General features: G+C 42.4%; 2 protein-coding genes and 1 long non-coding RNA gene across 6 annotated transcripts; 1 reads left to right on the top strand and 2 right to left on the bottom strand.

Moving 5' to 3' along the window:
• Positions 1-26,876: 26,876 nt before the first annotated feature.
• Positions 26,877-140,838, top strand: LOC309715202 (glutamate receptor 1-like). Of its 4 annotated transcripts, none has more exons than XM_082548110.1 (18): positions 26,877-27,186; positions 37,144-37,278; positions 73,198-73,437; positions 87,611-87,795; positions 94,031-94,084; positions 94,499-94,657; positions 99,391-99,558; positions 100,092-100,196; positions 101,329-101,439; positions 101,820-102,026; positions 105,434-105,649; positions 105,919-106,039; positions 106,137-106,278; positions 114,610-114,808; positions 114,919-115,166; positions 123,454-123,568; positions 128,485-128,619; positions 137,321-140,838. In XM_082548110.1, the coding sequence occupies exons 1-18, from the start codon at positions 27,093-27,095 to the stop codon at positions 137,531-137,533; spliced, it is 2,847 nt and encodes a 948-aa protein (XP_082404236.1). In that variant the 5' UTR covers positions 26,877-27,092; the 3' UTR covers positions 137,534-140,838. The 4 variants fall into 4 exon arrangements, with proteins under 4 accessions (XP_082404236.1, XP_082404235.1, XP_082404237.1 ...); XM_082548109.1 differs by lacking the exon at positions 123,454-123,568 and adding an exon at positions 121,564-121,678; XM_082548111.1 differs by lacking the exon at positions 137,321-140,838 and having other exon boundaries at positions 127,440-128,550.
• Positions 50,745-52,950, bottom strand: LOC309715238 (putative nuclease HARBI1). Its single transcript, XM_082548207.1, has 4 exons — positions 52,141-52,950; positions 51,952-52,064; positions 51,755-51,866; positions 50,745-51,674 (listed from the first exon to the last, which is right to left on the bottom strand). The coding sequence occupies exons 1-4, from the start codon at positions 52,571-52,573 to the stop codon at positions 51,292-51,294; spliced, it is 1,041 nt and encodes a 346-aa protein (XP_082404333.1). The 5' UTR covers positions 52,574-52,950; the 3' UTR covers positions 50,745-51,291.
• On the bottom strand, positions 129,134-131,886 carry LOC309714994. Its single transcript, XR_014279118.1, has 4 exons — positions 131,575-131,886; positions 131,031-131,110; positions 130,557-130,652; positions 129,134-129,791 (listed from the first exon to the last, which is right to left on the bottom strand). It is a non-coding gene; the product is annotated as an uncharacterized lncRNA (long non-coding RNA).
• Positions 140,839-144,179: the final 3,341 nt, after the last annotated feature.

The following is a 144,179-nucleotide window of genomic DNA, read 5'->3' as shown; positions in this document are numbered from 1 at the left end:
TGACCCATGCAGCATGTCTGCTCACCTGTTCTCGCTCAGCCCATTACTTCCTTCCTGCTGAGTCAGCTTCCAGTGTGGCCAATATTTTTAGCTCACACCATAGAGGTCCTTCTAATCGGATGATGAATCTCCTTCAGTGTGTTAGAACATCGATCCTTAAACCTGATTTGGTTTAAGGTCATGGAAACTCTGAGCCAGCTTAGTTACAGTTCAGGCCGTTCGTGTTTGTTAGTCTCAGGATGTTACAGGAGAGCTCCACGCTCATGAACTCACAGCTGACCTTTCAGAGAAGATGACTGTGACCATTTTCACTTTACGTGCTGATTTCAAGAACTGTATGATCGCACATCGCTCCAGTCGTGGACTGTGATTTGACATGGTCTGCTGTTTAAACTGGAACCATCTTCTGTCTAGTCTGTGTGATATTTTCTTATTTTGAAACCATCCCCTGTCCTGCCTTTCAGTTGCCTGTATTATCTGGACTTCAAGCTGTTCTCCATCATCCCATCTTCAGCGTTTGCTACAGCCTGCACTGAGCAGGGAACAAGTGCAATTAGCTGGTACATTTCAGACACTCCATGGATGTACTGTTGCCACATAATTATGCACTGTCTGCTTTTAATTATATCTGTCACATGATCACACTTGAAGCCACCAGTCAAATCTGTGCCACTCTCCAGTAAGGCTGAACACGCTGCAGGTTAAACTTCTACTTCACATCCACAAAAAAACACAAAGCTTGTCAAACAACAATTTTAAAACAAAGATGTCACTCTTCCACATTCAACCAATTACAACCTCCTTTTTTTCTCCTGTGTTATAAATGGAGGGAAGCCCGTTCTTTTACACTCCCTCCTAAAAGGCTGAGCTAGCTCGCTGTTTAGCTCAGCTCAGCCAAGGAGACTAAAATCTTTGGTAAAATATCTCCTAAGAGGAAGTGAAATCTTCTAAAGAAGAGTTGGACCCGTGGAAAGATTGATATCAGCAGCCTGCAGATGCCTCTCAGTTCACTTTAATGGAGGGTAGCGGTTGGCTGTCCACTTCAGCTCCGTGTTTCTCACCCTGAGGCTCCTGTCCTTACTTGGGCCCATCTTTGCTGCCGTGTAAACATCCCGAGGTGGCAGCGTGCCTGCAGAGGCATTTCCCCATGTGAAGCATGCTTTATGATAAAAACACCTGGAAATAACTAACTACCAATTCTAACTCTCTACAGGAACATCCTCCAACTTCTAAATCTATTTTTCACTTACTTAAAAATTCAAAATATATTCATGGTTCAAGGGAATTCCCTTTAATAAGACATGTTTTTAGATAACTTACTGAAGTTATTATTACCAATAAAAATGGAGATTTAATACTGACCTAAATATTTGGGATTATGATTTTTTGTCCAACATTAATATCTCGACAGTGGAAACAGATGTTGTTTAGTGATTTGGGATTCATTCCTTTGCTCGAGGAGCTGATTGTGGTGCCACAGAAAGTGAAGGAGTCAAAATATACTATAGGAGTGATGTGTAAACATGACTTGTTGATGCAGACATCAAGGGGGGAGGTGGACTATCAGGGCAAAATGAGGCTACTTTATTACTTGGGATGAAACAGGCTCTTTAGATGCGAGTACTGCTGAGGCCCCTGAGCGTGTCCTATAAACCATCATGTCCTGTCTGCACCTGAATGCATTCTGCATTTGTAAGCTCTACATTTGATCTCCTGTTAGATTTTCCTCTTTGTGAGCGGTGAGTCTTTGGTCTGACAGCTTCGCCTTCATTACAGCATCGCTGCTCCATTTGCATGGCTTTAATCCTCTCCCATTATGGGCTGTAATTCAATCTGTCAAGCAGCAGCTTTTTGTAGTCAAAGAAGCCACAGCTGAAATTCCTTCCAGCTTTTCTACTTCTGCAATCCAATTTGATGTCCTAATGATCATTCCCCATTTCCATACTGAGTACTGGAGGGGAGTGCAGCACCCCTGCCATGAGACCAATTTCCAGGTGCTGCCATGCTGTGATGAATTTCCATGTTGTGAGTCAGATGGATCTCAGAAGCAGGCTCTCGCTGGCTTTCTAAACTCATTTTGCACTTCACGGCTGTGAGGCGCTGAACCAGAAGAGCAGAATTACTGCCTTTTGTTGTTCTGTTTGATTGCATTTGGTAGAAATCACACTGTTATGCTCTGAACACCGCAGGAAGGGTGGAGACGAAGCTTCTGGCTCTGACTTAAATTAGGTTTGCTTCCAAGTGTTTTTTTTTCTGATGTTGATTTCACACGTCAGGCAAAGGAAATAAGTTTAATGCTTTTCTCCCCGAGGCTTAGATGAGAAGATTGATACCACTGTCATGGTTCTGAGCCAAATATGAAGCTGCATCCAGAGGGTAATTAGCTTAGCTTAGCATCAAGACTGGAAATAGCAGATCCGCCGACACAGCCGTCCCAAATGTTTTCCTAGTATCATAAGTCTTTAACTGTTTGAGCTTTAAATGACTCAAACTGTTCCTGAAAGTAGATCAACAATCCTTTGGTAGCAATACAGATTCTTTTATACATCACCAAAGCTCATGTAGCAGATGATAAATACACTTTGCAGCAGTTGTTATGTGTAGAGGAGATCACGCCACTGTGGCCTGTGTCCCATTTTTCATCTGCAGCTTTTAAATAAGAGTTTCAGCTCCTGCCTTTGCTTTGCTATCTTCCATTGGAGCCATTTCAGTTTAATTTTTTTTCTTTTTCTGATTAGAAATAAAGTGCACTTGAATTTTAGTGATTACACAGATATGACAGAGTCATGGTAGCAATTATTATAAAAACTGAAGCTCAGTGTTTTCTGAAAACAGGATACATTCAATTTAAACACGATAAAAGACTTTACAGTCCAAAATGCATTTTAATAACCGCTTTTAAACATCTGATTCTAAAGGTTAATGAAATCAAAAGTCAGGAAAGCAGAGAGAGAATATTTTTAAAAAAGAAGTTGTTGTTTTACTTTGTCTTTCGCTGAACAAATTTCAACCACTGGCATTCCAGCAGGGCAAGCAGTGCCTGTCTATTGAAAACTAAAACTAAACCTCAATTAAAACACAGCAAAGTGAAGGTGAACGCTCTCCTTCATCTCAAATAGTGTTCTGTTGTACAGCTCCTCTCACCTTCAGCTCACAGAGGTTGGTGCTTTTGTCTCAGTCTGTGCTTTGTTTGCCAGATTACTACACAGCCAGGCTCAAAAGACAGATGTGCAACTAAGATGAAGCAGCAGCGACCAGGTTGGTCTGCCGATATGGAAACACAAGAAAGGAAGCTGTCTGGCAAGCACGGATTTTCAAAATAAGATTGAAGGGATTATGGATTAGTTTTTGTTTGTTTGTTTGTTTTGTTTTCCTCAGATAGATATAAAAAATAGATTAGTTAATGTTTGGTAGATGGTATCTTACCATCCATATATAGTCTGGTGTGCGTGACAGGAACAAGACGGGACTTCTGTCTTCATATGTTTGGCATGAGATGATTTCATAAGTGAGGTTTCCGTCAGAGTGGATCAATGTTCAGTCTAACTAAGCACCGGCTTCTGTCTCAACCTCTCACTTTACTTTATGAGCTGAGGCTGTCACATCCAGTGTGAGACACAGACACACACACACTGAATAACTGAGGACCTGTGAGTCGCTGTGCTGACGGAGCGATAATGCCTGTGCATGTTAGTCCTGAGATCTCTGATAAACACCGGGCTTTCACGTCACACATATACGCACGCATACTTCATGGCGCTCTTTTCTCCTGAGCAGAAGTATATACAGTGGGGCAAAAAAGTATTTAGTCAGCCACCGATTGTGCAAGTTCCCCCACCTAAAATGATGACAGAGGTCAGTAATTTGCACCAGAGGTACACTTCAACTGTGAGAGACAGAATGTGAAAAAAAAATCCATGAATCCACATGGTAGGATTTGTAAAGAATTTATTGGTAAATCAGGGTGGAAAATAAGTATTTGGTCAATAACAAAAATACAACTCAATACTTTGTAACATAACCTTTGTTGGCAATAACAGAGGTCAAACGTTTACTATAGGTCTTTACCAGGTTTGCACACACAGTAGCTGGTATTTTGGCCCATTCCTCCATGCAGATCTTCTCGAGAGCAGTGATGTTTTGGGGCTGTCGCCGAGCAACACGGACTTTCAACTCCCGCCACAGATTTTCTATGGGGTTGAGGTCTGGAGACTGGCTAGGCCACTCCAGGACTTTCAAATGCTTCTTACGGAGCCACTCCTTTGTTGCCCGGGCGGTGTGTTTTGGATCATTGTCATGTTGGAAGACCCAGCCTCGTTTCATCTTCAAAGTTCTCACTGATGGAAGGAGGTTTTGGCTCAAAATCTCACGATACATGGCCCCATTCATTCTGTCCTTAACACGGATCAGTCGTCCTGTCCCCTTGGCAGAAAAACAGCCCCATAGCATGATGTTTCCACCCCCATGCTTCACAGTAGGTATGGTGTTCTTGGGATGCAACTCAGTATTCTTCTTCCTCCAAACACGACGAGTTGAGTTTATACCAAAAAGTTCTACTTTGGTTTCATCTGACCACATGACATTCTCCCAATCCTCTGCTGTATCATCCATGTGCTCTCTGGCAAACTTCAGACGGGCCTGGACATGCACTGGCTTCAGCAGCGGAACACGTCTGGCACTGCGGGATTTGATTCCCTGCCGTTGTAGTGTGTTACTGATGGTGACCTTTGTTACTTTGGTCCCAGCTCTCTGCAGGTCATTCACCAGGTCCCCCCGTGTGGTTCTGGGATCTTTGCTCACCGTTCTCATGATCATTTTGACCCCACGGGATGAGATCTTGCGTGGAGCCCCAGATCGAGGGAGATTATCAGTGGTCTTGTATGTCTTCCATTTTCTGATGATTGCTCCCACAGTTGATTTTTTCACACCAAGCTGCTTGCCTATTGTAGATTCACTCTTCCCAGTCTGGTGCAGGTCTACAATACTTTTCCTGGTGTCCTTCGAAAGCTCTTTGGTCTTGGCCATGGCAGAGTTTGGAGTCTGACTGTTTGAGGCTGTGGACAGGTGTCTTTTATACAGATGATGAGTTCAAACAGGTGCCATTCATACAGGTAACGAGTGGGGGACAGAAAAGCTTCTTACAGAAGACGTTACAGGTCTGTGAGAGCCAGAGATTTTCCATGTTTGAGGTGACCAAATACTTATTTTCCACCCTGATTTACGAATAAATTCTTTACAAATCCTACCATGTGAATTCATGGATTTTTTTTTTTCACATTCTGTCTCTCACAGTTGAAGTGTACCTCTGGTGCAAATTACTGACCTCTGTCATCATTTTAAGTGGGGGAACTTGCACAATCGGTGGCTGACTAAATACTTTTTTGCCCCACTGTATGTATACATATACAGTAAAGTTATGTGTCATCAAAGTGCTTCATTTTTTTCTCCAGAGCATAACAGGTACCCACAACTCTTGATTCACTTTGGAGTTATTTTTTTAATAATGAACTCTGGCTGATGAAGGGGGCATAAAATATTACAAAATGTTGGCAAACTGAAAGTATTTTATTATACGACTCTCAATCTGGGCTCCTCTGGACTTCACTGAGAAAAGCACAAACAATCGAGGCCAAATGTGGCCCAGAGACAACGGCAGATGTGAGCTCATTTGGGATAAAGACTCATTGTTATCTGAGACAAAAATGATGGAAGAGCAGAAAGATAAGAAAGATCTTCTCTTAGTTTCTCAGATTGGTTTCAGTAGAGTGTTTCACAGCTTTTTGAAAATAAGTAATAGTAATAGTTTAAATGTAAAGTTTTAATATGAAAAAGATTAGGAGCTGTCATCCACTGGGGTAGATTTATAAAAAGGAGCACAGACTAAAGTCTGCTGAGGGAGCACACGTGCTTCTTTTGTCCTCTGTCAGGGATAAAGGGGATTGAACCAGCGACCTTTGTGCTGCTGGTTTCCGCTCTGCTCCCTGCAGACCTGCAGCTCAGTGAGAACACACGACTGTTCCTGCAGATCTGACGATTAAAACACTCCTGCCCGCAGCTGTCTGCCTCCCTGCCAGGCTGTGTGTGTGTGTGTGTGTGTGTGTGCGTGTGTGTGTGTGTGAGCCTCTGCTGCTCTCTCTGTATTTATCTAAGGCCCAGTAAATCTGCAAATCATCAGCACAGTACAGTTGGCCCCCAAAAAAACTCCTGAAGGCGCCTAAAAACCATCAAATGGCTTCAGAAAGTGCTGTGGTTGCCATGACAACTGGCATAAAAAGCAATTGTCAGATAATTTAAAGCTGATTGGCTGCTAATGGTTTGACAAGACGGAATAGATAACTGCTGGTTCAGAGACAGTGTTTGTTTTCCTCAGCAGACACTTTCACAGCGTCAGACACAGAAACATTCCTCCGCACGCCACAGTACCGTACGCACCACAGACAAGCATACAGCAGCTGTTCCTTCATCCCGTCTGAGGCAGTTGGAAGCTGTGCAGATTAAGATGAAGGAGGGAGGTGTCCTCGCTGTGCACAAACTTTAACCCCGCTGTTCCAAGACTGCTGAAGGTGGACCTGAGCGGTCTCAGATCTGTCAGCTGTTAAATATGAACGTGCACATGCAGGTGAGCAGCACAACCACCACACTCTCCTCCTGAAACATGTTCCTGCACGCGTGATGATACACAGTCGAGTAAAGCAGACACAGGAATGCAACAGGAAACGCTACACAGAAATAAATGTGCGTGTGACGTGTGGATGTGTGTTGACCTAGATGTCTAACTAATAAAGCTGAATTACTATCACAGGAAGCACTTTCCCCCCAGAATGCCTCGAAGAGGTCGTTTTACACGTCTTCTCCTCCAACTCCTCTTGGAACCAAAACGCGCTCGCTCACCAACGGGCCTTTGAGCCAGGCAGCGCTGCCTGGTGGAAATCATCGGTCTATTCATCGACCCTTTCTCATCTTGGGCCAATTAAGCGGCCACTGCGCGCACTCGGGAGGAAAAACGAGGCGGTGCTTGATGCTGACTGACGGCGCTGTCAACTTTCATGTTGCTGCTCTACCTGCCATCAGCAGCTACACCCTCACCTGAACCTTTGTGCAGGTGGATTTCAGAGTGAAGCTGCAGTCATGTTGCTGATGCTGATCTGTGTCTGACTTTGGGAGCTCACAGTCTGGAAATGTTCAAAGGTCATCTCCTTCCTTATATCTGTCTTTCTTCCTTTGTTGTGCTTCTTTGTCAGTATTTGCAGGATGGATGTCTCTGCTAAACAGCCTTGTCCTTCAGGTTGAGCAGATCTTTAAACTTTAACACTCCCGATCACAGTTAGCTTTAACTTTAGTCACTGCAACAACCCAGCCAGTATGCCTGAAACAGCAACGCTACGTCTCCGGACATAACTAGTCACAGTATGACGACAAAAACTGCAGAAGTGTTTCCAGAAACAGCAAAAGTAGAAAGTGAGAACAGGGCTGGGAGTGGAGGGAGAACCTTCAGCTTCTGTGGAACCAGCTTCCAGTTTGGATTCAGGAGACAGACACTATCTCTACTTTCAAGATTAGGCTTCAAACTTTCCTTTTTGCTAAAGCATATAGTTAGGGCTGGACCAGGTGACCCTGAATCCTCCCTTAGTTATGCTGCAGTAGGTATAGGCTGCTGGGGAATACCCATGATGCACTGGGGGTTTCTTCTGTGGTGGAGTTTCTCGCTCACTGTGTGCTTATACACTGTTCTGCATTTAATCATTAGTTATTATTAATCTCTGCCTGTCTTCCACAGCCCCCCCCCCCCACACACACACACAGCTGTGCTCTCTCTCTGTGTAACGAGTGCGTTTGTAGTGAAGCACAGGCTCTCACAGCCCTCTGTATTCCCTCAGTTTCTTTCACTGTCACACACTCTTTGTAGTTTGTGCTCTCCGTGCTAATTGGTGTGTTTGAGGCTTACCCAGGATGTCCTTTCAGCCTCCTCCTCCATCCCGACTGTAGCTGATTGGACTGGTGCCCAAAGCCCCGCTCCAGTCAAGCTGCATCACCGGTTACACGAGCTGCTGAATAGCCGAGCAGGTATTTGGCTCGGTTTGGATTCAGAGAGTGCGTGCTGCTGCTCGTTGGCTCTGACTGTTGTCAGTGTTCATCAATGAGAGCGCGCGGCTTCGTCTCAGTCTCCCAGTGGTGCTTCGGCTCTGTGTGCAGCCACCGTGCACACCTGTAATGAGGTTTGAGACACTGCTAGTTTCTGCTGTAGCTACAGACCGGGTCAGGGATTAGTCTTCACTGCTACACCTTTCGCACAGGTGATCGCTGCGTTTTTGGTTTGGTGAGGCCGCCAAGCTGGAGTAAGCCATCTTTATTATTCTGGTAGGTCAACAGTTTGATCCCCAAGTACTGTCTGCATGTTGAAGTATCCATCAGAGGGAGGCATGCAGCAATGACTGCTCTCAGTGCTCGGTTTGAGCAGAAATCACTGTTTTTGATTCCAGGATATTCAGCGGTTGGTCAGTAAACTGAGCTTTCTTCGTTTTTCTTTTTGAGCAGAAGTGAAGCCTTGGTCTTCCTCTTTTGTGTTGTTTTGTTCCGTTAAAGTTCATTATTTTTCCTTCACCCACTTCCACACAGACCTTAATGTTGCTCCTGGTAGTCTGAGGTTTTAAGAAAGCACCTGCAGGTTAGGTTAGTGAAAAGGTTTCACTTTTCATCCAAGAGGCTTCTTCTTCCAGGCTGTCACCTTTAAGGTTGAGCTGAGAGTCACCGACCCCCTGTGTGAGTCACATGGGTTGTGGTAACAGATATCAGGACTGTGTTATGGGTGTTCCTGGGTCTGAAGTGCATCAGGATGTCACGCTTGGAGAATATTCTTGTGAGTTTCTGCAACATGCCTGCCACAGAAGAGACGATGATGCTGATCTGAGTCTGACTTGGGGAGCTCACAGTCTGGAAATGTTCAAAGGTTAAACACCTGAGACTTTCAGGTATTTAGAAAAAGTCTCTCTGTTTTGGTGTAAGCCTGTTTTTTGCTTCTAAAGCTGGAAGAAGTTCGAAACCCACTGAGTGGAGCTAAGAAGGTGATGAATTGCTCCAAAGTAAATGAGCGTCGTGTTCGTTAAATGTTATTTCTATGTTGATGTTTCAAACTGTCGCTGGGAGGAGAGAGAAGCTTTCCTTATTTTTAAAATTTTCATCTCCTTCCTTCTCTCTGCCTTCGTTTTCTCGACAGGTCTCACAATAGTCATTTCCTACTCCTTAAAAAATACCCAGAAATATATATACTCCTCCTCTCACCTCTTCTCTCTCCTCCACTTATCCACTAACTCCTGCTGACAGCAGAGCCGGTGAAGGGAAGTCTTTTTTTTCTGCTTCCTGCAGGCGGAGGAGACAGAGAAAGAAAGGAAGGAAGGACTGGAAAGAAGACCAGTTTTCTGTTTAAAAAAAACAAGCCTATTTTGATATGGAGGACAAGTGGCACCCCTGAGAACAGCGACTCATGCAGTCTGCGCTGCTCCTGCTCGCAGGCGTGAAAATGGAAGGAGAGGATGGAAATTTAAAGAAATAAGTGCTGCGCCTGACTGACCACATCTGAAATTTAACCTCGAGCTCAGAGGGCCAGACTTGAGTCTGTCGTGTGTTTTATGAAGCTCAGGCTTGCTCACCTTCCCCGACGCCTCGGACCGATCCTCACGTAACCTCAAGCAGGAGGTGAAGATTCACAAAAACACAGTGGAGGAAATGAATCAAACCAAAGATCAGATGTTTTTCTGCACTAACAGTTCGTCGCTCACGTGTGCTGTTATAGAAGATGGTCATAGCTGTATTTTAAAGCCAGGAGGGGGCGACTACTCTGGTTGCAAAAAAAAAAAAAAAAGTACAGTTATGTCAACTCAGTAAACATTTCTCTGATTATTAAAAACGTACATTTTGTGGCATATCTGAGAATTTTTTTAAATTATATTTCTATAAATCAGAGCAAAAACAACTGCTTCAATGTTCAAGTTTTTTTTTATCAGGTTTCATTCTAGTGAAACATCTTTGTGTGAGCTTTGCAGGTGTCACACCAACACAAGCTGCAAGCAACACGTTTTTGTTGCTGCAAGAACTTTTTATGCAGTTTTTGCAAAGCTACATGTGGAAGGAAACTGTGACTTAGGACAAGCTGATGGCATAAGATGTAAGTACAACTCCTCCGGTTTCATATGCAAATGAAATTATTGCGCTAGCTTACGAGGTTGCAGTGCTACCAGGACTTAAAAGTGGCGATCGTGGCTCAAGAGTTGGGAGTTCGCCTTGTAATCGGAAGGTTGCCGGTTCGAGCCCCGGCTCGGACAGTCTCGGTCGTTGTGTCCTTGGGCAAGACACTTCACCCGTTGCCTACTGGTGGTGGTCAGAGGGCCCGGTGGGGCCAGTGTCCGGCAGCCTCGCCTCTGTCAGTGCGCCCCAGGGTGGCTGTGGCTACAATGTAGCTGCCATCACCAGTGTGTGAATGTGTGGATGACTGGATATGTAAAGTGTTTTGGGGTCCTTAGTGACTAGTAAAGCGCTATATAAATACAGGCCATTTACCGTGCCATATAAAAATAGTTAGCGTGGCCGCTCTGTTTTGCACAACTTTAAAGGGTTAAAGGATCATTATGGACAAAATGTAAACAAATACATGTTTTTGCTGCACTTGAATCCTTTAAGTTTGAATGAATGTTTTTGTGAAAACTGTTTTGGTGAGGTTCAGTTCATTCTAGCTATTGAGCTCATTTTCATTAGACAGCCCCCTGCTGGCCTCCTGGGTGAACTGCAGCCATTTCCCCACACAATTGGACTAACAGGAAGTAGAATGGTTCTCCAGTATGTGGGAAACATAATGTGTTCCGTTGCTGCTTTGCCCATTTTACTCTAACAGAGACCTTGATTTCCAAAATGAACATCATGTTGGACTCAACCAGACCTGAAACTCGGGACTAAGACCCTAAACTCATCGAGAGAAGTGTTACTGACCCAAACGTCACCTCCATCCAGTAGCATGTTTTAAATCAACCCTTAAAGCTTACATTTGGTGGAAGAGCGACACATGATGTGGGGTTAAGACTGGACCCAGGAACAGATGAGACAAGTTCACTCGTTTTATTGAATGATAAGTCTTCTGGAGGCAGCGCTCACCAACAGAAGCATGAAACAGCCTGTTGTCCAGGACCTCGATTATGCCAGAGAGGAACCAACATGTGAGACGAGAGGGGAGGGTGTAGTCTAGCTTCTTACCTGCATTCCTTCCCTTGTGTAGGCTCAGAGAGAAATCAGCAGACTCAGGAGAATAAACAGGAGGAAAGTGGGCAGGCGGGTGAGTCACAGGCAGGTAATGATTTCCTTCCTTTTCCACCCACAAAGTTTCAGAGTAACAGGTGAGTGAGTTCCACAGGTGCAGGTGTCTTTCTCTTACAGTCTTGCAGATTTTTCTTCAGCTTTGGAAGCAGCGGTTTCTCCAGGAAGAAGTCGACATCAGAGCGCTGACGGAAACCGGAGCAAAGAGCACTCATAAGAATGCAATGACTGAAGAACCCGAGCAGGGCTCCGCCCACACGCCCTCTCTCCAGCTGAGAGATGAGAAACGAGCGGCAGATGGAAGGAAAGGAGAAAAGGAAGGCTGACAGCGCTGCTGCCTCACAGAGAGGTTTGCTGCTCATCCGAGGAGTTTCAGATGTATGGAGGAGTAAGACTTCCTTTAAATTTCAATTAAATGTAGACAAAAGGATATAACAATATTTTTTTCAGCATTTTGTTCAATCCTCAATCACAGAGCAGACACGTTTGCTATGGTCACAGCTCTGCTGAACACACAGTCGAGCAGATGCACCTGAAGGCTGCTCAGTTTGAGCCGTCAGCTGTTTGTAACCTGAATGTTTCCTCTTCAGCTGAAATCTCAGGACCTCTGCTGTGTAGATGAATACATCTCGTTTCTCTCACCTTCATGTAAAAACATTTTAATAGAGTATTAATGTTTTCTCACACTCTTGTTTTGAATTATATTTTTGGAGGCAGTGATGGATGTTTGGCTCCTCTGACTTTCCATTGAAGAGTTTTTATCCAGTGCGGTAGTTTTATGTTCCTGAGGTTTATTCTTGTTTTTAGCAGAGTTAACGTGATCCTAAAGGTTTGAAGAACAAAAAGCTGGCGAACAGATGGAGAGCGAGGACAGACAGAAAGACCGAGGGACACGGCGATGTCCTCAGCTCACCTCATTTCGGCTCAGCTCGCCTTCTCTTCTGCGGTGAAATCTTCTGAGCTCGTTTTTCCGTAACGTGTTGTTATTTCTGGCCTTTGCAGCTCAGCAGAGTGCTTTTTTTGTCTTAAGTGCTTTTGTTAAAAGTGCTTTGATAAACAGTTCAGGCTGATACGAACAGAAGCTGGATCTGAATGTGTGACCCAGGATTGAGCAGCACAGCGGCCCACTGATGCCTTGTGACGGCTTTAATGCAAAGAAAGGCCATGAATAAATCACCGGGCTGCTGCAAGCTTCCTGCTTTCCTCAGGTGTTTGGGCGCAGCATTAGAGGAACAGTCGCTCACAATCTTGTGACACTTGGCAGCTTTCCTTGTTTTTCCTTTTTTAACTTTTCTCACAGTTTCTGGATGTTTGTCTTATTTTGATAAGATATGACTCCTCTCAGTCACACTAGTTATACCGTGTCTATGTAAATCTCACAGGATGGCAACAAGAGGTGGAGTTCAACACCAACCAAAAATGTGCCCAACACAAATCCAGAAACAGAACAGATTTAGAGTTGCACAACTAACTCAAAATACATCATTTAAGACATTAACATTTCAGCTCCTCACCCTTTCTGCCAGGTTTCCTCTGATTGGGTGCCCCTCATGAGATGAGGACAGCTGGTGGGTGGAACTTCCGAGAATACAGCAGCTACGGCAGCTCATAGTCTGCTCTTGCCTCACAGTGATGACTTGTAGCTACACCGAGCTCAGTAATTGAAACTGGGCCAGTTTATCATGAACAGTCAGTGCTGAACAGGCAATACATCACAAGAAGTTTCAACATTTTAACAGGAGCAAAGGGTGAAAGTTTAGCTTTTGCTTGTATGACAGATTCAGCAGATTTACTCTGAGGGCTGAAATAAGCATCTCTTTACCTCCACCTTGATGGATGGAGAGGTTGATGCAGGTTGGAGGAAGAAGAATCCCTGAGGAGGAAGTTCCTGTAAAGTTTGTGGTAATTAGCCTTCGCTGACATGCTGACATGCTGACATGATTTAGGACAATTAGGCTTTGATTTCCAAAACTGGTGTGAGACTGAGACATCTGATTATGTCTCAAGTAACAGCAAACAAAATCAGCCTTCTACCGATGGAGCAAAAGTGTTTCGTAATCAGTGTGTCCCACTTCCCGTTTTACCTGCTTGACCCGTTTTTCAGCCCCTCTGCCTGAACCTCAGTCTCAAAGTTTATAAGTGGCTTTTAAGGAACTCAGGGTTAAATGTTCGATCATGATACAAACACTATCATTACAGCTCGATAAATGGCGTACACAGTCAAAGGCGGGCTCAGAGCTGCAGTTTGCATTTTATTGGAAATTTGATGGGTAAAAAAAATGACTCTCATATGTTTGCAGTCACTTTCTGAGCATCTTCAGTGTTTTTTAATGTGACACTAAATTCTCTTTATTGGTTTTCTTTTACATATCCCATCAACTCCCTGCAGAATGACTTTTTTTCTGCCAAGCCAGTGTTATTTGATTTCATGTATAAAATAATACTTTATCTTCTTATTAAAGCTGGCATCACACTGATAACATTTTAATATATTGTGGTGGACCACTAGAGGGCTCCACTCACACCCAGTGTAGAGGAAGTGTGTTCCTGTGTTTTGTGGCGCGATATGCGCAGTTGATGTTGGAGACGAATAAAGAAGGAGTGAGAACTGAGAGCTGTGTCGTTGATGCTTACCTCCACATTGGTGACCCCTGACTTGAGCATGCAACGGGCCGTAGATAACGCACACTCCGCTATGGATGCATCAGCGGCCGCCGGACCGCCGCCTCCTGTTGCAGCTACGTTCGCTGTGGCGCTGAAACTGCCGGACTTTTGGCTCCATGACCCCCCGTCATGGTTCGTACACGTGGAGGCTCAGTTCGCCCTTCGCGGCATCTCGGCTGACGACACGAAGTATCACCATGTGGTGGCCTCGCTCGACCCGCTGGCCACCCGTCGCGCGATGGCGCTCCTCCGGGACCCACCCGCCCAAGGGAAATACGCCGCCCTCAAAGAGCTGCTTCTTCGGCGCTATGCCCTCTCCGACGCCGAACGAGCCGAAAAGCTCCTCAACCTGTCAGGCTTGGGTGGCGGTACCGCGCTCGAGCTCATGGAGAACATGCTATCGTTGCTCGGGCCGGATGACGGTGGTTTCCTCTTCGTGCACCTCTTCCTTCGCCAACTACCGGCCGCCGTGAGAGCTGTCCTCGCGAACTCTCCGCTTCTGCCTGCGAAGGATTATTGCTCCCTGGCTGAAGAAGCGGATCGCATTCTCCTGGCTAGCCGCACTTTCGACGTTCACGCCCTGGCTGCGGACACGCCGGCGGCACCTTCCACGCCTCCACCTGCCTCCCCCGGAGCATCCGCCCCCTTGCTGATGGCAGGGATTGCTACACGCCGGCACTGCGGAAAGAGCATCTGTTTCTACCATCAGCGTTTTGGCGACAGAGCGCGTCGCTGCCTGCCGCCTTGCGCTTTCACGGCCCAGGGAAACGGACCCGCCAGCGCGCCGTAGCAGCCGGGACCGCTGGCAATACAGAAAGGCTGCTCTTCATAGAGGACTCGCGCTCCGGGAGACGTTTTCTCGTGGACTCCGGCTCCCAGAAGAGCCTCCTTCCCCCTACCGCTGCCGACGGACTAGCAGCGAACTGTGGGCCGCAGCTCATTGCAGCTAACGGCTCTCCCATCAAAACGTTTGGGGAAAGGTTGGTGACTGTTTGTTTTCATGGCCGGGATTTCCAGTGGAACTTTGTTGTTGCTGCTAGCTCTGTACCTATTTTGGGTGCTGATTTCCTGTGTGCTCATGGACTACTTGTCGATGTCGCTAACAGACGTTTAATCTATGCTCTCTCGTTTTCTTCGCTACCCTGTTTTACTCGGGCCGCCGAGCCCCTGATTCGGGCTAATGTAGTGACCTCCGGGGATGCTTTTCAGCGTTTGCTTTTAGAGTTTCCATCGCTGTCTGTCCCTAATTTCTCTAGCACGGTAACGAAGCATGGGGTTGAGCATTATATTCCCACGGTCGGGCCCCCAGTGTTCGCGCGCGCGCGCCGCCTCGACCCCGCGAAACTGTCCGTCGCTCGGGAAGAGTTTGCAGCCATGGAGCGCCTTGGCATTGTACAGCGTTCGAACAGTGCATGGGCCTCTCCGCTTCACATGGTGCCCAAATCGGACGGTCGGTGGCGGCCATGCGGAGATTTCCGCCGTTTAAATAATGCCACGGAGAATGACCGTTACCCCATCCCCCACATTCAGGATTTTTCTGCCAATCTCGCCGGAACGTCGATTTTTTCTAAAATTGACTTGGTGCGGGGGTATCACCAGGTTCCCGTGCGCCCCGAAGACGTTCCTAAAACCGCTGTCATTACCCCCTTCGGCTTGTTCGAGTTTTTGCGCATGCCGTTTGGCCTGAAAGGTGCCGCCCAGACCTTTCAGCGGCTGATGGACTCCGTTTTGCGTGGGCTGCCGTTCGTTTTTGTTTATCTGGACGATATATTGGTGGCCAGCTGCTCAGCGAGCCAGCACGAGTCCCATCTGCGCCAGGTTTTCCAGCGTTTGGCAGCGCATGGCCTGATCATCAACCCTTCCAAGTGCCAGTTTGGGTTGCCTGTTCTGGATTTCCTCGGGCACCGCATTTCCGCTGAAGGTGTGGTTCCGTTGCCCGACAGAGTCCAGGCCGTTTCGGCTTTCCCGCGTCCCACGTCGGTTAAAGCGTTGCAGGAGTTCTTGGGGATGATAAATTTTTACAACCGCTTTCTCCCCAGAGCTGCCCACCTGCTACAGCCACTCTATGCTGCCTTAAAAGGTAAAACAGCCAAAGATCCGGTTGACTGGCTGCCTGAACGCGTCCGTGCGTTTTCCGCAGCCAAGTCTGCGCTGGCTGACGCCGCCCTGCTGGCCCACCCGCTTCCGTCGGTGGAGATTGCGTTGACCACCGACGCCTCGGATGTGGCAGTGGGCGGAGTGTTGGAACAGCGGGTTTCAGGTCTCTGGCAACCGCTCGCCTTTTTCAGTCGTACGCTCCGGGATGCTGAACGCAAGTACAGTGTTTTTGACAGGGAGTTGCTGGCCCTGCACCTCGCAACACGGCATTTTCATTTTTTCCTCGAGGGTCGCAACTTTGCTGCGTACGTTGACCACAAACCTTTGACGTTTGCGATGTCCAAGGTCTCTGACCCATGGAGCGCACGCCAGCAGCGCCAGTTGGCGGCCATTTCTGAGTTTACCACAGACATTCAGCATGTGGCTGGTAAGTCCAATCACGTCGCTGACTGTCTCTCACGTGTGTTGGTTTCTCCGGTGTATGTCGGCATCGACTACGCTGCCATGGCCGCCGAGCAACGTGCTGACCCGGACGTCCTTGCCCTTCAGTCAACAAAAACGGGCCTCGTGCTGGAGGACACCCCGGTGTGGGACGGCGGTCCGCGCCTTCTTTGCGACGTTTCCACCGGCCGCCCCCGCCCGGTGGTTCCCCTTTCGTGGCGTCGTCGTGTTTTTGACTCGGTGCATGCCCTCTCTCATCCCGGCGTCCGGGCCTCAGTCAAGCTGGTCAGCGCCAGGTTTGTTTGGCCGGGCCTTCGCAAGATGGTGAAAGAATGGGCGGCGGTTTGTATCCCATGCCAACGCTCGAAAATCCACCGGCACACACAGGCACCCCTCGAGCCTTTCCGTGTCCCGGGTAGGCGTTTCGATCACGTTCATGTGGACCTGGTTGGTCCCTTGCCGCAGTCACAGGGTTTCACGCACCTTTTGACTGTGGTGGACCGCACAACCAGGTGGCCGGAGGCGGTACCCCTGGCGTCCACGACAGCGGCGACGGTGGCCAGGGCATTTTTGTCAACGTGGGTTTCACGTTTCGGCCCCCCTGCTGACATTACCTCGGACAGGGGCCCCCAGTTTGTTTCCGAGCTTTGGTCTGCTATGGCTGACGGCCTGGGAGTCAAGGTCCACCGCACCACAGCATACCACCCACAAGCTAATGGGATGTGCGAACGGTTTCACCGGTCACTTAAGGCCGCGCTCCGTGCTTCCTTGACAAGTGGCGACTGGGTCGAACGTCTTCCGTGGGTTTTGCTGGGTTTGCGTAGCGCGGTTAAAGAAGACCTCGGGGTTTCCCCGGCTGAACTGGTCCTCGGCCAGCCTCTCCGGGTCCCCGGGGAATTCTTACCTGAGAGCCCTCCCCCATGTTTCGATACCTCTTTGTTGCCTTTTCGCCCCCCAAGAAACTCATTTCCTGTTCCTGGTCCTGTGCACCACTGCCTGCCTGACACCTTTGTTCCGAGTTCATTGGACTCTGCTCGTTTCGTTTTCGTCAGGCACGATGCCCATAGGACTCCGCTGCGTCCACCATATGACGGGCCATACAGGGTTCTTAAACCAGGCAACAAACATTTCGTTTTGGACTTTGGCGGTCGGCAGGAAGTTGTCTCTGTTGACAGACTTAAGCCTGCACATGTTATGCAAGAGGATCAGGTGGTCCCGGCCCAGGCCCCTCGCCGCGGCCGCCCACCTGCCACCGGGCTGATGGATTCTGTTTTTTCCCCCAGGAGCGACCCAAAATCAACGGAGTCCGAGTCGTCTTCAGCTTTTTCTGACCGCCAGTGCCAGCCTCGCTCCCGGGCTGGGTTGCCCTCTGTCAGTTCCCCACCCCCCCAGTTCAGCCGCTCCGGCCGTTTGCTTAAGCCCCGGGTCCTGGACTAGTTCTGCTGGGTGTTCGGGGGGGGGCGGGGGGGGGGCATGTGTGGTGGACCACTAGAGGGCTCCACTCACACCCAGTGTAGAGGAAGTGTGTTCCTGTGTTTTGTGGCGCGATATGCGCAGTTGATGTTGGAGACGAATAAAGAAGGAGTGAGAACTGAGAGCTGTGTCGTTGATGCTTACCTCCACAATATTACCAAAACTTTTATGTCCTTAGAGGCCAGAAGTGGCAAAACCCAGGGATCCAGCTTGAAACTGAAACCTAGTCTCCTCCTTCAGGTTCTTGAAACATCTCACTCTCAGCTGAGAGACGGCCTCAGCTCTAAAAGCTGATTAGTCTGAAAGCTCAGGTCTTTAACCTGTAGTGCCTCTCATACTGTGTCATCACGTGAGTCATTGTGTGAAGGTGTGAATGGTTACCTGAGGCTAGGTTATTACCCACATTTCTGAACGCTGGCTTGTACTGTAAGAACTCAGACCTTTGTTTTCCACTTCCTCTATGAAGAAGTCAGCTACAGTGAATCACCCCAGGGACCCAACACATCTCAGATCGTCTGTTTTATGAACACATGATGGATTAAACGTGAACATTTTCTCACGTTGTTGGATTTCTTGCAGTAAATAAAGTAAAACATATTTTTAATAGGTGTTAAATGATCGCTTTGGTTTGACACTTCACATCACATGTGGGCCTTGTGATAAAATAACACTCGTGGCATAACCGCCCAGGGTTGGGCGACGTCAAAATGTTCCAACCTACAATCGGCAGTCCAATAATCAACAATGGGTGATATATATACATATATGCATGCGCAGACTTTTTGATCGGCGGAGCAATGTGATGATGCATGAACTGATTTGTGCGTTTGCGACACAGATCAGTTCATGCATGATCATATTGCTCATGACACGTTAACGCGGTCATCACGATTAAGGCGATTGAAATTTTCAACACGCTCAACCCATGTGGAGCGCAGAATGAACAAACGTTGGACAAACTGCCCGAAATGCATTGACAGAGACATTTCAGGGATTTTGACTCAGTCTGTGCACAGATGGGTTAATTGTTAATCGTGTTAGTCATGATGACGGCGTGTTAATGCTGACAGCACTAAAAAATATAAAGTCGCCGATTTAGGATAAAAGAGGTAAGCCTAAGGATGCAACCAAAGCCGTATGCCGCTTGTGCAGACATATAGTGCGAGCAACATATGCAAACATGACTAACTTGCATGAGCATGTATGTGACCACCATCTGGTTGAGTATGCTAGGCTATCACCAGCTTCCGCGGTGCTGTTAAAACAGTGCTATGTTTTTTCCTGTTGACTGCTTCTGTTAGCTCCATCGTTATTAGTAAATTTACTCATGGGCAAATAAATAAATTGCCCTTTTAAAAACAATCGGCGATGGGCTCACCCACCACAGTCACATCTCTCCAGACAGAAGCAGTTGAGTAGGACACATCTCCCTCTAGTGTGTCACTGACTTGCTAACATCTTTCACGACCAGAATTTTTTAAGGTTACCAGAAAGTTATTTTACATCCTTCCAAGTTTCCTGAGACAGCTCACTGTACAGCGACTCTCTTAAGCAAAGAAAAAGAGTCCTGAAATCATGAGGTACTGCAGCTCAGTTCACTTTAGCTTCCACGAGGGAGGCCAGATGCAGAAAGCCAAAATCAATAGCAGCAATGGCCTTGCAAGAGTTTTATATGATGATACAGGGAAGAGGCTGGTGGGTCAAATAGATTTGAACTTTTCTGCTAAACTGCAAAATACAGCAAGTAATATTTTATGTAGAGGATAAATTAATGTTTAGTGGTCCTTTGGCAGAAGTTTGTAGAAACATAACTAAAGAAGAAATGAATGAGGATGCTGTTGGAGTCAAATTGTTAAATGTTGTCATTATGTTATTTAAATTTGTAAGTCTTAGTTCAAACTATAGGATCAAAGACATTCTTTGATGTTGACCTGTTGACCTCCCCAGCCTGTTGGTGGGGGAGGCTGTAGTGTTTTATTATAGGGACACGTCCTGTGTGAGGGTTCTGTTTGCTTGTTTAGTAAGCGTCCTGCTTTTATGACCCTTTTGTGGGCAGGAGGTCACACAAACACACCCCCAAACACAAACACACAAACACACATTCTCGCACATGCATACACACACTCACACAGTACCTTATCTTTTAGAACCATGGGGGGGGTTTACAATGGGTTGTGCTTGTGTGTACTGTAACTGTTTTCAAGGCGGCAAGTGGAGGCCGGGGTTGAAGGGGTCTGACCGAGGGCAGAGGGGCTGCTCTGAGATCATTCCCTTGCGCAAGTAAAATCGCTGTTGGTCTTGCTTCCTTGTCGTTAACAGGAATAAGTTTCTAAACCAGCGGGGCCTGTGGAAGCGCAGACCCAACAGATGCCATTTATTTTCCTACGTGGCTCCATTTCGACCCCTCTGATAAAACGAATGACTGTTAAAAGTTCGATGTGGCAAGGCTACGATAAAGTCGTGCTTCTACACATGAAACTAAACTGATCAAGTGTCACTCAATCAAAAATAAATTAATATGCTTTTAAAAATTATATAAAAAACCATTTAGAATTTGGATGACAGTAAATATGTTTTAATGTTTTCTTCAGTATTACAATAAGGTTTAAATAAACAGCAATTTCCTGTTTTACAAGCCAATGTTTTTTTGATCCATCCATCCACCCCAACCTCCTCCCAACGTTCCCAAAACAGAAAAGCATAAATGTGTGTGTTCTGATACTGTAGGAGACGACTGTTGGTGTGAATTCCTCTTTTATAAATAAAACTAAACTGAACTGAAATGATTCTTAATAATTTTTTTCGTTGTCAATTAATTAACTGCAAAGTTCCAAAAGTTAAAGAAAGAACGGCAAAATGTGAATTTTACAAAACATTTGGCGATCATCAGTAGCTCTGCAGGATTTTCCCATCATGCTTTGTCCCATTGGGTGTGGCTCTGTAGTGGTTTCAGTTCAGTTCTGGGATGAAACAGAGATCTGTTGTGTGTTATGTCTGGAGGGGTCTCTGCAGGTCACATGATGAATGTTATGTAGTGGGGACAGATGAGACTGAGGGTGGAGGTTATGGGTCAGGGGTTGGGCACTGAAGGACAAGATGTAGGTACGCTCTCCTTCCACATCGAGCACATCTATGATTTACACTCACAGGAGGTGAATCTGAGCATCACATTCACTCTGCACAGGAACAATAAAGCTGTGTGGGCACAATGCAGTCATCATTTATTCATTTTCACATCACGCTCGATGGAAAACTGCACATGAAAAGCATGATTCTTTTACGAGCCTTCCAGCTGCTTTAGATCTCTTAATGTACGATATAGAAACCTAGTAGTTCTGACCTGAGGGTGAAAACAGGATTCTAAACTGCAGCAGGTTTGAGCTTCATGTCTGACAAACAGCTCGAAGCACAAAATGTAATAAAGGCCAGAATGAAACAGAGAACAAGTGAAGAGTTTACCTCAGAACACTGACAAAAACCTGAAATAATTACAATAAGCAGATAAAGATTTAGTCGTGTGCATGAACAGAAAATATTTCACTGTTTTTGTGACACTCACCACAAAGTTAACAGTTATGCTTGTTTGTAATATGTGTAAATGGTGGTTTGGGGTCCGTAGGATGTTAGAGGCAAGATCAGGCTTAAGTTTCTTCTTGCTTAATTTTTACACCCAAATCAGGGAGTCCTACTCCAGAGGCTCCCAAAGTGTGGGGCCCGCCCCCTGGGGGGGCAGAGCCATTGCGGGGGGGCATGAAAAGGAAAAAAAAAAAGAAAGACGAAAAAAAGAGCGCTTGGACACTGCTAGCATCATGGACAGGTTTTTGACGGGGCTCCCACACAAACGCAGAGCAGGAGATGAAGCATCGCTGAATATGTTTCCAAACCAACTTCATTCTAAGCCAAAGACTAGAAAATATGGTGAAGCAAATCTGCCCTTTGGCTTCACCTGCACAGGTGCTGAGGGAGGTCTCCCTGCAGGATTAGTTTCCCCTTCTTCAGGAGCAGCGCTGGGCTCTTCAAATCACGGACAAACAGGATCCCACAGCTGTTTATGTTTTTGAACCCATTTTGCACAGAGAGACATTTTTTGAGAAATATATTGATGCAATGTTGAATATTATTACACAGGAAAAAAACAACTACCGTAATTCCCGGACTACAGAGCGCACCTGATTAAAAGCTGCATGCTCTAATTTTAGAAAGAAAATCATCTTGTACTTGTACAGGCCGCACCGGATTTTAAGCCGTATGCGTTTCGCTCGTAATATGAGATATTTACACAGAAATATTACACGTGAGGATTTTTAACGTTTAATTTAATCCGTAAGGTAACATAAACATGGTAACATACAAAAATACATACTGCAAATGCTCTTTTTCCTCAAACAGCGCCTGTAACACGGCTACCTGTAAGTACACGTACGTATCAGTAACACACAAATTACGTTGCTTATGTTTTTTTTTTACAAACAACAAACAACTACTTATCAATTTTATTGGTCTACTGTTACCAGGCAAAATGTTTTTGGCCGCACGTCAGTATAAGCCGCAGTGTTCACAGTGTGGGAAAAAAGTAGCGGTTTATGACCCGAAAACTACGGTACACGTTAAATAATCACACAAAGAGTTTTCTTGTAAAACAAAGGGGGGCCTAACAAAAAACGTTTGGGAGCCACTGTCCTACTCAGTGCGTCCTTGGTTCTGCTGGAAGTCTCTTCCTGTTAAAAGAGAGTTCTGTCTCCCCACTTTTGCCAAGTGCTGCTCATCTGGGATTGTCTAATTGCTTTGGGGTGAATAAAAAGTGATATATATGATATTGATGGTGCCACCATGGCATTGTATATTGGTTAATCCTCTTGTTAAGTTTTAAGCTGAGTCTCAGACACGGTGAGCAGAGGGTGGTTTTGACCCTGAAACAGAGGAACAAACATTCCCTGCTTTATCGTCCTCCTGGACACTAACAATAACCTCAGTTTACTCAACAAAGGAGCCGTGGGCTGTTATCTTACAGACTTCTATAAAAACACACTTTCAGCGCTTAGTTTTAAATATCTGTCTACAACTGGAAGTCGTTGTGCACCCAGAGGAGTCGCCCCCTGCTGACCATCAAAAAGAATGCAGGTTTAAAACACTGATGAGAGTTTTGTAGGGTGACTTTAAAGAAGGTGATTTATGTTAGAAGACAAAGCTGTTTTGTCCTTCCCCTCAACCTCCAATCAGTCAGGACATCTTAGTTCTGCAGAGATCTCTTCCTGTTCAAAGGAAGCGCTGCTCATCTGGGACTGTTTGACTGTTGCTTTACTTTGCAATATAAATTACCTTGAGATGACTGACGCTGCATAAATAAAACTGAATTGACATGATTTCTTAAAATAATTTTATTTTGCTTTGTGTTGCTTTCTCAAGACTATAAATGTAACACAATCCAACAGTAATGTGTCTGACCACAAGTAGCTCTGCCTAAAGAAGCAGTCAAACAGAACAAAAACAAAACAAGCACAGTTTTAATTGAGTTTATATCCACGATCACAGACAGGCTTTAGAGCCGCAGGATGCCTCAGTTCTTCTGACCTCCAGCTGTTGTCAGTGTGTAATGAAATTGGTTTGCAGCTGGAAATCAGCACAATGAGGAAAAGAGTCACGTCTGACAGATGTCTCCATTTTTCTGAGCTAAAAGACTCCTATCACAGCCAGATCTCCTTCAGATATTATCGCTAAACATCCTGTCAACCAATCACGTCCTCCTGTCAGCGCGCAGGCAGCGCATGGACTCAGATTAGACCATTTGATGTAGCTCATATAGATAAAGCAGATGCCTGTCTGCATGTGCTGCTTCAGCTAATTACACATGGTGCTAATTAGAGTTGAATCAAGGAGGAGGCAAAAAAAGAGAAAAATGACAATCGCTGCTTTTACTGCTGTGATCTTAATGATATTACACAACATTTACTGATGAAACTGCTTTGAACTGTCGGTTGGTGCCACCTTGTAATAATGCGTCAGGACAGCCACCACACTGCTAATGGGTGGCTAACGTTGCAGCTCTGGTGTGTCTAACAGGTCAGCTTCCCTCCTCTCTGGCGACCACCATCAAACAGAAACAAGAATCTTTATTCTTAGACAAATTTTGAGTCGCGCCATCAATCTGAGAAGTGTTTCCACTGTTATGATGCTGCATCACATCAGTACTAACCCTTAAAAATAACCACAGCACAGACTTCAAAATGAAAAATGGCCACAGGAAACTGGACTGAAAGCAAAATCTAACTGAACAAAAAAAGACTCTTTTAACTTAAATAAAACTTCCTGTCGGGTGTCGGGTGCAGGTCCAAGAGGCCTTTTTGTACACTTCTGCATGTTACATACGTGTACTGAAGCTCATACGTGTAGGTGCTTTGTCGGAGTTGTGTCGGGGATGTCATGCAGCTACACATTGCATCTCATGAGTTCTTGAGGACGTTGATGCCCTCAGAAAGCAAACCTGTGAAAATAACAACGGAGCAGATCCAACAAGGCCTTCACACTCAGTCCCGATAACACAGTAAAGAGCTTAATAAGTAAAAAGGACATGCTGTACTATGTGGAAGTGTACTAACAGAAGTATCTAAACTGGGACCCGGTGGCAGTCTGAGAGTGATTCGAGTGTACGAAGGCTTTAAAGTGCAGAGCGCAGAGTTGCTGTGATCAGCCTCAGAGGCTCCTGGTGTGCCTCACTCTGCCAGCAGAACATGTTTTATGTTTTATCCAACAGCTGCTGAGACTTTTCAGTCTGAACGATCGGATCGACGCATTTTACAATCACGACACAAACATTTTAGATTTGATTCTTCTACTCTGCTGTTACATTAATTAGTGAACATTTCATGGTTTATTTAAAGTCACTTTTCCCACCCGAAAGCTTCAAAGTCCATCAGAATCTCTTTCTCAGGACCAGAGGACAACAGGCGCACCGTTAACGTCCTACAACATGTGCCCACACGTGGAGTAACGGGGACGCTGATAATCCTCTTCTATTCACTCTCAGTCGACCAATTTATGGAGACAAAACAAAGAGAGGGGGGAACGTGACCACCCCCTTTCATGCAAGTCCCTGCCTAATTAATTTATCTGTGCTCAGCAAGCAGGCCAACGGCAGCGTGGGCGGATCCAGAGGAAACACGACAAACGATCGACTTCTGACAGTGAAGCGGCCTCGCTCCCACAGCTCTCCTCTATCTGCTGCTGTCCAGCAGCTACGTGTGTGATGTTGTAAACATCAGCATCTAAAGCGGGCATTTCCACGCTTTCAGTGAGACGCACACACAGCCTCACCCTCAGTGTGTCACTGCAGAGAAACTCAGCTTTCAGGTGTCCGCTCCCACTTTCCTTTTTCTTTGGTCTAAAATATTTACAATTAAATCCTGTCTGAAGGGAAGCAAATAAATAATCCTGTGTAGGAGACACAGAGAGTTTGTGGTTTCTTCTTTTGTCTCTGTATGTTGGTGAAAGGCGATGTGCTGGTGGCTGCAGTTGGAGGCCACAGCAGCTCCAGTGAATGGACTGATATCCCCATCTTACTGTTGTTCCTGTAGCATCATTATTCATTTTGCTCAGTGATTTATGAGGATTGTAATCACGCATATTCTCTGTTCTCATGGTCATACATGTACACTGTGCTGGTGCTTTGTTACAATGAACAGGAACAGTTTTTAATGTTTTCGTTTTGCCTTCTCTGCCCCAGGATAAGCCCAGTTCTTGTGATTGAAGCTAAAAGCCTGGGGACTGAGCAAAGCTCTGATTGGCTGAAAGAAGATATTGGTTTGTCTTCTGTCTGCATTCTGTTTTAGCAACAGGTTGACATCTGCAAACCCATTTGAGTTTGGGTTTGTGGTCACATTAGATAAGATGAGATAAAATTATGATTTCATGTAACGATACAGCTAATAATACAGCTTTGTGTCAGAACTAGTCGTTCTGGTTGGACTCTGAACAAAAGTTCATGACATTAGAGAACGTGGTGGAAGAAGATTTCTGGTGAGTTGGGTCCACGGTTCTGTTTCAGTTCCTCTCCAATGCTGATGTGAGTTCAGGCATCAGCTGAGCCCTCAGGTGAGCTCGTTACTTCCAGCTGTGTGAGGCTGAAGAGTGAGGTTAACTCTCTCTCACACACACGCACACAAACACACACATGAGAGAACAGCAGGGCTGCAAGATTGTGAACAATGTCAGCAGGTGTGTTAGGAGAACATACGGGTGTGTTGTGAACTAGCAGCAGCCATGTTAAATTAGCAGCAAAAACCAAAACTGGTTTTGGAGAAAGATATAAATGTGTTATTTCCACTGTTGGAGCCTCAAGTGGACGTTCGAGGAACTGCAGGTTTTTGCTCTTTGCTCTAAACTTTTCGTGGTTCTAAGTCACCACCAGGCTTTTCTGTGAAGGTCAGTCCAAGAAAAAAAAAGTTCTCAGGGCTGCAGTTGCCTTTCTTTGTTCCACCAAACAGCCACTGCTCCGGTCACGCTGATATACTCCTAGGATGGGTCTCGAACCCATAACCACTGATTTAGGAGGACAGTTAGAGGCGCTGCCTCAGTGATGGCCGAGTGGTTAAGGCGTGGGACTTGAAATCCAACCGGGTTTCCCCGCGCAGCTCAGAAGCCTGCTCGCACCGGATGGGAAGGTTTAGAAGGAAAAGACTGAAGTCTGTAAACTGACCAGATCCCGTGACGGTGAAAGGTGTAAACAGTTAGCACATGTGTGAATCTCAGTGACCAGCGGGAGAAGCGGGCGATCCTTCACTAACAGAAATCTGACCTGCTGAACTCTTTTTGTCGTGTGGCCAAATGTGTTTCACAGTAATGTCACGCACTGATTTTGGTGTAACTACACTTGACTGATGTGCGCAGCAGAAAGAGAGAGAGGGTGAGAGAGTGGAGGGGGTGAGAGAGGTACAGTCTCAGCGGCAGCACGGCTCTGCGCTCCGAGTGTGGATGTTAGAAAAGAGGGAAGGACTCCGAGACACACACACACACAGAGGAGCGCTACCGGTGGACGTGAGTGTGCTCGCGGGCTGCGGAGCGTCTCTCCGGTCAGCTGTGAATGGGATTACGGCGGCTCCTCCGGGACTGCAGGAGGAACCATGCGGCCGCAGAGCTGCCCGCTGCCCTCAGCGCTGCTCCCGCTGCTGCTCGGGCTCTGCAGCGGCACAAGTTTCCCAACTAACATCAACATAGGTGAGTGAGCCCCGAGAACCCGGGTCTGACCAGCCCGACCCCCACATATTCAGATCATTCATATCATGATTCACGCGTGGACGCCTGGACCCGAGTGCTTGCGCTCCTCCAGACTGTCTCGAACGTTCCTGCTGTGACTTTGTGTCGATGTGCTTCTGTGATCGGGACTCCCTTACTTACACTAAGTTAGGGTTTATATTTCCACGCGAGGACAGGCGCTTTTTGTGTCTGCAGCACTTTAATATCGCTGCAAAACGCAGGGCATCTTTACCACTGTGACGCGAGGCGGAGGTTGTTCACGGTGATTCTCAGCGGCGGGAAGATTATGGAGATCAGCACCGCGGACAGAGTCACAGACTCAACAACCAACAACTGAGTTGATTCAAACATGGCTCAAAAATCGTTAAATATGAGAATCATTGAGGGAAAACGGGGATACCGGCTTCAGCACCACGGACAGAACTACTACATACGAACAATAGTGGACCAGCATGAGCACCAGAGTCACGGCGGGTGTGACTGATTGTTTTTATGGCCTTAAATTAAATATAGTTAAAACGTTGCCATGACTGGGGGGGTCACAGAGACACAGACAGAGCTTATTACAGGCTTATTTTAGGACAAAGGACAGAGTCACAGTAGCTTAATGTGCTTTATGATTCATATGGTTTCTGCCATACACATTTCAGAATCAGCATTTATGGGGTCAGAAAGTCAGACGGTAATATTCAGCACCATGGACAGAATCATGAAAGAACATTGTCTGTTTTTATGGACAAATTCCTAAATTTAAATTTACAATTGAAATAAGAGAATCAGAACTTTAGAGGGAGAGAGCGATAAAGACATGGGCTGGAATTCAGGAGCCGGAGAGAGAGACAGGCCACAGCATGGCTAACATCACTTAAGAACGCAAAGTGTTTTTTAAAGAGAAGTATGGTTATTATATTAATCCATAGGGATTAGAAGAATTAACTCCATGAACAGAGCCATATAGGGCTACCATTTCTCATGTCAATAAACATGATCAGGACATCCCAGTAGTAAGTCCCAGACTCTAATCCCCTCAGCTAGCCCCGAGGCTACATGTACACAACAGGATTTTCCATATTGAGCTATTAATTTATGAGCCAGTCACCTCTGAACCTGATCAGCTGTTTAGTCTGCTTGTTGCTGAGATGCGTGAAGATGTCCGTTTGCGGAGCGGGTGGATTCATTTTCTCTCAGAGGACTGATCATTTAATGATTGCAGCTCTAATGCCACACATTAGCGTATTAACTGTGTTTTTATTGTACGATGGTGTGTTATGATAATCCTGACTTTGCCTGTTTGATGGTTCTTATAATTTCCTCTGAGACATCCCGGCCGATGGGACTGTCAGAGAGGAGCCTGCAATCTTTCTTTGGAATGACTTTATCATATTTTTATCATATTTCTAAATTTAACTGTATCTTTTCATTAATCTGAAGTATTTCCTGAGGCTTTAGTGATTTCCTTCAGCTCTGTGTTAAACCGCAGTCTGCTCGGGTCACTTTACAGTTTTACTGTCAAGTCTAAATACTTGTGCTTTGCTGTTATATCACTAGATGGAGTTATTGATGATTTATTCTCCTTTTAAATGTACCTTTTTTCCATCATTATATAATATTAAAAACTGAGAAAAGAGCTTATGATTTGTGTCCTAATGGTTCAACTGTTATTATTTAGCTGGTTGTAAAACACTCTGTGCCTCTCATGTAGGCTCACATAGATGGTGTGGTTCTCTTGCTCAAAGTCACTTTCATTTAGGGACAGATGGAGTCAACCCTGCCATTACTCAACATCTTGCACTATGAGACTCTACATATAGAGCTCTAACGCTAATTCAGTCGGGACCACTACAGAGCAGACCCCAGGTCAGTGACAGCAAAGTTGAGACTAATTAAATGGGATGCAAAGCAGCTTACAGACGTTCAGATGTTTAAATAATGCATACCAAATAAGATTAAACAGGGGTCACTGATTCATTTCTTATAAGGGGCTAAACTGCAAGCCCAGTGATGGAAGCAATGCAATGCAAGTAAAAGTGGTCATACTTTAGTATATACCTATTCATCCCCTGGGGGAGTAAAAATCCAGCTTTACTAAGTAAAAGTAGAGGTTAGGGTTAGTGCCTTTTAATCAGAATCCCCACTTTTATTAGATGTGTTGGGTTCAGATTTGGATTGAGGAGGTTTTGCAGGATTTCTTGCTGTGGGAGCACAGAGTTGGACACTGGCTCTTGCTGCTTCTCAGATACATATTTAGCTTGAACAAGAAAATCTGGGAGAGATCATCCTGATGTTCTCAAATAATATCACAACTGGATCCAAGGACTCAGGTGATGCAGAGTGTGGAGGAAGCTTCAGGCTTGGTGGTTAAATGCGCTATCCTGTTAGCAAGGCTGCAGCTGCTTCAAATGGAATTACTAGAGTTATTTTAATCAGTGATTCATTCAAGTTATTGATCAAATTAACCCTCACGTCATACTGGGCTCTTTTTGTGCCACTTTTTTCATTCGTATGAACGCCATTTCCGCTGTGTTGGGTGTAGCATAGCCAAACTTGCCAGCCGGTTTCGTTTTTGTAAAATCTTCAAATTTTCAGTCTGATTTTCTTACATCAGCCTAACACGGCTTAGCAGCAAAAATACTCACACTCAACACCCTAGGGACCGTTTTGTGCCCCATTGAAACCCATTATAAACGCTATTTTTCACGGCAAAAAAATTACGGTCAAATCGATCGTGATCGGTTATGTTTCCGCTTCCGCTTGCAGTACTGGCCTTAGAGTTGTAATTTTTTTATTTGTCCACCGGGTGGCGCCCTTGCTCCACATGTGACGCCTGCTGGAACATACACTTGTTCTCCAGCGGCCTGCTCGAGACAGATACCCGGAAAAGGCAGACTAATTTCCCGCGTACAGCAGCAGCTTGGCCCGCTGCTCGTTCCGGACCATTTTCTACCCTTAGGTTCGTTTGATTTATTTATTTATTTTTAATCAACAGGAAATGACGTATTTGTTTTCACGTGGTAGCGGAAGTGTGTGCTGCAGACACGGGAACCGAACCATATGCTCCGGCGCTGCGCGAAACACACCCGCGGCAGAGGCACTCCTCCCCGGGGGAGCAGGAGCAGCAGCGCCGCCTGGGGACATTTTTGGCTTCTGGAAAAAAAATTGAAACCGGATCGAAATTAATGTTCGTGCCAATCTTTTGTCCATCTAAAGGCCTAATTATAATAACAATAAAATATTACTTCAAATGTTTTTTTTGGAAAATATTTTATGTTTTATGTTTTATGTTTTTGGGGCAAAAAAAGCAGTGCGCTCATGTGACGAAACCGGGATATAAAGGGTTAAAATCCGCGAAATGTAATTAAAACTTGACATGAATATTTCAAGGAGAAGTAGGTCTAAAAGATTGGCTAATTTAAAGTGGAATAAAATATTAATATATAAATTTTTTATAGCACTTTTTCGGGCGTGGCAGAAAACGGTCCCTAGGGTGATGAACGTAAGTCTTTTAAAGGATGACGTGAGAATATATAACCTGCAAAAGTGCCCAGTGATTAAAACTGTTAACATCTGATATTAGTGATGCATAAAGCTCCAGAAAAAGGAAAAAATACCAACATGCGGTTATAACAAAGTCGTACAAGAGTGAATATTCTGCGTCCTCAGGACTTTAGTTATGTAACTTACATTTCTATGCTACCATTTTCATGCAGCGAGCTCAAGTAAAGCAGGGGCTCAGTATTGTTTTCTGCCCTCAGTCCTGATGTCAGTAAACAGACGTTCAGCGGGAGTTTATGAAGCGGGGACTCCTCTGCCTCCTCGTCTATTCCCATGTCGAGCCTCGACTGGTCGGCTCACACTCAGCGATGTGTGGATGAGGCAGCTGTGGGCTGTAGCGCGTGTTACGCTGCCAAAATGAAGTTTAAATGTGATTCATCAGGCCGCTGGTCCAGATTCCCGCTGTGGCTTCCACTCAGGTGGGATGCTCATTTGGCATCAAGTTGAACTAACCTTCATTTTACTGGAATAAAATCCCTCCTGCAGCGTGACCCTGCACGCCCAACCAGAGCGCCTCGGCACTCCTGCACGTCTTTATAGCTTCAGTCACAGCAGATGGATTGCTTCCAGCCCTCATTTCTCTGATGAATAAATCATAAATGATTCTAATAAAATTTCACAAACTGTCTAGGGATTGCAGATTTTATTCTAGGTCAAATATACACAACAAACTCTATCATTAACAAAACCTTTATCCGAGCATAGTGCCTCATTCAGGTTTTGCAAAGGAGACTTCAAGTTATATAAAGTTTAAAGATGGAGACATGGAGTACACAGATGCAGAAATGAAGAAATTAATTTATTCTATTATTATTGTATTCATGGGCAAACATATTGTGACCCCAGTTGACTGAAAAAAGTCCAGTTAAGTCATGTGACTGAACATGCTTCAGTGATAAGTGACGAATGGAGGGAATTTGACTTCTGTCTGTCATGTTGACCCAGCATTTTCAGTTTCTTATGTTTCTGGTATTCTTCTGTATTATGATTTATGTCTGATTCTTTAGTTATCCTGCTTTGATTATTATTATAAGTCTACGTTTCAGTTTATTCTGGTTTAGGGTTTAGTTCTTAAGTTTTGTTCTTATGCCCTCGTGTTTAGTTTAGGTTTAGTTCTGTGCTTTGTCTTCTCTGCCCGTGTGTTCCCTCTGTGTAAAGTCCATGTTTAGTCTGTCTTTGTGAATTGTTTCCTGTTTTATTTTGAAGGGTTATGTCTGATGTCAGTGTTTCTAGCTTCGCTCCCCCTGTCTCGTTAGGTCTCATTCCTCCCGGCTGTGTTCCCCTGCTGTCTCTAATTCCTTGATGACCTCCTTAGTGTGTTTAAGCCCCATGTTTCTTTGTGCCAGTGTCGTGTTGTACCATCAGATTTTGCCTGTGTGTCCAGTTTGTGGGTTTTCCCGGTTTCTGTTTTGTTTTCTGCCAGCAATAAAGCTGTGGTTTTTGAGTTGCACTCAGTCTCTGAGTCCTGCATTTGGATCCTCACCTCCGCCTGCCCGCACACAGAGCCCTGACACTGTCATAGAAATCCAAACAAAGACGAGAGCTGGAGTTCCACTGGATCAGGAAGGAAAATGAGAAACTGCAAAGGTTGTATGTTCCTTTAAGACAGGGGTGTCGGACTCCAGGCCTCGAGGGCCGGTGTCCTGCAGGTTTTAGATCTCACCTTGGGTCAACACACCTGAATCACATGATTAGTTCGTTACCAGGCCTCTGGAGAACTGCAGGAGCTAATTTAGCCATTTAAATCAGCTGTGATGGTTCAAGGACACATCTAAAACCTGCAGGGACACTGGCCCTCGAGGCCTGGAGGTGCCCACCCCGCTTTAAGAAGTACTCCAACCTTCACAATGAAGTAAAATTTTGCAACAAACTGCTCAAAACTCATTGAGCTCATTTTGTAGTCCATCTGGATATCATAGTTTTGACAGAGGAGCCTGGGGTAAGTGCCGTCACATTCTCTGAGCTTCTCTTTACTTGCGACCTATTAAATACTTTTTCACAGCTTTTCTTCCCTTCACGAAATCTTCCATTGAGTTCAAGCACTGTTTGTGTATTAACTGATGCCTTAGTAGTGTGGCTAGAAATGATATTTGTGTGTGTGTGTGTGTGTGTGTGTGTGTGTGTGTGTGTGTGTGTGTGTGTGTGTGTGTGTGTACTGAGATTTTTATTTTGAAACTGTAAACACAAAAATGTCCCATTTTGTGTTTGCGTTCCTCCTGGCTGATGTGCTTGATGTGGGATTTAAATATTTCCTGTGGTGTCATGACTCCTGTTATGTGATATTGTTACTTTTATCCCTATTTATGATTATCTTTTCACTGTTTTTATGCATTTAAATGTGCAGTGTGTTCATTGGGCAGAAACTTTGCTTTGGCTGAGCTGGGTTAGCTGCACTGGAGCATTCATACAAGTGAAAATGTCTCCTCATGTTTCCTGTTGCGTACATGAGAAACCATCTTTTTTGAAGGTCATGTAAAATATATGACAAGCAGCTGTAACCGGTGTGTTCCTGCGTTGTCTGACACTGAAAGGTAAAAGAAAGAAAGACCTCCAACTTGCCCGCTCCAGCTCCTACAACCAAATGTAAACAGTAAGGAAGAGGGTTAGCTCAACCCACCACAACTTCCAAGCTAACAAAAATGATCTATTCATGATAGCATTAACTGTGCCTATAACACATGTGGCACACGCATACTACACATTTACAGTATCTACCAAAGACGGGCACAGTGATGACAATAACTGAACTAAAACACAATCAGAAACATCAGGGTGGCTAAATATACATTATGTGTGTTGTACAGTGTTGGGAAAGAAATGACCCCAACCTCTCCCACAGGGGAACTGTGGAAAAGGGGAGGGGCCAAAGGGGTACCCCGTATTTATAGGGTTGCACCAAAGAAGGAGAAGGGGCTCTAACTGATAATGAACATAACTACAGGCTTGAAGGTCCTAAAAGTCAGGTATGATAGGAGGGGTTTGGGGTCTAGAACACATTTTGTGTAATTATAACATTATGTAATTTATGACCTGGTTACACAGACATGGAGGCGGTTGGAAGGTGATGAATCATAACAGCTGTCTTGTATTAAAAAGTTATTGTAAAGTTTGAATATCTTCGTGTTCTCCTAAGGTAATAATGACTAAATATGATACTGACTTGTATAACTACCAGTTTAAAAAAAACAGTAACTGGGTAGGACACAAAGAAAAAGTCTCCAAAATGCTCGACTGGGTTAAATGAATAACACAGTCAAACTTCAGAGACAGTGTGTCCAGTTGGGAAGCATAAACTGTGAATCCGTTTCACCTGCTTTACAGATGAAAGTGGCAGCAGGTGCGCTGGACAAACCCCAAATAAAGGGAATGGTCTTGCAGGTGCTGACCACAGACTGCTGCGCTCTGCTCATCCCTCCTGGCTGCTTTTTTTTTTTTTTTTTTTTTTCTTTTTTTTTCTTTCCGTTCATGTCTTTGTCACTGCTGGTGGAATGAGACGGTACCTGCAGCTCATTCAGGCTGGATCTGGGCACGGGTTCATCTCCTCCAGGATGGCACATCCATATCGACCAGCACATTCTCAGGAGTGTGATGGGTCATTAAAAACAGAACTGGACGGAGCCTTATTTGCTCCTGTGTGAGGAAGAACAAAGTGAGCTTCTGTGCTCGTCTCTGACCGAACTGTCAGATCCAGAATCCACAAGGGGCCGGCGTCCTGCAGTGAGACAGACACCGTGCAGCTGGATTAATGTCCTGTTGGTGTCTCTGCAGTGTAATGGGTGCTTCCTGTCTGGACACATTGATATCTGCGAAGTTCAGCTGACTTTGTGTTATACTGCAATGATCGGGAAAAAAACACCTTCTCTCTGAGTGTGAACCTCAGATGTGAGTTATCAGGACGTTTGGAATAAAAATCATAATGATGGCCACAGTGAAGCTGCTCATGTCTATTTTAGGGGGCCTTGGCTGAAACAAACTGATCAACAATTTCAAATGTGAATACAAAGTGATGACCCGCACCGTGCTTTGTTGGAAAAACTAATATACAGTAGGAGTGTGAAAAGTGTGAATTTTTTTTGTGCTCCATATCGCCCCCCTCTGGTGACTGAAATCCCACTTACTCAATAATAAAAATGGCATCAAATTGTGGAGATGCTGAACTGAATTTGTGCGTATCATAAACTTTTATTTCCCCACATTTATTTTTATGTGATGATCTAAGAAGCTCTGTAAAAATCTCAATATGTTTCTGTTGAGGAAACCATGGCGATGCTAATTTCTGCACTGACTGGCTAAATAAAGATGAAGGAGAAGCTCGATGCAGAAGAAAGATGGTTTCCTTCCTTTTTCTTTAACTGCAGAAAATTTGTGCCTAAATGTCACCAAACAGCAGCAGAAAATCAACCATAACTGCGAAAAAAGCTGGAAACTGAAACTTTTTATTAAACTGCTTTATTCAAAGATCTGTTTGTGTGGAGACAGAGAGGACAGAGCAATTTTTACTTTCCTGCTGAGAAGAAGAGTCGTGAAAGCTTCACCACAAAAAGAAAGAAAAACATAAATTAACATTTGAATCGAGGAAGTTGGAGCGCCCTGCTGTGCAGTCATATGAAAGCATCTCTTCCTCCTTCAGCACAGAAAACAGAAGAGGGTCAGTCAGTCGGAGTTTAAGTGTTTGGATAATTTCCACGTGACCCTAGAAACCATTATGCTGAGAGGGTATGAGTGCCGTAAAATGGCTCCAGTAAGAGCAGAGAAAAGAGGCTTTTAACAGCAATTACAGCAAAGCGGGCACTCGTCATTATTAGTGACAATGGTAAACTCTGTGTGAGCAGCCAGCTCACGGGCAGCACAATCAAGCATCTCAAAGTTTCTTAACTTTACTCCCATTTCTTATTTTAGGGTAAAGTTGGAGTTTGAGGTGCTCAGGAGCAGTGAGTGTGAATACACTTACATGCAAGTACGAAAACACACAGTTCAGCTCCACTTTTCTTTTATTGGGGACATGAAAGCGAAATAAATTGGAAGAAATCTTCTTTGCTATTGTTAGCATGGCTGCTCTATCACGACTATATGGACATCAAATTAAGAACAGCAAGCTGGAGGAGAGAGAAGCTGGGAGTTTATTCATTTCCACCCAGCATGAAGACAAGGAGCCACATTTAACCTCATTTACAGACAACAGAGAATGAAACCTGACCCTGATTAGCGGCCTTAAGTAGACTAATATGAGCTGAACACGTGAAAATGTTTCACTTCATAGGAACTGAGGAATTTTGGCCTTAAACAGGACAAAGGTTCCAAGTTCAGACAGGAGTGAGACACGGCTGCTGACTGCTGTTTCTGGCTATCAGCAGCAGGAAGTGGCATCCACATTGACCACTTTATAGACAAAATCTTTAGATGGTTGAGTAACTAAAGCTCCACACTGAAAAAAAGTGGTTAGACATATTTTAAATAACAGTCCTTTAAGGCGAAACAGGAGAAGCCCCACAATTACATCATTTAGTTCCAATTGGTTTTTTTTTTTTTAAGGCATTTCTATATGAGTAAGAGAAGCTAGCTTAACAGTAGACTCATGAGCTTCATTAGCTCCCTGCTAAAGGTGCAGATGACTTGCAGGCAATGTACCCTCTAAGCTACGCGCGTGCGCAATCGCGCACTGCTGGCACGTCTCTGCGCACAGAAAATCTAACCTGAATTGAAACTAAAACAAATACGTTAACAATTCTGTTTGCAGTTTAAGTTAGTAAGTGACCGGAAACTGGCTCCTCCACCCAATGATGCGATTCACATTCGTATATACGCAGCTAATCAACGTCGTTTACGGGAAAGACTAACATGCTTTAATTGTGCTAAACAGCTCCACATGAATAACTAGCACGAGCTAATTAGCACAATGTTACGTCATGGACATTATTATAAAATTTTTGCTTTGCGGAGAGACGTTTTTCCTGCAATAATCCAGAACACACCATTAGCTTTTCTGCAGAGGGAAGCAGGGCGATGCGTTGACCCTTGATTTCCTTTTCTTTTGACTTTTTGAGGTTTAATTTAAAGTTTTACTGAGTGTGACACAGAGCTGCTTTTATAAACTCTGTTTGCATTTATACTCTAAGAACAGCATAAAGTGGGGGCGCTCTTCAGGGCGGTCCTATAAAGCACAATCACTATGAACAGCTCAATAAAGATTTCACTCTTGTATCTGATTTCATGTTAAATCAAACGGCGTCAGCTCTTACTGTAAAGCACACCGGTGTTTTTGGGCTTGTGGGTGAGCGGTCGTTTCTCTCTCTGGGGCTTTCCTGTCCTTTGTGCTTTGGGACACTGAAGAACACCCTCTGTGTGTCTCTGTGTGTTTGTCAACAGGAGGCCTTTTCCCCGGTGACTCCCATGAGTACGAGGTGTTTCGTTTCGCCCTGGCACAAAACCAGGACATCCCCAAGCTGGTGCCACAGGTGGACATGGTGGACACGAGCAGCAGTTTCGCCATGACCTACGCCTGTAAGTTCATAGACCGATGGCGCTCTGGGGTGGGCCAGAGGGTGACTCTTTGTTGGTGTTTGGGGTATTTTACCACATTTTTAACTGAGCTTTTTAATTCTGGTATAAACAGCATTTTGTGCACCTGTGCTTCAGCAGTTAGTTTCCATGGAGCGTTTCTACTTGATTTAATTTCATTTTACAAAGCGGTTCAGGTGCCATGCTCATCTTTTAGATATCTGAATTGATATGAATGAATGCAAGCAGGAGGACCTGGTGCATAAATCTTTGAAACAAAGCATCTCCGGCTGTGCTTTTTTTTCCTTTTCTTTGTGCACTCATATCCCAGATTCCAAAACGCAGCGGGGCATAGAGGATGTTTACCTCACACTGGTGCAGTTGGATCAGATCAAAGTTGAGTTTTGCTCAACAGTTTTGGGATGGAACTGGCTGCCACTGGTCCGGTGGATTTGGAGGTCACTCTGCTTTGCTGAAATGTAGCAACAACACGGTTTATTAACTCTACAAACAGTCTGATGTTTCCTTTCTCTGTAATGAAATTATCAGCGCTCACTGTGGAGTACTTTTATTATTTCATAACAGCAGACAGAAAGGAGTGGCTTCGCTCAGAGTTTGCTCAACATTTATGAGTGAAGCCGTCATTAAAGCATCATCCAGCTCAGCCTGTGGTGATCAGCGTGAACTCATCAAGGAAACAATTACAAGAAAAATAAGAACCATCTGCAGAACTCGGAGACATTTGCAACAATCAGAAAGCTTGTTTATATGAAAATGTAAAATGTACCTTCATAACTTATGACCTGTGTGCTCCAGTCCCCTGACTTTGATGTACTTATTTTCGGCTGTATGTGGATGTAAAAATGTAGTTTATCTGTCAGGTTACACATGCCCAAACAACTGGCAGAGCTCATATTTGAATAACACTGCAGCTGTTTCATCATCGGCTTACTCCGCACGGTCTCTTACCACAAAGTGCTCCAAACATCTGAATCACATTCCTCCCACGACGTCAGACATGCCGCTGGTGTCCTGCAGCACCGATGCTTCTGCTGCGGCATTATTAGATCCCGAGAGAAGAATGTCTCAACTTCTCCGAGGTTTCAGCGCTTCTTAATGTTGGTGTGTGGAGTTGCAGGCTGACAGGAGACGTTCTACATGTATGAAGTAATAGAGCGATTGTTGTGACAGTGGAGTGCGCTGCATTCGAGGGCTCGCTTTCAGGAACCAAACAAACAGTCTCTGCAGCTGATGCTGCTCCGGCTTCATTCACTGGAACTGAGAAAGTGTCAAAAAAGACATGAAGAACATTACTGGAGATCTTGATCAGAGAGCCAATGATGAGTTAGAAAATAATGGAAAAAGTCCAGGAGTATAAAAGAGTTTTTACAGTAACTTTAGCATTTTTAAGATAAGATCAAATAACCTTTTTTAGTCCCACACGTTCAAAATTTTTTGGTCACATGCTAAATCTATTTAACACTTTAAAGTCAAGAGTTTATATGAGTTTCTGAGACTTCTACATCATCACTGTATATTTTAGCGATGTTAAAATTTGGTGTTTGGTGATTTGCCCTCTTAACTTCACCAAAGGACAAATAGAATTTGAATTTTAAGGGCTGAAAACAGATTTCGGGTCAGTTTAACTGCCCCGCTGCTTTGCTTTGACCGCAGTTACAAGGCAGCAAATTGTGCCATAGTTCTATTTCCAGACTTTTTATTTTGGAAGGTTTGAAATGATTTTTAAAGACAGGATTTTGCAGCAAATACATGTTTAAGACTTCAGTGTCAAATTCAGCAAAGCAAATTTCCTGCCGGTTATTTTTGGGTCTTGATGATATAACACATGGTTTTTGTAGCTACTGAATGTGCGCTTTTGCTCGGATGCTTTTGTGCATTGTTAGTGTATCATTTGGCTCTCTGTGGTGCTTGTCTGACTGGGTTTTTTGAAGGGTTAGCCTGCCGTCCGCTGCACTCACCGTCATGGGTCAGTGCATCATTCTCCCGTCATCCAGACTTCATTCAGCAGACCTGGGATTTACAGGGTAAACACAAGTACATGGAGCCTGGCTTCAAAAGGGCACGTTGCGGCAGTAAATGGACGCAGACCATGGGGAGCTCGCCACTAAATGGACTCTGGCTCCGGGGAGCGTTCTGTACAGTGCAGCAGGTTTAGACAATAATGTGCTGACCTGTTTCATTCTGCCCCAAAACACTGAATTTACCACCTGAATGTTCAGCTGCTGCTGCAATGAATCAGTTCAACCTCAGACACGAGGCTTCATGTGTGACATGAGCTGTTTAAAGAGCTACAGTACGAGTGCTTAATTACACTGAGTACAGACCACAGCACATGTCATCACTTAACATCATTAGACAACAGAGGTCATTACAACTTATTTAAACTGAGTATTTCACATACATCACTCTGGAACTCAACTCTTTAAATTAAGAAATCAACCTAGCAACACTTTATCCTTCAGTATTTAGCATTAAAAACAGAGTTTAGTTGTCCTGAAAAAAGTGATAATGTTGGTACTCGTCAGAAAGGTGATGCTACTCAAAACACTTGGTCCAGTAAGTTTTTGGGCCAACGCAGTAAATAATAGAAAAACACAAATACAACAATTTGTGGTCATTTATTTAGAAAAATGTGACTAGTAGCTATGATTCTTATTTAACATGGACATAAACGTATTTATTGTATGCTTTAAACCGATGAGTTGCTCAGGTATATTTGGGGAGTCATTTAAACATTTTAAAAATCTTGTTTTTATGACAACAGTATGATTAATTTACAATTGGATAAACAAACTTTTAAGCCTCAGTCTCAACCAAAGGGATGAATTCTTATTCTTGTTATACTTCTTTGAAGTCCGCTGTCTGAGGTTTATTTGTAGCTGATGTTTTCTAATTAAAGTATCTGCAGATGAGTCTGCGCAGTCAAGAAAATAGGCAGTCTACACGGATCCTTGTTCGCCATGTGGTGGTATAAGTTAGACCCCAGCAAACCTCAGCAGGGTCACAGACATGAAAAGTATCCTCAAGACTTTATGTCTGAAATTTGAGTTGTTGCTAAATTAGCTAAATTACACATGCTAATCAGCAATAGGTAAAAGACTACCGACCACAATTTCTTCAACGATGAGTTAGTACAACCAGCTGCACAGAAAGCTCCACCATTTGTCAGATAACTGCATTAGAAAAACTGCAAAAGGCATCAACAACACAAACATGATCCAGAGATCCAATTCAGTGACTCCAATTAGTAGACAGCTAGCAACTGCAGTCGTCTGTGTTGCAATCCATCCATCAGTCTAAGAGGCCACGCCCCTAGTAATGCAAACTTTAAAATTCATCATTATCCAAGTATTTGAGTTATTAAAGAATTCACCCACCAGGAGGCTAAGGTTCAGAAGGTAGCGTTGGAAGGTTCCCCGGCGCCTTTAGCCTGCGTGGAAGTTTATCCTGAAAAGTTGTCCACAGAGCCTGATGTCGCAGTGTGAATGTGTGAACTTAGGCAAAAACATGGTTGTATGATCGTCTGTGAATAAGTGAAGGAGGCTTGTCGTAAGAAAGTGCTTTAAGTGCTCAAATGGAGTGTAAAAGTACCCATCCCTTTATACACAGATGTAATGAAGCAGCTGAGAGTTGGAACATTTTTCGAAGTAAGACATAAACATGTTTATTTCTGCTGTAAAGAGATTTTATCAGGCAGTCTACATGGACTGATCACATTCACTTTGATGATTGGTGCTTTACCTGGACCTGACATTTCCCACGGCCGGCGGAGCGGACCAATGTGTCACAGTGAGATTCTCCTCCATAATGCAGAAAGTCTCTAACGTTGCTATCTTGAGATGCTTTGTGGATCCAACCTGTCCTCACTCCCAACTTATCACATGACCCGTTGGTGTCACCGCGGCTTAAACATCTTTAATACGAGGCTCTGATCTTCTGAAATAGATGGAATGAGTGTTGCTGGTGTTGTTGAGGAGTAAAATGTAATAAATGTTATTTATTACTGTGGCAACAAAGAAAATGTTGGAGGAGCTTGTTGCATTTTGACAAGCAGTGTTGGTGCCAATATTTCAAATCAGTGACAGAAAACTTTAAAATAAGAAATAAAAGTGACACAAACTGCAAAAAAGGCTCAGATGAACCTTAACATAAGGAAGTAAACATGACGTTGGTACCAACACTCGAATAAGAAATGCTTCATCGTCATCTCTGAGAAGCTCAAGTATTAACATCAGTTTATTTATTCATATTCTATCTTGAAGCCGGCAGTTTTAGCAGCTCCAGTCTCAGAATACTAAACAAAAAAATGCTAATGCTAATAAAAGTGGAATATAAAATCAGCTCTCAGTGGTGCAGCTGTGCTCTGCAGCATTAAAACTAAATCTGGAGTGAAAGACAATTGGACTGCACATTACACAGGTTAGTGTTGTTATGAGGGCAGATATTTCTTAATAACGTCCTCACTGATCATGTTTTACAGCCTAGCAGAGCAGATAATCCCAAAAACATGCTTCCAGTTCGATTGTGAAGTCTTTAGAACCAGCGCCATGTAGTTAATAAGCAACAAGTGCCTGTGTTTCTGCTGAGTCATACTTTATACATGCGTAGAGCCGCACAGAGCCGGTCGTCCTCTCTCATCTGACAGAATCGTTAGCTTTGATTTGGACGGGGCTCAGTCAGGATCTCAAAGTTTGATATTCACAATCTCTTTTCACCCAGTTTTTCATCTTTATTAACCCTTAAACGCACAGCCTGCTGGCTTGGATGCATTTGTTGATCTGAGTGTTTCAGGAAGACAAAGCGTCCGTCCATAGGAACGTTTCTAGACACTTGAGAGGGGTGAGGATTTTGAACCAACGTGTTCTCTATTACTATCATTTACGTACAAAATAAATATCTTTATCTCCAGTTTGGTACCAAAGACTTGGAGAAACAATGCTGAGGAGCACTAACGCTGCTCTGGTGACTCAGCACCTCACTAAGATGCTTAGTTTTCCTATCAATTACCTAATTAAAACAACCAGTGTATCATAGGCCTCTAAGCAGTGTTAGCCTATTGGTTGTTTGTAGCTGAGTGAGAAATGTTTTCAGTCAGTTATAGTGAGTTTGTCTGTGCTGGTGTTTTAGGTTTGGCTTATTCCACCTGAAGGTGAGTCCATCGAGTCTCTGGATCTCTTTAAAATGAAAATGAATGAGAGAAAATCAGTGAAACCAAAAGTGGCCAAAAGGATAGCTGTCCATGCATCCATCAGTCCATCCATTTTGTAGGTGCATACTACTGTTTGTAAGTCCCCCCCTCGTAGAGTCTGCCAAGGAGAATGGTTAGAAGCTATGATTGCAAGGAAAGATGGAACCAGAGATCACATCGCCTCGTCTGAGACAGCCCTGAGGGAGGCCTTTGTTGGCAAAAGCTGGGCGGAAGCCATCCTCTGGACCTGGAGGAAGGACAGTGAGGGTCCTGTGCTTTTAGCCCTCTGATTACCTCTAGTGTTTTGTTTATCATCATATTTCCAATTTTAATTCTTATAGAAAAAAAGGCGTCACAAAGGATTCACATGTCCTCCATCTCAGGACGTCTCTGTCTGAAACTGAGGGTCAAAGTGGCTTCCAGAAAAAGTCCAACAGTTAGAGGAAGGTTTCACAGTTGTGTGAAGGCAGCTCAGTGCAGAGCAGACCTCTGTGGGTCTTATCCTCGCAGCGCTACCACCTGTTCCGACAGGCCAGTTTCTTTGGGTGAAACAAAGCAGCCTCAGTGTCTGATGCTCTCCTAAAAACGCGTCCTCTGCTCGCTCCTCTGAGCAAACAGGAAACCACAAAGTGCAACTCCTGGTTTCCTCTTTTCTGCTGGTCAGCAGGTGCCTCTGAGTGTTTCTATGGAAATGCTGGTTAGTGGGTGTCACCGATTGTTACCATGGAAACTCCGCTCAGTCGGTGTCGCCCATTGCTGCCATGGAAACACCGGTCAATGGGTGTTTTCTTGTTGAGAGACTGGCTCCGGAGCTGCTGTTTCTGTGTCCTGTGGGAAAATCAGGCTGCAGTCACTGACTCCTGTCTGTTGCTCTTAAAATGGCCGGTTTCTGCTTTTCCTTACTTCCTGTTGGCTCTCGTGCTCCAGTGGCGGAGGTTCTTATTAATGATGGCCTCAGTTACTTTCAGATAATGAGGTCAGAATAAATACAAGTAATCTCAGACTCCTTTAAACACTTTGATTTGTTTAGCTCTTCCCTACTCTTGGATGTGTATGACACCAGTAACATTGTCACCGCAGGCACTGAAACCTCAACCACCTGCTGTTCAAACTTTCTGAGGGGCAGCCAATTAGAAGAGAGTTGGCTTAAAGTGGGAGGGGCTTGTTTCAGATGTGGCATAGCCTGAGGGATTGCACCAAAGCTAACTGTTGTATAAATGAGGATTATTTTGGATTCTGAATCATGCAAAACTTCTCTAATAGAGTCCCAGAATAAAGATATGCAGCTGGATCTGAGCAGAATACGACCACTTCAGGCTCTGACTCTGTTTCTGTAATATTAACTCATTGCCTTAAAATATCTTTTCACATATAATTTTTTTTGTATAACTGCACCCAGAATAGCTGATAACTGCACTTTATTAAGTGTCTGAGGACTGAGGAAGTTACCTGTTGTAGCCAGATTTATTCCATTGCCAGCTGATGCTCAGGTTCAGCCGCTTTGTTGTTTTCAGCCCAGACTCTGACTGCAGAGCTGCACTCTTGGAATATGAGCAGACTGAAATGCTAAAAAAACAACATTTGAAAAATAGGCTTTCTACACTTCTCACGTCAATAGCAGATTGTGGATTATAGGTTATCATTTGTGTAGAACGTTGTATTAAGACTGTAAGCAGTTGCAGGTTGGTTGTGTTTTTTGGATGTTCTGGCAGCCTGGGTGACATCAGACAGGCAAAACTAATAGATTCATATCATTTATTCATAATAAAGTCTGAAGGCCATGAAAATCATGAGAGAACAAAAGAGCAGGAGTGAACCTGGAGAAGGTCATGAAGCAGGTGAGAGAATGTGTACCGGCAGATGTGTTTGTTAATGCTAACTAATGAGCTAATCAGCTTCATTAGGAGGACGCTGATTTAACAAAAGTCAGACCCAGAGGTATCACACACAGATAATCTGATGATGCTGCAGGTATTTGCATATTCAGAGAAAAACCTGAGTTGAGTGAAAACGTGAGTTAACATTTCTGTTCTGAAAGTGATATAATCATCTGTGCTTTAAAAATTAGATGTAACTTGTGTTTAGTGAGCTCAGGAGATGCTGTCAACAGAACCAGGCGGCTGTTTTTATCCTGAGATAAGCCAGCTGTCCGTTCCACCTTTGTGCAGTCGAGTTTTCATTTTAGTTTTTTCTACGTGCGAGATTTATTTTTCTTTCCTGAGCTCAGGCCACGTTGTTGAGTGAAGCGGCTGTCAGTCACTCGAGCCGTCATCACGAGACTAAATCTTGATAAAAGTGAGAGTGAGCAGCTTGTGTCGGAGTCTCAGCGCTCAGAGAGATGTTTGTTTTTCTGCCTCAGAGCGCGCTGGAAAGACGCAGCCATGCTGCTCGGCGCCGACTCTAGAGTCTGTCTCGCAGGAGGCCGAGCTCAGTCTGTTTTACATTTCACACAACAACAGACCGGGGAGAAAGCGGGAGGGGAGGGGTTAACAGTAAGAGAGAAAAGAAGCGAGAGACTGAGCAGGAACAGAGGAAAACGGGGAGACCGAGGCTGGTACAAAAAGCACAGAGGACAGTTTCTCATGTGCAATTATGATTTCAAATTCAGGTTCAGCTGTGGAGAGGACATTTTATCAGCTTCAGTCCTGAGCTGGCCAAACGGCAAGTGAACAGACACTGACAGCAGGACTGCAGAAATCATAACCATGAATATGAGCTTCATTATTTAACATGAGCGCTAACAAGTGAGGATTTCCTGAAAGAGTTGGAGCTTGTGGGTTGCACGGGGTTCTCAGAGTTAGCGCCAGCCCTGGCTCCCTACCATCGTCTGGTTCCACTGTGGGATCTTTGTGGGTTCATTTGAGGGAGTGGGAGGCCCAGGTGGCAGTGGACAGAAGCCACAGGGAGAGCGATGGAGGGATGAAGCCACAATCAGCTCACACCTCTGTCACATGTCAGTGAAGGCGGATCAGGTGAGAGACTTGCGGCAATCCGGAGATGAGGGCAGCTGCAGCCACCCATTAATGATTCTTCCACAGGTTCACAGATGGAAATCTTTGTTGGTTGATGTTTTTGACCAAATGTTCCCTCTCCATCGTCTCGACTCAAGCTGGACTAAACAGTGAGCGAGATCAGTGGAAGGAAAAAGGTGATGCGCTTGATTTATATCACAGGACAAAACGAGAGCTTTGGATTGACTATTAATGCAAAACTCTTTATCTAGGTTGCATTGTGTTAGTAACAGCTGGAAACCAAATTTGTAATTAAATAAAAAAAATCGGATGAATTGCTCAGCCCCAGTTGACGGTGAAATCACTCCCTGCAGGTCTGTGTGAGTGCAGCCCAAAGATTTCACACAAAAGGATGCTGTGACATCACCCACTGATTTGTGGCCTACTGGTTTTGCTCTCACATGATTAATGGACCAATTGTTACAGCCTTAAATTAAATCAGTTAAAAGCTGACATTTCTCTGGCTGTGTAAAAATAACAGTGATGATGATTGCTGGGTAACGTTGTGGCTGTTCCTGTATAATCAACAACTGATTGAAAAGACTTTAAAAAGACTATTTTCTAAGACGTCCAATCAAAGTTGAGATTTGGTTTGGTTACAAAGAGAAGAGACTTCAGAGCGTATGAGACGACAGAGTCACCACCGTGTCATCCCAGCATGTCGGAGCCGCACAACTGTGACGCACAGATGTAGGGTTTGATTAGAACTGAGCAGTTCTGATCCGGTTCTCGATTCCCATCACTACACAAATGGTAAATAGACCAATTTTTAAAGGTTTTTAAAGTTCTTATACGCTTTGCTTGAGAACACAAAGCATTCTTTATAACAGTGGTTCCCAAACTTTTTTTGCTAGGCCGCCTGTTTTACAAAAAAATGTTTGCGCCCCCACCCAACCCCCCGCGCGCACGCACAAACACACCCTCCAACCACACACGCCCATATTTTGTTTTCAAACTCTGTTGCGGTTTATTTCACACCTCAAACATTTAGAAAACAATTAAGCAAATGCAAGTAAACTGCAATAAATTACAGGTAGTTAAAATAAACTCTTTTACGCTGCGTCCGCACCTACACGGGTATTTTTGAAAACGCAGCTGTTTCGTCCGCACATAAACGGCGTTTCGAATCACCGGAAACAGATTTTTTAAAATTCCTTTTTTGTGTTTACCTGTGGACGAGAGTTCGTCATGAAACATTAAAGGTATGTGCTTTATTTCATGTCAGCTGTGTGCACGTTATTGCTTACATGAGAGGAATTGCAGAATGGAGATAGAGACAAAATACTGTTAATCTGACTGTCTGCAGGTTTACACGCAGTTACTGTCCCTCCATTTACAAAGGCAGAGGCGTCACGCTGTGATTATTTTACTGTAGTTGTTTTTTCCTGTGTAATAATATTCAACATTGCTGTCAATACATTTTTCAAAAAATGCCTCTCTGTGCAAAATGGGTGTAAAAACATAAACAGCTGAGGGATCCTGTTTGTCCGTGATTTAGACAGGGGGAACAAATCGTGGCAGGATCAGCCTGATGTTATTTGTATCCTGCTGTAACTTTACTGTATAAAGAGCAAACATCTCCAACATGTCAGGAGCAGTTAGTCATTACAACAAGTGTTTGTGAACTAAAAATCAAGGATGTGGGATCCTATTTGTCCGTGATTTGAAGAGCCCAGCGCTGCTCCCGACGCAGGGAAGACCAATCCTGCAGGGAGACCTCCCTTAGCACCTGTGTAGGTGAAACCAAAGGGCAGATTTGCTTCACCATATTTTCTAGTCTTTGTCTTAGAATGAAGTTGGTTTGGAAACATATTCAGCGATGCTTCATCCCCTGCTTTGCGTTTGTGTGGGAGCCCCGTGCTGGCAGTGTCCAAGTGTTGTTGTTGTTTTTTTTTTTTTCCTTTTCATACCCCCTGCGCCCCCCCTGCAATGGCTCTGCGCCCCCCCTGCAATGGCTCTGCGCCCCCCCGCCCCCCGAGGTGGCGGGCCCCACACTTTGGGAAGGTCTGCTTTATTCACCCATTTATACAAGCACTTTTTTCTACACTTTCTATGTAACATTCAAGGGTACTTTGGTATGCAGACTGGAGCAACCAGGGATTGGACCACCAACCTTTGATTGGTGGTTATGTGGCTCAAGGCATTAAACCCTGGGGGAAATTATATATGACATAAATATGTTTTTACATTTGAAACACATGAAACAAACTCATAAAATCAAATTTCAGGTTATAGTTCAATCAATCAATCAATCAAAATTTATTTATATAGCACATTTTTAAGACCAAAGTACACCAAAGTGCTTTCCAGTAAAATTGCAGTACAAATAAAATCACAATAAAATATAAATTACAAATATATAAAATATAAGATAATTACATAATCTAAATACAGAGCCAGATGTAAATTACCCTAATTCGCCTTAAATGCCAGATCAAACAAATACGTTTTTAAACGTGATTTAAAAGACTGAATGGAATCTGACGCGCGAATATGAAGAGGGAGAGTATTCCATAGCCTGGGTGCAGCAACGGCAAAGGCACGGCCTCCTCTGGTCTTCAGCCGAGACCTAGGTTGCACCAAGAGCAGTTGGCCCGATGATCTTAGTGCTCTCTGAGGGCTGTACAGACAGAGGAGATCAGCTAAGTAGTCAGGTGCCATATTGTTTAAAATTTTATAAGTAAACAATAGAATTTTAAAATCAATTCGATATTTGATAGGAAGCCAGTGTACATTTTTCAGAACAGGGGTGATAGAGTCAAACTTTCTAGTGCCGGTCAAGAGACGTGCTGCTGCATTCTGGACCAGCTGCAGACGCTGCAGAAGAGAAGATTGAAGACCCAAGTAGAGTGAGTTACAATAGTCCAGTTCTACAAATACACAATGAAATAAACGGGCAAAACTAACAGTTCTGGATCAAATGTAACCTAATTTGAACTTTCATTGAGATGTATCATGAAGTCATCTGTTAGACCTCTAACCAACAGAAAATTGCTCAGTGGGTAAATGTGCGCTCATGGTTGTAATGAGGTTGAATTCATGTCTTTATAACAGCGTGAAAAGATGCCTTTTAACTTTTACCTTACAGCCAAATTTAGACCTAAAGGGATAATCTCACCACAGCCAGTCACAATAGTTCACTAGCAAGCATGCCAATACGTGACACAAAGAGTGGAAACATTTGGTGAGAAAAATCTCAACCAGATCTCAAAGCTTTGAGTCTTTGTGGAAGAGAAAAGGGTAGAGCGATGGGTGGAATAAAGCAGAGGACAGAAAGGGAAGCTAAACAAGACAGAAATGCAGTAAGAGAGGGCGAGAGAAATGAAGACAAGTGGCTTCACAGGATAAGACGGGGACAGATAATGAAAAGGGCAAACAAGAGGGAGACAAAGAGATGGATGGAAGGAGAAAGAGAGAGAGACAGATAGATAGAGGAAGGGTTTTTCGGTAGTATCCAGGGGGCAGTGGGGATCAGCTCAGGTGCTGCAGCTCCATTATTCAGACTCTGTTCACGTCTGGTTTAGAAAAATAACCTGCAGCACCGAGCAGAATCAGGGCACACCTTCATTTTCAGGTTAATTCCAGTTTATTATAACTAAGGTCTTAATTTTGAAGTTTGATCTATTGATTTCTTTTGCTCATTCATCCTGTTGGGGACATTTGAGACATTTAATCTGGAGAGAATCATGTGATCTTGGTATGGGCCATTGTTTGTGGATGCTTTTTGCTTGATTGATAAAGCCTCTATAGTTCACGCTCACCTTCATCTGATTCTTGCCTTGGGCTGTTTGTTAGTGATCCCTTCCAGATCAGGTTAGTAGTGTATGTGGTGCCAGAGACTGCTGCCATCAGGTGGTGCACTGCCATGCAGTGTTTCAGCGGGTGGCATATATCAAAGGTATTCACATGAATACCAAGTATCTCAGAAGAACACTGAGTAACTGCCATAAACTGTATTTCCTGTAACTCCACTTGAAGGTGAATCAGTCCTCATAGACTCAGTAGTGAAAATATCCAGATGTAAGATGATCACAGCTATTGCCTCCCTTTATATCAACTCTACAGGTTACGAATTTGTTATGAGTCATCAACTTGAGTTTTTTAAGGCTTAAACTTGGCTATTTGGATTGACAGGTGGATGATGACACAGGTGGCTGTAGCTGACTGTACTACTGACTGTACTAGGCATTATTGTAGGGTCTTAATCTCACAATATTAAGCACCTTGAGGTGACTGTTGTAGTGATTTGGCACTGCGCAAATAAAATAAAATGGAGTAGGTTCCACCACAGCTAACTGGAGTGAGTGACCTGGGCCCTATTTCAGGAAGCCGGTTTAGAAAACTCAGAGTTAAAAATGATACACGGGGTTGAGTAACCCCGAACTGTCCAACTCGGAATATTCGGTTTCAGAAAGGCTGATAACAATTAGTTCAATCAACGCGGAGTTGCTTTAACCCCAAGTGAAGCACGCGGACGAGGATACATAAAGCCCTGATAAGCGGAGCACAGATTAAGCGAGTCACCATGGAGACGGAGGGAAAGAAGGCGCGGTCAATGTATTTTACAGCGCTTGAGGCCGAAATTCTGATGGCAGCATATGCCGATAACATGCAAATTCCGCGGAAAAAAGTAACACAGCCACAGCTGCAAAAGAAAGGGAGCATGCATGGCAAAACAAAGCCGACAGAGTCAATGCGTGAGTGTTAATATAAACATTGATCGAGGGATTTCCACCCATTTAACACGTTATTTTATCATATGTTATTTTATTTGTTATGTTATACATTTTATTTTGTGACGTGATGTGAGCGCAGGTGCAACCCAACAGGCCCCAAACGTTCCTGGCAGCAAGTAAAAATGAAATATAAAAATATAGTCCAAACAGGTGAGGTGTAATTGTATTATGAGCCATAGTGCTTGGTCTGTTTGTCCGATGTAAATCAATTGCAGTTAGAGGCTACATTAATTTCCCCTCTGTAAGCACTTATTGAAATTATCTGAGCACATTACAAGTACATATTTGCTTACTCTGTATGCTCAAATGTGACCCCGTTATAGCCAACAGAAAAAAAGCGGAGGCCCGAAAAACAGGTGGGGGTCCTCCACCACCACCACTCACAGAGGCTGAGCAGTTGGCCCTCAGCCAAAACAGTGGGCGCCCTGTGGCCGAAGGCATCTCTGCGGGGACATCCTCTGAGTCAATAACCCCGCAAGACACAAGTGCCTACATAGTGGGTAAATGCAAAATAATACATGATGTGCATACATCCTTTCTTCACAGTCACCTTTGCAGTGCTGCTCATTCATTTGATAAACTCTTTACCATAATGGATTATTTTGTAGTGAAGTTATTTTCCTACTGATTTTGCCTTCCCTCAGCCTTGGTTGTCTTTGAGAGCATAATGACAATGAAGTGTAAGGTGATTGGTATGTTTGTTAATTGCCATTTGGTCCCTTGTAAGTTATAAGTGACCTGTATAAACCTCATATTCTATCAGTTGATGGTGATGGTGTACTGCATCTGGTGCAGCCTCCTGTTGAGCCAGACCAACATGCAGTTGTGAGTAATACTCCACAGATTATATGAGTTTACAGTAGAACAGCAATGTTGTTTATTTCTTTACTACAGGAAAATAATGAAGAAACATTGACAGCTGTTACAGAGGAGGAAGCAACAGAGACACTTTATGAGGTTTACATCTTTTAATACTTTGTGTACAGGAAATACAGGCGACCAATAAAGCCAGTTGAACAAAAATCTGTTTATTCTTCTTTCAACATGTTGAGGTGATGGGTCAAAGGAAATGATTGTGACATATGGTGTCTCTGACTGCGCTTCCATCTTGTATGTCCGTGGGAGGGTCAGGATGTTCATGGTTTGGATCACTGCTGATGTTTGGTTCAGAAGGACAGTGTTCTCCTCTAATTGTGGCAATGTTGTGAAGAATCACACATGCCACAATAATGTCACATGCCCTTTCTGGGGTGACCCTGAGTCTTTGCAGGCACTGGAACCGGGCCTTAAGCATTCCGATAGTCATTTCAACTCTGGCTCTTGTCCTGCAATGAGCCAGATTATATCGCTGCTGTGGGCCCGGTTCAGGGTCAGGGTAAGGGGTAAGCAAATAGGGTAAACATGGATACCCCCTATCACCAAGCAAGTAGCCAGTGAACTCTCCTAAGACAGAAGGGTACACTTCAGTTCAAATGTCCCTGTAGCAATTGGTCTTTATATATTTTAAAGTATTCTCAACTCACCATGTCCAAATTTTGTGCTCAGTGTACATTCACGGAATATTTGTGAGTCATGGACAGAGCCTGGCCACTTGGCTTCCACATTTGTGATAATGTTGGCAGCATCACATATGATCTTCACAGTGCAGAGAACACAAATTAGCATCCATTACTATAATGAAATTATTTGTTAGTTTGACATGCTACAGGGAACTATGTACCTGTACATTAATGCTGTGGAAAGACTTCCTGTTCACATAGTCTCCTTCATTTACTGAAGGAGCAATGATTGGAATGTGAGTGCCATCTGTACAGCCAATCACGCCTGGGAACCCTAAAAATAAATGTAAAATTTAAGTAGTAGTCCAAGTATCACCACATCATGAATTAAGTTTTGTTCATCCTGATACCTGCAATTTTGTGGCATCCCTCTTTGATAAATCTTGTGGGTCTATGACCGGGGAACACCACAAACGAGTACAGGAGACGTTTCAGTGCAACTGTAACATTCCTGACTGCCCGACAGACGGTAGCCTTGGAAACGTGCTCAGCGTCACCAATATTATACAGAAAGCTCCCGTTTGCAAAAAACCGAAGTGCAATACAAATAATATGTAATGAACTGAGAGCATGTCCGCGATGTGTCACATGCGTAATATATGGCCTGAGGATGTTATCCAAATAAATTATAGATTGTGCTGAGAAACGGTAACGTTCGCACAGAAAATCATCAGGAAATGATAAAATGTCCAAACGCGATCTGATCACTCTCTCCCGGCGGAGAGCTCTGCGGAGAATTTGGGCTTCACGATCTACTGGCTCTTCAAGGAAGGAGCACGCCATGTCCGACACTTCCTACTGTCAGGTTTCCGACAAAGGGGCGGGGACAGTCAGGGTTAGTTGTAGTAAACCTGCTAGGGGGCAGGTTAGCTTCACGGAGTGTGTCGTCATAGTGACTCACTGAGGCTTCATCTGAACTCGCTTTGTGAAACCGAAAACCCAGAGTTTTCGTTAACTCAGGGTATACTTACTCAGTTTTTCCACTAAACCGGCTTCCTGAAATAGGGCCCTGGACGTTTGGACCATGTTTGTGGCTGAGTGTTTAAGCCTGTTTGTTACTCTCTTACTTATATGTTTATGTCTCTGTAATAGATGCAGTTCACAGATGCAGGTTGCCAACTAACCATTTAAAGTAACTTACACATCAACATGGCAGTAGCTAAGATGCTAACTCTGAAGCTTTAAATTGCTGAGCAGGTTACATTTTCAATGGTTATGCTTGTGTTAACAACCCAGGAAATCTGCAGAAAGTCCTAAATACTTTTCATTTGTTTCTGCATCTGATTGCTGACTGTTGGGAGAAGTCACACACCAGTAAACTGTACGTGGGATTGTTGTAGCAGTCGATGGTGAATTTTTAATTAGCTTATCCATCTGTCCGCTTTCACACCACACTGCATTAATTAACTCAATGGCATATTTGAAGTTGTAGTTGTTATTTACAGCTGATAAGTGCTAACAAAAATATGATGCGAATGAAAACTCATTCTGCACTAAATCGTCCGTTCTGTTGTGAATGTGAAACTGTAATTAAATTGCCTCTTTAAAAGCTTACAGTACAAACTGTGTGTCAGACATTTGTCTCTTTTTTTTTTTTTTTTTTTTTTTTTTTTTTGGTTTTTTGTGCCCATTACTTTTCCACTGATGACATTTCCCCTTCAGAACAGTCTCAATGTCAGCTGCCTGTACATCAACAGTGTACAGTACAGAAAGTAGGGTGCATCTGTGCAGGGGGATGGTGGGAGAACAGCTGAGCACCACAAGGGATTTGTGAACACAGGGACTGTATGAATGAAAAAAGCTTCACGGAAAAACCTGCAGCTGCGCCTCTGCTGCTGGAGCTTCATCAATGCAACTCTGCAGTTACTGTAAATGGAAAATAGGTGCCAACGGATATTGATCAGTGATATCAGCGATGTATTTCCATGTAATCTCACAATAAATTCCCTACAGTTGGCAACAAAGTTACTAAGCTCTGTCATCCTTAACTTCAAAGACAAAAGAAGAAAGATGAGATCTCTAAGAAGAGATCTCTGTGGTGTAACATCGAACTTGAAAAGTTAAATTAAATAATTTCAGTATTTGTTTCTGTATCTTTATTTAGATTATTATGCTTTGTAATCTCAGTGTTATTAAACACCAGGCGATACTAATGTGGCTAACTCTTTTTAGTTGAACTAACCAACTGACAGTGCTAGGGAGCAACGGAATACATGTACCGCAGTTACGTATTTAAAATACAAAATATGAGTAACTGTATTCCGTTACAGTTACCATTTAAAAAAGTGGTATTTAGAATACAGTTACTTTGTTGAAATAAATGGATTACACGGTGGTGTTTTCCTGTTTCATATTGTGGCGGGTCAGGACTGTTTGGGTTTGTTTGACAGCTGTGATGTTCTGTTGTTCCAGGCGGCAGCGTTACGGTTGCCATGGTTACAGGATGACACGCTCTCTGCGACTGTGTTTCCTGGGTGAGAGAGTGCCTTTTTGTTGTTGTTGAATGCTACAGGCATAGCTCTAAAGAATGTAGCCTGATGGGCAGTGTAGTCCGTACTGCAGGGAGAATGGACTGTTATACTCGTTATGTGTCTGTGAGCGAGGAGGGAGAAAAAGGCAAAGTACTGTCACCGAGCAGAAACGGGAGCTGGAAGCATGTAAATATAATAATAACCACTGCGGCCAAGAAGAGAGCCTGATGAGCCCAGCTGTAAGTAAGCTATTAAGACTCGACTGTACACTGTGTTCGTGTTTTCCTCTGAAACAATAAGTTCCGTTGGAGCAGTCTTTCAACGCCTCTCTCTGTCTCTCACTAGCAAAGTCGACCCAGACAACAAAGTAAAGCTAGTTTTCGGCTACAAGCCGACACGAACCCGACGTATTAGCCAGAGGTCCCTTTACCTCCAGTAATAGTAATAAATCACACAGCAATAGTACATTCACGTAGTTGTAAAAAGCACGATAATATATTAAGTAATCCAAAGTATTCAGAATATGTTACTCTCATTGAGTAACGTAACGGAATACGTTACAGAATACATTTTGGGGCATGTAATCTGTAATTTTTAGTGGAATACAAGTATGACAAACCCCACCAACCAGCCAAGCCCACAATCCTAACCTGTAGGGCCAAGCACCCTAATGTTACCAAATCCACCTAATGCTAAACCTAATCCCAGCTCACTCACTGATCCCAGCTAACCCACGCAACTGACAATAAACCTAAATAACCAGCCGATCAGCCTACCAAACTTTTTCCCCCAATGCGACCAACCATCCCACCACGCTAACCCATCAAACCAAACCCACCTATCCACTCTACCTCCAGCACTTATCTCCACCAACTTGCAGATACTAATTAACACAATCAACAAGCTGACACAACCAACCAACATCCACTTTTGTCACCCCATGCAACCAAATCCACCTACCCCACGTCTCGTCAGTCACTCTATCGAACCAACACAACCTTAACAAACAACCAGCTCTTCTAAACCATCTGAATCATTCCAAGCAAAGACCCCAAGAGAAAACATGCCGGCTAATTGAGTTATTAATTTTACAGAAAACAAGTCTTCCTAACAAAAGATATCATCTTCACAATACGCAGTACCTGTTTCTTAGAAAAACAGATAAACTAAAAATATAATCTTCTTATCAACACAGACCAGAAAATGTCACCACAGAGAAAGAGAAATTTTGACTGTTTGGTTTGCCAACCACTTATGAACACCTGATTTACCCACCAAATGATCAAATAATAAGAATATAATGCCACACTTTACATCAGCAATAAACAAAAGTAGTTGATATGTTCTGCTCTTCGTGTCAGTCATGTCCTTTATGGAGATTGACGCATACAAATAATGCAGAGCCAGCTTCCTGTCTCGGTCATCAGACAGCCGGTGACAAAACCTGTGATGTGTCTCACTCTCGACGTGGCTTACATCTGTCAGACTGCGTTTATTGTAGGCCTGAACCCTCAGAGGATTCTGTCTCCCCAGTTTGAAACTCAATTTCTTTACATCCTCACATTTTTTCATCATATTATTTTCATTTGCATGTTTTTCATGCTTTGGATATTATCCGTCAGTTTTTATTTGACTCTCCTGCAGACCATACACCTACACTCTAATGCATTTATTTTCCTCTCGGTTATTCTAATGCATGCTAGTGTTGTGTGTTTTTGTTTTTGTTTTTTTTGTTTTTTTTAATCACTGTGTTTCTAGCGTATCTAACATTGAGTATGTTCACGTATACGTCGTCAAACACCTGCTTTTGAGACCAGTGCATGTTGAAACATGATGGGTGACAGCTCACTGTCTGCCCTGTGTTGTGATGTTTGTGCCTCATCAGCCTTGTTGCCTTCTTATTCACCTGCTGATGTTTGTATTCATGTAAACAAAACTGGTTAAATACTACTTTATTCAGCTTACATTCAACTGCATTTTCTCAATGAAGCTACAGCCACCAACTGTTCCACAACATGTGACACAGGATTAGAGGAGCTAGTGTAGACTCAGCTGATCCTCATTTCCCAGCATGTTGTGACACACTAACACTGAATGTAATGTTTGAGAATAATTAATAAATGGTTTTGAGGCATAAGGAATAATGTTGGTATATATTTGTATATTTTGTATAAACACAGACGGAAATGGCAAAAAGGAGGTTTTGAACTTCGTACTTGCTCCTGGTGTTAGTGTTAGATGCACCTAACTTAACTGAATCCATAAATTGCATGTGTGTCACCAACTCTTAGTTGGAGAGTTTCACTGTGTAATATCCAAAAAAAGCACCATCACCACAGATACTATCCAGAGGTCCAGTTCAAGGACACCAGTTAGCAGAGGTGAAGCAGTTACCGAGATAGATGCCAGGTGTCAGTTACTTAAAGCGCCCTGCTTTATGCCTGTGAGTATTTTCTGGGATAAACAGTCCATGAGAACAAAACTTTTTCTTAACATTTTAGTTTCTGCAGTAAAGACGTTTTAATCTGGGATGATCATGTGGATTCATTCATTTTCAGGACCGGCCTCAAATGGCTACTTGAAGAATTGGAGGATGACCGTAGTGGATGTGGCTGCTCGTCACATCCACTACTACTCGTCTGTCGCTGTCGGTTTTGTTTTTATATTGTTTCTGCTATGTGTCACTCTGGAAGTCGGGTCTTTACTGGTGTACGATCGCCAATCGCTTCTCAATCTCCGAAGCTCTGGTCAAAATATCGTTTGCTAATGGAAAACAGAATTCCTGTTGTCCGCTGCTGTCACAAATACCAACTTGCTTATGCCGTGCTGTTTTGCTACCTGTCCGGCGAAGGCGCCAGGGTAGGCGCAGTGGTTGGCTGGTTAACCTCAAGCTCTCCTTGGCGCATCATCCCACTACTGCCCAAGGAGTACATCGATTATTTCCTGGCGTTTTTGTGCATCGACGATTCTTGGACCCTGTGGAAGCCTGCCTCATCCCCGTGAGCAACTGGGATGATACTCCGCTTTTTCGCAACCCCTGTCCTCCTCGGCTGAAGGTGCGCCAGACGAACCTCCGCAATCTGTGGCCGTTGTGCTGAGTTCCCTATGCTGCTGAGGCCCCAGCTTCTGTCAGGGTTGGATTGGTAAACGCCAGATCGCTGATAAACAAATCTTTTGTTCTGAAGGAGTTATTCACCTTCTGGAGTCTGGACTTGGCTGAACACTGGTGAGTCCAGTATGTTTTCCGAACTTTTACCAGCAGACTGTTCTTATTTTAACACATCGAGGACATCAGGAAGAGGAGGTACGGCGGTTGTTTTTAAAAAGGATTTTAAATGTAAACCACGCTTTTTACAGCCTTCTTCCAGCTTTGAGCTGATGTGTTTTGAAGTTATTTGCTCTAACTCAGTGCTCTTTGCTGTTATTTATCATCCCCCTAAATCAGGGGTCCCCAATCCCAGTCCATGAGGGCCGGTGTCCCTGCAGGTTCTAGATGTGTCCTTGATCCATCACAGCTGATTTAAATGGATAAATAACCATCTTGAAGTTCTCCAGAAGCCTGGTAATGAACTAATCATGTGATTCAGGTGTGCTGACCCAGGGTGAGATCTAAACCCTGCAGGGACACCGGCCCTTGTGTACTGGGATTGGGGACCCCTGCCCTAAATATACTAAGGACTTCATAAATGACTTTTCAGAATTTCTAGCTGGGTTATGCCCAACTACGATTACGTTCTCATTGTGGGAGATTTTAACATTTGTGTCTGCTACTGATACTGTGTTTTCGCGCACTACAGGTCAAAACAGTGCTCCAGCTTGCCTCTGTCGGATCATCAACCCCTTCCACTACTGCCCGGTTCTCCTCTGCCTTTAGCCAGCTGTCTGTCCCTTCCGATCTGGACACAGAGGTCCTTAGCTCTTGGTTTGAATCCTCGTGCCTAACTATTTTGGACTCTGTGGCTCCACTTAAAACCAGGCAGCCCAATGCTAAAACCGAGCCTTGGTTTAATGAACCACTCGGGCTGTGAGGAGGGAATGTCATAGAGCTGAATGCAGATGGAAGAGGGACAATTTACAGGTGTCTCTACAACTCCTAAAGAACTCCTGGCATCTCTATCGTGATACGGTTAAAGAGGCTAAGAGGGAATACTTTCCCAAGATCATTTCCTCCAACAGTCATAATCCCCGTGTGTTATTTAACTCTATTGGTTTAGTTTTAAATGCTCCACAAAGTGGCTGTTTAGACGCCTCTATCAAATTATCTAATGATTTTATGTGTTTTTTTTTTTTATTGATAAGGTTGCAACCACACAGGACCTCATCTCTGCCCCTGAGTCTGACCTCTGTTTTAATCCCTTGCTCTGCTGTTTTCGACCAGTTCAAGCCCATAACTCTTTCTTATTTAGAGGATGTGGTTGGGCACCTGAGGCCCTCTGGTTCTCCAAATGATCCTCTACTGCCACATTTTTTTAAGGAGATATTTTCTTGCATAGGGCAGGCTGTTCTTACTGTTATAAATAGCAGTTTAAGATCTGGTGTAGTCCCTGCTAATTTTAAGCATGCAATAGTACAGCTCTTGCTTAAGAAACCTGCCCTGGACCACACTGTATTGGCTAACTATAGGCCTATCTCTAAGCTGCCTTTTATGTCTAAAATCTTAGAGAAAATACTGTACTCCCAGTTGGTGGACTTTTTCAATGAGAATGGTATTCTAGAGGTTTTAAAAACCTTCACAGCACTGAGTCAGCTCAGTTAAAGGTTTTGAATGACATCCTTCTTACCTGTGATCCAGGTAATTATGTTGTTCTTGTCCTTCTTGACCTAACAGCTGCTTTTGATACCGTAGACCACAACATCTTATTGTCTCGCTTACACCATCCTGCAGGCATCTGTGGTACGGCTTTGAATTGGTTTAGGTCCGATCTTACTGACAGAACTTTTAATGTTCATTTTTTAGGGTATGAGTCCTTTTCTGCCACGTTTCAGTTTGGGGTCCCACATGGCTCAGGTTTAGGGCCTTTGCTTTTTGCATTGTACTTACAGCCCTTGGGTACCATCCTTATAGGCATGGAATAGCCTTCCACTGCTATGCTGACGACCAGTGTTGGGTGTAACACGTTACTGTAATTAAATTACTTTTCCACTGAAAAGTAGAGTAACTGATTACTGTTCATTTTTAGGTATTTTAATTACATTGACTTACAATGTGCTTGCATTACATTGTAAAATAATTAAACTCGCTGAATATCATTATTTTATTTCAATCATTTGTCTTCTAAACGTAGAGGTAAACTCTGCCGCTTTAACATCGCTGTAGTGCAGCTGCTCGTCATTTCGCGTCAGTTTGCTGCACAGTCGTATTCTAAAGCAGAAGCTGCCGGACTCGGCTGAAGCGAGTTTTATGAAATGGACATATTCCCGTCTCTTCACTTTTCTGAAACGAGCAGACAAGAACATTACAGTAATATGTAAAAACTATCGGCGGCTGTTAATAGCACGAGTAATCTGCTGAAGCGCCTGACACAGAGCACAGACGAACACTTCTGAGTGATCCTTGTTCATCATCCATGGATAACACAGCGGCAACTCCTGCTGAGCAGCAAAACCTGATTTTACTTCAGCAGCACAGAAGGTGCTTAAAAAGGTGAGCTTAAAAATAACTGCAGGCGACACTGTGGAAGAGATGCTACCGCTGCTGTAGAGTCCCTGTCTTTAAAAAAAAAGATTTATTATTTAAAGAGTTTAATTTCTATTGTTTGTCCACTCAATGTTTTATTGGGATTTTAAGTATTTAGTTAAATTACTTATTTAGTAATTAAGTTACTTTTCAGACACAGTAATTAGATAAGTATTTTAAATACAATATTGATTAAGTAATTAGTAATTAATTACTTTTTTTAAAGTAACTTACCTTAACTTACAACACTGCTGACGACTGTCAGATTTATTTGCCTCTGGAGCAGAAAGGCGCCTCTTCCACTCAACCACTTTTGACATGTCTAGATGATATTAAAACTTGGATGTCCCCAAATTTTCTAAGATTCAATTCAAGCAAAGCTGAGGTGATTGTGTTTGGTCCTAGTGGACCTTGTGACCCCTCCACTATTGATTTGGGACCCTGGCAGAGTATTTTACGCATGTTGTCACTAACTTGGGTTTTTAGATGGATAGTGATTTTAAATTGAACACTCAAATTACTGTCAAGTCCAGTTTTTATCACGTAAGAGAGAGCATATAACTCCTATCCTGGCTTCACTCAGCTGGCTGCTTGTTCATTTTAGAGTTCATTTTAAAATTTTAATGTTTGTTTTTAAATGTTTAAATGGTCTTGCTCCACCTTATCTCTCTGAGCTTCTTCATGCTTCTTCACCTCCTAGGTCTCTCAGGTCAGCTGACGAGCTGCTCCTGGAGGTACCCAGGTTTAAGAGGAAGCTCAGAGGGAACAGGGCTTCTCTATTGTTGCTCCAAATCTCAGGAACAATTTGCCTCAGCTCATAAGAGAGGCTCCATCATTGTCCATCATTAAAACTCACTTTTGCTCCCTGACCCGGACTTTTTATATGTTTTTAGTCTAATTAAATTTGCATTTATTTTTATTTATTAATTTTTTTACATATACTATTTCACTATTGTTATTTGTTATGTCATGTGTACAGCACTTTATTTTCAGCTGAGAGTTGTTTTGAAAGTGCGATATAAATAAATTGCTTGCTTGCTTCAAGACATGCTTGCTGGAACGATTCAGAGGATTTTGTTATCTTTCTCCAAAGCCGGATAAGTTGTCCCCACTGTTTCCTGTTTTTTGCTAAGCTACACTAACTGCCTTCTGGCTTTGGCCTTTAACTGACACACTGACTCATCTCACTCTCAACAAGACGGCAGATAAGCTTTAATGAGTTGACTCTTGAGGTCGAGAACAGAGCAAAATATGTGGGACTGAGGTCGTGACCTTTTACAGTCACTGCAGAGCAGCAGAGGAGAGCGGGTGATGGAGAGAAGCCTGGATCTTAATAAAGATGTTGCGGCAATAATAAAAACATCGTGTTTCAAAGGAACCCAAATGCAGTCTTTGCCAATACGTCACCATGTCTCATTCACGCCAGCAAATCGGGCTGAATTGAATGGAGATGGACTGAATAGAAGTGAAATGAATTGAGTCAGGACAGGCAGAGAGAGGGATGGGGGTTGGAGCGAGCATCCCAGTGTAGCAGAGCATGTAACAGGGTTGTGAATGGAGCTTTAACCTGAGCGTGACCCCGTGTTAACGCAGGCTCAGACTCTGCTGATGGCTCCATGAACTCGCACCCCACCGCACCTTGAAAATCTGCGACGGCACCGTTTTATGAAGAAATATGGAGCTTATTTTATTTTTTCTTAGGCTGAAGTAATGGTTCGGGGCTGAGCGGCAGAAAATCCATCCGTCAGCAGAGAAGAAATGAAGTGGAGGAAAGTACTCCGAGCACAGAAAATGAAGTTTCTTTTATTTTGGCTAAGGTAATTTTTCGGGCCGTTAAATTGCTTTGCGACACCGCTCACCTGCAGGATTGTGAAATTAAACAAGTGTCACACTGAATTTTACTGCAGCAAACGTATAAAACACTGTTTGATTTCAAGGGAAAATATGAAGCGTCTCTATTGCTGAGCTAGTCTGTTAAATTTAAGGAAGAGTGACTATTCCATGGGTCTTATTTTACTTTATGATCGGCTCGGATCCCAAATAGTTTACAGCTGCATGTCAAGGCAGAGATAAGCAAACAATGAAGTCAAGGTAAAAATAAATAAATGAATAAAAATGAATAATGTGTTAAAAATAAATACATAGAATGACGAGGACAAATGTCTATAAATGAACAATCACAGAAGATTTCGTCTAGAAACCAGACTTTGTTATATATCTGATATTTTTATCCTTCCATCAGAAATGACTCCTGATTTTTGATTCCACCCTACCTGTCCTCTCTCCTCACCTTTGTCACGCAGTGTCTGTAGCTTTGGATGGCTGACCGCCGATATTTAACCTCATCTACCTAAACTACCTCCCCTTTAACTCTGTGTCCTCATTCACAATGAGACATTCTTGACCTTCTTTATACCTCTCCGCCAACACATTAACCGATCAGGTAAAAAAAGCCCACTGCCCTCTCTCATAGATGCCCGCATACCTTCACAGGTATGTCATGTGGACCAGCAGCATTCCACTCCTCACCCTCTTCATTAAGTGCTCTCACCCCTGATTGAACCGTTCTCCACCCATACATCCTTCTCTCATTTTAATTCATAAGCTTCCCAAAGTTAGATCTCTAACCACCAAACGGACTCCTCACCAGAATTAGGTGAACTAATGTTCACTAATATTACTCGGAAACTCAGATTTATATTATGGAGACTGTTTGGCCAAACAGGCATTTGATCAACTTCAGCAAAAACCCCAAGCTGTCTGTCTGTATGTTATCATATCAGCTTATCATAAGAGCTGGCTATGCAAGGTTTTTATAAGAAAGATTGCTGTGAAATCAACTATGTTCCTTAAGCTAAGTGTTTGTATGGTATGGATAAGCATGGGTAATGTTATCGCTCATAGTAACAGTGCATTTAAATAAGCTGTCTGCCTCCACCATGTCTATGACTATTTTTAATAAAGTACTTTATGTTTAGGTAAATGATGTACTTTCATTTATGTCTTATTTATTTATTACCGTGGTATCAAACTTAGTTTCAGGCACTGGTGCATTCTGCTGGTGTTTGTACTGGTTACTACATTTCTGCTGTTTTGACCTCTCTGCTTTCTACCGTAAAAGCCAGCGTGGAGGCAGCTAGCTAGCTAGCTGTAACAAAGTCCCCTTTGTCATTCCACACAGGTCTACAGTATATACAGCACACTGCTCTCTCAGCTCTTATGCATACAACAGAACAACATTACAGTTTATATCTCACTGCTGTTTCAGCCAGTGTTAGCGCACACGTGGAGTGTGACTGCAGTCCATTAATCCCAAAGGTGTTCTGAGGTGACGCAGAGGTCTTTTAAAGTTTGAGTTTTCACACTTCATCAGACGGAGCAGCTGTAATATCGCAGCTCCTCCTCTGAATCCTCAGCAGTTTAACTTTGCACATTAAATATCAGCTGTAATCACTGAGCAGCAGCACCATGGGAGCCCGCTCACTCACATTTTAACTCACCGCCCTCCCCGAGGGCCAAATGAAGATGGGAGGAGGAGGAAGGAGGCAGGGAGGGAGACGGAGGAGAAATTAAATGGTGATTCTCGCTGCCAGGACTCGCCTTATCAGGAGCGTACAGATTGAGACGACAGAAGGAAGAAACACGACTGCCCCGCTCCCCGTAGTTAGTGTTATTTGTTGTTTATTGGTGTAGAAAATAAAAAAAATGAAGAGCGCATCGTGTCGGACACACTGAGACAGGAAGCCGGTGGAAAGAGAGGAGCGAGAGAAACAGGAAGAGAGAGAGAGGGCTGATTTGGGTTGCTGGTGACATTTCGCCCTTGAGGACTCACTTGTAGTTACACGCTCAGTTGAATGCCTCAAATGTGAAATGAGGATAAAGTGCAGCCCTGAAAAAAAGAGCGCTGCGTGTATCGCCTGGAAAGACGTTTTATCTCAACAACACAATTTGGCAAATAATGGCAGAAACGAAAAGCCGTCTGTCAGACACGAGGGCTAGCTGCAGGGAGGGAGGGGATTATCTTTAATTAATAATCTTAATCTCTAATTTCATGTCGGACAAACAGAAGTGATATCAGATGGCAGAGTGGCAGGATAAAAGAGGAAGATTCAGATTGTGTTCAGAGAGGAAATAACAAAGGAGGAGAGAGGAGAACTAAAGCGCAGAGTTTTAGAGAAGGAGCCGGAAACATCTCACTGTCCACTGACAAACGCTAAATGTTGGATTAAACAACAGAATCAAAACGCTGATGTGTGAAGAACTGGTTCCTGACCTCAGAGAGTTCAAAGGTCGCAGTCGGGCGTGTGGTTTTCCTTGTGTTTGAAACAGCTGTACTGCATTAAAACTATAATTTTCAGTATTGATCTTCTTGTGTTTGGATTTGGTTCAGTTGACCTCCGTTGCTATTAGGGACGAGGACATCGGGCTGTAACATACCAGTAGCTGAGCAACTTAATTATTTGATGGAGAAAAATAATATCGCAGACATTTTTCAGTCTGTTTTGCACATTTTACTGTTTCTGGTGACGTGTTGATAGCAGCAGACTCCAGAGAATTCAGAGTTTTAGTTTTATTGGAGCCCGTCTCTGTTGCTCACAGCATCATGATAAACAGGCTTAATGACTTGTTTGTGATCAAAAATATAAATATGTCCTGGAGATATTTTACTGTTGAAATGAATTAAGTGAGTTCTGCCTCTCGGGGCTTTACATTTTGGCTTTACAAACTCCCTGAAGACCAAATTATTAGACGTTACATTAATACCTCTTATCATGCTAATGACATTCAGTCAGAGACTTTATATATAGTTTTATACATTGTCTACTTTAAGTATTTGCTAAAAGAATTCAAACTATTACATAAAACCTTCCTTCATGTAAACACAGATAAAAGAGAAACTATGATTATTGCTCCTGATCGTGAGATTTTAGAAATTAGGGGTTATATCTTCTTCTAAATCTTCTCCTCTTCAGTCAAGCCTCAGAAATTTGGGTGTCATAGCTACTGGGTGCTTTGCATCCATCCTGCAGGTATGAGGAAAAAACTTGAGATTTTGCTTCCAGGAAATGCACTTAGGCCATGTGAATCAGCAGGTTGCCTGGGAAAATCAATTAATAAAGGTTTATTTAAAGTGAAAGCAGAGTTCTGTTGATTTAACTTCGTGGTAAGTTTTGGTTCAGCTTTTTATTATAAGAGATTCAGTGAATTCACCTAAATAAGGACCTTTTTTTTTTTCAATAATTTAACTGATATCAACCTTTTTTTTAGTTTGTTTGAATTTATTGTCACTGTTCCAGAATAACAAAGAAATTAAATCACCATGAAAACTTTGAGCTTTTCATTTTTGAACATTTTGACATCAGACACATTTCATCAGTCATTTTAGTTGCACATATGCCAACAACTGTCAGGTTGTAGTTAATGGACAGGCCGGGAATCCTTGCAGAGTAGACAGTCAGTTTATTAACACAACGACACCAGGTGACACTGTTTGCAACGTGCTGGAGGGAGGGGATGGGGGTCCAGGGCATGTGAGGGGAAGAACGGAAATCAGACACACTCCAAAGAATCTCTCTCCTTTCTCCACAGTGGGGTAACACAAATCCACTCACTCGTCCACACAGTAACAGGCAGGCAGGGGAAGGTCCGGGGTAGATCTGTACACAGAAACTAGAGTTAACGACAAACTGACGGAAATTTAACTCACTAACGGCAGAGTGTCTGACGCTGATAGCCCAATGATCCAGCGACGAGTAACACAGTGCTGCCGTCTTAAATAGACCTTGCGATCACCCAGCAGGTGTGGAGATGGCAGGTGCGTGGGCCAGGGGCGGGGGCCCATAATGAGCACCGCCCCTACAGGTGAGAGAGAAGGAGAGAGCAAAAAACAACAAAACACATGTTGCCTAATACAGGATCAGCTGGTGAGGCACAGGGACCATGACAAGAGCAAGGTCAAGGTTTGTCTTCTTCTGCTAAATAAAGGCTGAGTGGTTCACGCAGCTTTTGTTATCTCTGCAGTGAATTGTGGGTAAATCTCTGTGGATGATTGAAATGTAAATGTAGAGGTTCTGAGCTCTGAGCTGACAGATGGGGTTTGAACCTACAACTGTAGGGGGGTAACACATGTAGAGAGGCTCTAGATCAGCGTGTCTGTGTAACTTTGTGTGTGTCAGAGCTGCGTTCTCAGCAGGAGATTATTGCATTGATGCCTCAGAGGCAGCAGTTGCCTAAGTGACTTTAGTGTGTGTGTGTGTGTGTGTGTGTGTGTGTGCGCTGCATCACCCCGAGGAAGGCAGTCATTTAATTCATTATTCAGCATTGCTACAAAACACATTAATTAGAGCCTGAGGTTGGGCTGGGTTCACAGTGCCGCTCAGATCACTGCGAGTCAGAATTAAAATTTCATCTCTTCTAATTTTATTTGAAGATCTCACTGTTGGCCTCTCGGTCCTGGACACCTGCTTCCAGAGCCTTTAACACCGAATAAATGACGTGTAGTTGCCGTACACTGTACACGTAGCCACTGTGACAGCACTCTGAAGCTAAAGTAGCTCCTCACGTTCGTATCCACACCTGTTGATTTTTACATTTGTACATTTTTAAAGCTTAGTTATAAAAGCATCCCCCCCTTTGCAGAATGGAAGTGAGCTATTATACTTTTTGTGTGTTTGTTTGTTTGCAGTGGGCTGTAAGCATGTTTATTTCTGCTGTGAAGTCAGACAATTTAACATTAGACACAGCTGGACTTTACTGTTGAGATTTATACGTTGAAACCACCCAAGTTTAAAAAGTCTAAGAATATAAACTCAGATGGACATTTAAAGGGTATTTAGACAGAGGGCTCATGTCTTCACCACTCCACTGTCTGTGAACTTTGAAGTTCCCATTTTGGGCTTTTATAATGTCACACACTTCCAGCTGAATCTCTCCCTGAACGTCACCTCAGATCAAATAAACGGTGAATATAAATGTCACTATGAAAGCTTTGGTGCTGGAGTTACTCCTCTTTCTGTTTCCGACCTGACTCGATGTCACTCTGTTAGAAGCGACAGTGACTCGTGCTGGCCGAGTGACAGAATGCCGAACGGCGCACCGAGACAGTGACCTGATCATCGGCTGTGTGTCTCCGGGCCGGCCTGTTTGCTCGGTGGAGGAGAGTAAACAGTCGAGAAGGAGGATGACGGTGAAAGCCTAAGGTTAATAGATGTCCTCACAATTACCCGCCTGTTCCCCTGGGCGGAAGAGTCCTTTCTTCCTCTTCTCTCTCCCTGCAAACATGAGGGTGATGATGATTATTCATCACAGACAGGCAGATCTGCAGAGATGGACCGGCGTGTCAGGAGGATGAATGGCTCTGTGGGTAGACGCGGTCTCAGCTGCGGGCCCCGTGGCACTTGGCGTCGTCGACTGTGGGCTGTGTTTAAATAAAGCTCTGTCTAAAAGCCTTAGGTGGCGAGGAGCGAGCTGTCTGACTGGAGGAGCCTCTGTGGGTACGAGGCGAGGTCAGCTCATTCGCTGAGACGCCGTGATCGATGTCCTCATTCACTGTTTGGCTCGCGAACGTTAAAGGTGGCTTGAATCAGGACAGCTGTGGTTTAAACATCTGTGGTGGAGACAGGAAGTCCAGCACGTAGTGAACCCATACTGGATTTTTGATTGGTGTTACAGCAAATGAGGTACATCTAATATGAATCTTATTTAGCAGCTTTAAGGTTGCACTCGCACTGTGGTTAAAATGTGTCCTGGCCTTGTTTTTAGTAGTTTTTAGCATCTAAACTTAAACAGCAAGTGAAAGTAATATGAGTGGAAATGAAACAAGTCATCAAGAGGGAAATAAACTGAAGTGCCAAACACAAAGATGGGAACAGGGTCTAATAAAAGTATAACTAATAGCATCACACGTACCTGCACTCTCCTGTATTTTAAGAACATCTCCAGTGATCTCCAATAGTGGTTTCTATTTGCCAGGCCCTCGAACTTTCTTCTGACTAATGTGAAAACAATTTCCTCTGTTTTTATGTGTGTTTAATGCACCCAAGTTACCAGAGTGCCTATGAACCAGTCCACACACAAATACAGTTTCCACCTATCTGTCAGCACAACCAGGCAACACACAGCCAGGTCCAGGCTGTGTTGATCTCTGCACACACTCAACCAATTATCTGCTGTCTCAGCTGTTCTTGGACACATTCTGCTGCCAAACCGCAAAGACATCACAACTGGATGAGACTTCAGAAACGCACAGAATTCAGTGGTGGTGAGTTGAGCCGTGTGTTTGAGTATTTGGGTGTGTACGCAACCTTGAGTTGTTGACTTTGATATAGCTGGAAACTATTAGCTGATTCAAGCTTGCAGTTAAAATAAACATAGAAAAGTCATAAATTGCACAAAATAACACATTTTTCCAAATGATTTTCAAGTGCGATTAAAATCACCCGAGCTGGACGATTTCATGAAAATCGTTGCAACTCATGTTTAACTAAAACCTGCACGTTATGCGCCGTAGTCTCACCAAAATCCTGTCACACATCACTGACCTCCTCTCGATCATCAGAGGAACTGAATCGTTTTGGAAAGAACGACGACAGCTTGTTTGCATTGTATATTCTCAAACTGGATCATTGTCTATATTAAAAAAAAATAGACTGAAACGGCAAAACTCACATTAAAAAAATGTCCCATTTGACATAAAGGCAGCATCAACATTAAGGCCAAAAAAAGGGAATGTGCCTGGCTCTGCCAAGTTTAAAGAATCTGACTGCAAGCATGTCTTCACACCGCTATTCAACACTCTGCAGGCTGATTTTTAACCCCTACAAAGCTGAAAAAAGATTGTTGTGTTGCTGTGCATTCAATCTCAAACTCTTTGAAATCAATGACCGGGTCAAGAAAGAGTCTCACGTTTGACATTTCTCCTGGTTACTTACTTACAAAAGGAAAAATAGTTACACTGACGACAACCACATTTGGTATTTTATGCAACAGTTTATAAAAGGCATTAAAAAAAAGAATATTCATACATTTAAAGAGACAAAATATGACATGAATTTTAAATCATTATGGAAAAAAACAGCACAAACTGAGCTCATTAAATCAACAAAGACAGCTATTTATGTAATGCTACATAAATTAGAAACCACTTCATTGGCTAATCCCATAGGTTAAACATCTGGACTCCCATCATGTTGGCTTTAATTTAAACACAACTAACTACAAAGCTTCCCAAGGCTCGCAGCATCTGTCAACTCTGTGCTGCCCGACCCCCTCTGATGAAGGACCCGCCTGTCGTCCCAGTTGGACAGCAGCGCTAATGCTAAGAGACAGATACCTCGTTAGCACTGATAGCATTTGCCTGAGGGTAAACATCTATTGTTAGCATGATAGCATGGCCCCACAGGGGATGGTTATTTCCAGTGTGAGTCTGCTAAGGGTAGATGGTCTTGCTGTTAGCATGTTAGCGCTGGCCTCAGGGATCTGCACCAAGGACACACACACATTCACAAAGAAAGTAGACGAGGACATCTGTCAGCACCTATGTGTCTGATCCAATACTGATTCATTGATTAGCAGTTTGGCAGCGATTTAGCAAATTTAGAAACAAAAAAACAGATGAATAAGTACATTTCAGCAGTTTGATTTTAAAACTGCAAAAAGTGGATTCTTTTTTGAGTTTTGGTCAGTCTGTGGACCATTTATTAAGAAGTTTACTCAGGAGAAACAAAAGCATATTGAATCAACAGCTCCACGGCTGGAAGAAAGACTGAAGAACCTATTAATTAACAGTTGTTCTCTGAATTTGAATGCATCCGAATAGCTTTACTTCCAGTGTGGGTGGGTGAGACAACCTGGAGATTTAACCATATTTGCTTTATATCTGTAACTGTATAGCGATTACACAAGCTTATAGGTCAATTACTGCCAAAAGAGGGGTTGATGTTTCACTAACCTGACGCACCAGATGTTTGTTATGCAGAACCATCTGGAAGGTCATCATCGTAAACTGTTTAGAAAAAGGCCAACACTAAAAAATAGGTTACTGAATTACAAACAGATGTCTGTTGCCGTGTATGAACTTTTGAACTCTCACTGTTTTTAACTTTGACACATAACATCAATGAACCACTACCAGAGGAACCAGCATGGCAACAAAGTTCACCTCAAACTCAAACAGTAGATTGGCCAAATGCTGTAGCCCCAATCAACTGATAGGTCAGATAGTTTCCTTTTACACTTGGAGAAGCTGAATGTCATACAGGGTTCAATATTTATGCATTTGGGTCTCAGGTTTTCACTTGATCAGTGTCAGCGCCATAGACAAAAGCCTGTAATGATTAAATACTCTCCAGCTCTGACAAACAGTCATGTCCTGGTCGTTGTGTCCTTGGGCAAGACACTTTACCCTACCGCCTACTGGTGTTGGCCAGAGGGGCCGATGGCGCGATATGGCAGCCTCGCTTCTGTCAGTCTGCCCCAGGGCAGCTGTGGCTACAACTGTAGCCTCCGCCAGTGTGTGAATGTGAGAGTGAATGAATAGTGGCATTGTAAAGCGCTTTGGGTGCCTTGAAAAGCGCTATATAAATCCAATCCATTATTATTATCATTATCATTATGTCAGGAAGAAAGCTTGAAGTTAATAACCATCACACCTAAAGCACCTCTATAGCTACCAATGTAGGAAGACCAAGTACTGGGTCCAAGTGCTTAGCTTGAAGTTGAGTGTACTGGCAGTTATGCTTTGTGAATGAGCCAAAACATTAAAAGAAGTGAGAAGTGCATAGCACTGAGCTTCTTGCAGACCTAACTTAGATTGTAAATCTGCTGAGTTACATGCCCTGTTAGCAGCAGCACTCCCCGATGGCAGTCGTCTCTCTCCCCATTAGTGTCAAAAGCCTTCCAACTCCCCAGATTCCAATCAAATCAGGCCTCAAAGGGATGTATATGAACAAGCCTGAACTATGGAGGCAACCAAAGGTCCACCACCAAGCTGGTACAAAAGAGGTCATGATGCAGTCACAGTTTTGTGCAGTCTGTACCTTTGCAGATCAGGACTGATCTGGCAGCATAGAGAGGGGGTGTAACAAAACATTGGCACAGGTGGTTTTAATATTGCTGCTCACTGGTGTAGATGCCTCCTTCTTTCCTTCTTTCCTCTCAGGTTTCACTTGTTTTAGCCTAAATGGGGATTTTTCTGGGTGATGACACACAAATATGGACATGTTTTGATTCAGTCTAAATCCGGGAGGACCATAAAATGAGCCAGTGATTTACAGAATGACTTTTGGAGCCTCAGCAGTGAGTATTATTTTGTCTTAAGACTTAATCCCTGACTGTGAAGGATCTCAGAGTAATTTGATTAGAGCTATTGTGTGTACGGGGATTTAGCATGTGGGAGCGCTTTGTGTGAAACAGGAAGCTGCTCTTCATCAGCTACACAGCGGCAGATAAGTCAGCTGCAGAGATGATGTCTGTTTACCATGAAGATAAGGACACTTTATCATCTGTTAGCTTATTACCACATGGAGATTGGGCTGTTCTGTGTTGATGGGAGGAAGAAAACCCACTGGAAGCGCTGATAAAACAATAAACATGCATGAAAAATGGCAGAGTTCAGCATATTCAGAAGTGTTCATGTTTGTTTGAAGAAGACTGTTAAAAATGCCAAAGAAAGGCGACCCGAATGTGACAAGATAACGCTAAGAAGAAGGAAAAAAGCTGTCACGGTTTTGCACCATTAAGTCAAAATGAAGCACAGTGTGACTGAGGAGTCATAATAAAGTGTACGAGCTAGATTTTACTCGTGGATTGTTTGCTGACCTGGATTTATGGACAACTGGAGCTTAAAAACAAGACAGACAATGAGACAAATGGCATTATTAGAGAGAGAGAGAGTAAGTGCGAGGGAAGAGAACGGGAGGTGAGCGAGAGGCCAGAGGATGGAGGGACTCCTAGTGACAGAGGATGGAGGCAGATGACGAGGTTTTTACTGTTGATGTCACGCTGGTTTGCAAACAGCCAGTGAACTCACAGGTCACAGGAAGGTAGGCATTACTATGAGCACCGGCACTCTGTAACCTCCGGCCGAAGGCACAGAAGCAAAATGAAGCAGATGTGGGACGAGAGAGACAGCTGGCCTTTAAAGGGACAGTTCTCCCCAAACACTCTGGTCTGTAGTGTTTTTCATTCACTTCTGTTTATTCTGGATTGTTTTGATGTGAGATGCCCAGTTTGTCAGAGATGTCTGTCTTCTCTTGAATGTAATTGAACTAAATGGTATTGCCTTGTGGGACGAAAATTAAAAATGGCAGCGTTGCTGTCTCTTTCCAGAAATCGTGACCCAGTAAGTAAAAAAAACAAACTCCATAAACCTCCAGGAGCAGCGTCGTGTTAGAAGGCTTTTCCTTCTGCTGAGAAACGTTTCTGTTACTACGTCTAACGAAAGACTCGTGGCTGTGACCATGTGACAGGATGTAAACATTACTTTCCTCTGATGTTAGCTAGCAACACAGTTTTTTTGTTGTAGTTGGTGATGTAAATAATGGAATAATGGCCTGTTTTATTTTTGAGTAAATGTGTCAGAAAAGACACAAATGCTGGGGCACTGAGGATAACAATAAGAGTCCACTGATTAATATTCAGCAACAAAAAGGAAGAGAAATGCTAACGACAGTGACATGATCACTTGTGACTGATTATTCTGCAGAAACTCTACATTCTTAGTTATCATGTAACTACATGTAACCCTTTTACCGCATACGCCGTTACCTTCCATGGCGACCACGTCGACCTGATGTGTGGTCATATTTCTCAGGAGGTGCACGTCAGGTTCTGTGGAAGGTTAAGGGTAGATTTCCCACAGAAGTCTAAATCAGGTCACATGTTTTGAGCAACGTTTAGTTTCATTAAACAAAAGAAAAGAAAAGATGTGGGAGTGGGGTGTTGGGGCAATAACCCACTGCCCCCCATCCTTTCAAGGCCCATGGTCTGAGTCAAATTCCCCTTTTCAGATCTTGGTATATTAAACATCGTCAGTATGTTGGAGTCATATCTAACCACGTCTATGTGTTTAATGTTATTTCAGTTATATGAACTGTAAAGATTTTTTTTGTCAGACATGTAATAAACACACTTGTGGAAACTTTGTTCCAGTAGATGTTGGGATTTGTTAGTTTGGCTCCAAATGGCAGACGGACTAAAGCATTCAAAAATGATCTAAATAAACATTAATGAAACCCTCTTGTTCTGTGTTTCTGTACCAGTCTGCTCACAGTTCTCTAAGGGAGTGTACGCCATCATGGGTCTGTACGACCGGCGGACGGTCAACATGCTGATGTCCTTCTGCGGGTCTCTGCACGTCTGCTTCGTCACGCCGTCCTTCCCCGTGCAGACCAACAACCAGTTCGTCCTGCAGCTGCGGCCCCAGCTGCAGGAGCCCCTCATGGCCCTGCTCGAGCACTTCTACTGGACCAGGTTCGTCTACATGTACAGCTCTGAATCAGGTGAGGACGCCAGCATGCAGCACAAATGGTTTCTCTGTATCAAGCTTCGTGTTGGAGTGCCTGTTCAGCAAGCAGTGCAACATTACTCCTGAGCAAAGTGTGCGGGTCTGAGGAGGGGGCGGGGTTAAAGAGCACATGTTTGTTCGTTCTCGATGTTCTCAGACTCTTTAGTCTGAGTGGAGAACTGAAAGTAAGAGAAACCTGGATTTAGAAATCAATTTGTTCTAATGTTAACGTGATGCTCTCGGTGGGTATAAAAACAAAAATAGATATCTGGAAGATTATTTTATTTCATTACAAAACCAAAGCTTTAGAAATGACAAACAATGAGTTACGGTAACATTGCGGTAAGTCTGAAGTTTTCTCATGTCAGCAAACAGAAAAAGGGGAAAATATGTCTGGTTGGTCTGACACTGAAGCATTCAGGGTCAGCATATCCAGGATAGAGAAACAAGAAGAAGCTGGTTGTCAACTCGATGAATTAACGCAGACCTTATCGTTCTGACCAAACGCAAACACGGACGGGTCCACTGGCAGCAGATTTCATAAAAGAAGATCAATCTGTGATATTAGCAAAATATGTGAGACATCAATCAACAGTCAAAGCAGCAGTGTGTGAGTGTGCGTGACGAGGGAAGTGTTGTACGGCGTTTTATTTTTAACAGTCAGGAAGGAAAGAGCTCAGTGTGCTCAATGAAAGCTAATAGGCTAATCGCTTTCACGGCGCTATCATCCAGGCACGCGGCGCCATGGCTGTAATTACAGATGTGTATTCCAGTAAATCAGCGGGTCGCTCCGATGGCTTCTTCTGATGTGTGACACAGTTTCACACTCCGCCTTCTAGCTGCAGCTGCCTGCGCTTTTAGGAGAAGATCACTGCAGATGCTTGCAGCCTCGTCCTCAGGCTCTGCATTCATACAGACAAAGACTTTAGACCATCTGAAACTGTAGACGTGACAATAGTGAACAACATCTGCCACGTGTGCAATTTCAGCTGATCATAACGAGCTGCAAAAAAAGGAGTCGTCTCTGTGGTTGACTTCAGGCTGCTGAACATGAACTCAGTGTTTGTCTGACTACTGAAAGATTCACTTGTGCAGACACAAACTTTGGATTGTGTCCTGAAAACTTCACCTCCAGCTCTTTGGTTCAAGCAAACAACAACCTTTGGAGAATTGACCAAAAAAGGTCTGTTAGCTTGGTCGGCCTCCCTCCCTCCTGCGCCAGGCCGAGTGTCCCCCCGCAGCCCGTGATCTGTTATAGTCCATTTGGCAATCGGCAGCAGACTGTCTAATCTTATTGCCTCTTTTACATCTACCCGGGAAGTGTTATTGGAAGTCTATGTGGTGTAATAGTGCATGGCTTTCTGCCTCGGCAGTGCAGTCTGTCTGATGTTATTGCTCCTCGACATCTGCTGAGGACACTGGCTGTCTGTTGGAGGCAGAGTGGATTTCCTGAGGCCGAGCGCCTCCAGCTCAGCTCTGATTTACGTCCACTCTCAGCGTCTGCACAAACAGGAGGGTCCCTGCTGGGGATGAAATGGAACAGTCAATCAACAGTCAGGCTTCAGTCAGACTGCAGTAATAGTTTAAGTAGTTAGAAAGAAAAATGGTTTTCAGAAATCCGAATTCACTCGTTCGTTTCTTTTTGACTTCAGGCTCAATTATTTACTCTTTAGAAATGTGTGAAAAAGAGGAGAATCAGACTGAAGGACTGGATACTGCAACTGGAAGAATTCTCAAAGTGTCTGAAACGAATGACTTAACCAGCCTTTTCCATAAAATACAGATTTAAATACTACAAAGCCCTGCGACAGGCCGGGGCCTGTCCAGGGTCTACCCCACCTCTCACTCCATGCCAGCTGGGATAAGCTCCACCCCTCCCCAACCATGACAACCCTGAATTGAAAAAGCAGAAGAAAATGGATGGCTAAGCAGCAGTGGACTGAAATGGTTCTGACTAATTCAAATTCATGTGACAGAAAAACTGAAAAGAAAGGTTAGAGAGGAAAAGTTGGATTTTATGTTATAAGAAATCTGGACTAAGGTAAAGACTGAATTTAAAAAGTTGGCCTGGAGTAAAGTTATGTGAGGAAACTGGAATGACCTTTCACATGAGAGAAAAAGCTTCTGTGCAAGCGTGCTCTCCTTCTCCCTATTTTTCCTGCCTCGTTCTTTCCTCTTCCTTTCCCCTCTTCGTCGTCGGGTTACTTCTCATTACTCCGTCTCTTCTTCTGTTCCTGCTCTCTGTACTCTCAGCTTGTACCTCTCAGTAAACGCAGTGTTGAGAGCCTATTTTCTGCTTGGCTGCTGGTGGACGACTCACAGCCACAGGCTCAGCTCTGCCTATTTAGTGTGTGTGTGTGTGTGTGTGTGTCTGTGTGTGTGTGTGTGTGTGTGTGTGTGTGTACACCACAAACACATGTGTACGACTTCACTAACCTCGCCATTTATTACATAAATGAACTTGCCGGCGTGTTCGAACCTTATTCAACACATGGACAGATAAAAAGTTATCAAATCTGACTCATCCCATAATTGTCTCTCTGTGTTGTTGCCATGGATACAGACTTACAGATGTGAGAGCCTGCTGAAAGCAGAGTAGTTACAGTGAAGTGTTTTCAGCCCTCCATCATTTCATCCTCCTCTGAGCCCTGCCCTCCTCGTCTCCTTTCACCTTTTCCTCCTTCAGTCTGACATGTCCTGTCCTTCCATGTTGTAAAGGGTTTTTTTCACTCTCATTTGAAGGATTTTTAGGAATGTTTTCTTTGTCTCTGTCCAGGATCTGAAGATGTTTTCACTTTTTTCTAGTGAGGAAAACCACAAAGATCTATGAGCTGTAGCTCTGCAGAGTCCGACCTGCACTCCTTCCATTTAGACAGATTTCCACCCGCCCTCGCTGGCGAAGGGCCAATCACAGCCGCTGATCTCATACAGGGCTGATTTGATTTGATGGCCACATGTAACCATACACAGCAGAATGTTATTTACTCAGTTTGATACAGCACGAGTGAACATGTTCTAAATGTCTGAGAGAACTTCAATAAGCTGATCAGAGTAACCCACATGGAAAAGAAATAGAAAAAACTTATAAAAGACTTGCATCAGATGTGGCCTACTTCATATAGTGAATCATAGAAGGCTTATATGATTTACTCATGAAAGTGGCCACTTTCTCATTACTTTCATATATTGTTTTAGTAAGTAATAATAATAATAATGGATTGGATTTATATAGCGCTTTTCAAGGCACCCAAAGCGCTTTACAATGTCACTATTCATTCACACACTGGTGGAGGCAGCTACAGTTGTAGCCACAGCTGCCCTGGGGCAGACTGACAGAAGCGAGGCTGCCATATGCCATCGGCCCGATGGCGTGATATGACAGGGGTAAAGTGTCTTGCCCAAGGACACAACGACCAGGACAGAGAGCCCGGGGATCGAACCGGCAACCTTCCAGTTACAGATGCGCTTCCCAACCCCCAGCGCCACGGTCACCCCAAGTAGCCAAAAACATATAAGTTTCATTTATATAATTTTTCAAGGGATCTTATATCTGTTTTCACTCTTGTATGCTTTTCATGCAAGTTTCACACAAGACAGAAACAAACTTTATAGGATTTATATAAATCTTTTCCATGTGGAAAACGCTGCTGAGACTGTGGAGAAGAAAGAGCTACGACTGCACAGCTGTCCGTCCTTCTTTGTTCCTTCATTTCTCCTCCAGCAGAACATTTGATTCAATTTTCTTTTCATTTGATCCCTGTTGATAGTTTCTAAACACACATACTTAGTTCTGTTAAATATTGTTTCACTGTTAGATTATACAGATGATAAGTACTTTTTCTGATAAGTCAAAAACAGCGCCAGCTAAACTGGAAGAAGTTGATGTGTCAGATATAAAAACTTGAGGAATGAAGTCGCAGATACTGACAGTAGAAACGGGTTTCTTTTGAAGGAGGGCTGGGCTCTCCCTCAGAGATAGGGTGAGGACCTCGGCCATTTGAGGGACTCGCAGTAGAGCGGCTGCTCCTCCACATTGAAAGGAGTCAGTCGACATGTTTCGGGCACGGAACCGAACATCTCCTTGGCGAGGAGCAGAAAGTGGATGGATGTGATTGTTGCACTCCGGTGGAGATGGTCGGTTAATATTCGGGTCCTCTCACTGAGACCATTTTTTTCCTGTGGGCTCATTCAAGGTAAAAATCCTTGACCTGAGACAATAAACGCTTCCTCTCCTGTGTTCTCTGAACTGTCCAGAGGATCAAGAAAGCTTTTACATGTTCCTTTCATCTTGTGCTGCTTCTTTATTTTTTTCTATTTTCTCATCTTTTTGCTCACCAACGACGTGGTTAAAGCGGACGGCGGGGAGCTCCGTCCACTTATTAAAAGAGAAAAAAAGCTGGACATATGGACGGGCAGCAGCTGTAAAGGAAATAAACCACGGAGAAGAAATGAGCAGTCTCTGTGTAATTGAACATGAAACTGTGTGTGTCTGTGTGTCGTTGACATAACTGTTGCCGCATCGCCAGTTTAATATCCAACACACGCACAAATATGTGCACGTTCATGCACCAGCACACACATTACAGGCTGAGGCAGCAGAGAAAGAGAGCGCTGCTTCTTCTTCTCTGCTGGAGTAAAAAGAAGTGTTTTTATGACAGCTTTTTTTTTTTCATCTACTTTTGCAAACTGAGGGAGAGACAAGCGCAGAGTTCAGACTGTGACAGCCAACAAATGTTAACACTTGGTAGTGAGCACCACGCAGACAGTAATGCTGAGTCATGCAGTCGCATTTATTCTTAAACTAAAATATTTCTGTCTTACTTCCTGTTGTTTCCTCAGAGTGGAGCAGCTGTTAGCACAGTGTTGACCTCAAGCTAGCCTTCCAGTTTTGTTGGTTAGTGTTAGCTAAGACTTGTTTGACATAACCAGACTGCAGAACTTCATCATTCATGTGACTGTGTATTTGTGCTCCAGAGCACAGCCAGTATTTGTGGCTCTTTCGTCGGCTCGATTTTCCACCGCAGCCACCGGCCCTGGGTCGGAGACAGGAGCGTACAATCGTGTTGGTTTACAATGACAAACAGATGTTGCAGTCGTTTGAAAACTAAAGACTTTGTGGAAAAAACAGGAAACATTTTGAGTTCTTCTCTTGCTGTATCAGCTCTTATTATCTGCCAGGATTGTCTGAGTGGCGCCAGCTATAGTTCAGGAGAATACTGCACCTTAATTTTGGGTTAGGGGCTGTGTGATGATGGTAGGGCGGGTGTTTTATCCCTGGATTGGTTCCGTTTTTGCTCCTCCCCTCTCTCTTCTTTGTTTTTTTCTATTCCTGAGTTTTTCTTCTGAAATATCTGGTTTTGCTTTCCTCATATTTTCTCACCTCATCTTTCTCCATCACCTGGTTTTATTCTTTCTGTCCTCATCTTTACTTCCTGTTTATCACTTGTTTAGAGGTAAATGATATGCAGGCATCATATTATAAAAGGGCAGATTAGAGTCTATGATTTTAAAAATCATTACACCTGTTTTTATCCCTGCTTTTGTTCGCTCTTTTATTTGAGTCTTCTGTCTCTCACTATTGTTCTCTCTCCGTCCTCAGCAGTGACTGACACTTGGCCTGTCAGCGTGGGTGTCTTGCTGTATGTCTAATTGAAGGTTGTGCATTATCATTAACACACTTGACTTGCGGAGCTGAGCCTGTGCAGCAGCTGTAAACACTGACAGCGTATGGGCTTTAATGAACAGCTACCTTTCAGAGGAGATGCATAATTTCTTTCAGATAGTAGCAATTATGGCCAACATATCTGCTGATGTCCATTTTTAACACATCCCTATGAGGAAGAGGTGAAGTGAAAGAAACATTTGGATCCTTTATTTAAGTAAAACAGGCAAGAACACAATAGGAAGGCTCTCTGACAGTAGTTATTCTGCAGGAAGCTATGAATTATTTCAGTATTAATACTGATACATGGATGTGTTGGCAGGAATTTACTGTTTCCTGAAGTAGAACAGGCTGGTATTGATTCTTTTAGCCTTGTTTGTGACTCTTGGATGTCTCCAGTTGTTGGTATGTTGTTGGCTATCAGTAGTAAGCCTGACTCCAGCCCCTGGTTGGCCTTGTGTTGATTTCATAGCCTGGTTTTGGCCCTCTGTTCAGCCGGTACTCACCCCTTGCTTGTTATTCATTTGTTGGCCCTATATTAACTCATGTTAGTTTAAATAAATATATATATATATATATATATATATATATATATATATATATATATATATATATATATATATATATATATACACACACAGTGGGGCAAAAAAGTATTTAGTCAGCCACCGATTGTGCAAGTTCCCCCACCTAAAATGATGACAGAGGTCAGTAATTTGCACCAGAGGTACACTTCAACTGTGAGAGACAGAATGTGAAAAAAAAAATCCATGAATCCACATGGTAGGATTTGTAAATCAGGGTGGAAAATAAGTATTTGGTCAATAACAAAAATACAACTCAATACTTTGTAACATAACCTTTGTTGGCAATAACAGAGGTCAAACGTTTACTATAGGTCTTTACCAGGTTTGCACACACAGTAGCTGGTATTTTGGCCCATTCCTCCATGCAGATCTTCTCGAGAGCAGTGATGTTTTGGGGCTGTCGCCGAGCAACACGGACTTTCAACTCCCGCCACAGATTTTCTATGGGGTTGAGGTCTGGAGACTGGCTAGGCCACTCCAGGACTTTCAAATGCTTCTTACGGAGCCACTCCTTTGTTGCCTGGGCGGTGTGTTTTGGATCATTGTCATGTTGGAAGACCCAGCCTCGTTTCATCTTCAAAGTTCTCACTGATGGAAGGAGGTTTTGGCTCAAAATCTCACGATACATGGCCCCATTCATTCTGTCCTTAACACGGATCAGTCGTCCTGTCCCCTTGGCAGAAAAACAGCCCCATAGCATGATGTTTCCACCCCCATGCTTCACAGTAGGTATGGTGTTCTTGGGATGCAACTCAGTATTCTTCTTCCTCCAAACACGACGAGTTGAGTTTATACCAAAAAGTTCTACTTTGGTTTCATCTGACCACATGACATTCTCCCAATCCTCTGCTGTATCATCCATGTGCTCTCTGGCAAACTTCAGACGGGCCTGGACATGCACTGGCTTCAGCAGCGGAACACGTCTGGCACTGCGGGATTTGATTCCCTGCCGTTGTAGTGTGTTACTGATGGTGACCTTTGTTACTTTGGTCCCAGCTCTCTGCAGGTCATTCACCAGGTCCCCCCGTGTGGTTCTGGGATCTTTGCTCACTGTTCTCATGATCATTTTGACCCCACGGGATGAGATCTTGCGTGGAGCCCCAGATCGAGGGAGATTATCAGTGGTCTTGTATGTCTTCCATTTTCTGATGATTGCTCCCACAGTTGATTTTTTCACACCAAGCTGCTTGCCTATTGTAGATTCACTCTTCCCAGTCTGGTGCAGGTCTACAATACTTTTCCTGGTGTCCTTCGAAAGCTCTTTGGTCTTGGCCATGGCGGAGTTTGGAGTCTGACTGTTTGAGGCTGTGGACAGGTGTCTTTTATACAGATGATGAGTTCAAACAGGTGCCATTCATACAGGTAACGAGTGGGGGACAGAAAAGCTTCTTACAGAAGACGTTACAGGTCTGTGAGAGCCAGAGATTTTCCTTGTTTGAGGTGACCAAATACTTATTTTCCACCCTAATTTACGAATAAATTCTTTACAAATCCTACCATGTGGATTCATGGATTTTTTTTTCACATTCTGTCTCTCACAGTTGAAGTGTACCTCTGGTGCAAATTACTGACCTCTGTCATCATTTTAAGTGGGGGAACTTGCACAATCGGTGGCTGACTAAATACTTTTTTGCCCCACTGTATATAAATATATATATTATTGTTCGGCCTTGGTTTGCCTAATATTTTCCCTTGGTGGTGCCTTTGTATTCCTCAGTTGGCCTGGTATTGTTTATTGGTATCTTAGGTTACCGGTTACCCTGGTGTTATTCCACTGGTCCAGTGATTCCATCATGGATGATTATCTAATGGTGTAGCTGAAGCTATGATGAAATCATTTCTGGGATTAAGAGGCATGGAAGTGCTGCTCCAACAGCAGGGATTTAGTCCCATGCAAACCAAGCATTAAGTGGGATTGATGGATGGATTTATTCATGTTTGTCATGACATGTGTCAGATCAATAATCTTCCTCTGGAAGATATTTTGTATTTCTCTTTCCTTTTTTTCCCCCCATGCCTGAAACTTTAGGTGTCTTGCAGTTTGAGCCAGTTTAAATCAGTTATTTGATTTATAAGAGTTTTATTCTTAAAGTATGTAGGTGTGTAAAAATATTCTTGGGAAAGTGTTGGTGTTTACTTTGCAGAACCCAGTTTGAAAGCAATTAAAACTGACATTATCTAACCTGCTGAGTCAAAGAGGACTAGAGAAGTTTTGGAGCTCAGCACTTGATCTTCATCCATCAGATGTTAGCACTGAATTGCCTTTTGTCCCCCTGTTGAAACTAATGTTCCCATGTATCACACACACACACACACACACACACACACACACACACACACGGAGCGAGTCTGCTGATTGTAACGACGTCTAATCTTCTGCTCTGAGTGTGAGACACTGAGGTAATAACGCTGGAGGAGGTGTTGCTGCGCACGTGTCACAGTATCTTTGAAGTCTCTTTTTCAGTGTGTCTCTCTCTGCTCTTTGAAGTCTATCTGAATTCTGCTGACTTGTCTTTTGAACAGTGTGTGTGTGTGTGTGTGTGTGTGTGTACTGTAAAATGCTGATGTGATTACTCTGCGTGTTGACTCATTGCGTTTTTAAACACAGAGCAGAAAACTCCCTGTTAGGTTGTAGAAACACACTACAAGACATGTGAAGATGCACTAATTGAGAATTTGAATGATTTTATTTTTGCTGGCTGAGAGGCAGAGGAGCGGGGGGTGAGTAAGCAGTAACAGGGTCACTGGTAGGAAAAGTGCAGTGATATAAAAAAGGTTTTGATTCTTTTGAGCAGGAAAACCAGCACAGTGATCTAATACCTTTCCCTCCATTTGAAAAGGGGATGCTAGCTTCACATCGAATACACCCCAGAGCATTCTTCACACATGGACTGCAGCCCTGTGCTGGGTTTACTGCTACTGTGAGACTGTACAGTAGCTGCTTTTTCAGCTGCCAGCCTGCTACTGCAGTAGTCTTGAGCGCTGCCTCCTGCACTCGCCATCCAGGCAGCTCCCTCACCTTAACCACAGTTGAATAGAACTGGATCATTTTCTGCTTTGTGCTGTGGGCAAAATCACAGGCTTGTTCTCCTGAAATTGTTCTATCCTTTCAAGACCCTGAAAGGTTTAAAGGAGATGTTGAAAAAGTAGGTCACGGGGCAGAAATAGGTGCAAAAACATTTAGTAGCAAGCTGTGGCAAGCATTCAATCCACTATACTTATGGCTGTGAGCATCACCTGCATGGACGCTGACGCTCACACAGGTAAGAAAGGGACGCAAAGAACCAGAATACAAACAGGTAACAAAGCTGAAGGTGATCCTGTTTCCTGTTAACATACAGTTTAAATGTGGTGATGTGTAAATATTACAAATGTACACAATACGTTCATATATATATACAAGAATCTAAGCGACTGCAGAAAACCTATTTTACTCATTGATTCTCTCGCCCCGGTCGCTCCACGCCCAGGACATTTTCACACATTCCTGTTTTCACATCAGTTGATTTGACCAGCTGATTCCCAGCAGACACTGATGAAGCACAGACGAGAAAGAAGAAATCAATCAATATCGAACTGAGTCTGATGTGATTATAAAGTCCAAACAGCTTAGCATTAGCTTCAAGACTTTCTTCCAAACCATCATCTTTAATAACGGTGTTATAAAGCAGTTTCTCAGAGACTTTGTAAAACTGTGCAGCAAATATGAGAAAACACTGGGATTCAGATATTCCTGAGTCTGGGATTAAAAACAGAATCATGGGATAGCTTTGCTACGCTCACAAATGATGTCCCAGTCTTCAGTTCCTGTGTAAATGTATGACCAAAACTATTTACAAAGGGCAGCCCTGGTGGATTGCAGCACCCAGTGGACTGGTCTGGATATCATGACCATTTCTACGGTTTACAGAGAATGTCAGAAATAAGAAACTATGCAGTGAGCTGCAGTTGTCTGTGACAAAATGCCATAATGGTGTTAGAGAACAGGCCAATGGAGACTCAAATAACTAAATATAGCCAAAGTATGCAGAAGAGCATCTCTGAGAGCACAACACATCAAACTTGAAGCTGGTGGGCAGCAGCAAAAGACCACACTGGGTGCCATTCCTGTCAGCTAAGCAATTGTAATTATGGGGATAATTTATTTGCACACTCTGGGATCAATAGTAGCAACTGAGCATCATTAAAAACCACAGCCTGAGTACCGTTTCTGTCCAGCCCTTTGTGACCACAGTGGACCAACCTTCTGTGGTTGATCTTCAGTGTTATGAAGATCAGATCTGTAGCAAATATATGAGGTTTTTATATCAATATGGAGCAAAATCTAGAAGGAATATTTCCAGCACTTAGTTGAATTACAATAGAATGAGTACTAGCAAGTGTTTGTCCTGCCTCTCTCCCATCAACCCACCTGTCCCTGAGCCTGGATTTAAGGGGGAAAGTTGTCTGATTGTTGGAGCTTTCTCTGTATCATTGTAGTCTTTACTACATGCACTGAGGCGACTGCTTTTGTGATTTACCACTATATTTCTAAAATGTCATTGAATTGAAAATCACATCCAGTATGTATCTTCCAGGTTTGATCCCGAGGCCAGCTGGTGTATCATGTTTCTTTGACCACTGACTGTTTAAGGTCAGGCTTCTCTGCTTAAATAATATATCACAGCACAGAAGATGAAGCAGTGTGAGAGATAAGAGAGTCTGTGCTGCTCTGAATAAGCTTCTCAGGTATTATCCTGGATACTTCAACACCATCACAGACATTGATTTATTTTCTCAGTCAAATGCGATCTCTTAAACAAAAATAAATTCGCATCTGTGGCATCTCCATGTGAAGCAGCTTTTTGAAGTGGCACACGGGTCAAGTCCAGCCTGAGGCAGACAGCAGATTAGGGCTGCCACGATTAGCCGACTAGTCACGATTACGTCGACTATCAAAATCGTCGACGACTGATTTAATAGTCGACGCGTCGTTTGAAGCTTTGTAAGATCCCAAAAGCCGCAGGAATAAGTAGCAGGATTTAAGAGTGTAATAACGGACTGAAACAGAAGATGGCAGCACTGCATGTACAAGGATGCCAGCTGCCGTTAAACCCCGAAGAAGCAGAAGCTGTGTCCCAGAATTCATAGCGCAGCCCAGCTTAGTTTCCAACAATGGCGGCAGCTAGTTAGTTTTAATGTTACTCTTATTATTCTTTCTGGGTCACAAAATAAACGTTTAACATATTTTCAGGTGAGAATGTAGCTGTGTAAACCTCAAATATCTGCTCAGTTTATCAGGACACCACATATTTTCAAAAGCGCTCCGACGTTTTCGGAGACGTCTGTTACCCACTAGCTCGATAGCGAGCCGGGGGCAAGGCTAACTAGAGCCGTGAGAACACCGGACTCCCGGCAAATCATTTTCAAACCCACCGCCGTCTTTCACTACTCAGGTTAAACATGATATATAAGTCACTTAGATAACTTAAAAATGTTATTGTTTGGCTTTTTTTAGTATTTTATTTGTTCCTGAGTAAATCGGTTTGTCTGAGATTAAAGTTACAGTTTTTACACAGCTGAATAAACGTCAAGCAGACAGCTGATTATCAGAAGTGTGAGATGCTCGAGAATATACTCCAGTGTCCTGTTATATTTTAGATAGCAAGGAGTTTATTAAACTTCACCGAAACAATCTGCAGATTTCATTAACATTTAATAAACTATCATCTTGTCTTTATTTTTAGTTAGCACAGACCTGAAACACTTAAAGCTGTAAGCTAATGATGGTTATATAAGAGCAGATGCTGCTGGTGCAATAAGCTGTACGTTTTATGTCCAATGGATGATGATCTGATTAGTCGACTATCAAAATAATCGTTTGTGGCAGCCCTACAGCAGACATCATATGATGTCTGCTGTAGGCCCCCCCCCCCCCCCAAAAAAAAAACAAAAAAACAAAAAAAACAAAACAAAACTACAAAACAGTTTGACATTCAGTCAGAGGAGCCACTGCCTCTTCAAATCCAGTCCTCAGCAGCTGACATGAAAACATATCTCTGCATTCATTCAGCAGTTTGGAGCAAAGCGTCTTTGAAAAGTAATCCGTCAGGCTGACGAATGGCAACAAGAGCTGGAGAAAAGATATCTGCCAACAAAGATCAAAGGAAGCAGAGATCATTTCTAAGTAAAGAGAAAGGTCACTCTATAATACAGCTGGGATGAGTTTCAGAGTCAGACTCTCCGGGTAAACTGTTGGACTGCTGCAGGTTTACACAAATATATTGTATTCAACGTAGGACAATTATTCTGAAGGTCATAAACACTGTATCTCATATCAACATGAAAACATACTCAACAAATCCTCTTCAGAATAATCATACTTGATTGAGATTCGAGTTAATGTGGACTTTTGATGCAGTCTGAATCTGGAAACACTCTGTACTTCCTTTTAGCTGGGTCACCGTTGTAATTCAGTGATAGCAGCTAAACATATGGGATAGATAACAAATAATGAGGCTCATTCAATGAGCTGATAACATTTCAAACAAGTGACTCAGCGATTATATCTCCCACTCACTCAAACTTTTCTCATAATATTTCTCATTATAAGTTTTTTTTTTGAGACCTGGCTCTCAAAAAAAAGTAAAAAACTTCTTAGTCATAATTACGACATACAATGTGCTAATGAAAAATAAGTTTTATTGTCTTGCTCTGACTTAAAGTTGTAAAAGTCAGAGACAGTTTTCAATGAGTCCGCTGATCTTAATCACTACCTCAAACGTCTGTTACTCGTCTACTTTTCAGGTTGCAGGTCTGCAAGTTGTGAAGCTGAAAATCAGTTTGATGGTCAAAACAATTTCTGCCTTGTGAAAACCCCGGATTTGGTGATTCCCAATCGGCAGTAAATAGCCCAAGAGTCACTTGTACAGTAGTCACGGAGCATGCAAAAGATTAGCCTAACCAATCTGAGAAACACTGAAACTTTCACTAAGTTAATGAACCTGAACAGGTTTAGCAGAAAAGTTAAGTTAGTTAAAAGTCATGGAGTAGGAGAAATTATACCCCCCCCCCCCCCCCCCCTCCCGCTGTGCTGAACAATGGTTGGATTGCTACGTAGCTTAGATAGCTGAGAAACAAAATAGTTAAAACAGCTAAAAATGTTATAATACAGGAACAGTTCAAGGAGCTTCTATAATTAGGAATAAAATATTGGAAACCATTGGCTAAAAATATTGCAGTAAGTAATAATTTTAGTTAACGTTGCAGATAACCAAATCTATTTGATAAAGTATAATATAGAGCTGAAATAAAAATGACTTATTCTTACTGGAATATTTAGCAGCGCAAAATGGTTATTCTGAAACTTAAAATATAGCTTAGCAAGTGAAAGTGATGAAGCACAGATGGGCATGAAAAAAATCCCAAAATAAATCTGTTAGGTACAAACAATATTAAATGATGAAAAGCTGTCAGTTAAACAGGATCAACTCAAAATGACTTCCTGTGTCCGTTCTAGTTTTAATGTTGGTCGTGTAACAGTGAGGAAGTAGAAGCTAAAAACAGTGGCTTCATGGTTGGATTAATAAGCCAGCTGTTATAGATGAATGATTAGATACGATTGCTGACCATAGCTGATTGTTGGTAAGCTGATAAACTGATCAAAGTAAATGGTAAACTGAAAGTAACCAAGATCCAGTTTAAAGAAGTTTAAATGAATACTAGATGATGATGGGGGTTACTTGAGTCCACCTGATCAGTCACTGGGACTGTGTCAGGTGAAATAGCTATTGGATGCTGATGTTAAGTTAAGCTTAATAAAGCTTATAATGAATACAGATTTTATTAAAAAAATTAGATTATCCAAATTTAAATCATGTCATCTTGTCTATGACTAAATGCAGCTGAGGCGGCTCCCGTCTTACTTTGCTGTCCCTCAGGTTTGGCAGTGTTGCAGAGGATCCTGGACACGGCGGCAGAACGAAGTTGGCAGGTCACCTCGGTTAACCTGGACAGTCTCACAGAGCCGGCCTTCATCAAGCTGCTGGCTGACCTCGACTACAAGAAGGACTTCCAGATCATCATCGACTGCGAGCTGAAACGCCTCAACTACATCCTCAACCTGGTAAAACACTCTGAAACCAAACCAGTGGCCTCCACTCTGTCTGCATAAGAATTACTGCCTGATACTTCTGAGGGCCTACAGTAATGATATTGTGAATTAGCATGAAATTTTATCAGCGCTCTGGTGTGAGAAGTCAGAAATGCTGATTGTAACTATTATTATAATTTCTGTATTTTTATTTTTAGTAGATAATTTGTTTTGTTAAGTACAAAAACTCCTCCCGCCCTGTGGTACCTGGGAGAGGCTCTAGCCCTCCAGCAACCCTAAACTGGATGAACAGTTCGGAAAGTGCATGGATGGATGGTTCCCTCTCCATTCATATAATAAAAAAGTTCTTGTAAATAACTTCTCAAATAGCTGCTGAGTGGCAGCACTAATAACTGGGCAGGTAATGTTTCTTCCTGATCTTGTGGAAATACAGCCAACTCAATATTGCCTTGGAGCTTTCCCCAAGTCTCCAAGCTCTTTTGGTTTCACCCTCGCTCTTCACCATCTTCAATTATTTGGGGAAAATCCCCGATTTGTTTTTTTTCTGTAAGCCTGCCTTTACAGTGAAGCTGAACCCAACTAAAAGCCGGTGGTTTCAGTTTGTTTTTATCCACTGGTCAGTCTAAATTGAATTAATAGTTTCATGTAAGTGTTATTTAAGGGCAGAAACAAACTGAATGTTGGATGATTTTAGCTTCTTCCTCTAATCACCTGTGGAAAATGATAACAGTTTTATGTTGAGGCATTCCATCTGAAATCAACATGAGCCTCCAGCTCGACTGTCTAAAGCTAAAGAATGGTTGCGTTGAAACCGTAGATTCATATATCAAATATTCTCCAGCACCATGAACTTGACAAGAATAAGTGGAAGAGGATGAATGGATGTGAAATATCAGAAGTTGTGCCACAGAAACAAAACACCAGTAGATAGTCTAATCCAATTCAAACACAGCTCTGGAGTTTTCCAGATGGTACTCCAGCTCTAACAGGAAATCATTTTGTTCAATATGTGCATATTTTTCATTTTGGAAAATTTCGGCCCTGGAGGAGTCTAAAAAGGAAACTTAATGATTCTAAGAGACATTAAAAACTCAACAAGGACCAATGTCATGTTTTTGTATATAACATTTGATGTGAGCAGGCTTGAAGGCCAAGCTGCTGTATCAGTACACACCAACCCTCTAACCACTGCTACCATATTAGTGATTAGAAACCATACCACTGCTATAACAAGACAGTTACAGTATTTTTCTGATTGGCCCCTCATGACATCATACAGATCCAATACTATGAAACCGGAGTGCTTTGGCCTGCAGGGATTACAGACACCAACTGCATTGTATTGAATCAGAGTATTTTCCCCTTTATTGAGAATAACAGCGGCACTTTAACTCAGACTCGTCTGGGATGATCCCGTTCTCGGTGTCGGTTAATGAGAAGCTCGTGTGTAAGCAAACCCTCGACGCGACGAGCAGCGGAGCTAAAGTGAACAGAACAATGCGGCCCTGATGAGCTGATACTGACTGTGTGTGAAAAAGAAACAGATTTCAGATTCAGCGTGGCGCAGAAAGTAATAACCAGATGGCAGTCAAAGATTAATTAGATTAATCATGTATTAAATTTAATGACAGTTTCTGTTTGGAAGATTCAACAGATATCAGGCTTTAAAAAGCTCAACAACCTGTCTGCTGTTAGGAGAGGGAGCCGCAGGATTAGGTGCCACTCTGCATGACTAAAACTCACCACATAGCACAGCTTTTTTCCCCGAGACTCGGCACAGTTTTGGCTCGGCTCGGCTCAGCTTGGCACTGTTACTGTGCTTCTTTTCATCCCCTTGGCTCCCTCTGGGAAGCTGCTGTTGTCTGCCAGCTGTTAAGAGCCCATTAGAGCCAGTGTTAGTGCGACAGTAGAGTCTGAAGAGGCGTCGTCAGAGCACCACAGATAGGTGTGAACCTGAAGGTGGAAGGGTTCACGGTTAGGATTTCTTCAGTGACTTCTCAGCTGTCTTTGTTTTTGCTAACGCTGTGACTCACACACAGCTGCTGGTGTTGAAGAATTCAATTATGGGACTGGAAAAGAGCAGAATCGTCCCCAAATGATCTCCTAATGAGCCTCTTTAACATCGTTACAGCACTGACGACTGTTTGGTTCATTTGTGAGAAAAAAGTCCTGGGAAAGAGAAATTTGAATAATTTATATTTTAGGTTTAGTGTTCCTAAAATCGAAAAAAACAAAACTTTCTTTTTCCACAGGATTCCATATTATATCTTCTAATTTTCTAGCAACATTTACAAAGTATTTTATAGTCATAAATTTCACAGTACAAGTGTTTTCAGTGATAACCAGTACTCCTGTGTCACGGATCGTACCAACCAATAGCAGCACATAAGAGCACAAAGAGCGGGGGGGCGGGAAAGCTTATCCAGGGAGACTCCAGGAGGCCGGATTTGGCTGCGGTGCTCGGAGCTCCTGCCCACAGAGATATTCCAGCTTTTAGAAATAATTATGCTTTTTGGTTCTTTTATATAAAATAACCAAATGTGAAAATATTTCCCAGGTGACTCTTTCAGAATCTGTGGATTATTCTTTATATAACTTTAATAAATAAACACAATAATATATAAAACATTAACTTGAGGCATTTCATCTTCATACTGTAAAAACTTTCAGAGCTTCAGGCCTCAGCGTACCTGAGGTGGATTCAATTTGGTGCTTTCAAATGATTTTTTGGCATCTTTAAAGCCTCATAACTTGTTAATCACAGAAGATAGAAATATGAAACTGAAAAACACGTTTAAGATCTGTTAAAACCTGCAAACAAATCAATATTACATTATAAGGACAAAGATATCCCTCTAAATGTAATGTAGCAGACGGATTCTGCACAGTCATTTTCCTGGTACTATAGAAAGGTGGGCGTTATATACGAAGATCATCATCATTCACAGTCTGGTGACAGAAGCAGGCCCAGGTCCCAGCTGGCAGGATAAAAACTTCACTCTATCAGACTGGAAAAGTTCTCAAACAAGCACCGAAGGCTGGTATTTTAGAAAATGACTCACAGCTAGAACGTGAGCTTTTTATGTTCTGACTTGCTTCAAGCAGCTCTCTCTCTGACATGGTGATCGAGGTTTTACCTAAAATGGACTTTTTGAAGTTTCCTGCAGTGATTTATCAGAAAAGAAGTCAAAGACAACCGACGTGTGTTCCTCTACTTCAGCGACGTTACACTAGTGCAGTTATGATACATCCCATAATACTGAAGCTCAGAGCTGGTTATAACACCAAGCACATTTTATATTAATCAGTCTGTTTTCAAAGGAGCTTGCAAAGAAAAGCGTCTGGACTTCTTTAAGTTGCTTGAAGACGTTTCACCTCTCATCCGAGAAGCTTCTTCAGTTCTAAGGTCAAATGGTGGAGAGTCCCAGATATAAACCTAGTGGGAGTAATATCTGGGACTCTCCACCATTTGACCTTAGAACTGAAGAAGCTTCTCGGATGAGAGGTGAAACGTCTTCAAGCAACTTAAAGAAGTCCAGACACTTTTCTTTGCAAGCTCTGTAGACTACCATGACCTGGATGACTGAGAACCTTCAGAATCAGTCTGTTTATTTTTTACTAATTGTTCCCTCAAAGATAATAAATAACTCTGAGGGTATTGACATGATGCTTTATTATCCACAGGGATGATGATGATGATGATGATGATGATGATGATGATGCTGTTAATTGTGGTTGTATTTCTTTGTGTTTTCCTGTTAATTATTTCTCATTGGTTTTATGGAACGAGTGTTTTATAAACTCATCAGTCGTGAATGTCTGTGATGTCATGTGGATGGAAATCCTTATATGGTCATCTCTGATCCCAACCAGCTCCTCTTTGAGCTTTGTGTTTACGAGAGGCAGCCAATCAGTGTGAGATATATAAAGATTGCTTTGGGCTGTGATTCACGCAGAGCTACTCCGGCAGAGTAAAAGAACAAAACTATGAAGCAGGAAGTCAGTGGCTCGTGTCCTTATGTTGTTTTATAATCTTTTCATGCATACATGTTTATCACAGACCCCACAAACACAGAGTTGTTCTGTTTGAGCCTCTCGGTGTTCAGAGCAGCTGGATTTCGTGCTCAGTGTCTTCAGCTGCAGCTGCTTTACTGTCCAGATTTTGGTGGAACACTTTGATTTCAGAGAGACACTTCAAAATTCAGGAAGAAGGAACGTTTGGTATCAGCTGAGATCAGTTTGTAAGAGAGGAATGAAAGAGGGCAGCAGGAGAGAGACGAGAAGCCAAAGGTGCTCAGTGGGAACTCTGGCCAGAAACCAGCTGTCATTTGGGAAATTCCTCTTTCTGCTGAGCTCCAGCTGGCTGAACGAGACTCAAGTATCAGGTGGCTTGTTGGATCTGTGAAATGAAGCCATTGGCTTCAGCATCACCGTTTAGTTTGGCTGAAATGATCAGGTGGCGCTTGCTTTGGCTCAAATTGGTTCATTTAGTCCAGCTGGATGGGGTGAAAGTTTCCAGTGGATGACGTCGGTGACTTCAGATGGAAGACTGATTTTTACAGAAAGTTGATTCTAATCATGTGGACGCAGAGTTTTCAGTGGGAGAAACCAGTGACTGCAGCTGATACTGATGTGTCACATAACAACGACTGAAAACTCAACATCCAGATAAACAAAATCCATTTTCTTTCAGCTCCACGACGTGGCAAAAGTCAGGAGATCATAACGGTCCGACTGGGACTGATAAATCAATAAATGACAAGGTGATAAAAATAACAACAACAACAAAACACTGACAGCTTTCACAAGCTTGTGGTCCAGCTGTGGGCCCACTGCACCAGCACCCTGTAAATGACCGTAACTCGTGCTCGAGCTTTAGGGAGATCTTTGGTATCACAGTCGCACAAAACATGCAGAGTGTACTGCTGTCTGCACACAGACAGGGTCATATTATGTGAACTTTACAATAACATAATTCAAAAACCATTTTGGACATGAGAGAACAAACAAGTTACTCCTGAAAAATAATTTTTTAAGTCCAGACAGCCTGTATGTTATATCGTTATACCTGAGTAAAAACCAGTTAAAAATCATCTCAACTTCATACTAAGAAGTTATGAAGGTGTTCACTAATGTGCGTCCAGGTCAGGTGTGGTAATGTGTTGTGTTCCCAGTACAAAGCTGAGCAGTCAACGCTAACCTTCTTTACAACCGAGAAAAACTCTGAGCTGAGGCCATAAATCTAAACAGGCAGAAAAGCACTTTTCACTCCTACTAACTCAGGAAAATGTCATATTTTCTTCTCCTTTTTCCTCATCTAGTGATGGATTTTTCTGAACACTCGTATCATTTAAACTAAAGCAGCTCACACAGAAGGCTAAGTTAGCTCCTGCTCAGTTAACAGATGCATGTTTCTGCTAATCAGAGCAAAGTTCCAAGCAAAGCAAGGATAAACCTGGTGTGTTAGATAACTGCATTACAAAAGCTCCAGATATGGTCCACGGGTCCAGGTCAGGGACTCTAGTACAAGAGTTTAAACAGGTGAGACTATGGGGACTGTGGCCATCAGATGAACTGCAGGTTTTGGTGACAGTGTTGCTGTTGCTGTTCGATATTCAATTCTTTGACTGAGTAAAACTGCAACGTGCATCTTTCACTGTTTTGTACACATTTATTATAACAACTGTTAAGTGTTTGATCACAATATGAAAATTATTATCAGCTGAATGTGTTTGCTGTGAATGAACACCAAAAGAAACCAGAGGAATGAAGTGTTGGCTGGAAGCAAAAGGAGAGGAGGAGGTTTAAGAGGAGGGACGCTTCAGCAGCGTTCTCCTCCCTTCCTCCTCCAGAAGTGCCCAGTGATGCAGAGCAGCTGTTCGCGAACGCTCTTCGACTGCCGCTCATTAAAAGCCGGACCTGAGAGGAAGGCGTCAAACAACACCTGCTCCTCCTCTTCATAAACTTTCTCCTTTCTCTCCATCTTCCTTCCTTCCTGTCGTCTGTCAGTGGAGTCGTGAATCTGAGGAGAGCTTCTTGCTTTCTTTCCAGCTCCTCCTGATGGCAAAGATGGGCAATTAATTTCTCAAAGAGCAGCCGAGTCTTCCAATTAGCAGCTGTTTGAGAGGACACACACACACATGGCGATGATTGTGATGAATGTGTGATTGGTGCTTTTTATCATCATTAGAAACATCAGGAAAATGTAATTAGCATATCATTTACTGTGCCTCTCGCTCCTGCTCAGATTGCTGCTCAGAAGAGGAACTTGAAGAACTACCACTACATCCTTGCCAATCTGGTGAGTTCAGGCTCAGCTTCCCCACTCACAGGGCTGAGGTTAAGGACGTATGCAGATGACTTTAACAGTTTGCACAAACTTTCCAGAGACGTGAAAGTGCTCGCTGTTGTCTGCATGTGGAGCTGTTTCCAAATAAACTGCAGCATTTCAGTTCATAAGTTTAAAGAGCTAGAAATTTCCAAATACATTTGGAAATATGCAGGCTTTCTTTTAACACTAAACTCGAAACACAGAGTAGTGCAAATAACTTCCAGACAATGATGTCATTTTTCATCACCAAAGTGTGCATGTCATTGTTTATCTATACCGAAGACAGGGTTTTATGGGATGCAGTGAAAGTTCAGGCAGTGAAACCTGTTGCTTTCCTGTGTGTGTGTGTGTGTGTGTGTGTGTGTGTGTGTGTGTGTGTGTTAGGGCTTCTTGGACCTGAACGTCACAGAATTTCAGAAGCTCGGACCGAACGTGACCGGCTTCCAACTGGTGAATCGGTCGGATCCCGCTGTGCAGAAGATCAATCAGAACTGGCTGGACTTCGACAACAAAGACCTCAAAGTGGCTCGCAGGAGGCTCAAGGTACACACACACACACACACACACACACACACACACACACACACACAGTGTTTTCATACTTTTTCTTTGTGAGGAAATCTGAATTGTATCCTCCCAGTATAAATGATCCTGACATTGTTGTTCTGACATTTTTTTACAGGTGTGATATAAATGGTCATTTGGGTTTTTTTGTTTTGTTTTTTTGCCTGTCCTGTTTGGATCTTTAGCCATCAGAATTGTTGTCTGAAGGTCAAGAAAGATGCCAAGTGGATTTACTTTACCGATTGGATCATCATGGCCATATTGGTCCATTATTTTTATTAAATACTTTATTTTAAGGATTTCTTTTATTTGATTCTCGGTTGTTATAGACGGGACAGACATGACTGGGGGATTGGACAGGGAGAAAGAATGAAAGAAAGAGAGGGAGAGAAAGAAAAATAGAGGAGGAGAGAGGAGACGGTGATAAAGGGGGAAGAAAGAAAAAACACCTGGATCACCTGTATGGAGATAAGAAAAAACAGAAGAGAAAACAAACAAAAAAGAGCAACATAATAAATACAACACCATCACAATAAACTAGCTAACAGTAGATACTGAATATTACATGTTATTGTGCAGCACACAAGATCGACAGCGCACAATGTGCTTTGAGGTAGCAGCCAAGAAAGGTGTAGTTTGTGTCTGTGTACACCTGTGTGGATCAGCACGCTTGTATTCCAAAGGTTTCTCCATGTAACGATCTGCTAGGGGGTCTGGGGAGCCATAGCCCCGTCCCCCAGGGCATGAAGCAGGTATGGAGGAGATCCAGGCCCCAGACATCCAGAGGCCCCAGAGTACGAGGACCCAAGGAGGACCACCAGGGGGGCAACTGTGCCACCCTCCTGGGAAGAGCTGAGGAGAGCCTCAAACGAAAGGTCAACCAGCAGCCACAGAGCAGAGGCCAGAGGGGGTTGCAGTGACGTGCCCGTGGGCTGTGCTGGCAGCCAGCAGGCCCAGAGGCCTGAGGGCACCCCACCCCCCGGAAGGGGCCTTGCCGGGCCACAGGCGCCAGGTCCCGCCAATCGGCCACCAGGAGTGAGTCAGTACATACATGAGTGCCCAGCCCCAGACACCAAGAACCACCAACACACCAACGTCTGAGGGCATCAGCCACTGGCAGGGGGAGTGTGGTGAGGGGAGATAGACCTCCGTACTTTGGAGAGCCTGAGATGTTCCCAGCGAGGTGGAGTCTAAGACCCAAGCTGACATATAGACACAGACCAACAGGTGCACGCGGACATAAACGTGTATTCCCACCCCCATATACACAAACAAATACTTTGCACTCACCCGATGTGGAGACAGACACAAATAGACACTGTACACACATTCACACTCCCCAAACATACTCTAAATCCCAGGTCCAGATACCCCTGCTCCCAGAGCACCTCCACCCAGCCCCCCAGCCCCGACGGCTAACAAAACGGGGGTGAGTGAAGACCCCATACCTCCCTCCGCCCGCTCATATGTAGTGTTGCTGCGTGCTGTTCTAACGTGCATTTAAAACACAGGAGGGCATGGTGCTTCCAGCCAGAGAGCAGCACGGCTCCTCCCGAAAACCCTTAATGTCTATATGCATTTAAAATTGAGGGTAGGGCACCAGCGCCAAAGGTGGGTTTGAATACAAAGACCATCCTCTGGACACTGTATAACGTGCCCACCCTCAAAGCCCTATATGTATGTGTTATGAGAATATGAGTAATGTCTAGGTGTCTAGGTTGCGGAATTAAATTGAGGCACAGGCAGCCAGAAGGGGACAGAAGGGGAGTACCTCCCCTGCACCCTGGTGAGACACCTGCACCCCAAGCCCTGCCTGTGTGTGGGTGTGGTGGAGCGGGAAGAGTGAGGCAGAGTGAGGCAGCTGAGGATGGGGAGGGAAGAAAAGGAGGGGCAAGCGGCCCCTCTCTGGGGCCAGCTCTCCCACTGACCCCAGTAGGCACCCCCACACTCTGGAATCCACCAGGGCAAGGGGGCCAAGGCCCATCCGGACCGGGGCCCACAGCAGCAGCACCACCCGGCCCCACAGAGTCCGGGGCAGCCCACCCGACCCCACCAGAGAGAAAACTGCACCCACCCCATCATCCAATCTTCTCCCAGACTACACAAGACAATAGACACTCAGGTTGAGTCATTCTCCACCTCTCCAATATCTCTCCCCCACCTGCAGAGTGAGCTCCTGTAGAGAGGAGACCTCCTGCAAAGATGTAACAGCCTCCCCACCAGTTAGAGAGCCCTCCAGTTGGGCAGATGCACCAGAGGTCCCCCGCACTGGGGCTGAGCCCCCATGCACCCACCCGCCCACCACCCTGGCGACACAACAACCAGGACCCAAGGCCCAGCCAGAGCCCCAGCCCGGGGGCAGAGCACCCCCAAACCCTCAAGCCTCCACGCCCATCCCGGACCCACCCTGGGGCAGCCAGGCTACCAGGCCAGTAACCAACGTCCGCCAGCACAGACCCTCTCGCCACCAGAGCCCCTAACCAGGTCATGGCCACAACCCCCGCGTTAGGCCCTCCTGGGAAAACGTCCCTAGAGAATCCCCAGACGCCCTAAGGCCTTCCCTACCCCCATATCAACCACACTAGAGAAGGCAGGACCAAACTATGACCCCCCCACCCCCACCCCCACTAGGTGATGAAGCCGATCAAAGGAGCCCAGAGGGATTGATCAAATGTGATGGCAGAGGCTGTCTCAAGACTAATGTGATCTATCAGAGGGTTTTTATATTTGCTAGAATTAAGATTATTTTTCTTTTTCCAGTTAATGAGGACTGTTTTCTTGGCAATGCATAGGGCTGTAAAATCTTTTATTTTTGGCAAGACCATCATTTTTATAGCGGTGACCCTTCCCATGAGTGACATGGGTAGAGATTTCCATCTAGCTAGATCGCCTTCTACTGTCTTTAAAAGTGGGATGTGGTTTAATTTAGTTAATTCTGCAAGTTTAGGAGACATATTGATACCTAAATATTTAATATTTCCAGATTGCAGTCGGGTAGATGAAGAATTATAGAAGGAGCAAATACTCAGAAGAACTGTAGATTTTGACCAGTTAATTGAGTAATCTGAGACTCTTGAGAAAGAGTTTATCAATGCAGTTACCCCAGAGAGATTGGTTTGTGAGTTTTGGAGAAAAAGTAACACATCATCAGCATAGAGACTGATTTTATGTTCTACATTCTTACATTTTATGCCCGTACTTGTTGTAGCCTTTCTAATTGCTGCTGCTAGTGGCTCAATAAAAATTGCAAACAGTGAAGGGGAGAGTGGGCATCCCTGCCTGGTGCCCCTCAGGAGACAGAAGCTGGAGGATGTTTGGTCATTTGTTCTGACACAAGCTGTTGGGGAATTATATCATATTTTTAACCAGCTTATGAAAGAGTTTCCAAAACCAAATTTGTGTAAAGTTACAAATAGAAATTTCCAGTTAACTCTGTCAAATGCTTTTTCTGCATCAAGAGACAATATTATGGTTTCAATGTTTTTACTGCATGAGTAGTCTATTAAATTAAGTAATCTACATGTGTTTGTTGATGAGTGCCTACCTTTTATGAAATCAGTTTGGTCAGGATGAATTAAGAGGGGGGTTATTTTCTCTAATTTTTTTGAGAGAGCTTTGCAGATTATTTTAAGGTCTACATTTATAAGGGATATTGGACGATAGCTTGAAGGAAATACAGGGTCTTTGCCTGGTTTTACTAAGAGACTAATATTTGCAGAGTTCATATTTGGTGGTAGTCTGCCAATTTCTTTGATTTCCTCCAACATTCTGTGAAAAACTGGTGCCAGAATCGTCCAGAATTCTTTGTAAAATTCTGCAGGAAAGCCGTCTGGACTTGGAGCCTTATATTGGGCATACTTATCAGGGCTTCCTGGAGTTCACCTGGCGTCAGTGGCGAATCCAGTGCCATTGCTTGGGTATCTAATAATTTTGGAAGAGTTACGTTGTCGAGAAATTGATCAATTTCGTTTGTAGATGGGGTTATTTGTGGTGTATTTAAAGTTTCATAGAAATCCCTAAAATTTTTGTTTAATTTTTTTAAGGTCATATATTGTATTCCCAGATAAATCTTTAACAGCTCATATAGTTGTTTTTTCTTTATTGATTTTTAACTGGTTAGCTAGAAATTGTCCGGATTTGTTACCATGTTCAAAATTTTGGAACCAAAGTCTTTGTACTAACAATTGAGTCTTTTTATTAATAATTTCATTTCATTCTGGTTTTGTTTTGCGTATTTTGTTCAAAATTTCTAGATCTTGGTGGGACACATAGGCTTTTTCTAAGGATTTGATGTTTTTTTCTAATTCCTGAACATTTTTGTTTTCTTCTTTCTTCTTAAGTGATGAGAAAGAAATTATTTTAGCTCTCATCACAGCTTTCCCTGCTTCCCAGAGGACAGATAAATGGTCATTTGTAGCTGCACTTCAAGATCGTCACTGTCCTGAAGCAAAAGGAATTAACAGGCGTTGTTCAGGCTAAAGCAGCAGTGACACAAATACAAACTATCATTCACAGATACTTTTCCATCTGCCCCATTGCTTTTATTCCCACTTGTTTCTTCTATTCTACTTCTATTTTGAATCTATTTAAGGAAAGTACAAAAAAAACCACATTTCTGTGTATGTAAAGCAAAATCTTGTCTCATTGTGTCACCAATAAAACTGTGAACAGGATCAGGATTTTAACCACTTTCCTCCTGCCTGACCACTCAGTACACAGGAGCTCTGACCTATGATGGTGTCAGCGTCATGGCAACGGCATTCCAGAATCTGCGGAGGCAACGGATCGACATCTCTCGCCGGGGCAACGCAGGGGAGTGCCTGGCCAACCCGCCCGCTCCGTGGGGACAGGGCATCGATATCCAGAGAGCCCTGCAGCAGGTATGCATAAACAGCACACAGGCAAAACTGAGAGTGGGTCCAGAGGGAGCAGCTGCCACAGAAGCCCCACCCACCTGCTCTTCAAAGCTTGTGTTTGTGAAAAACAGCCAATCAGAAAAGTTAGTTTAAAGGGAGATAAATAAGGATTATTTTGAACTGTAAATCACGTATAGAAATATGGAGGTTGGAATGAGGAGAATACTCCCTCTTTAAAAACACCAATATTTTTAGGTCCTCTGAGAAAGTAAATATTAACTCCGAGCTGTTCTCAGATCCTCAGGCTGCTCCAGCAGCTCAGAGGAAATGAAAAATGAAAGTTTTGTCCTGAAATGTCCCAGAAATGTCCTAGTCTGTAGATCGAAAAACATGTCAGACAAACGGAGCGTGAAGCACTTTAAACACAGAGGAATTTAAAATCAATGTAAGTGTTAAAAGCAGAAATAACGGGCTCTCTCCATCAGTGCTGCCGAGCTCTTCTGGTTATGAAATCCTGCAGTTTTTCATTTTTGCTTTGCTTTTCTTTGTGTTGACAGGTTCGTCTGGAGGGGCTGACGGGTCACGTCCAGTTCGATGAGCGCGGACATCGAACCAACTACACTTTGACTGTGATGGAGCTCAGCCACATTGGACCCAGGAAGGTGCTGCTCCCGCCGCTTGTTGTTTTGTTCAGTTCAGGCGGGTTTTGTGTGGAATTGCACTCAGCAGGTTTTCACTGCATCAGCTCCTTCCAGTAATTAGCTCCCTCTCCTCAGATTAAAGCTGCGATAATCAGTGAAATCAGCCTCTGCTGCGTTTGTTTGCTGCGGAAATCTGCCGACTCTCAGTTTTCTATTAAATTCCGTCAAACAGTGCATCACACAACGACTTATCATTGTGATGAGCTGCTTAGTCCTGCTTACTTTGTGGTTTACAAGACATCAGAGTGGGATATTTTAAAGTTTGATGGGCGCTATGGAAGAAACCAATGCATAAAGGTTTCCAATAATTGCCGGAGGCTCCTGGAACTTTATAGTGTACAACACCCAAAAGACACCAAATTGCACAAAACAACAGCAAATGGATGCAAAATTACAAAAAACAGTACTCAAACCTGATACAAACCAACACAAGCGATGCAAAGAAATAAATATAGTCATAATATAACAAAATTATAATTAAACAAAATGACTCAAAAGGCCCGTAAAACTTGAGCAAAATGCAGACATGAAATGTAAAAGTGAGTTCAGAGATGTGACTCATATTTTTTGTTGAGGAAGGAAACGCAAAAATGCAAATGTCTGTTTTCCCAACTCATACACACAAAATTCTCCCTGGGATTTCTTTTAGATTTCAACCCTCTGTTCTTTTAGCTCATGTTTCATATTTATCGTGACTGCTGCAAAGTACAGTTAACACAGCAGTGACAATGAAAGAGATTTTTTATTTAAATTAATTAAAAGCTTATTTAATTAAATAAAATAAATAAATAGCATTCATAATTAATTAAAAGAATATTATTTAATAAAGAAGAAACGATCCGTGCTGCTGTTTTACACATGAAGGTGATATCACACTAATGCTACCATCTGCTGTCACACTTTACTAAACTTTCTCAGGTGAAATGGGCCACAGTGTATTGAAGTGTCATAATAAACATGTAAATGAAAAACATTTTATTAATCACAAAATCAGCATAGCAAATACGTTAAATAAGCAGGAAGGTAAGCAGGAGGCTCAGTAATGATGACATAAGTACAGAGTTGTGGTCCAACGGTGCTGTTTTGTGTCCAGATCGGCTTCTGGAATGAGAAGAGAGGCTATGTGAACACTGCCATCTACAAGCCGATGCAGGAGGAGTTTTACAATGTGCAGAACAAAACCTACATCGTCACTACCATCCTGGTAAGTTTGGGAAGGCAAGATGATTAGTTCAAATATTTCACACAGTGCAGTAATATATTACTTGTTATGTTTGGAAAAAGTAAAGTATTTTGTGCAAATTAGGCAACGTTCTCACACACAGTCACAAATCTCTGACTGCTCCTGTTACCTGTTGAACTTCAGGCTCTGGCTGCTTGACTGCAGTCAGCATCACTCAACTTTAACATCACTCTGTAAAGATGTTTGCACAGACTTTATATCATCTTATCAGCTGTGGGGTTTTTTCATTTTCCTCAGAAAAGAAGAGGCACTTTTTACTAGAGAAGCACAATGTAAAATAATCTAAGTTAAACATACTCGAGTAGAGTGGCAGTGACATTCACACTTCTGCCTCCTCACAGGAAGCTCCCTACATGATGCTAAAGAAGAACCACGAGCAGTTTTGGGGAAACGATAAATATGAAGGTTACTGTGCCGAGCTCGCCGCAGAGATCGCCAAACACGTCGGGTTCACGTACCGCCTTGAGCTAGTAGGTGACGGCAAGTACGGTGCCAGAGACGCTGAAACAAAGATGTGGAATGGCATGGTGGGAGAGCTGGTGTATGGGGTGAGTGTGAGCAGTGCTCATTTCCACAGTTAAAATGTTTCTTTTCCTTATTTTTATCTTATTTTTAACAAACCAACAGCACATTTTTGAATATCTTAACAGTTTCTGTATTTGGCTAAAAACTCTCAGCTTTTATTACATCATCATGTTGAGCATATGTTGTTCTATACCTTTCAGCACTGATGGTGCCTTTCCAAATGTGCAAGCTGCCAATGCCATAAGCCCAGATGCCCCCCAGTACTATGCAGCTTCAGACAGTGTCTTTTGCTGGTTATTGGTGGAGACTCAGCACACTGAAAAAAATATGTTGGATTAATTTGATTCAGTAGTGGACATTGATTGCACGCAGATGTTTTGCTTTGGCAGCAACTTAAACAATTGAGTTAAATTAACACACTTTATTCATGTTCAATAAACCTGTGCAATTTGTGTTGATAAAATGTGACTTAAACATGTTTTGATGAAGTAATTTGAGCTCTTAGAATATTTTAATCCTGCACAATTTTCTCACTTTATCCCAACACCATTCAGTAACTTTTACCCCAATATTACTTGGTCACTTAAATACTACATGTTATCTTCAGATTACATGTTGCTATTATATTCTAGTATCAAATCCGCTATTTTCAAATGGAGGCCTTATAACAGATTGTATTGTTCTCTTCCAAGATAGTTGCTGGCATCCACCAGTAACCTTTCAAAAAAAAAAAGTATATATATATAAAACACCCAGCACGCCCCTGCGGGCGGTTTATCCTTCAAGCTCGGGTCCTCTACCAGAGGCCTGGGAGCTTGAGGGTCCTGCGCAGTATCTTAGCTGTTCCCAGGACTGCGCTCTTCTGGACAGAGATCTCCGATGTTGTTCCCGGGATCTGCTGGAGCCACTCGCCTAGCTTGGGAGTCACCACACCTAGTGCTCCGATTACCACGGGGACCACCGTTACCTTCACCCTCCACATCCTCTCGAGCTCTTCTCTGAGCCCTTGGTATTTCTCCAGCTTCTCGTGTTCCTTCTTCCTGATATTGCTGTCATTCGGAACCGCTACATCGATCACTATGGCCGTCTTCTTCTGTTTGTCTACCACCACTATGTCCGGTTGGTTAGCCACCACCATTTTGTCCGTCTGTATCTGGAAGTCCCACAGGATCTTAGCTCGGTCATTCTCCACCACCCTTGGGGGCATCTCCCATTTTGACCTCGGGACTTCCAGGTTATACTCGGCACAGATGTTCCTGTACACTATGCCGGCCACTTGGTTATGGCGTTCCATGTATGCCTTGCCTGCTAGCATCTTGCACCCTGCTGTTATGTGCTGGATTGTCTCTGGGGCATCTTTACACAGCCTGCACCTGGAGTCTTGTCTGGTGTGATAGACCCCAGCCTCTATGGATCTTGTGCTCAGAGCTTGTATATATATATATATATATATATATATATATATATATATATATATATATATATATATATATATATATATATATACCCCTGCACGGTATGTACCACCGGCAAATAGAGGAGGTGGCTGATATCCAGAAATCCTACCAGTGGCTGGACAAAGCTGGACTGAAAGACAGCACAGAGGCACTAATCATGGCAGCACAAGAACAAGCTCTGAGCACAAGATCCATAGAGGCTGGGGTCTATCACACCAGGCAAGACCCCAGGTGCAGGCTGTGTAAAGATGCCCCAGAGACAATCCAGCACATAACAGCAGGGTGCAAGATGCTAGCAGGCAAGGCATACATGGAACGCCATAACCAAGTGGCCGGCATAGTGTACAGGAACATCTGTGCCGAGTATAACCTGGAAGTCCCGAGGTCAAAATGGGAGATGCCCCCAAGGGTGGTGGAGAATGACCGAGCTAAGATCCTGTGGGACTTCCAGATACAGATGGACAAAATGGTGGTGGCTAACCAACCGGACATAGTGGTGGTAGACAAACAGAAGAAGACGGCCGTAGTGATCGATGTAGCGGTTCCGAATGACAGCAATATCAGGAAGAAGGAACACGAGAAGCTGGAGAAATACCAAGGGCTCAGAGAAGAGCTCGAGAAGATGTGGAGGGTGAAGGTAACGGTGGTCCCCGTGGTAATCGGAGCACTAGGTGCGGTGACTCCCAAGCTAGGCGAGTGGCTCCAGCAGATCCCGGGAACAACATCGGAGATCTCTGTCCAGAAGAGCGCAGTCCTGGGAACAGCTAAGATACTGCGCAGGACCCTCAAGCTCCCAGGCCTCTGGTAGAGGACCCGAGCTTGAAGGATAAACTGCCCGCAGGGGCGTGCTGGGTGTGGGTATATATATATATATATATATATATATATATATATGATCAATTTCTCACAGTAGGCCAGTAAATGCATGATGAAAATTATGGCATCCCTTCAGTGGAATCTGTACTCACAGGTAATAGTTGACTGTTTTAATGGATGCAGCATAAAAATCTTTTACTGACCTAATGCAATACATATACACTTTGTAGTTAAAGAATTTTGAAGTTCTTAATGTCATCATGGCAGCTACATCCTTTAGCTTTGTGCCCTGCTCCCCCGATCACTTTGCAAACACTCTCAGCAGACTTTCAGAGAGAAACTCAAGCAGAAACCTTGACTATAAAGGCATGGCTGGGATGGACTTGAATGCTGCATTTTATCTGAAATCACATAAAATTATTTTAAAATAACAGCAGGCACTGTTAATGGTTAATCAGTAATTTTTTTGTTAAATAAAACCTGTGTTTCCAGATCTTATGGGATTAAAAAGATCCTAAGATGTTTGTTTTGAATTTGCAACCCCACAACACACAGGTTACAACCTCATTTTTCTTCAAGTGTGCATTAATGCGAGTCCAGTAATCACCTTTCTGACAATATATACAGGTATAAGTTAAACCTATGGCAGATTTTGGATTTCACAGTTGTATTAATAAGGTGGCCTGTGTGAGTATGCATGCACCTAATAATTACAAAAAGTCTGTTATAATTATGTCCCAGAAACCTTAAGCGAAAATAGAATATACTTTCTCACCATAACACCTTGAACCCACAATCCACAATTGGCAAATTAATTCACACAGAAAACCAAATTATGTTATGAGCGCCTCGGAGTTAAGTTTAATGTGACATTGTGGCTCTTGCGCCAAAAACCATAATATCACATTAAACATTATGGTTTTTGGTTTTAAGTGTAGAGCTTCATTTTGACCTGAAAATACGTTTGGGAAATTGGGTGAGACGTTATGGATTTGTTTTTACTGTTTTGGGAATACGAGGCATAGTTTCAAGAAATGTGTTTAAGCAATCGAGAAAAACTGCAAATTTGGATATCTGTTGTGGACATATGATAATGTGCTTCCATACATACAGATGCTTTTCTTTTAGCAAAGGGTTTTGTGTCTCTCCTCCTGCAGAAGGCGGACATGGCAGTGGCCCCGCTGACCATCACTCTGGTGCGAGAGCAGGTGATCGACTTCACAAAACCCTTCATGTCTCTGGGAATCTCCATCATGATCAAGAAACCTACCAAGTCCAAACCGGGCGTCTTCTCTTTCCTCGACCCGCTGGCCTACGAGATCTGGATGTGCATCGTCTTTGCCTACATCGGGGTCAGCGTGGTGCTCTTCCTGGTGAGACTGGGCAGACTGGATAAAGAAAGCTTTCTTTTAACTAATGTTAGCTAACATGATACTTTGTGAAAGACGGATGGATGGATGGGTGGACGGAGCTGGTGCAAGCCTAGTCAGTGACATTAAAATGATTTTTGATTGCTTCACATACTGTAGAAATGACTCCAAAGGCTGTTAGGACTAGAAGAGTAAGTGACATCTAATTCTTTAAGTTTACTGTTAAACTGAGGATCCTTGTTTTTTTTTGTTTTGTTTTTTATCTTAAACAGGTGAGTCGGTTCAGTCCTTACGAATGGAACGGTGAGGAGTCTGATGATGAAGATGAAACTGCTCCCTCTTCTTCTCGAAGAGCTCAGGCCTCTTCATCCGCAGAACATACCCACTCTCCAGGTATCTCAGCATATATGTCTTTTTTTTTTACGTTTATTCTTGTAACAACAGAAACCGAACCTTCATCTTTTGTATTTTTGATTGTTTCCTCTGTTAGGGTTCTCCCAGGCTCAGGGGCAGAACCAGAACCAGCAGAAGGAAAAGGAGACCCCAGAATGCACCAATGACTTTGGCATCTTTAATTCTCTGTGGTTCTCACTCGGAGCGTTTATGCAGCAGGGCTGTGACATCTCTCCCAGGTAATTACTTATCTTCTAGCGCCTTACATGCTTTTGTGAAATATTGGGGTTTTGCCATTTTGTGATGCAATGATGCAATTTTATTGTAAACCAAAATGTTCGAAACGGTTCCTGTAATTCATTTTTCTTAACTTCTGTATTACACATTTATTTTATTTTTGTTTTACTTTATTTTATGATCAGCCAAAAGGTCTCAATGATCACTGTAATTTTAATTTCACTTATTAATTAGGTATCCCACACGGGAGCAGTTTGTGTCTGTTTTACTGGAGCAACTTTACTATTTTTCTGGTGTCAGTGGAGAGTGCAACGTTTTTAAGAATTAAAAATTGAAACGAACCAAACAAAGACGTTCTGTGAAATCTGTATGAGTGCTGTTACAGAGGACCTCGCAAACACGAGAACACACACGCAGCTTTATGATACACTCTCAGCTGCATTATTGATGCACACATGTATCATGAAATGCGGCCGATTCTGTGTGACATGCTGCCGGGTTTGTTGTATGTTACCGCTGCATTAAGGCCTGAGGCTCTTTCTATTTTGGATCTGCTACAGTCTGTGCGCTTGTGCGTGTCCTCATATGTATGTAAGTGTGTCACTGTGTGTGTATTTTGAACCATTACAGTGATTGTCTTCCTCATGATCCCTAAGCCAGATTTCATGAGATGTTATCTGTATGTTGCATACAGATAACATCTTATACATGTTGTATAAGAAGGCAGTTATAGTCGCACTTTTGCCTCAATCAGACTTTTACAGTTGTGACGATTCTTCTTGGCATTACCTTTAGCATGTCTTGCTGTGTACATGGACCTATGAGAGGGCTGGACCTTTCTCACTGGATGTTAATACCATAATGTTACGGCCCTAGCAGGGCCTCCTCCTGAAAGTGCCTGTGTGGGCGTGTCCCACCACCTCTTCTGCCTGAGGTGCCACCTTTCCCTTTTGTGCAGCTGACTCTTGTCAGTAATCAAGGAGATTTAAGCCCAGGAAAAGGTGAGCTCTGGGCCAGAGTGCCATTAGTGTGTTTGCAGCTAGTGAGTTGTGCGTTTGGTGTATTTGCAGTTAGTGAGCTGCTCTCTCTTTTTGACTTACTTTTTACTTTATTGACCAACGCTTGAGTTTTGTTTGTTTTCCTTAAATGGTGATAGCGGCTTGTCCGTCTCCTTTAGTTGAGCTAATTCTAATAAAACTATTTAATTTAACCCTTTTGCCTCCTTGACTCCTTTTTCTGACCTGGACACTTCTTGTTACTTCCCCCTCATTGCCTGGACCCTTTTAGGGGAACGTAACAAGTGGGGGCTCGCCCGGGATCTTTTTTTTTTTTTTTTTTTTTTTTTTGGGCCTGTCCCGTTTGGCTCTTTTGCCCTCAGAATTGTTGTCTAAAGGCAAAGAAAGATGCCCAACGGATTTACTTTACCAAACTGACCATCCCAGCCTTGCCGTAATGGTCCATTTGATTCACCTTTTATTGTTTATTTTATTTTCACTTACTGAATACGGGACAGACTTGACTGGGGGAAAGAAGGGGAGAAAGAAAGAGGGAAAGAGAAACAGCTGAGAAGAGGGACGGGGGAGAAGGGCAAAAGACAAAAACCAACAGAACGGGCAGAGAAAAAAAATGCATATATCAATCACCTGGATCACCTGCTGAGAAAGAAAAAAGAAAGCAAGCAGAAGAGAACAAGAGTAATAGAATAAACAACATCACAATGATATATGGGAATATGACAGTAAATACTAAATGTTAAACATTATTGTGCAGCACATAAGATCAACAGAACACAGTGTGCTTTGAGGTAGGAGCCAAAAAGGGTGTAGTTTGTGGGTGTGATCACCCATGTGTACACCTGTGAGCATGGACGCGCTTGTTTTTAAAAGGTTCCTTCATGTAATAATCTGCTAGAGGGTGTGGGGGGGCCACAGCCCCGTCCTCCAGGGCGTGAAGCAGGTGTGGAGGAGATCAAAACTCCAGACATCCAGAGGCCCCCAGAACACAAGAGACCAAGGAAGACCAACAGAGGGGCAGCTGCGCCACTGTCCCGGAAAGAGCTGAGGAGAGTCCCAGATGAGGGCTCACTCAGCAGCCGCGGAGCAGAAGCCAGGGGGAGTTGCAGTGACGCGCCCGTGAGCTCCGCCGGCAGCCAGCTGCGCCTGAGTGACCGAGCCCCGGGATCTTTGAAAAGGGAGTTTCAAGTTGGATTTGGTTTTGATTATCTTGCTTTGTCACCTTTTGAGAACCACAACTTCCCAGTTAAGTTAGGTGAGTGTCCAGCTGAGCTTTTTAAGTTTTTCCATTGGGCACTCTTTTATTATTTTGCCTTTCTTATTTTTGGAGTAATCCTGGGTGGGGATTAGTTCCCTGTTGGGGGTAGGCAATTCAGGGCTACGTACCAGTATATGTGTGGGTAATTGTGCTGTTCTAGGACCAGTTCTGTTCTGGATCCAGGCTGCCAATGAAATCCTGTGGTTGACAATCATCTTAACAGCGCCCCTAATGAGTTATTTTGCCTTACTTAATTCAAGCCTCTGTCTAAATGAATGGTTAGAGAGTCATAACATTCATTTTAGTGGTCATGGGAATCTTAAATCGCCAGTCATACCTGATGCTTTAAAATAGTTGCTGACATTTTTCAAAATAAATTTAAGGAATAGCTTTCTCCTTCTGTTGTTCATATTACATTTGGTCATGTTTCATCCACCCATCTTTTGCTTCTTGGATTGGATTCTATGGATTGTGGAGGCAGCAGTCTAAGCAAACATGCCAAGACCTTTAATTCCCTAAGAAGTTGAGAGATATAATTTTGGTTTGCACAGGGGCCTCTTCCCAATGGAGATTTCCAAGCAGATGCTCAAACCACTTGAACGGACTCCTGTTGATGTAGAGGACTGGTAGCCCTTCTCTAACGACTTCCCAAATAGCCAAGCTCCTCATCTCCATGGGAGAGAGAAAGCTAACTTCTGCTTGTACAGGGAGTGCAGAATTATTAGGCAAGTTGTATTTTTGAGGAATAATTTTATTATTGAACAACAACCATGTTCTCAATGAACCCAAAAAACTCATTAATATCAAAGCTGAATGTTTGTGGAAGTAGTTTTTAGTTTGTTTTTAGCTTTAGCTATTTTAGGGGGATATCTGTGTGTGCAGGTGACTATTACTGTGCATAATTATTAGGCAACTTAACAAAAAACAAATATATACCCATTTCAATCATTTATTTTTACCAGTGAAACCAATATAACATCTCCACATTCACAAATATACATTTCTGACATTCAAAAACAAAACAAAAACAAATCAGCGACCAATATAGCCACCTTTCTTTGCAAGGACACTCAAAAGCCTGCCATCCATGGATTCTGTCAGTGTTTTGATCTGTTCACCATCAACATTGCGTGCAGCAGCAACCACAGCCTCCCAGACACGGTTCAGAGAGGTGTACTGTTTTGCCTCCTTGTAAATCTCACATTTGATGATGGACCACAGGTTCTCAATGGGGTTCAGATCAGGTGAACAAGGTGGCCATGTCATTAGTTTTTCTTCTTTTATACCCTTTCTTGCCAGCCACGCTGTGGAGTACTTGGACGCGTGTGATGGAGCATTGTCCTGCATGGAAATCATGTTTTTCTTGAAGGATGCAGACTTCTTCCTGTACCACTGCTTGAAGAAGGTGTCTTCCAGAAACTGGCAGTAGGACTGGGAGTTGAGCTTGACTCCATCCTCAACCCGAAAAGGCCCCACAAGCTCATCTTTGATGATACCAGCCCAAACCAGTACTCCACCTCCACCTTGCTGGCGTCTGAGTCGGACTGGAGCTCTCTGCCCTTTACCAATCCAGCCACGGGCCCATCCATCTGGCCCATCAAGACTCACTCTCATTTCATCAGTCCATAAAACCTTAGAAAAACCAGTCTTGAGATATTTCTTGGCCCAGTCTTGACGTTTCAGCTTGTGTGTCTTGTTCAGTGGTGGTCGTCTTTCAGCCTTTCTTACCTTGGCCATGTCTCTGAGTATTGCACACCTTGTGCTTTTGGGCACTCCAGTGATGTTGCAGCTCTGAAATATGGCCAAACTGGTGGCAAGTGGCATCTTGGCAGCTGCACGCTTGACTTTTCTCAGTTCATGGGCAGTTATTTTGCGCCTTGGTTTTTCCACACGCTTCTTGCGACCCTGTTGACTATTTTGAATGAAACGCTTGATTGTTCGATGATCACGCTTCAGAAGCTTTGCAATTTTGAGACTGCTGCATCCCTCTGCAAGATATCTCACTATTTTTGACTTTTCTGAGCTTGTCAAGTCCTTCTTTTGACCCATTTTGCCAAAGGAAAGGATGTTGCCTAATAATTATGCACACCTGATATAGGGTGTTGATGTCATTAGACCACACCCCTTCTCATTACAGAGTTGCACATCACCTAATATGCTTAATTGGTAGTAGGCTTTCGAGCCTATACAGCTTGGAGTAAGACAACATGCATGAAGAGGATGATGTGGACAAAATACTCATTTGCCTAATAATTCTGCACTCCCTGTATATGCAGTATTATTTTGAATATTAAGTCTCAGTCTGTGACTATTGGTGAGGGTGGGAATGTAGACTGACCGGTAAATCAACAACTTTGCTTTTACAATCAGCTTGCTCTTTACCACAACAGAAAGGCATCTCTCAGTCTCCCGTTCCTCTCTCCCCTCATTCATGAACAATTTTCTGAGGTGCTTAAACTGATTTGTTCTGAAACTGATCCTTGATCTCGAGTAGACACTGGAGAAGCTAATTCTCATTCCTGCTGCTCTACACTCTGCTCACCTGTGCCAGCGTGAGCTGCAGATCACCACCAGTAGCTCTTAGTACGGTTGCAACAATGGGCCAGGTACTGCTTACTTCTCAAGGAGTAAGCAGGCCTGCAGTCCTGGTCCACATGCCTTTGAACCTTCTGCTTGTGTTGTCAGCATGAGTTAGTTTTTGTCATCTGACCCATGCAAATATCTCCAGGTCTCAGATTGCCACTGATTCACTATTGTTGACTCAGCTTATGAACTGAAATGTGTGAACCTCTTCCCTCCTCTTTTTCATGTCTGTTTCATTAAGGTGATGCATGCCAGAGTTACACAGAGAGAGAAAACATCTGACCTGCATTTTTATGCCAGACTGTCATCTGTGATGCAAGTGTTGAAGCTAGAGTATTTGTTTGCATGTCAGCATCTGTTTAACTCTGACAGTCAAGTTATGTTTTACACACAGCTCTTAAATGCTGACTTTTGATCCCAGCTATGAGTCATGAATATGCAGAGACAGATACTATTTGAAAGAAGCTTTATAAATATAAAACACATGGACAGATAAATTAGAACAGGCATTCCATCTGGTGGCACTTATGCTCCAGGGGTTTGTTTCCAATTTTCTAGAGGTACATACTATTGGTTAAAGAAGAAAAAGTTTGTGCAGAGACCGTTTTAACTGTCGTGATTGAGAATGCATAAACATGCATAAACACACTCACCAGCTCGTTAACACAAATGTCTAATCAGCCAGTCACATGAGAGCAACTGGGTGCATTTAGATATGTAGACATGGTCAAAACAGCCTGCTGAAGTTCAAACTGTACAGAATGAGGATGGAAGGTTTTCTAAGTAACTTTGAGGATGGCAGGGTCTCAAACTCAAACTAGGTTCTTGAAAACAGCAAATTCATTTCAGAAGGACCCCAGAGGCAGTAGAGCTCAATTCATGAGAACATGAGAATTGTATCATGGATGTCCAGCCTACAAATCTACTGCAGCTGTGTGATGGTATCATGTCAATATGGACCCAAATCACTGTGGCCAAAAAGCCAAAAGCAGATCAACCGGGTACTAGTATGGGTGTTACATAACACTAGAGAGATAAATAAAATAAACAACAACAAAAAAGACTAAAATGCACTCCCAAATATTGGAAAAATGTCAATATTCAGTAGGTGGATTACTTAAAAGTGACTGGGTCTTTGTAGTAACTACAAGTTTCCTAATCCCAGACTCTATAGTACATTCTGTATATGATTATAATTGCTATTAATTATTATTAATTATTATGCTATTAAATATTTACTGGGAGCTTTCTCATATTTGTTTTATACATGTTTTATCAAAACATCTAGGAGCATGTTCTTCAGTTTTGATGAATTGCATTCTGCAGATGGCTTGTAATGTAGTAATGTAATGTAGCCACCAGGCCCTGGTAAAAACTAGAGAAAATATATGTTTCTGACAAGAAATAGCTACATAAACTCTGTTTTCTATACTTTAATAACTTTAAAAAATGATGGCCATTCTCACCAGAAGCATGTATGGTTTGCAGGAACAATCACATGTAAACAGGCTTTTGTGTACACAGGCTGATGAGAAAGAGTCTGGCTTAATTTTTCTGCTAAATGCATCAGACAAGCATCAACTATCATCCGCTAATGATTGAACTGATCTTTACCTTTGGGATTTGAAAGGTTCAGAATATATTAAAGTGCAATTTATTTTGTGTTTTTAACCTGGTCTGGTTCGGTAAAGGATTGGGACAAGAGCTTTTATGCCATATGGTCTTTTTTTTGTTTAGCTACAACCAATGTTGTTCTCTCTAATGTTTCATGTGTCTGAGCGAACACACAAACTCCCTGAGCGTCCCTTGGACCACTGTGAGCGACAGCAGACGTGTGCACTGTGGTCACGCCAGCATCCAATCCATCCAAGTTACATGGTTCATTAAAATAATCAAATTACAGCATTTCTGTTAGACTACTTTTAATTAACTGCTTTAGCCCACTTACAATGACAATTTAAAAAAATCTTGTTCATGACCTGTGTAGCATGTTAACACTATTGGAAGTAAAAATAACTTGAACTCCAATTTTGAAAACACAACTGTAGTGTCTGTAACTATGTCTGGAAAATACAGTAAATAATGACCAATGTTGGGCAATTAATTATATAGTTACTTCTTCAAAAAAGTAACTGAGTTTTGCAAACAAAGTTTTTTGCAGCTGTTTACCTAAAAATGCAGCCAAGACGTTTTTTTAAACAAACATTTCAAACTATTTGCAGAACAATCAGCTGTTCTGCATCAAATCTGATGCCACACAAACTATTTGTGCCACTCCAAAAAAATCCAAAAAATAATTTCTGTCCACTATGAGATGAAGGAGAACAACAGCCTGATACCTGCAGGCCTGACAGCAGCAGATGTATCACTGCTGTAACACCTGTAACACTCAGCAGTCGCCTCATTGTTCTGACACACACAACAACACTATTGACTACACTACACACTAACTACACACTAACTACACAAGATTTGCGCTAAACGTCGCAAATCTCTCACATCTCAAAACTCCGCCGTCACTCCTAAAACTTCCCCCTTCCTAAACAACTAAATGCCATGTTGCCATATCATTTTTTGATTGGTCCACATGGTACATTTTTTGACCAATAGGAAAGGCTGGGTTTTTTTTGGTGTTGTCTTTGTTCACAGGCTTTCGAGCGTTTTCCTTATAAAACACATTTTATACCGTTTCTTCCCGCAGTAAATATAAACAACGACAGTATTCAGGAAGAAAAACAAACATTGCAGATATTTTATCATAACTCTGGTTTTACGTGGCCGATCAACACAATTTAAAAACTGCTATAAAGTCCACACTTTTTCCATCAGTTGTTCCGTCTGTCCTGCTCACGTCTCCAATGGTTGTACACGTTGTCATTAACGTGGCTTCACTCCACATCAGCCGCTTTGCTCGCTAAAACACCGGCGTCGGCACATAAGGACGCTGTCATAGCCTGTCAATGACGTTGAATAGCTGCGTATATACGAATGTGAATCGCATCATTGGCTGGACTATGGGATAAGGTGGCATCATTCTAATCCTACACGGGAGCAGCCAGTCACTGACTAACACTGCAAAACAGAATTGTTAAAGTTTTTATTTTAATTTCATTTCAGGTTAGATTTTTTTTTTTTTTTTTGTGCGCAACGCAGATTTTTTTCTGCGCAGAGACGTGCCAGCAATTGCTATTGATAATGTTATTAGGAGACACCATTTGTGTATCATCTACATAACTGAAATAATTTGTTATAACAGATTTGGAAAACAGAGTGAGGTGGAAGCAGAATCACTTATTATTGCATTTTCTGAAAATTCAATGAATAGTCGGCTTTGTTCCTGGTTCAGTCACAGTGAATATAATTGAAGAAAATGGGAAGGACGCTGAAATATCCCCAGTACACCCCTTTAACCCTGCCTGCTGTGCCTGAAATGGAAAATTTATCTTCCTTGCTCTTCTTCCCCTTCTTGTCTTCTCCAGGTCTCTCTCAGGTCGAATTGTCGGAGGAGTTTGGTGGTTTTTCACCCTCATCATCATCTCTTCCTACACAGCCAACCTGGCAGCCTTCCTCACTGTAGAGAGGATGGTGTCCCCCATAGAGAGTGCAGAGGACCTGGCCAAGCAAACAGAGATTGCCTATGGTACCTTGGATGGAGGCTCCACTAAAGAATTCTTCAGGGTGGGGGCACATTTCTAGAAGTGCAGAAGTTGTAGTCAAGGCAGCAGTCTGAGAAGGAATGTTTTTCTACAAGCACAATAACACATAGATATTCTCTGCTCCTCCACCAGCGGTCAAAGATTGCAGTGTTCGAGAAGATGTGGTCGTACATGCGGAGTGCAGACCCATCGGTCTTCGTCAAGAGCACTAGTGAAGGCATGATACGGGTCAGAAAGTCAAAAGGGAAATATGCTTACCTGCTGGAGTCCTCCATGAATGAGTACATCGAGCAGAGGAAGCCCTGTGACACCATGAAAGTAGGAGGCAACCTGGACTCTAAAGGCTATGGAGTGGCCACGCCTAAAGGATCCCCCCTCAGGTAGACTCTGAATCTCCAGATAGAGGATAGTCTGTGCGGGACTAATGTCGGTGTCTTGTTCTGTCTGCTTTTTTTGTGGGGAAATTAGGTCACTGCATGCAAACGTATCACACTGGGGTGTATTTTTAAAAACATTATATATCATGGTCTCATAATATTGGAATGTAGTAAATACAAATTACAACTATTAAAAACTTTCAGCCAGTCTTTCCAGCGCTCTCTGGTGTGTGGATGCCGGCATGTCTAGTTCCTCTGGGAAAAATAAAAAGGGCAGGAAAGCTGAAGTTTGCATTAAAGTTTTGTTTTATAGCTAAAATAATTTAGTTAGCAGGGCTGCTTTTGTCTGATTGTCACAATAATAGACAATTTTGTCAAAGTCTTATAGAATTATAAGCAAAACCCACTAAGTGTATCAGAGGTGGAAGAACTTGGAAGATGTCCACTAAAGGATCTATTTATAGTTTGCTGACTGGCTATAAGCACAATAGATTTTTCTGTGACAGTTTCTCAGTTTGGAGCTACTTTTAATTAGTTTGTATAAAGTGAGCTACTTATCAAGAGTTCAGCCCTGCTTAGAGGGTCACAAGATTAATCTGAGGGATTGTGAAATGATTAATTGGAGAGTAAAGAACTTTTACCTTCTGCTTGTGTTGTGAATCACTGGATAATTTATCCTCTTTGAACGTCGCATGGCTATTTAAATGAAACAATGCAAGCAGAAGAATAGCTTCTTCATGGAACAACTTTCATATATCTTATGTTATTGTCTTTGGGTCACAAGCTTAAAAGCTTGGGAGCTTCTGCTTCAATCTTCGTAATGTATTAATTTTACAAGCTTGTGATACACATAGTGGGACTGAAATGTCAATGTTTGACTCTGAAGTATGGCTAAGTAGAAGTTTTACAGAAGAGGGAAATAAAAATAAATGGCTATATTGGTGTTATATAATCAGTGGAATTACTTTATAGTTTACTCTTAGGAACTGAGACTGAGGAGACTTGGGGACAAAATGACCTCTGCACAGCACAGAGCGCTGTTTCAAACTCATCAACCTGGATGCTGTTTTTGCAGAAACCTGATGACTGGCTGGCATTCACAGAGCAGATCCAGGTGTTTAGACATGAAAATTAAATGTCAAAATTGGTATTCATGATTGGAACATGAAAACTAGTCTAACCCCAGAGAACAGCTTTTTAGACTTTTAGACTTGTTTACTGTCTGTCTGTGTGTGTCTGTGTGTCTGTCTGTCTCTTAATCTGTCTTTTTGTCTGTCTTGTCTCTCTCTTTTTGTTTGTCTTTGTCAGTATCTGTGTTTGTCTGCCTGATGCTGCCCTGTCGGCCTTTTTGCTGTCTGTTGTCATTTGTTATGCCCGTCCGACTGCCTACCTGCCCGTCTTTGCTTCTACATTCACCAGAATCCTGACATCTAAAGTAACATCCTAATGAATCTCATTCTGTGTCTGTCGATCAGTCTTTGAGCTTTGCTGCTGTCAGGTAAAACGCTGCTTTAAGATAAACACTTCGATGAACCTCATTCATGTTTATTTATCAGATATGGCAGTTTGCTGACGATCACTGAAGTAAATAAGGATTATTCTGGAACTGAAGTCTCATATTGAACTATGAACAGTTTAAAGTTTTGCATTTGGTTTGGATTGTCTCTCCCTTACAAACCAGTATTCTTACACTTAAAAGTTTTCCATGACGTCCACTAGAAAGCAAGATCCTTGCATGATGTAAGTCGTATTATTCCTGTAAGACTGTAGAGTTCCCATGCTTGAAAAATAGGCCTGTGTATAAGAGTAGAAAAGTGCTATTAAAGAATTACTCCATTTACTCTTTAGCATCATGCAGGGAGTCACATACATTCTAGTCTCTGACGTTTGTCACCCCCACTAGCATCCGTCCTGCTAAAGGGTGGAATTCCTGTGTATCAAGGGCATTGCTCCCATTACAGTGTGTGAGGCGTATCACTCCTGTTGCAGACCAGTATTTCTGAGCATGAAGAGCCATACTCACATCAGACATGGCTGCTCCTAGAGCTGGCCTTCCTCACTTTCATTACAGACTGTCAGGAGTGTCACTTCCACTGCAAAGCATGATGTAAGGTGTAGCAATCAGGGAGGACATCATCACTCCTGTCAGAGAGTGGTCTTTGTAGGCTTGAGGTTTGTCAGTCCTGCAGATAAGCATAATTCCTGTAGATGAAGAGCATCACATCTATTAGAAATTAGGGCTGTGGTGATTCTTCTGTTCTGGGCAATGGGATTCCCATCCATAAGGAGCATCACTGCCTAATTTTGTGATAGAAATCAAAATATTCCCTCCCCCAGTGATCTGGGTCCCAGATGTGAGGTTTTATCACTCCTGTATTACAGTGAGATTACTGTTGCTAGAGAGCAGAGTCCCAGATGTGTTTTGTGTAATTCCCATAGGAGAGCTGGGTCCCCAGGCACAAGGAGTATCACTGAAAGAGACCCAAGTGACGTGTGCTGTTTGAACTGCAAGATGGTGTCACTACTGTAGGACAGCAGGGCTACAGCTGTGAGGCTGATTGGAGTAAAGAATACATAAATACATAAATAGGAAAACAAGCAATACTCTTGAACAAATGAGCCCAACCTGACATGTAAAATTTTAATGAATTTTTTCCCATATAAATGTTACATTTGATAACAGATGAGTTGCTGGTTTAGAGCCATTTAAGGTGAATTGAAAAACATGGCTTTTGTCCACAGAAGAGGAAAACAAAACAGAAATTGAGCTGAAAAATATAACCTGAGGTGGAGTTGGTGAGTTTTAATTATACCTGACAGCAGCATAAAGTCACGTTCTTCCTTTTTCTTTGTTTCATACATGAATGAACTCAGTCCATGTTTTTATCAGATGTTCAGTGAAAGAACATCTTGTTCTCATTCTCTCTGCTTCATGTCAGCAATTTACGGCCAACCCAGAGTCAGAGAAAGGCAGACGAACTAGAAGAACAAAGACTGCACCATGTGGAATGTGATATTTTTTTCCCTTTGAGTTTTGAATCTATTTAATCCCTGAAAATAATCTGTGTGTATGATCCGACTCAATCAATCGATGGATCAATAAATCACTTTGAAATGCAGCTTGCATAGAGAAGGTGGTATGTATTTACCTCTGCTCCCTGCTGTAGATGCAGGAAGCACCAAATCAACATTTTTTTTAAAAAAATATAAAGGGTTGAGTTTTTGTCATCAGTTGCTTAGCAACACAGTTGTGTTAAACCCATTGAATGCTGAGCATATTGTATAATCAACTTTACACATCAAAAAGATGAGCTCTTGAGTTCTCTGTGAGCAGTCTCTCTCTCTCTCTCTGGGTTGACCGGCTCTTAGTACGAACAGATGACAATAAAAAAATCATCAGTCGACTTCATTCAATCTGCTTTCTGCTCATCATCCTTCTGCTGTTTCCCAGCCACTGTTTCTGAGCCTTAACCATGACTGTGTTTCTGCAAGATTTGTTCCAAATGACATTCTCACAGTTTTCACAGAATCTGGTTGATAGGATTCAAACAAATGGTAGTTTTTTGTGCCAAAATGGTGATTTTCTACAATAAAGTGCCACGGGGATGATGGGTTTTTGTAGGCTGACTTGGAAGTGAGCGTCACCCTGATTCCTTTGCTAAAAAGCAAAACAGATTTTGATTTTTGAGTTAGACTATTAAATAAGCTCTGTGGGAAATAAAAGTTTTGGATACTTACACATTTTGGTGGGCATAATGAGGTCCATAGGCTTCAAAGACTTAAAGTAAAACCTTCAAAATTTATGAAATGAATATTTACTTATGTACTTGATGTTATAGAACAAAACATAAAAATCTCTGAAGTTCATATCAACCACAGTCCCATTTAAAAATCCTGCTGACTGCGACAAGGGAATTGGAAGTGCACAAATACTAACTCATTTCTGGATTGTAGGACTGGCTTCTTTGATATCCCAACTGAGATAATCCTGAACAATTAGGAATACCACCAATCTGACCAAACATAGCTGTGTGTAGACATGAAATGTAATTTAGCAGGAATCTTCTCAGTGTGAACTCAAGCATCACTTCTGTGAACAGTTACGCTGGGTTCAGACTTTTTGATTTTGTTCTGACCACATCAGAATAAAAGATAAACTTTGTTCTGGCCACTGGGAATGATGAGACCATACCAAATAGAGAGGTTAAAACCTCGAAAAAATACATACATTTTCCTGAAAACATTTGAGGGGAGGAGTAAATATGTATTCATTTAGATAGTCCACAGCTAGTTTTCAGCTTTGCACAGCTAGCTCCACAAGTCATTAATTAGCAGAATGGGTAGCTCCTGTGGACACACACCATTACTCAAGACATACAGCTATCAGCACTTCCTTCCATTACGCACGCCTTGAAAGTAAGGTAGCATTCATGATCCGGAAACAATGTTTAGTCTGTTTCAGTCATGAAAAGCAACGATTTTTCAAAATAAAAAACGAGTATTCTCTAGTCTGAACCCAGCGTAAGTGATTCTCCTGATATGTCAAATTTGTAAAATTACTATTTTCAGCATCTGATTCACAAACATTTTTAATCTGAATTTAATCGGAGTTTTTTCACACTGAATTTATACAGATCTTTTTTTAAATTAAATTATGCACTTTAGAACAAAACTCTTCTGCTGCTTTCACACTCATCACATCATCTGTTATTGACATTTCAAACTGAATTACTGCTGCTCATTGATCATTTTATTGATTTACCATGTACCGTTCAACATCATCTGCTGCCTTCTGCCACACTATAGTTTTGATCATTTATGGTATGTAAAGGGGAACAACAAGGACATGTACAATGTCACAAAATTTATATTTAAAAGACATTTACCCTTTAATTTGAACTGATTTACACCTGAATACTTGACTGGTGTTCCGCCTTTATTTATCAGGTATTGACTAGAAGTAAATGCAAGTGGCGCTTTGCTGCACAGTAGTAAAATGGAATCATTTTCTGTTTTTTCGACCCAGACAATATTAAAGTGCAGTTTACCTTTCCTTTGGTTTTGAGAAACTTGTCATTCTGCTACAACTAATGGCTGAGTTTAACACAATCCACTGAAGCAATTGTTGAATGAGTGAATCAAGCCAGCCATTTACAAGTCAGAGCCAAGAATGAGCTATAGACAATGCAAATTAAACCGAGAAGCTGATGCCATATTGGCATCGGCGTGGTGCCATTGTTTCATAAAATAATGAATGCAGTGATTAGCCTTGTTTTGGAGGATTGGGATCCAACCAGTGAGACCATTGTCAACATATGCTACCACTGAAAAGATGCTCACAAACAGGAATTTTTACCAGTTTTACTTATAATTAGAGACAGAAATTAAAGTGTTTGTCAAACATTTACTATTGATTGTTATTTACTTTAAAAGTCTAAATGATTCTTGTATTATAGACCACCGCACTGATATTCCATTCAGTATTGCATACTTATTTATGACATTTAATTCAATTCAGTTTTATTTATACAGCACCAAATCACAACTACAGTGCCCTCAAGGCGCTTTGTAATAATAATAATAATAATAATAATGGATTGCATTTATATAGCGCTTTTCAAGGAACCCAAAGCACTTTTACAATTCCACTATTCATTCACTCTCACATTCACACACTGGTGGAGGCAGCTACAGTTGTAGCCACAGCTGCCCTTTATATTGTAAGATGGACCCTACAATAATACATACAGAGAAAAACCTAACAATCATATGACCCCCTATGAGCGAGCACTTTGGCGACAGTGGGAAGGAAAAACTCCCTTTTAACAGGAAGAAACCTCCAGCAGAACCAGGCTCAGGGAGGGGCAGGGCCATCTACTGTGACCGGTTGTGGTGAGAGAAGGAAAACAGGATAAAAACATGCTGTGGAAGAGAGACAGAGGTTATTAACTAATTACATTTAAATGGGCATCACACCTTTAATTGAGTTTGACAACGGTGTTTCTCCATTTAAAGACCACAGTGTTCGGAGATTCAAAAGAGACTGCATGAGTCCTGTAAAGTAGACAGACAGACAGTCACTAGTGTGCATTACCTGAAGATTTTCCCAGTTCAGAAAATTTGATTTAAAAAAAATGATGGCATTTTTCTCTAACTGTAAGTATTTGGTCTACTTGCATTGTAATGTTCACAATGCAGGAGGAAGATGCAGGAAAACAGCATGTTACAAGGTCTGGGCTGAATAGCAGTGAATCTGTTGTTTTTATGTACCATTCATTAATAATATCATGCCTGTCATAGGTACACATGTGTATTAATGTTGCTATCTTCACTGTGGCAGTCGTCTGTTCATTAACACCAGGTTCCCTTTTATCCCTTATTGTTACTATCATCCCCGTAGAAACCCTGTTAACTTGGCAGTGTTAAAACTGAACGAGCAGGGCCTGTTGGACAAATTGAAAAACAGATGGTGGTATGACAAGGGAGAGTGCGGCACCGGGGGAGGGGACTCCAAGGTCAGATCACCGTAACCCCAACGGGTAACGACAGGCAATGGCACACCAGGGTAACCGGCAATAACCCAGAATTCGCTACCTAACTAAAACACTCCGGATGGCACCAATGAAATGCTACAGGAACCTTCTATTTGGTGTCTTTCTCAGAAAATTATTACAGATAAGTAGGAGGTGATAGAGCCATCAAAACTGTGACCTTCTTTGTCAAAGACATTTTTGAATTCTTACTTTCTGATCGATGGGGTATTTTACAAAAGAAAATCTTTCATTACTAAAAGACTAACATCCACCTTACTTTCAGTACTTTTTAGTACTTTTAGTCGTGTAGAAGGAAGATGGTGATTTTCTCCAGGTTTACACAGTGACAGAAAGGTTTTCGACCCTGGACTTGAACAAAAGAAGTGACTTGGGCAACCAGAGACTGGACCAGTGACCAGCCTTGAGAAACAATGAACCCAGCCACTTTATAGGTGAATGGGGCTTTAGAACCCTTTGGGAAACTCAGGTTGTCTACCTGCATTTATACCAGAGGAACCAGCAAAACTTGATTTACATATTTAAAGTCTAGGAGTTGATTGCTTAAATACTGTAGTCTTTCATAGTACTATAGGACATTTATCTGTAAATTTATTTACAAAAGTAAAAGATTGGTGAAATACGTCCCAACCGTCTGTCTTAGGTGTTTCAAGTCTAATATGGATAAGAACAATATTTCAGAGATAGGTAGGTGGACTGTTTTACCTATATAAATATACAGCCTGACACTAAAACCAACTTTTGTGGTTCTACCTCTGGTTGCTGTGACATGTCATATGGGCAGAAGGTTGTCTGTGGTGTCAGGCAGTATATAATTAGAGTACTCAAAAGTTGCAAGGTGCGACTTCCCCAGATTCAACATGTTTATATGCCTGGTTTAGATGCTGGATTGAGTTGGGATCTAGACTTGCCTAGACAATGTCTGTCTGGGTTTCTTAAGGCTTTCTAGAGTTGTTTTTGTAGTGTGGCAGTACAGGTTGTCGGGCTGATGAAAGCAGAGGAAAGCCATTCTAGGACCCGGGGTTTCCTGGAACAACACTGAATTGTAAGACAATAAATGCCTTTTAGTGACCAAAGGTTCAAAGGTTGTGGCTGATTGGTTCAGCATACAAATCTAGTCTGTTCATGGAGTTGAAGAAAATAAATCCTGGCTAACTAGCAATGAATTGATAAGTACTAAACCTACTTAATAAAATACCCCTTCAGTCAGTTTTGTCAGTTCAATTTTATTCCAGAAAAAGTTAGCTGTTCAGCCTTCCTTGCCTAGAGACTACAGTTTATAGTATGCAGTCTGTTTTTTTAGACAGCTTATGACGCATTCTTGCTCAGAAAACCCAAAGTTCCCGGAGTGTTTTCAGCCCTTGCCGGTTACCCAAAGTGATATAGTAATACACATCTCGCACGTAGGGAGTCAGGCTAAACCAAGCTAGATGGAGTATTAATGCATATCACTTTGATGCTGACATTTTCCAGAGTTTTCCGTGTGATTGTGCCTGTTTTTGTTTGTTTGTTTGTTTTTCTTTCTGCTGTTTTTGAGGTGTTTTCTGTAGTGTTCCACAGCTACTGTACTGCTAAAGTCACTTTTGCTAAAAACGTTGCTGCCACCACCACTGCTACTGCTGTAGCTATCGCAGCCCTGTTGCTGTGCAGCTGAACAATAACATAAGATAACATGGAGGTGCATAATGTTATTTATGTTATTTCCAATTCCCCTCCCTTCCTCTTATGGTTCTTTGAAGAATCCCAGTAAACCTAGCAGTACTGAAGCTCAATGAACAAGCCGTCTTAGACAAGTTGAAAAACAAGTGGTGGTATGACAAGGGGGAGTGTGGACACAAGGACTCCGGCAGAAAGGTCAGTTCTTGAGGCCTGGTCCCAAGGTCATGTGTTGGTTAACCCCCTACACCACCCCACCCAATCCCCTCCCCCTTCCCTTATTAGTTTCTGAAACTCCAGCAGCTACACTGTAAAAACAAAAAGTTGAGCTAATTCATATTTTTGATCCTTTATTCCACATTTTTATTGACTGGTATGCTTTAAGCTAAAAGTTACCTGGAAGAAAGTGTTTTTATAAGTGAAGGCACCGCTAATAGTCTGCAGCTAAATAGAAAGCAAATGTTTGTTTATTGTCCTGCATTAAAATGTATTTTTTAGTTTTAAAGTCAGTTTAAATTCAAAATATGAATCCTGTAAAAATTCTGTTTACATTTAGGGAGATAAACAGATATCAGTAAGACAAAACCAATAACAGAGCATGTTACTACTTTCTGGGGACCAACACTGTCCCTTGGCCTTGAGCAGTAATATAGCATGACCTTTACACTTTATACATACTACATCACAGTGACTGAATTCGTTTAGGTAACCTGGGGTGAGGATCCTGCATGAGGAAGAAAATACATTTTTAAAATGAAAGTTCTTAAACATCTCTTAACCTGTAGATAACTTCTTCAAAACTCAAATAGATACCAGCAGATGAATGTGAACAATCAGCAGCAAGCTTTCTCGTGCCTGATTGTACTTGTTTGTGGTTAGAATAATGCAGGTAAAACATCTTTGTGAAGAGCAAAAAAGAAAAGCACCTGTCAAAACGAACTCTTAAAACCTTTGCTAGCATTTGACAATAATTTAACCTTTTAAGTCTCGTTTACATTGGTACCGACTTGGATCAACTCGCCACGACTCGACTCAGATCGACTGGTTTTCCATTACGATCCAGTACTACTTGATGTGTGTGGTTGTCACCATAGCAATGCGTCCACGTGTCCCATTATGTAATTAATGTGCGACATGAGCGCTACAACAAAGGTGTATGTTAAGGCAAAAATATACCTGCTGTGCTGTGCCTCTTCGTCAGACTCGGGGACCACAGGGTTGTTTCTTGTAGCCGTTTCATTCGTTGCCAGCTCTTATAAATGGGGGCTTTGATTTTCCTGAACAAGACATTCTCATAAGTCACTGAGTGACACTACTGACCAGCCAATTGGTGGAATACAGTCTAACAAAGTCACATTTTAGTACCTCCTTGGATCCCTTGGAACCCTGGCCAAGCAGGGTTCCAAGGGATCCTGGTACCAGGTACTCTCACTATGACCTAATGGAAAACCCTGAAAACCATGGCGAACTGTGATGACTCGATCCGAGTAGGTCCTAATGGAAAGGTTACTGTATTAGATCTTCCAATAAAACTACACTTGTAAACAATGACCAGTGGACACAACAGGAAACGTGTTTTCAGTAGAGTAAATGTTTTAGTGAGATTTAAGGTGCTCATTGGGTATATTTTGTTACCCCTTCACAAAGACTGTTTGTCTCAAGTCCTTAAAGTAAGGCCTCAGTAATACAGGCCAAGGGACCTGCCCTGGAAAACCTTGTTTGACAGCGAAAAATATGTATTTTCCAATGATTTGGCAAGTAGTGCTGTAGTTTGCTAACTGTTCCTGGGTGAAATCATTCACAAAGATGGTGCTGCCAACAAAAGTTGTGCCAACACATTTCAAAAGGCACATATTTCACACTGAACAGAAACAGCTTCTGTTTGTTTCCCAACAAATTCATACAATCTATGTGTGATTACAGCAACCTGCAAGTGGCTAAAGCATTTGCAACAAAGTTTTTGGCGCATCACTGTAGACCTATTTGAAACCAAACCAGTGACTGCCAGCAACTACTCACCAACTGGTTGAGGAATAATGGTATGTCCTGTGACTGAAGCCTCAGAAGGTTAAACATGAACGGTCTCTTCTCACCTATAAGTATGAAAGCAGGTCGCAAAGTGACAAACTTTTCATTCAAGGTCATAAAGTCATTTTTTAATTGATTATTTTTTTTGGTTTATTGAGGATTTTTGTTTTTGCTTTTACAGTGTATCACTGCTACTCAGTTGACCATTCTGAAGAACTGAAAGATAAACATATTAAAACATGAAAACATTTTAATATCCTGATGGCATGTGTAAACCCCACAACTCCAATTTGTACTCCTGACTTAAACTGAGAGGCCGCTGAAATGTGCTGAGTATTTTTTATGAACTTCTTTCCTACCAAACGTGATTCAAGCTCGAAGACAAATTTATGCAAATTGGGAGGCAAACGAGCGGGGCTTCAGCCATTTCTGACAAAGCAGACATTTTTTGGAGATAAGGGGTTTTCATGAGTCCAGATCAGTGGAAATCCATCAGATTTCTTCAGAGGCTTTTCTCTGCTCAGCCTTCCTTCTGTTCTCCAGAATATTTGGTGGTCAGCACAGTTCAATGGAAGCAGCCGCAGACAGACAGACGAGTGACTCTGCTGAAAAATGTGACCTTTTACATCACTTTTAATCGCACATCCAACTGCCTTTAGGTGCCACTTTTACATGTGTATTTTTAGTCTCTGCTCGTGGCTGTACAGTGTCACAGAGTTTTGAAAAAGACACTTTGTCTGCTAAAAAAGAAAGAAGAAGCCGTCAAACAGACATAATCAGGCCCGGAAGATAAGCTCCAGATTAAAGCAGGTTTGCGTTCCCTTCACACAGGTCAGATGTAAAATGTCAGATTTTTATAAATGCAGATATATTTGCCTGTTTCTTCCTCTCTCGCTCTTTGAGTCTCTCTCTCTCTCTCTCTCTCTCTGTTTATGGCTGCTGACCAACTTTGATTAAATTGAAGCAAATGACCACAGCTTTGCCCCCACCCATCCTCCCTCCTCCCCTTTCCTTCCCACACACAAATGCTGATGTTTTTGTCTCCAATCTGTCATGTACCTCCTGCTTCTTCTGAACTCGCTGAGTAACAGACCGTGACTAACAAATGGTGGAAAAACGTTCATCAATCTGTTGAGAAAAGACACTTTTAATGTCAGACTGAAAGTGCAGCACTGAGAGTCATGCCGATGGATTAGTTTAGTGTAGAGAGAACTTTCCATAACAAAAATATACAGAGATGATAAGATGTGTCCACTAATAGAGATTCATTTACTAAAATTGATCTTTGTCATCTCTTTATTGAAGCCATTCATATCAGAGGCTGTATTCAGAAGGCTTTCGCATTATGTAAAAAAACCCAAAATGCCCTCAAGTTTTCAAAATGTTTAATGTGACATGATTAATTCTGGAGTTTATCTACATTTTGTTTACACGTTGTCAGTAATGGCAGTGATCATGCTTCACAGCTCACTGAGCTCAGCTGCTGAGTTTTTTCAGTAACATATTATACTACTATACTTTAACACCACTACATAGGACAACTGATTATGTACAAGTCTCACGGACAAAGAAAAGTCCCTATAAAGGCTGTTGATCTTATTGATGCAGTCTGTAAAACACTTGTAAATACAAGGGTGATGGCAGGGACAACTTTAAAAATGACCCGTGACTGTTTATTCCCAGAAACAATTCTTAAAAGAAAATTTAACCTACCTGGTATCTAATCAGTGTATTTGGTTAAAAGATCTCTGTTAACAAGCTGATTTCTACTATCATTCACATGATCTCTTAGCTAACTGGTTAACAACTATAAAGCATCAATGAACTATACTATTGCATCAGATGTTACACACAAATTCAGATGACTTTGTTTTTAAGAAGTCTGACTTTTTTAGTGTCTTTTGGTGGGATTTCCCAGAAGCTGATTGGTTGAGGTTAACATGACAGTGTGGAGAGGAAATCCCACTGATAGGCTCACACCACTTCCTACTGTTGAAGGGAGGCCCCGCCCACTATTTCCTCCTTTCTTTTTTTCTAACAGGCTGCATGCTATTGGATGAAAAAGCTAAGTCACACCCACCAAAAACCAAGCGATGCATGTGAGGAAAGAACGTGCAAAATTCAAGAGCTCGCCAACTGAGTCTGTTTTTTAAAAGATTGTGATATAAAGCTATTTTTCATAAATGACACATTTCTATGACCGTGAAGACCAGCACAGATATAATGAACCTCTGAATTGAAGTATAAGACCTTTTTGTTAAGAATTTCAAGATAATTTTTTTTCCTCATTTTGTTTGCATTTTCGTGCATGAAGCTGCATGTGACCGATCAATAGATGTGGAGGTTCAAAGGCTATGATTGAGGCAACGGAGGGTCATTCTTTTCATGAGGAGATGAACATTAGCAGGGTCTTTGCCCTGTTCAGTAGGGTCAGATACATTTGGACTTTTAAATACATTTATATATCAGATAATATTGGGCTAAAGACTAGATGGTTGAATTGGACTCTTGGAGTGACAAACTCTCATTTTAATTAGTTTTAATGTTTGTTATTTGTTAACATTTGTTAGCATTTATTAATTATTTTAACTGTTTCCTTATTGTGATTAGCTGGGAAAAAGTGATGATTTTTTACAAAGAGGAGTTTGTTCATATCTCAAAATAGACTCTGATGTACAAAAACATCAAAGCACAATTAAAACTTACTTTCCTGGCAGGTGTCACCGATTAGGTTTTATGTTTTGAATGGAAACTACAAACTTATCAGTTAGGCAGTAAATTTCAAATTTCAAATTTGAGTGGATGTCGCCCAAAAGTAATTTCATATTAAATTCCATAATTCAGGGGATCTCAGACATTCTCTGAGGGGATTTATATTTCCATTTGTCAGAATATCACAGCCTTTGAACGCTGCATAATGGTCTTCCTAGTTAGAAACTTGTATTTAGCTTTGGGATTTTAGACCATTTTAAACTTTCTAAAAATAATTTTGTCCTTTTGCTTACAGTTGGATTCAAACCATAGTGATGTCATGCCTCTGTGCACCATGATTCGGTGTCTCTAACCTCACTTCTCTGTGCTGATAGGACAAAACTAGCGCGCTCAGTCTGAGCAATGTAGCTGGAGTTTTCTACATCCTGATTGGTGGGCTGGGCCTGGCCATGCTGGTGGCTCTGGTCGAGTTCTGCTACAAGTCTCGGATTGAGTCAAGAAGGATGAAGGTGAGATCAGAGAAATGGTAAAATTGTAAAAACAAGTCTGCGATTTTTGCTTTTAAACGCTGAGCCTGAAATGTTTTAGCTGCACTGTAAACCCGAACAAGTTGACTGAACTTAAAACTTTTGTGGAAACTGATTACCTCAAAAGATTTAAGTACAAAAACTCATATCTTCTAAGTATGGGGTACTCAAAATTTGTATTTATTGTTAACCTAAAAATTTTAAATTATATTTTATATTTTATTAATTGAGCTTTACTCAAAGACTGTATACTTTAATTTCAATATTTTTGTGTTTCTTGTAGTTTATTATTTTGATGCAACACAATGCAATTATATTACAACCTAAACTCAAATTATCTGATTATTAATTAAAAGATATTTATGTTGTGAGTGTAGACTACTAAAAAAAAAAGTACGGAAATTCAGTTACTTTACATTTTGTTTATTTAACATTTTTTCATGAAAATTTAAAAACATCACAAATGTTTTTATAAAACAACTAACATGGTCATCGGCACCATAAAGTGAGCATTATAAATTCTGTGTAGAACATTTATCTTTTTATAAACTCACAAAGGACGACATCAGTCCTAATTGCATCTTTCTCAAAATACACAAAAATGCAAAACAAAAAGTCAAATACTAATCACTTTTTTTTTTAAATAGAAATGAAAAACAATTTTTTAAAATGGGTACAAAGACGATCAGCTTCCAAATAACCAGATAAGGCAGTCAAGTATAGGAAAATTAGGTAAACTGATGGAGTTAAATCCACCCAAAGCCTGTAGTAAACTTAAAGTGCTTAAAGTGCTTCAAACAAAGTGCTCAGTAACAGAGTGCGTGTCCTAACAAACATTGCCTTATATTCCTTAAGAGCATGTAGGCAGGGGTTTCAGGGGTTTGCCGTCATCAAGCCCCATGAAGATATTTTGGACTAAGGCAAATGTGTGAACCAGCTTCCTGGGGTAGTCTAAATGCAGAGCATAGATCAAGCCAAACAATAAAGCAAATGCATTTGCAAATCTGGGAATATCACGCATCACCTAGTCGCCTTTCACCAAAACAGCCATGCTTGAGGAAGTAAAATGGACTGGACTGGGAAGCGCCGTCGGTAACCACTGTGAGAAGGGCAACTGGAGTGTCAATGAGGGTCGACTCATCCAATGCGTCCGCCTGGAATAGACACAGTATCAGTGGTAAATGGCCTGTATTTGTATAGCGCTTTACACATTCAGTCATCCAGACATTCACACCCATTCACACACTGGTGATGGCAGCTACATTGCAGCCACAGCCACCCTGGGGCGCACTGACAGAGGCGAGGCTGCCGGACACTGGCACCAGCGGGCCCTCTGACCACCACCACTAGGCAACGGGTGAAGTGTCTTGCCCAAGGACACAACGACCGAGACTGTCGGAGCCAGGGCTCGAACCGGCAACTTTCTGATTACAAGGCGAACTCCCAACTCTTGAGCCACGATCGCCCCAATTAAATAAGTAAGGTTGGTTTGAGAGAATGTGACAAGCATGACCTGTAATCTAGCAAAACATTCAGCAGTGTAGTGGGTTACTTTGTAACGAGTTAGGGTACTCTACTTTTTTTGAAAAATGTACATTAACGTGTTAGCTTCTTGCATTACATAATTTGTATTTTTATTATTTTTCTAAAAAAAAAAAGTAATTTTTTATTTCATGACTTTATCTCAAAAAGAAACTAAATCTTGACTTCAGCCTGGTTTTTGGGCCACCTGCAGCATAGCCATAGTGCTGTGATACGCCTGTGCCCTGCTCCTGACCTGTGTGTGTGTGGGTTTTCTACAGAGAGGGTATTTTGTTTGTACAATTTGGTAGCTGCTAGGGTATTAAATTGTATTTAAAAAAAAATCCATAGCATTTTATCTTACTGGCAGAATTTAAGTAATGCAAAAATACACTTACATTACATGTCTAAAAGAATTCTGGGTCCTCCTCCCGCAGGTATACAGAAAGGGCACGAAGTACTGCAGTGCGTTTCACGTTGATATCAGGCGCCTCCTAAAAAGGGAAAAGAAAAGTTCATTTAACGCAAAGTTTTCAGGTGTCATTCTTTGGGGAGAATACATGTTTATGAAACTGCATGACATCAGACTCTACTAAATTTTGGAGACTTTTCTTTTAAGATACAACCTTTCTGTCTCTTGTGACAGAGAGTATGTTTCTTAATCATTTGACAAAAACCCTACACAGTATTTTAAAATAGTGTTCTCCAGATCAGAGCTGTGATCTATATAGAACATGGGGTTCAAAGCAAGGAAAAATTGTGTGTTTATCAGTGAAACTTTTAATTTGTGTTAATTTTATCATTATCAATATATGAAATCTTCACCTTAAGGGACTTAATGAATGGTTTCTTCAATAGATCTTTCAACTCACCTGTGTTTACTGTCTCCACCTGAAATTAATTGCAGTCTGAATTTTTTTTTTCTTCTGTCTTTTTGTCTTTGGCCTTCAGCCTTGGAAGAAAAAATAAAAATATTGAAAACCTTATCAGCACACTAAATATACAACACCTTGCTATATTTCAATTGTTTTAGATAGAAGTTGCCACTGCTAGCTAAGTCACTTTTGAATGATGCTAATGAGAAGAAAAAAAAAAAAAACCTGCCGAACAATGAGGCTGCTGTTGTAAAAACGCCAACTTTCTTGCGTTGGCAAGGGGTCGTTAAAATATCACTAAGACCCTTTCTTTATGTGTGATTCTTCGTAAAACTGTGTTTTAATCGGTTAAAACTGTAAAACTGACGACATAATCTATGTTTGAAAAAGAGCGCGAACAACCGCGAACAACTATTCACCACCTGGGTCTGTGCTTTTTAACACAACAGCGCATTCGAAAACAAGTTATTGGCTGCAACATATTAATATACTTGCTTTTTTACGGAAAAAATAAACATAACGAAGGTTCCGTTTTACTTACAAGTTTCTCCAAATGTGTTCTACAGTCGCTCGAGAAGGGCAGCCATATTGAACAGAATTTTCTGTCAACGTCGTTCAGGTTAGAGAGAAGACGTCATGACGTCATGACGTCCACATGCGGAGCTCGGAAAAAAACATTTACTCAAAAATCATAATTAAGAAAGCAGTATTTACTCTTAACTTCTAAGCCATGTACAATTATAACTGTTTGAATCGTTAACCGAACAGAAAAGTTTTAAGTTGTTTCAACTTTGTGAGGAATTTTAATTGTTATATCCACAAACTTTATAAGTCAGGTAGACTGTTGGGGTTTACAGTGTGGATATTTCACATATCTGATGTTGCAGTAATTTTTTTAGCTTCTTTTGATCCGAATGAAGCACAAATGTCTATTACATAGCTGTCAGAAGTTGGGCTGTCCTGGCCAGCGTGAACATACAATATATTGCCAAAAGTATCAATCTGCAGTGCTCGTCTGCCTTCACTCACATATGAACTTTAGTGACATCCCACTTTTATTCATATGCTTAAAACTTTGCAGCTATAGAAGGCTTTCCAGAAAGTTTAGGAGTGTCTTTATGGAAATTTCTGATCATTCTCTAGTAGCACATTTGCCAGGTCAGGCACGGATGTTGGATGAGAAGGTCTGGCTCACAGTCTCTGCTCTAATTCAGTCCAAAGGTGTTCTGTCAGGTTGAGGTCAGGACTCTGTGCAGGCCAGTCAAGATTAACCACACCAAACTCACTCGTCCATGTCTTTACAGACCTCGTTTCTTGCACTTGTGCACTGATTTGTTAACAGTTACAGAGGTAGATGATCTGGAGGAGAGGTTGTTCTCCTCCAGATCATTTCTGAGCTTCAGCTTGAAATTTCTCTGTTGAATACAATCTGGTGGTTTAAACAGCTGCTGGTGATGTGATCTAAATGAGTAGCATGGTACATGAAACAAGTGTGATTAGCACTTGGGAGCAAACACATGTTGGAATTTTGCAGCCAGGATGGTGATGTGTACTCATTTACTTGTTTGTGTGCATCAGTCAGGACTCTCGCAGGAGCATTTTGGAAGAGCCCGAGTCCACATAAAAATGCAGTAATTCATTCTGAGCATGATGAAAGCACGGATAACCTTCTCAAGGTTGTTTTTTGAAACAAAGCTGGCTCTGGCAACAGATTTGATTTGCAAATTTAAGTTAGGAAGAATAAAAAAATAACATAAAAGTTCTCACAGAAGCAACACCAACAACCAGAGATAGAGAGGAATATTAGTGAATGAAGGTGATGGAGACAGATGGGTAATATATGCTGAAGAACATACGTAAGGGCGAACTGAGTAGGTATATCTGAATATTATCAGTGCACGGCTCATGTGTCTATATGGATCCGAGGGACAGAAAAAAGAATAGAACTCCAGTCAGGCCACCACAAATCAAAGGTGGTACTTAACAGGAAGAAAAGAGTATTTTAGCCATATATTTAGGGGAGTGCAACAGATTCAGGTTTGCTTTAGTCAAGTTTAGTTTCCACTGTTTCAGTTTGGTGTAGTACTTACTGGTTTCTGTGGTAGTTCAGTTTTCTGTCTATAGGCTTAATTATGATGGCTTCAGAATTTCTGAATAGATTTAAAAGATTTTAGAACTTTCAGTCATGAAAACATCCCAGTCTCAAATTTACAGACATTTCCTGTTTATTTTGTACTAGTTTTTTTTGTAGTAGTAGTAGTACAGCATCTCTGTAGGTGATATATAACCTTCGTTCCAGCTAAGTGGGTGTTTTAAGCCTGGTCAAATAGATAAACATAATTTTAGTGCATGTTTCTTTTACACCAGAGAACTCAAAGTTCGTTCATTCATGGGTGCAGTTTTATTTTTAATCATGTGCATGAGCTGCTGCCCTTTTCTGCATGGAGCCACAGGGCAAAAACACTTCTGCCATTTCAAAGTACATCAACTGAACTCTGCTCATCTGCCACTCGGGTCTCGAGCTCCTCTTTATCGCCGGCGTCCGTATGTGATGAAACTGCGGTCGCCTCATTACTGACTGTGCTGGTTAATACTGAGACTTTGATGGGCTGCTCAGAAGGAACAAACAAGTCATTAGAGTCGTTTTTCCACAGCAGAGGCACCAGTGTGTCAGGTCTCCTCTCCGCTGGACTTTGCATTCACTTCACATTTCTGTCTGAGCACAAAGGGAGGACTTAAAAAACTCTGCAGTGGTGACACAACATGTGGCCAAGATTTCATCAGTAAGAGCAGATGGGGGCACATACGGAGCAGGGCTACACAACGGTTACCTGCTGCAGAGGAATGTGAAGGAGCACGACAGCACACACGGGACTGATAATCAATAAAGGAATATCCATGATGCATTCTCTTCTGATACATTGTTGAAACTAGGCTGTTAATATTGCATCATAGTCTCCCGTAACAGAGAAGCAAGGGTTTTTAACTGCACTAAACGTTTGGATTGTGAAGCTGTTCTGGTCTTTGCAGCTGTAGCTTTTCTTTTTATTTAAGGTTGGTTGCATGTGTCTTTGTGCTCCAACATAACTTCGGTGCCAAGTTGCGATTAGATTGACCATCGTCTAAGGCACCAGCACTTTCTTACCCCAGCCCATAATATAATGGCTTTTTCTTAGATGCGAGACGTTCTTTGTCATTGTGGCATTAGCTGATACTGAGAGATAATGGTCCCATATTAGAGGTCTAGATAGTCTGTGTCCTATTTTCCTTTAGTTTTCACTTGTTGGTTATTTCTAAGAACTCAAACTTCTTGGTCAGGTTTATCTGCTCAAAAGTAACTGGTTAAGTTTAAACACTAAAACGTTCGGGATTAGGTTTAGAAGCTGAAAAGAACTTTGTTAGACTGAAGCACTAACAAGTACTTGATGGACTTGAGGAAGAGCTTGTGGTTTGGGTTTAAGAAGCATCCTGCACTTGGGGGTATACGTGACAAAGATCAGGACTGGTTAGGTCTAGTCAAAGGACCCAAATGGTTTATTTATTTATATTTCATATAATAATGGTTAAATTTAGGTGCTGTGAAGTAGTCCTAGTTTTCAGGTTTCTGAAAACTGCAGTTAGGTTTACGAGAAGATTGTGGCTTGGGCTACACAGCTCACAACAATAACCCATACACTCACTAATGATGGGATTTGAGGACAGACCCCTCGCGCTGATCTCATAACCTACTGTGTCAAGGCACAGAAACTAAAGGACACCCTGTGCTCAACAGAGACACGACAGCGACAAAACTACATTAAGTAATACCCGAGGGATGAGAACGCGCTAGAAGCAGAGATACTGATCGTGTTAAACCCATACATGACAAATATCTGCCATGTGTTGGGATGTTCATTCAAGAAAAGAAATGCATTACACGTTACTTGTCATTTGTGTCCTGGACAAAGTAAGTTGTTGCATTACTTTTGCATTAAGTGGCGTGAGATGCTTTGTGGCTTAATTGCATATGATCAGTATAAACCTTATGCTCCATGCTCACATTCTGACACAACTTCCTGTCCTAATGAGGCTGCAGATCATTAAAGTTCTTTGTTCTTCATTAGTAACATCTGTGCAAACCTTGATACTAATTTGTCACATAGAAGTGGACATCAGGATTAATCTTCCTGGGACAGATGATTCTTCCTGGAGTTTGCATGCTCTCTGTGTTGCTGCAAGAGTTTTCTCAAGATTTTCGAGCTTCCTGCTACAGTCCAAAGACATGCATGTCCAGTCAAGTTTGTACATTCACTTTATGACAGTTAAGATATCATAACAACAACTGTGTATTAGGTTAGAAAAGTTCATGGTCTCCAAAAAAGGAATCCTTCCCACCTATATTCCAACCTGTTTGCATTCATCTGTTTGAAACTTTCCACCTGTTTAACACCAGCTTTAAGTTTTTCCACCAATTACTCAGTGGCTTTATTACTTCTCTTCACATTGAGACTTATTTTGAATCAAGTCTCTACATGAAAATGCCCCTGTAAGTTCTATAATGTCTTTTACTTATCATCAGATTCTTACTTTTTTTACTTAAAAACTGGCCAAATCGACAAGTGATGCTTAAAATTCAGTTTTAGCTTCAACAGGGCCGTCATTGGGGCCACAGTGTTGGAAGGAGACATTTTCATATTCAGGACACAAAAATCTCTGGTCTGCTTCACGATGGTTTAACAGGTGGCTATTATTATCTGCAGGCAACAGCAGTGATGGTCTGACTCTGCAGGGACAGATGCTGTTTTGTTGTTGACATCATATGTAGAGCTGCTATCATAATAAAACCTTCTATCAAAACGAAAAAGATGGGCAGGAGATGCAGAGACATGAGGGGAGATGCCCATGGTGCTCGGTGTCGGGCGTTCAGACGTAAGTACGCTCGCTCCAAGGCGTTGTAGGCGCTGAAGCTGCTTCAGTAAGTGAATAAATCCAGGATTTATTTGTACCAATCTGCCTGACGACTGTCGGCACTCTGCAGCAAACAGAGAGGGAGCGTGGGAGCCTCAGAGGCCCGATGCAGGATATTAACTTTGGATCCACATCATTAGTTTTACTGAGAGGTGAGGCTGAGGGAAAGAGCTTCATTCTGCTACTGAAAAACAACTTCTACTCTGATCACTTTTGGTGATGACTCTTTTACACACACACACACACACACACACACACACACACACACACACACACACACACGGTCTACTGCGGTACACACTCATTCAAGCATCATTTATCCAAAAACTGGATGTGCAGCTGTGAAACAACTCATGGAGGCAATTAGGAGCCTTCAACCAGATCACTGTAGTTTATGCCAAAAGTCTTACTTCTCAGAGTCATAACTCTGTGAACAATATTAACATATATAAAGTGCGTCATTATTTCTGACTTCAGCCGACTGAATGTCTATGAATCAAACTAGAAATCTGAGGAATAAAGAAACTAAAGAACCTCAGTGGAAAAACCATCTAGTGTAATAGGAGGTAATACTTCCTCCATCCATCCTCTTCCGCTAGGCAATGTTTACTGTTGTTAATTTGTTAAAACATCATTTTAACCCCCCCCCCCCACACACACACACACACACACATTTATTATTGATACCTCATGAACTTCCTCAGCATCCACCAGGTTTCCACTCTGTGTTGGTGGATGTGAAAGCCAAAAACAACAAGAATATCCCTCCATTAATCAAATGAATCAAGGTAAGTGATTAGTAGAATACATTTCTATGCTGATATTTGGTGATTGTTATTGTTCATGCTGGGAGCATGAACATCACATCTTTTTGATTTGTGCAGAAAGAACATCTTTCACATAGAGCGAAGAGTCTGGAAAGTACACTGGCAAAAAGTAAAATTTTCAACATATGAAATATAAAAACTGAATAAATAAAAGAAACAACATGGACTCGAAGAATTTGTCGATAAGATCCAAATAGACTTTTTGCTATCTGGTTATGGATGGAAATAAAAATATCTACATTATGGATATCCAAGGTAAATTCACGTGAAATGTGGTTGATTAATTCTGGCCTTAAAAAGGTAATATTAATTCTGTTAACTGGAAACTGAGGTCAAGAGAAAAACTCACTGTTGAAACTATTAGAAGGATTTTCATCTGCTAAATGAAAGTTGTGAGATATTTTTCCTCTTTGCCAAACAATTTAACTATTTAAACTGAATTTAATAAAGACTTGTCTTTGTGTGAGTCTGTGTGCTTAAATAACTTTTGTCTCATCTCTCCCTGTCTTGCAGGAGCTTATTGATGCCGCCATGATGAGCACCAGCCTTGGCGGGATAGCGGTGGCAGGAGGAGGAGCGGTTGCTGGTGGGTTAGGAGTTGGACCATCAGGACTTGGAGGGGAGAATGGCCGCGTGGTGGCCCACGATTTCCCAAAAGCCGGAGCTCAGGGTTTACCCTGCATGAGCAAAGCAGCCGGCCTGGGACTCTCCTCCACAGGCATGTGATCCTAGCCAAGACTCATTATTGGACAAGACGCTTCTATCCATCTACCTGTTTGTCAGTCTGTTGGTGAGGAGAGAAATAGAAGGTACAAAGTAAAGAGAAAAAGGGAAGCATAAAAGAAGAATAAGGATGAAATGTCGGGTGGCAAGGGAAGTGAAAAAAGGGGAGGAAGAACTATAAAAATGGATGAATGGGTAAAGTGTTGAATTCAGAAGAGAAAAGAAAAAGATTAAGAGGGATTTGGCAGGCAGAAGGAGAAGTGTTCATGTTCACCGTGAATGACTGAATACTGTAGAACTGTGAACAGAGAGCACCTGAACAAAACACCTGAGAGAAATCAAGACAAGCAGCGGGGCTTAACAAACTCTAACTAAATGAACTGGAATTACTTTTTCTATGAGCACTGTCTTAAACTGAAGCAGCAGAGGGGGTTGACCAGCGTTTTGGTTGGGGGGGATAACTTTTTTAAACCTCTTCTTGACCTTCACTCCAGTCCCCTCCTCTTCCTTTGTGCTTCGTCACATTCACACAGAACACCATGTCCAGATCAGAGAGGGCTCAGAAGTTTGAGCATGAAGACCTTTTTCAGGAACGTGCTGAAGAGCAGGAGCACGGTGGTTAGCACTGTTGCCGCACAGCAAGAAGGTCCTGAGTTCAATTCCACCATCAGGCCGGGGTCTTTCTGTGTGGAGTTTGCATGTTCTCCCCGTGTTTGCGTGGGTTCCCTCCGGGTACTCCGGCTTCCTCCCGCCGTCCAAAGACATGCAGTTAGTGGGGATAGGTTAATTGGATAATCCAAATTGCCCATAGGTGTGAATGTGAGCGCGAATGGTTGTCTGTCCCTGTGTGTTAGCCCTGCGACAGACTGGTGACCTCTCCAGGGTGAACCCCGCCTCTCGCCATATGACAGCTGGGATAGGCCCCAGTGCCCCCCGCGACCCTGAAAAGGACAAGCGGAAGCGGATGGATGTGCGGAAGAACAGCTGACAGCGCTCTGATCTGTGATCTGCCCCAAGAGTTATATTCATATTAATGCAGTTTAGGAATACAGACTGATGTGTCATATGCTTTGAAATTGTGAGCGTGTTTATGTGGAGATATGTTTACTGGTTATGTTTAAGTGTCCTGCTATTGACACCTACATTTCAAAAATTCAGAGCGTCTTCAATATGAAGCAGGCTTAATCAGTCAGCAAATTATTTCAAGCTTATTAAAGAGTGTTTTTTTCTGCTATGAAGGTGACACAAACAAACCTCATCATACATAACTGCTACCAGTGAAAGAAGTCCTGATTTCTAGTTGCAGCAGCACTAATGGTGCGCCGCAATGTCACAGGAATTTACTTGCATTCGTTTAGGGTTCCAGAAAATGTATAAAGACGTCACAAACTCTGGCTAGTGGACAGTAGGCAGTAGAAATAAGCTTTTTATGAAGGGTAGCTGGCCTCAACCTTAGCGACAAGGTGAGGAGCTCCACATCGAAAGGAGGCAGTTGAGTTTTTTCAAGCACCTGACTAGGATGCAAGGATGACAAGTTTCTAATCCGTTCTGTTTGCTGCCTAAAAATGTCCACAAACAATCATTGCCCTGAACTTCCAAAGCAATTTCCAAACTCCCTTACTGTCAAAAACCCCACCTGCAGCAAATTGGTCAACGGTGGAATTGATGACGATCAGTTATTGAAATGTCAGATATCACCAGCTTGAACAATATGCAGAAGCCAGGATGCTCGTATTATCATAGTTTCCATATCATTAATAGCAGGACGCTACATAGCCATGTAAGCACACTCACTGAAAATGTGTTTTGTGGTAAATTTACACTGAACCTTTCTTGATGTGACACACATAAAATTTTTAAGTGAGTGTTTTTTTTTCCAATATTTTACCTTTGGTTTAAAAGATTTTCCCCCCTTTCGAGTCTTTTAATATACTCAAATATAAATTTACCCTCTTAACATCCAGCAAGTCACCAGTAATCCATTTTGAGTTCGAGTCTACCCCTTTATACAGAATTTTCACCTGTGTGTCATATCCAAATGGAACTAATATAACAGAGGAACTGAAAGGCCAACATGCTTTTAACACAGTTAATTTGAAAGGTAACAACTATGCACATTTAGAATGTGGCTAAAGTGCAGCCATAATTCCAAGGGCTTCACTGGTGACCTGGAGGATGTCAAGGGGTTAAATCAGGTGCCAGTAATATGTGCTACAGGAAAAAACAACATCTAAGATCCAAAAATATGATGCCATAAGTCAAGATATGACCTAGAATTGTCTCAGACAGTAACTCCAGTATGCAAACTGTAACATGTGTCCCAAACCAGCAGACACCATGAACCATCTGATCAGCTATGGAAGATCTTTTTTTAAGGTCAACCAGAATTACCATTTTCTGGATAAAACGTTCTGTTATAGATAGAAGCCATCGAAAGAATAGATGTAGCTCATTTTTTACAGGTTAGGAATGCAGTAAAATACTTTTCTGTGAGTATTAGAGTCACCATTTTGATTTCACTCACACACAGCAGAGAGTTTGTAGCAGTAGCCTCCTGACAGCACCACCTTCAGTCAACACAACCAGCTGCTTCTCCTGTACACATGGAAGTTTCTGCTGGGCTTTAGCTACACTCCTACGTCTGGTGTAGTCAATCATGTGGAAACAGGCACCATCAAAGGGACCAATCAGAACAAAATTTCTAACTAGTGGAAATGAACAACATCACCTGTATCCACTGGACTATTGGACACACAAACCAAAAGTCATTCAGCTCTCGAAATTAAATACAAGAGAAACAAGACTGTGACCAGCATGCTGTGAGTTATAATACTGGATCTTACAGTTACTTTAAGTATCCACTAAACTCTCCCATAAATGTCAATAATCTCATATACTCATATAATTTCAGGACTTGATGTTGATCGGTGTTAGGGTCATGTGAAAGGTGTTCAGTGTGTTCTGTGTTATAAAGAAGCTGAGTTTTCCTTCAGTTTGCTCAACATTTCTCTCTGATCAGGAATCCTGAGAAAGAGGACAACTCGGTTTGATTTGGAGGTTGTTTCCTCACATTACTCCTGGATTTCCTCCCCAGTGTTTTCTGGACTACACGAGCAATCAAGCAGCACCGCAGCAAAATGTTTTATACTCTGAAACTGAAAAATCAGGTGTTCACAGTTGTATATGAATGATACTGTGCCGAGCTTCGCCTGTTTGTCTGCATAATCTTTTTCATTTATTTTGGAATTTATAATCTTTTGATTTTTGTCACTAATACTATTTAATAAAAACTTACATTATAAGCTTGACTGTTGAAGTTTTCCTTTTTTTTCCCGCTTTTGAGTTGAAATGATAACAGATCCAAGTCTCTGCAGGACTAATTTGCCTGCTTGTTCTGGCACTTTACACTTTTTCATTTAGGGCTTGGCAAATCAATTAAATCCATGGGTTCACGCTTGATTAGAGATTTTTACTGAATGTCAAAGTGCTTGCTTAAAACTACATTGCATGATTTTCAACAGCTTGTTCATCATCAAGTCGTTTCAATTTTCTAAGATTCTTTAATGACTTTGATTTGAAAACCACCCTTGACACCTCCATGGTATTAAGTGTGGAATGCCCACTCTGATTTGAGGAGTTGTTCCCTGTAGTGGGGGAGTTTGAGTATCTCAGTTTGGTTTTCATGATGGATTGATGCATCATCTGCAGTGACGTAGATGTTATACCTGTATGTGGTGAAGAGAGGGCTTGAAGGTGAAGCTATTGATTTACTGGTCAATCTATATTCCTGCCCTCACCTGTGGCTATGAGCTGTGGGTGGTGACTGAAAAACTAAGACTGAGGAGACAAACAGCAGAAATGAGCTTTCTCCAAAGAGTTTTTGAGCTCAGCCTTACAGACAAGTTCAAGAACTTGGTCAATTAGCACTGAATGTTGGTTTTTAAAAGTGAGAGAGGCAGATCAGAGCATCTTTGTTTAGATGGTTGACTGAGTCAATTGTGGGAGAAGCTGAGTGGTTAATACTGTGGGTTCACAGTGGCTTGCATTGAGTGTGACGAGTTTGTATGTTCTTTAGGTGCTTGGGCAGGTTTTCTCTCAGACCTTTGGTTTTTCCCACCCTGTTGACATGTCCTGTGTAATATGTGAACACATCATCTCCTTTCTTTTTAAAAAGGATCTTTGGTTGTATCCTTTGTTGAAGGAGGTAATAAAGGAAGGGCTGAAGCATCCTTTCTTTCTATTTACACAATTCAACTAGCTCTTATTATCATTAGCATCATTCAGCCAACATAAACTGTAATATTCTCATGTATGTATATATATATGGTTAATGTATTTTATTGAGCGTGTCTGTGTTTGGTTTTCTGCTGAAACTGTGTTGTTTGGTGATGGTGCTAAAATTAAGACCTGACTTACACCCAGCAGAGTTTTGCCGCTAAAGAAAAAAACGATTTTTTGCGGCTTGAGTGGGGACTATTTTCCTCATCTATCATGTTATAGAACATTATGAAATGATTTGTTGATACTCTGAAGCCACAGGGCAATGCCAGAAGGGAGGTTAAATCAGATCGAGAGTCCTATTTCCCGCTCGACATGAGGCTCTTTGAAACTCTTAATCTTGTGTCTTTTTATAGTATGTATTCTTTCTATAGGCGGGTATGTGTCTGTTAGATGAAGGAATGTGATATCAAGCCTCTCTTCACTTTAATTATCTCCCATTATCTGGCATGACCAATTGGTAGAAATGACAGTTGTATGCGTTCTGCAGAAATATCCACAAGCAGCTGTAATGTTGTAATGTGGTAACTGAGCCGCTGTAAAGACATCAGGCTAAAAAACATTTTGTGATGAAATTAGACAGCAGGAGATACTCTGATGACCAACACTCCAAAATCCACTGTAGAGCTGGCTGACAGCAGAGGCAGATCAGAGGAATGTCACTCTGATAATGTGACCAGAGAGGCTCAATAAGGCGTCACTTCAGCAGACATTTCTGAGGAAAATCACCCTGCAGGAAGCACGACTCACCAGCACAATCAATACTAAATGTGAGACACGGAAAGCTTGTTTTCAAAGATTTGACAGCAACTGAATCTGAACAATCCATTTTACAAACATACCAGACTCATTATAAGCTACCTGAAGCCGATGTCTATCAAAGGGAACATTGTATGCTTTTATTTCCTGTCTCATAAAAAGTCTTGCAGTGGTGGATTTTCATATTAGACATGGCCAAAGTTTCTAATAATGAGGTCAGTATATGTACAAGTAACCCTTGTAAGCTAAAGACATCAGACAACAGAATTTTTTTTCTCTCACCCTTTTGTGATGTAGAAAAAAGGGATTTCCAATATGGTATTCTCATGCATAGAAGCCCCACCCACCTGCCATTCAAATCTTAAGATGATCAGTTACTGAAATAACAGATATCACTGGCTCAGACAATATGCAGGAACCAGGATGTTCGTGCTACCATAGCTTCCACACCAGGAATATCGGAATACTACATATCCACATAGGCATAAACTTGAAAATGAACTCAAAGTAAAACCTAAAACTATGATAAAGTAAATCAATACAAGACAAATATCCCAAAAACTATTATGGTGGCAGAAGTGATAAGAAATCATTTCATACAGTAGAGTTTTACACTGTGTTTTTCTCACAAACCTTAAACCTTATCAATGAAGGGATATGATTGTGTGTAGGTTCTTCAAAGCATTACGTTATCAGAAACTCAAATCTAAACATAATTATTGCAGCCTGTAAATACCTGACAGAAACTAATCAAAGAACATCGTCTTGAAACAAACAGGACAACTAATTTATCTTTGATTTAAGCTAAGATCGATCAACACAACATTTGGCAGATCAAACTTCAAAGCCATAAAATGAACTGATTTTATTCCAAGAAGTCACCTTTCTAAATGCTGCTTTGACAATAATATTCCCATCTGCACAAAGAAAAGGTCCGATGGCAGACGTTCGCCTTCAGACACTCACTCGGAATGAATCTCACATTTGCACACTATAAAAGATGACAGAAGATGTGGAAAACAGAAGGTGTTTAATTGCTGAAATGTTTCTTGAGTTTATAGGAGAAAACGAGGCTGCAGGAGAATTTCTTTGTGGAGTTTTTAAAGTTGGAGGCAAACCTCAGGCTGCTTAAAATTAAGTGGTTCATACAAGAAACTTCAGTAAATGGAGTGCGTTTATCTTTTCCTCTGGTTCTCTTGGTGTCCTGCAGAGTCAGTCCCCTTTGGTTCTTTCACCTTTTCTTCTCTCTGGATTATTTTTTTATTTCTTTGCTCTATCGATCGTCTCTTGGTGCAGTGTCTTAATTTCCTCTTCTCTCTGTAAGTGTAACTTTTCTTTGCCTTTCCTGTACAAACACCCACTACTATCTCTAACCTCTGTTTTTCTATCCCATTGTTCTTCCTATGATTTTATCTCTTGTCCTTGTTTTCTCTCCATTAGCTCTTTTCTGATCTCTGAGGACTTCTCAATGAATGGTTTGTTGTCCTGAGGGGTACATCATATCACGTAACACCTCATTACTCTCCCTGCAAGGGAGGATGAGACAGAAGGAGCCGACAATTAGCCCCAGAAAGACCCATGATTAGGAGTTTGTGGCCCATTACCTTTCACT

This window comes from Aulonocara stuartgranti, assembly GCF_965226115.1.
Source record: "Aulonocara stuartgranti genome assembly, chromosome: 10".
NCBI lineage: Eukaryota > Metazoa > Chordata > Actinopteri > Cichliformes > Cichlidae > Aulonocara > Aulonocara stuartgranti.
The sequence above is the reverse complement of the archived record's forward strand: the minus strand, read 5'-3'. Positions and strand labels throughout refer to the sequence as shown.

Bases quoted from the DNA above. Each gene is read 5' to 3' on its own strand.
- LOC309715238 (XM_082548207.1), bottom strand. From the start codon at position 52,573: ATGGCGTGCTCCTTCCTTGAAGAGCCAGTAGATCGTGAAGCCCAAATT. The intron at 52,065-52,140 runs GTATCAGGATGA...ATTTATTTTTAG, and splicing joins GGGATGCCACAAAATTGCAG to GGTTCCCAGGCGTGATTGGC. The intron at 51,867-51,951 runs GTACATAGTTCC...TGCACTGTGAAG, and splicing joins TCCACAGCATTAATGTACAG to ATCATATGTGATGCTGCCAA.
- LOC309715202 (XM_082548110.1), top strand. From the start codon at position 27,093: ATGCGGCCGCAGAGCTGCCCGCTGCCCTCAGCGCTGCTCCCGCTGCTG. The intron at 27,187-37,143 runs GTGAGTGAGCCC...GTTTGTCAACAG, and splicing joins CCCAACTAACATCAACATAG to GAGGCCTTTTCCCCGGTGAC. The intron at 73,438-87,610 runs GTGAGGACGCCA...GCTGTCCCTCAG, and splicing joins CATGTACAGCTCTGAATCAG to GTTTGGCAGTGTTGCAGAGG.